This window comes from Megascapheus bottae, chromosome 15 (genome assembly GCF_031878675.1).
Source record: "Megascapheus bottae isolate mThoBot1 chromosome 15, mThoBot2.hap1, whole genome shotgun sequence".
Lineage (NCBI taxonomy): Eukaryota > Metazoa > Chordata > Mammalia > Rodentia > Geomyidae > Megascapheus > Megascapheus bottae.
In genome coordinates this window covers 30,220,473-30,364,651 of record NC_143523.1, presented here as the reverse complement: position 1 = coordinate 30,364,651, position 144,179 = coordinate 30,220,473, and the positions used below count along the sequence as shown (strand labels likewise).

Below are 144,179 nucleotides of genomic sequence, written 5' to 3'. Positions count from 1 at the left end.
AAACAAGCTTCCAAGCCCAGGAGAATTTTTTTAAGAAAAAGAATACTCGTCAGTAGTGAAGCTGACCTGCGTGCTTGTGTGGATGTTGTTGACATATTCCTGTTTCTGGATCTCCAAACTAGAAATTATTTGAATCTTGTTGTTCTTTATTCCGAGGAATATCTATGTCTGGCATCTCAAGATCTCACACCTTTAGTGAAGGCTTAGGCCCTCTTCTCATCCAACAATGTCTCAGAAGCACCTATGTGCTCAATGTACAATTGAGAGAATAGTTAAAAGAAGGCCTTTCCAGCCTATTTTAATTTGTGTATGTATACACACAGATGCACCCACACATATTTCATACAAATATTACATGTGTGCCCCATTCTCTTTTTCACAGGACCGAATGTAAGCATAGGAATGGTCATTGTCAAAACAGGCGCTTCCACGCACATTCAGGGTCACTGTGACCTTCCAGCTTACCTGACATTAAGCCGATAGTCATTACGATACTCACTATAAACCATCCATGAAATAAATCTTGACATACATCAGGAAGCCTGAAAGAGAATAGCAAATAAATTGTGAGTTTTTCAGGAGCCTGTCGTACTTTTAACAAGATGGATTTGGATACAGACAAACTTAGGAAAGAAAAACCACTAGAATCTGCTGAATTATTAATTACTACTATTATTCACTACAGGACCCTTCCTTTGAAACATGTAATATAACTCCTCCAAATAGCCTCATTTAGAATCAGCAGAGAAAATAAGGCATGAATCTGTTTCATTTTGTATAAGAGGAGAGATTCCTTGATTCTAAGGTTAGTGCAGAGTTCAAAGAGTAATGTGAAATTTTATTGTCAGTTCCTGTATTCCTCAATAGTGTGAATTAGGAAGAGTTCTTTATCTTTTACCTTCTATGAAGATTAATTAATAGTCGATAATTTGTCATTCTTAATTTTAGTATCTTTAAAATACGGTAAGCCATCAGGCATGTTGATGCAAGCCTATAATCTCAACATTATATATGCTGAAGCTGGAAAATTACAAGTTCAAAGACAGGCTGAGCTACATAATGAGACCATGTCTCAAAAATTATATATATGTATATCTCTCTATATATGTATGTATGTGTATATATATGGTGATTTAAAACCCTTGGAAATTTTAACTTCTATAATTTTAAGGGTGTGTGTGTGTCTGAGTGTGTCATGGGGCTTGAACTCAGCCTGGGCGCTGTTCGTGAGCTCTTCAGCTCAAGGCTACCTACCACCTTACCCTTGAGCCAAGCCCCATTTCCCGTTTTCTAGAGGTTAATTGGAGATTAGAATCTCAGGTCCTTTTGTGCCTGGGCTAGCTTTGAACCTTGATCCTCAGTTTTCAGTTAAGAAAATAACTAACACTGATCCCAATTTTAATGACTTTTATTGAGCTTTTCAAAGAGCACAATGTAGTTCTTAGTTGTTTGTTTGAATGTTTGTGTGAGGGGGGAGTATATTTGTTCCAGTACTGAGACCTGAACTCATAACTAAGTACCATGAACTTTTTTTTTGGTCGGTCGTGGGGCTCGAACTCTGTGCTTTAACACTGAGCTCTTCAGCTCAAGGCTAGCATGCTCAACCCCTTGAGCTACAGCACCACTTCTGTGCCATGAACTTTTGCTTGACTTTTTTTCCCCTTGCAGCTAGCATTCTACCTCTTGAGTCACACCTCTATCTCCTATACGATGGTTTCCGTACAACAATATGGGCTGCATTTCATCGCATTGCCCCAACTTAAATGACTTGTGTTAGTTTTTCGAAGTAGAACGGGTATAAAGGCACTTGGAGTTATTAGTATGCATTTTTTCAACCAGGAGGCACAGGAAGATATGATTGTACTAAAATTATCTTACTACTAGCTATGAAAATTCAAGAGGCATTAACATCAGTTTGTGGGTTTTATGGGAATACTGAAAGTGGTAATACAGGGGTCTCGTGAAGAGGGTTAGTTACAAGAGCTCCTGTTAGAATCACAGTGCAGTTAATCGGCGTACCACAGCAAACACCCATTTTTAATGCTATAGACCTACCTTTAGGCATCTTTAGTTCATTCAGGCTGAGGATGGGTATGCTTGACTCAAAGCCATCAGCTGAGTACCCTTCTGTTCCACACATCCACCTCTTTTTCCTGGAATAGCAGCCATCAGGTTATTCTTCATAAGACATATTCCAATAGCAGAAAGGGCTAACTCAAACAATCAGTATATTTAAACCTCTCTGTGTCACCTGTACTTAATATTCCCTTGGCTAAATGCAAGTCAAATATTCAAGCTCCACTTTAATGGAGTAGGGTAATCTGCTTAATCTATCATGGAAGAGTGGGATACACATGGCACAAGAAATGTAGTACATACACTGTGGGATAAAGCTAGCTTACTATACAGCCTTTCCCACACTTTCCTTAATCATTTCATTTACCCCTGGAAATCATTTGCAATGAACTCAGATCATTAGATACCTGACCATTCTTTGTTAATAAATATTTAAAGGAAACAGAAAAGAAAAAAAGAACCTGAAGATATTGGGGTGTCCTTTGCAAAACAAGATCAATGAGTAGAAAAATGATAATGCTGGAGAACATCTGATAAGAGTTTGATAGTTCTGTAAGACAGTCATTCTAAATGCAAGTAATATGGAATAAGTAAGGTAAAGCTTTTGTCCCTCAGTCTAGGTTGCAATATCATTAGATGGCTCTATTTTAAAATAATGAGTAAACACAATGGATGCCATAAGAAAAGCATTTGAGCAATTCATTAAAATTTGACAAATGAGAAGTCAGTGAGATAGTAAGCAAGAGATGGAAGCATAGACCATACCAAATAGTGTTTAAATCAGAATAGGGAATGCAGCCATTGGGAAAAATCATTTGGTCTGGTCCTGTCAATACAAATGCAATTGGCACTCAAAATTCAACAACTCTACAAGCTTTTTTCGTAGGAACATAAATTATATTAAGTGAACCATAATAGTAATGTACATTTTGAGGGAGAAACAAAGACTATTACAGGACTATAAGGACACATGAATATAAATACATATACATACACATACATGTATATATATATATTAATTCCTCATCTGCTATTAGTCATCTGTCTGTATTACAATGAATAATACAGTATCAGGCAAACTGAGAGTATACATGATGCAAAAGCATTAACACACTGGCAAAACTACAGCCATCAGGTGATATGACAATTATTCTGCAATTCTGTCCCCAGCAATATTAGCTGTTTACTTTTAGTTTCCTTAAAATTTTTCTTTGCCTTTTCCCCTTTAATTATTCCATATGTTATTGTATTGTTATTCCAAAAATTCACACCTGAATAAACTGTGCAGAAAATAATATGGTGAACACCATCACTTACTATCTATGTTTAGAAATAAAGCATTACAAATAGAATTTCTTTCCCTATATAATCCTAGTAAATTTTTTCAGGTCATAGTCTTTTTAAAGATACATATATATATATATAAATTGTGTATACATGTAAAATCTTACATATAAAAATACTTTCTTCATTAAGTTAGAATTCGTGAGATGGAAAATTTATCCTATAATATCTGGGTGGACTCAATGTAATCATAAGATGGAGAAACAAGGTCAAAGTCATATAATAAAGGTACAACAGAAGCTGGGACTGGAGTGATGAGCTATGAGTCGAAAAATTTCACCTATTTAACCTAGAATTTTAACCTAGAATCTCTGTCTCTGTCTCTGCTTCTGTCTCTCTTATTAGATGTCATTAGATGAAGGCTTTCTGCCATAGCTTACTTCCTTGCCAAAGTATAGGACCAAATATAGACATAGGCCTCCAAAACCATGAGCCGAAATAAACCTTTCCATTTCTTTAAGTTTATTATCTCAGATATTATTTTGTTGCAGTAATGGAAAGTTAAACGTGCACTTGTATAGTAATTAAACTCTTCAATAGCCTCAGTGGTGAGCAGCCTCTATGTGGGAAAATGTTGCTATGAACTCTACCAGGGAAAATAGTATCCATAAGAAAAAAAGCAATTGCAGAAGAGTTATGGCTTGAGATAGTGAAGCTGGTTGTTAAGAGGAGGGATAATTAAAGGGAAGTAGTTCTGCATGATCCATGTCCTATTTACTCCACTACCTGCGCCTTTCTTTACACTGCAGCATCTGACCTGAATGAGCCCTTCTTAAGCAAATGGACTCTGTGTTGAGGTAGGCCATAATATTGATAGAGTTCTGATCAGTTTGCTATCCTAGTTATAAAAATCCTGCTAAACTGAGTACTTAAAGGAATTAAATGAATGCTATTATGAATAAAAAAGGAAGGAACTAAATAGTAAGGTTTTGTGAGGAAAGAGAAAGGAAGATTTTTTTTTCTCACATATCAGGTGAGAAATTAAGGTTGTCTTTTCAAAATGACTGGGTAGACATAAGAAGAAAGAAAGGTATTTTTGAACTGAAGTAAGGGGAAATATATGAGAATTGTATTTTCCTAGAGACATTTTGATACTGGAGTTTTAAGGTTTCTGAAAGATACTGCGAATAAACAATCATTATTATAACCTATGAGTCATTTTGAAAATCTTAACATCTGTCAGAAAAGCCTCATAAAATTCTGTCCCCAAATATAGGGTATTTTAAGCAATACCATCTATCTGTGGAGACTGTGTATACAGTTTGTAGCATAGAAAACCTGCATGTTTTCTTACTAAGTGTTGTCTCAGCAAAGCCACAACGGCCAAGTGGTAGACCAGGTAGCTTTAGTTAGACGCTGTCCCAGGCCAACGAATTGAAACCAGTTCAGAGCATGTGTATGCTTGGGTTCATCTGTTTCAGGCTCCTTAGAAGTTTTAACTAAGATATGGGATAGATTTCTAAGTAAGCAGATTAATCATCAGTCTTTTCCACTGCTGCAAGCCAACAAGGTCATACTTTACCCTGATGATAATAATAATTAAATAACAATAACAGCAAATGGCAACAGTAAGTTAAACAGCTTCTATGTGCCAGGAACTATGCTATGTACCTCACTCACATACATTACTTTGGCTCTATAAGTGTTACAAGTTGCTAGTACTATCAGTCTGTGGATTACTACACTGAAAGTTTTCTTGTTGGAAAACTTAAATCAGGCATGTCACTGACAATGAAATAGACACTCAGGACAGGAAGCTTTGGGGAGAGGCTCTGGGAATGATACAAGACAGTATCAGTGACAGAATAAGCTAGGCAAGCTGCTGATCAATATAAAATTTAGTTAACCCTTACAGAAATCAGTAATTTATATACATTCTTTGGAGTTTCTTCTTATCAGAATTTTTTCATTTTAACATTTTTTCTCTTATAAGCCATCATTTTACTTTTTTGATAAATCTTTACTCCTTCCCCTTCCTCCCAAAAAAGACTTATTTCAATTTCAGAGACCAAATTCCTCTCTGGAAAAGAGATCAAGCTAAAACTGGTCTTGTAGCAGTCAGAAAATCTCTTCAGTCAGGATAGGATGTCTGGGAATACATATCTCATCACTGGCCTTCAAACCCAGCTCAACTCAGGACTCATCTGGTTTGCCTGATTAATGGAGAAATTATCAGGATCTAAACCTGGAAATGGTGGTACAGTAGATTTGGAATATGATCTGAAATCATTTCCATCAATTAGATGATTGTGATGATCATGAATCTGATTTTTTGGTCGAAGAGAAGAAAGTTAGGTTTAAGAAACTTTGATCCTGCCTGGCCTAATTTAAAAACAAATCAATGCTTTGGAAAGAAGGTAAAAGTTTAGTCTACCTATCTTTTGTTTCCAAGGGTCATCATTTTAGCTAATGTGAACAAAGCATTTCAGTATCATGAAGAAAAAGGAAATAATCTGGTATGCTCATGGGTCAACAGCTACACACAAACAACTTTTTAAAGATTTATCAACAGATACCAAAACAATAAGCTTAACTATTGTTTTAAAGACATACACAAATGCTTTTTAAAGTTAGTTGCTATTTCTCACATCCATATATGTATACTATGACGTATATGCATAATTCCTTGTCTTCAGCACAGTAGACAGTAGGTAAGGGAGCCTTTGCTGTAGAGGGCTGTCCTGGTGTATTTTAGAATACTGAGTGGCATCCCTGCTGTCTACCACTAGATGTCAGCCACACTCCCCTAATAATGGAAACCAAACTCCAAACATTATCAATTCTTTACTGCAAGGCAGTCTTTTCTAGTTGAGAGATGGGGCCTGAGGAAACTTGTCTCATTGCTCTGAAGCTTCAGATTTCTGTCATATAAGAGTGAATAAGGATAGTTTCAATTAAGAGGAAATAGAAAAGATATATTAAATGATACCATAAAATTTAATAGAAAAATGCCATTCTGTTAAAATTTCATCCTATATTGAAAAATAAATTTCAAATTATCTGGAACCCAGTAGAAAAAAATGTTAAAATGTGGAAACTATATACAAATATTTGGTTCGAGAAGACCTACAGGTAAAATATTGGTAGCCTAGAAGTTAGCACTGAAAACCTCAAGAGACTTAATTCTGGAACATTTGGATTCTTCTCTATAATGAAATAGCTAAAGTCTTCACAGGATAACATTAGGAGTATAAGCTGTATTTAACCATTCATAAATTCACAAAAATGCAGGAAAATGAAAATAAGATCTACAATGTGGTACCATAATGATTCCATTAGACTGACAAGATTGACAAGATGTTTGTTTGTAGAATGGTGAGGGAGTTATGGTCATACTTATGACCTGTTATGAGAAATTTTAGTGATTCAGTCTTTTAGATGTCCATTTATCAGTATCTGTCAAAATAAATCTACCCTTTAAAATATTCTAATATGTATATATCATGTATTTTGATGAAGTTACTTCTTACAGTATTGATTTCAACAATGAAACACTGTATATAGACTTAAAGACCATGGTTGTCATATCATTACATCTCAATATACCTAAATACAATGGCTTTAGTCATTTAAAGTAAGATTATGTTTGAAGGAATATGATGTTTAAAGCATTAATGAGATTATACTTAAAATACTGATATGGGAAAGACTTTTGTATTACATGATGTGCCAGCTTTATATGTCTATTATTATATGCACATATTTTATAATGTGCATGTGAGTAAAGATATTTTTGAGTTATATACTTATGTATATGTGTAAATAAATGAAAACTGTCTTGAAAGATATGTATAAAACTGTTTCTAGAAATTAACTTCAGAAAGAAAAGTTGAATCATGGTACTTAAAGTTTTATCACAAATATGTAGTCTATATTTTTTCTTAAATTGCATAATTTTATATTATATCACTTTCTAAAGTGAGGACTAAATTAATGATTTGTTAAACTAATCAATTATTTTTAGATCTACAAACATAATGAGTTCATTGAGTCTAGTTTACATATAAGTTTGAAATTGTAACTCATCAAACATATATCTATAACAAAGATTCTTCTGGGAAGGAAAAGATAATAAGATGTCACAGTACCTGCAATACTGCTTCTTCCTTGTACAATTTTTTGCACTGTCTTTCATTAGCATTTTTGTTTGTTTTCTCTCTTGTGTGGTTGTGGAGGCAAAGCGTCACTCTGTAGTCAAGGCTGACCTTGAACTTGCTGACCTTCAGCCGCAGTCACCCTAGTAATGGGATTCCAGTTGAGTGGGCTGGCTTCAGCATTTTATTTTAATATGAGATTGTGTAAGGCTCTGAGTGATCTGACCAAGATGACTAGCCCAGAAAAAGATGGAGTCAGGGTTTATACTTGAATTGGTATTGGGGGAATATATAATTGCTACTGTGTATACTAGATGTTTTCTAGCTTTATGAGTTTATGGGGAAATTCTATTTTACCTTATATGAATTTGTTATATGGTAATTCAATCAGTGAGATACAGAGAAACCTCCAAAACTGGAGTCTTTATTAGAAAACCAGCAATTGCAAGTAGACACATGTCCCTAAAAACTTGCAATATCAAATGCAGTTTTTACAAAGCTTATAAAGGCAGAAACAGCACGAGTATTTTGAGGAAATGAACCTACCTAAAGCGTATTATACATAAGCAAAATGACCTATCTAGAGAGAACAATCAGGGGACAACCAACCGAAAGAAAAACCATGAGCAAGCATTTTCTGGAGCAAAGTATGACACGTCTGCAGTTGAAAGAATGACCTGCGTCACCTTTAGAGTTCCTGGGAAAAGTCCCCATCATCAATTAATATGCCAAGATGGTGATGAGGACAAGTTGGTGTCAGACCCACTATCCATATTTCATTCCCCACTGGCTTCATGTACATAAAATCAAGTCATTGGTTCTTTGAGAGAGGTCTGTATTGGAGTCTTAGGACAAGGAGTTAATATGATTTTGAACAACTGATAAGATACGGACCGATAACTACACCCAAGAGAAGTAAAATTAAGGGCCCCAAATGGCTGCAGATACAAGAACTGTTAGCCAAGGGGATCAAATTAAACAATTTTTGGAACCAATTCTGAGAATTGCCAACTTTTGCTTTCTTGTTTCTGTTTTGTCTCACCATAGAGAAGTTCTCCTGTATTAAATAGACCTGTTTCATTAGCATGAAAACAAGTTTCTCCTAAGATGCCACAGAGTACACCTGTTGTAGAAACAGAAGGTTCAGTTCCCTTCAGTTTTGCCCAACTGCAATCTGAGAAGTCTCCATCAGTCAAAGTGAAACATGGATACTGGGTCTAACAGACACCATCTTTGCATCTTGGTGGATGAAGGACTTCCCAAGAGGTGAGGTCCTGTCCCCATCACCAGGTGACAGGTGTGTCTGAATTCCAGAAGTAGGAATGAGTACTTGTACAATAGATTATTGGACCTGCTGGACCTGTACTATGAATTCATGAGTCTCTTTGGACTCTCAGTCTCCCTGTGTCCCCGCCCCTGACCATGACTGTCTAGGCCCCAAACAGCCTAAGCCACCACTTTGCATCATGCCTTTTGTGTGTCTCCTGACTCTCCTCAGCTCACCCTGGCAACCCTCTTCAGTTCTCCATTAGAGTTGATCCGGTGTGCTGAGATTTTTTTTTCTGCTCTTTCTTTGCTCAATTACCCACATGGCTCAGTTTTTAAACAATATTATGCATATTCAGTGTTGCAAGATTTGGGAACATGTATCTGCTCACAGTCTCTACTGGCTTTCTCCTAAAGACTCCCTATTCAACCTCTCAAAATATGGCTTCTCTATCTAACAATTAAATTCCCACATAACAAAAGTTGCTCCCTATGATCAATATCCATATAGCCAACAACCTTTCCCAGGTCAGACTGGGTAAGGTTTACAAACCAAACAAGGAAGGCTCTGGGGAAGGAATCCGCAGAAACAGGGAAGGGTTGGGTGTGATGCAGAATTCTTAGCCTCAACAGATGTGAAGTGGTATGTGCATCCTGAGTCAGAGGTTTTAGGCATGTGTGGTGGAAACAGGCAGGGGTCCTGTCTATTTTCGCTACAGTGAGAGTGTCAGGATGCTGGTAGAGGGAGTGAGGCTGTCTTTAATGAACTTCTTAACCCAGATGAAATTTCCAGGTTGCAAAGGATGGACTAGATCCAAACCAGGCAGTACCAATGTCACCTGACTTATTTATGAACCTCACTGAGTTGCCTATTAGTTCTATAGAAATTTAAGGAAGCATTATTAAGTTTAGCCAACATTTCATCCCAAAGTCTGGGAAGTATGGGAGAGAGTCTTTCAAACATTATTTTGAATGGAATAAATCTTCCCTCTAGTGAGTACATCAAGTTTCTAAGTAAAACCATGGTCGTTCCCTGTTTTGTGGGAAATGCGTCTATCCACCCTGAAAAGGAATCAATGAAAACTAGGAGATATTTATAACGTGAGGTGGGGGTGGCTAACTTCAGTAAGCTCTATCTCCCAGTGTTCTCCTGGAGTATTTCCTCATCCCTTACTCCTGTTTTACACTGGCCTGCGCATGGGTTGGACAGCTAGTTTATTACTTCAGCTACCTGTTCTAATTTAGGATCAAAGTAGTGCCCCTTTAGAAGGCTCACGGTCTTCCGTTGTTCCTAAGTGAGTTGCTTGATGTACTTCTGCTTATGGTTCTGCCCAGACCATTGGGTAAGAAAATGCTACTGTTGGGCATGATCCAGTACCCTTCAGAATTTTGTCCTCTGCCCAATATATTATCTAAATGTGGTTGTTCCTCTGAGTAGGCTGGCTTGGATGGCAGACTAGGGTCAGGAACATACAATGAAATATTTAAGATCCCCGTTAGTTTTAAGTCAGCTTTTCAGCAGTGGCAGTGGCTGCCACCACAGAATCCCTTTTTTGATGCCCCGAACAAGGTACTAGGGTGATAAATTTTGGTAACTAGATTTCCTCCAACAAGGTTAAGATTTGGGGGGCACACATAGAAGGCTTTGGCCTGTAACTTTCTATCATGAGTGAGGCTCCACTCAAAGGGGTCTGCATCTATCACCATTACCTATTTTTTTCTAGTCTATCCTGCCTCCTTTTGTGAAAAAAATAAAATGGCTTTGGTCCCTCCATCTTGAAGGAAGTTGATGGATGATGATCCATCTTCTGTATTGTGTTTCTACCTGAGTATGGACAGAGAATTGAAGTCCTGTCCTATTTTATTAAATGGTGACATGGAAAAATCAATTGTGGGTTTGCCAGGACCTAATGGCATTAGGAGCATTTTTTTTACTCCAAACTGAAAAGGAGGCCATATGAGAAATCAGGGGGATGACAAGCTACAAAACAATACAAGAAAAACAAATCAATATCCCCCATATATTAATATCAAAAAGAAAAACCATTAGGTAAGGAGCTCAGTGAAGCCAAGAACAGAGTCAGATATATCAGATATAGTGTTCTTCTGAATATCTATATCCCAAAGGGATGAGAAGACATATGTGCATTTCTGAATATATATATATATATATATATATATATATATATATATACAACATTTAAGTCTTTAGAACCAGGCAGGTTTCTTCTTAGGCTGTAGTAAAGACATTTAAAACCCTTCCAATTTGAAGGACAGTTTGTCTCACCATTTTTACTTCTGAATTTAAAGAGGAGATCCTTTTGACAGTCTCCTCCAGGCCAGCAGATGGAATGGAAACAGGTCCCAGAGGATCACACCACTGGGCAATTGAACCTAATCCACCTATGGCATAATGCTGGCAGATTTTCAGGCTTTTTTCAAGTTGGGATCCATCATAAAAAGGAGTTGCAGTTGTAGGAGTACTGAGAATGTTCTAGAGTCCCTTCCATTTAGGTAAATATTGATTTGCAAAAGTAATAAACCCCACTTTTATATATAAGGCCAGTATAACCTGTTTAGCATTCCAGTTTCCAAAAGCATTTTCCTGTCTGTTTGGAAAACTACACATACAAGTTATCTGGGAAGATTTTCAGATAGCTTTCAATAGAGACACAATCTAAAGCCCATGTTTCATCAGGGAGTTATCATTAGCTAATACACCTCTTTGTAAATGTCTGCATGAACATGTAATACCAAGGAAGTATATTTAGAATGTGTATAGATATTTATTGAGAGCTCTTTACATTTGTACATGAGGTCTATTAGGCTCAAATGGTCAAGTGTCTGGAAGAGTGTTTTGATATACTAACACTCCAGCCTTATGCTCTTTTCCTGAACGAATGAATTCATATGGCTGGTATCAAGCCAAAAATGTTCTGCCATTTATTTTCTTGAACCAATCCTGGGATTTTCCCCTATCACCTGCTGTGACTGCTTTGTTACTTTTAAACCAATTTCAGACAACCCTATTGTTTTTTCTTTCTATTCACTATAATAGGTGACTGATAGGCAAAGGTATAAGTTTCCACCCAGTTAAAAAATAGACAGGTACATTTATTAGACAGACATATTTATGAATTATTATCTTTTGGCCTCCCAGCTTTACTACTGAAAGGGCAAACACAAAGGGGCCCTATTTAGGGTCTGACACAATCCCCTCATATCTGAGTGGATTTTTCCAGTTACCTCTGGTTTATCCCTTGTTGCCCAGATCTGTCATCAGCAGGATAAGCTTTGTCCTAATGGTGTCTTTTCCTTGCTGGAAAAATGTTCCCATTGGTCAAATCCTATACTGGCTGACTGATCAAATTAGTAAGAATCGTTGTCAATAGACCTTTTTATTTCCAAAATAAGCAAAATGATCAATAGAAATAATATTTAAGCAGAGCTTACCTAGAACTTTTTAAGAATCAAGGTTAAATTTAACTAACTTGTAAAATGTCATCTGTCCCTCTGTGGGTCTAAATATAATTATTGCAGAAGCTCTGTATTCAAGGCAGCTTACTTCCTTGGAAATAGATGTATTAGACACCAGACAACAGCATTCTTGTTAAAAGGTGTTTACTAGAAAGACCTTGACATAAACAAATACTTAAGTGATCTTTGGTTGAGTTACTACTTAGTTTTATATCACTAACAACTTGACAAACTTAATAGTATATAAATCATAGATGGACATAAAGAATGAAATTCTTATTTTACATCAAGGTATTAACCTTGACCTTATTTTAATCATAGCCAACTTATTTACATACCACATTCATTAACTTTATTAATATACTCTCTCTTAAACCATTAAGAGATACTCATACCATCTGCTACTTACTCAAACCTTTAGTAGTCTTAATTTCTTCCTTTCTTCACTTTGGAATATTTAAGATGATCTTTACTTCCAAATCTAAAGGAAACCATTTTGCCTCTTCATTTTCTTTTTGGAGCCTTTCTTTACTAACATTCCTCTATTTATATTTCCTTATGTTTTACCAGTTCTTTCCTTAATTTGTACCTTGAAACAAAACTTCTGAACTCAAATAACATAGTTTTTATAGTAATGTACTATTCTTTGAAACATTCGTTAACACCAACATCTGATGACCTTCTTTGCAGTTTGAGGTTAAAACTACCCTATTTTTTTTCTTTATGCATGTGGAGACAATTAACTTATGGATATCTTAGTATGGTGCAATGATTCTCCGGTGACAGAAATGAATAAATAGACACACAATAGCCACAGGATATTTTCTTCAAGAAAGTTTTGTGCAAGAGTGCAATACTAGGCCGGGAGTTTGGCCTAGTGGTTAAAGTGCTTGCCTAGCATGCATGAAGACCCAGGTTCGATTCCTCGGTACCACATACATAGAAAAAAGCCAGAAGTGGTGCTGAGGCTCAAGTGGTAGAGCTCTAGCCTTGAGAAAGTCCAAGGACAGTGCTCAGGTCCTGAGCTCAAGCCCAGGACTGGCCAAAAAAAAAAAGAGTGCAATACTATTATTCTACCAAGAGCAGTTTGCCAGTTTTTTTTTTTAATCTCAGTCCAAATTACCTTTCCTCCTTGTCAAGGAATTAAATTCTAAATATAATGAATTATCAAGGTTAGGATGGGGACTATTCAAGGTTTATTCCCTCTCTTGGCTGCTGGCCACTAACAGACAGATGCTAGTTAAAACTGAAGTAAAGAAGCAAATAATTTCAGGAAATACCAATAACAAAAAAATAGCACCACATAAAAGACAAGCACTTTAGTATGACATACTTTTTGTATAACATGATGAGAGATTTTTTTCATATATTTTCATTGTAATTAATAGAAGGGTTACATTATATTCGCCAGATAGAAGGTGCATTACTTCACAAACATTGATACCCTTTCTCATGTCTTCGTCCCCATTTCCCTCCCCCTATCCCAACCCCTCATCTTGTTTTCCCCCCTTCCCTATCAGACTTCAAATAACCAAATACACATATATACAATATATCAGATAACCAGGTGAAATACTGTAACAATATGAGATAATCAAGGGACAGCAAAAGAGATGAGAGATCACATAGTACATTAAGGACAACAATCACTCATTATATGGCTTTTGTTTCTATATCCTGGAGGTCCTTTTATTTAGCATCATTCTATATGACCTTATGTACTGATTATGACAAATGAAGGAAACCATTGCGCCTATGCTCCTTTGAGTCTGGCTTAATTCACTTAATATGATTTTTTCTAAGTCTTTCCATTTCCTTACAAATGGGGCAATGTCATTCTTTCTGACAGCAGCATAGAATTCCATTGTGTATAAATACCACGTCTTGTTGATCCAGTTATCAACTGAGAGACATCTGGGTTGGTTCCATATCTTTGCTATGGTAAATAGTGCTGCAATGAACATCGTTGTGTAGTGGATTTAGTATGTCCTTGTTTCTGGATGGTTGGGTAAATGCCAAGTAGTGGAATTGCTGGGTCATAGGGGAGGTCTATGTTTAGTCTTTTGAGGAACTGCCATACTGCTTTCCATAGTGGCTGAATGAGTTTGCACTCCCATCAACAGTGTAGTAGTGATCCCTCCTGACCACATCCCCTCCAGAATCTGTTGTTATTAGATTTCTTGATCCTGGCCATTCTAACTGGAGTGAGGTAGAATCTCAGAGTTGTTTTGATTTGCATTTCTTTCATGGCCAGAGAGGTCGAGCATTTTATGTATTGAAATACCAGATTATTCTGAAGAGATTCACACACACAAGCACATACACACAAGCAAACACACACGTACACACACACACACACACACACACACATTTGTGTATAATGGTCTTACCACATGCTTGGGTTTCAAAATGAAAACTGGCCACGGAATTCCAATGACAAGCAACATCAGCAGTTCAAAGAATGACCTATATCACCTCTAGAATTCTTAGAAAAGTTTCTCATCATCTATTATGATGCCACCATGGTGCTGAGAACAGCATGGCATTTCTTATCCCCAGTATCTATATTTCATCTTGGGTTGGAGAACAGGAGCTATGGTGTGGAGCAAATACCTAGCAGCAAAATACTGATAACCTCCGTGCAGTGGAATTGCTGAGCTGGGGGGATTGCTGAGTGTTTATTCTGCATCTCTAACTGTACCCCTTTCCTATAACCCTCCCAGCAGCTCTGTGTAGGAGGTAACATTACTCTTTGTATCTTGCAAATTAGAACACTGAAGTTCAGAGACTGTGGGAAAATGTCCCAGAGCTACCTGTACCTGCCTCTCCAACTTGCATTCTTAACTACTAGGCACACCGAATAGTGTTCAAATTGTTTGTTGCAGGTAGAATTTGGAAGGAAAAACTGCAAAACAAACAGAAAGACTATGTAGGATGAATTTGACTCAACACATTCATGTTTATCTTTTGTATTATACAGTGATTCTGGTAATATCCTTGGTTGTGGTTTTCCAATGAGTTCTTTGGCATAGTTCAAACAACCTCAAAGGTGTGGTGGGGAAAACAGAAAGATTTGCCCTAGTAAATCTCACTTTAATACTGCAGATCAGGCGGCATTAACTTAGAGCCCCTTAGATCTCAAGGGGGAATGTTGGATGGGCAACTGTAATCTCATTACAAAAGTGAGCACTTTTTTCCCCTCAGCTCATCAGTTTATTACCACGAATTGCCTCACTAGTAAGTCACTACAGAATTCAATATTAATAATTTATCAGTTTATTGTCATAGCATATCTTTTAATAAATCTCTACAGAATTCAAATTATCAATAATTTGTGGCTGTAGCTGTAGCTCTCCTGAATTAACAGAGCATATGCTTAGCAACCTAGAGGCCCCAGAATATACATACACTCTCTCTCTCTCTCTCTGTCTCTCTCTCTCTCTCTGTCTCTCTCTGTCTCTGTGTGTGTGTGTGTGTGTGCCTCTCTCTTTCTCTCTCTATCAGTTTTTATATATGGATAACATATAAATATAACATTATATATTATATGTACATAGATGTATGTATAATCTTTAGATTTATATACACATAACATATAGACATGTTTGTTGTCCCATGTGAAAGGTGAGCAGATTGGAGCAAGTGTGTGAAATGTCTACTTGCTACATTTTTTGTAAAAACCAAGAATTATACATTTAAAATCCAGAAGAGAATTTCTTAACGCAGTAACATAAATGCATTCTGACAGTAAGTGAGATTCCAACTTCCAGTGGGAAAGAGGACATTGATTTTACCTTCTATGTAATCATCATCCCAAACACTGAATCAAAAGATCTGGATTTTTTTTCTGTCTTCACTAAGCAAAGTTGCCAAATGAATCATTCTATCATTAATCCTTATCTTCACATTTGTGAAAAATGGAAGCAGAGTGAGGCGTACTTTATTCTTTGCTCCATAAAATTTTGTTTACAGCCAAGTTTTCTCTATTTTGAGTGGTTTTAGATTGAACTCGGTGGGTTCTGAATATGTGGGACCCTGCAGAGAGAATTACTTGAGCTTTTTAATTAGGTTAGAATTCTCCACTGTAGCATGCAACAGGCTAGCAGTGATGGGATTTTTAAGATGCATCAAGATAAGGTTTTGCAGGCCTGTCTCACCTGCCAGAGTGGCTGCAGCTGAGTCACCTAGGCTGACACCCTCTCCCAGACTCATCTTTCCAGTTTCAGCTTCCTCTCCTTCACCCACCACATTCCCAAAGGCTGCAAGCTGGCATTGCTGCTGTTTCCATGGCTTGGATGTGTTGTCCATGTAAAATCAGGGGAATATTTTTTTTTTGCCAGTCGTGGGCTTGAGCTCAGGGCCTGAGCACTGTCCTTGGACTTTCTCAAGCTTAGAGCTCTACCACTTGAGCCTCAGCACCATTTCTGGCTTTTTTTTTTCTATGTATGTGGTACCGAGGAATTGAACCCAGGTCTTCGTGTGTGCTAGGCAAGCACTCTACCACCAGACCAAACTCCCGGCCCCAGGGGAATATTTTAACCTGCATTTTTTCCTTATTAATTTGTAACACACTATCTTCTTAAATTGGCAAGAAAGTCTTCCTTCCTTGCCTGCCAACTGTTAGTATGCCGAGGAATGAATGGTTTTTTGCCTTATAGTCAACTGGAGTGGGCCATTTCTTTCTTACAAACAACTAGGCTGCAACTCCTTGTTTTAGTTCTTGTGAATGATTTAATTGCTAGATATCATCCTGCCAAAATTACCTAGTGATTATAGACCAAATTAAAAATTCTATTTAAACTAGGCAGAAATGGATTAAGTATACATTTGTTTTCATCCTGTCTTTTCATCTATCATGAACGATAGAAAACTGTCCTTAAAAATATTTAAAAATATTTTATTTTAAAAATAATTATCAACATTTGATCTTCAAGCAACAGTGACTATTAAAACCACAGAATGTGACCAGAGAATTTTGTGTTTCCCATAGACTCCATATCTTGCTCCCCTATCAAAGAAAGATAAATACTACAAGTTGAGGGCAGTTAATGCTTAGTAAATGGTGACCAGTAACTGGGTTTTGTGGGGTGTGTCTCATGCATGAGAAACTGGGTTTTATGGGGTGTGTCACATACATGAAACTCCAGTAGGCATTTAAGAAAGACATAAGAGGATTGGCAGTTACAGAGCTCAGGAGGGAGGAGTCAAAGGAGTTTTGGGACATCCCAGGCTATGCTTGAAGCCTACTGCATGTTTTCTTTCCTTTAACTAAGCTAGCTTGCTTAACCTGATTCAGTTTTGGAAAAAGAAATTGCAGGTGGCCAAAAGAGGTTGTGGTGATTGCTTTTTCCCAACCTACTGAATCTTCTTCTGACTTTAGATGTAGTTGAAAAAAAAAGGGAATAAATGCTGATGTTTAGAAAATGCCAGACATCTTGTCAAGAGCCTGGATTTTTTCACACAGAGTGGAGATGTGGATTCTGATTCTGGTGGTTTATTTGCTCCAAAGAAATGTGAATTCAGGCCATTTGCCAACTAAAGCTGTGGATCCAGAAGCATTCATGAATGTTGTAAGTTGGGTTTTTTTTTCTTAATCTTTTAGGGGAAATGAATGCTCCAACATTTGCACCTGGGTAGTATCTGCATTATTTTACACATTGTAGTGTTAGTGAATACTAATATTTAGCATAATGGATGGAGAGAAGGCTAAACTGAATGTTGGTAGACCTGACCACTCATCAAATGAACTCAATAATTTGGATTAATGGATTTATCTCTTTGGGCTGCAGAGATAATTTAACATTTCCTCAAATTCTTCCCATTATCCTATAAGCAAAGCAAGAATTTAGGGATTTAGGACTAATCTCAGACCCTTGTTCACTTCCATTTTGCCTTTTCTTTTCATTCTTTTCCAATGAACTCTCACATTATAAAACTGTCAGCCCTGATTTATTGCTATCAGGGCTCCAGTTACAGTAGTCTCAATTCCTGTCCTTCTCTGGGCTATTAACTCTATGGATGGGATTGAAAGGAGCCTGTAAGTACTCAAGAAGAGAATAGTGTGTGTGTGTGTGTGTGTGTGTGTGTGTGTGTGTGTGTGTGTGTGTGTGTGTGTAAACTCTTTATGTCTCCCAGAGAAGTTTTTGGCGTTTGGCTTTTGGCTTACTTTCAAATTCAATTTGATCTCCTTAGTGTCCATTACTTATTAATGTGCATCCTATAGTAGGCATTGTGATGAAGGTGACAGACACATTTTCAATTTGGTCTCCACTATCCTAAGCAGACAAATTGGATCATCCATAATTTTTCAACCTATAAGACTGAGATGAAAGAGGAAAAGCAAGTTTGACTAGCCTCCATCTCAGGTCCCTGGTTGACTTGGAATTGAAATTCAGACCTGCCTAAACACAACCCTAAAATTATCACCAGTATACAGTAAACCCTCCCATCTGTGAGAAAGGAAAGGTTCCCTTCATATAAGGGAGAAGATTGTGTACAAAGTCCAGACTCACCTGATATTTCAGGAAAGGGGAAATTTGAACATTCAGATATGTAGGTTTAAGATCCCTTTTATAGAAACCTCATTTACCCACTCTTTCTTCTATGGGACTTCATACTGAAAGAGCACAGAAATATCACGGATCTCCACAGTGATAAATATCAGGTGTCCTCTGATTATTCCAGTGACTGACCAACAGTTTATCCCGATCTCACATTTGTGTAGACCCTTAAGAGCCATTCTACCTCTGAGCATATATGTCCTTCCCAAATTGGGCAAGCTTCAAGAGTGGAAAGAATGGTAACACAGATAACGACTACCTTCCTAACTCTACCCACAGTCTTTTTAGCACCTACATGCTATTAGAATTTCAGGAAGGGTTTCTTAAAATTAAAATATACTGAATTGTTCTCTGCCACTAAAAAGTATCTGGAAATGCAATGTATTCGATTGAGTTGTTTAAATTCAAATAGAGAAACAATTCAATGCAGTAGAGTATAATTAGTTGAAAGTCTGAAATGAGTTTTGACACTCTCCTCATGTTTATGGATTATACTCACTCATCTACTTTGGTGTCAAATGGTTTATTCACATACACTTTAACAAGTGCTTATTGAACACCCAATAGACTCCTAGTATGTTTGTTTTTGCACTAATAGAACTTTGGATATCAAAAGTGCCTGATTTCCTGAAGCTCTCCACCCAGAAGAAAAGACAAATACTCAATTATTAATTACACAAGTAATGAGATCTGAGAAGAAAATGTAAAACGGGGGAGAATTAAACCAGGACCTTTAGGAAAGCTTTTTTTTTAAAGAAACATTGCTTACCCTGAAGTCTAAAGGATGAATAGGAGTAGATAAAGATCAGTATATCGGAGTACCTAAGCATCTTAAAGTGTGTGTAGTATTCAAGCGGATGAATCAAGGTCATATTTAGTTGGCCTTTAAACATAATAAATATTTATTACAAAAATAATAAAGCTGCAGCACCCAGTGGCTCAAGCCTATAATCTTAACTGCTTAGGAGGTGGAGATTGGAGAACTATAATTTGAGGCAAGCCCAGGCAAAAAGGACAAGAGGAGGAAGAGGAGGATGGATGGTGGAATAACTCACTACTACCCCTCCCCACATACCCAAAAAAGAATATATGTTCATTCTAAGATAATTAAATTGAGAATTTCAGAGAATGGCTAACATAACAATCACCAACATACCCTGTATCTAGAGCCAGCCATTAGTGATTTTGTCATGTCTTCTATTTTTTTCTCTTCCAAATTTGTGAACTTTGCACTTTCTAAAATTAGGAATAGCTACTATTTTCCAGTATTTTTTCTACTAACAAATATGAGGAAGAATTTCCTATGGTTTCAAATACCTTCTGTGAACTTTGTTTTTTCTTGCAAGATTATGAGCAGGAACTTGTCTTTTTGAATATGTTGTGTCTCCAAGTTCATATTCACAAATTTATGTCCTACTTTTAGCTTTCATGAACTCTCCTGCCATATATTGCCTATATGACATGCCACTGAGTCTTAGCACCTATCTTTTGAGATTTACATGCCCTTAGTCTCTGCTTTTCTTAGATAACTCTTACTTAATCCTTAAGACCCAGTGCAAATTCTCCCTCCTCCAAAAGGCTTTGATAAACCCTGCTCATTGTGTCCTTCCTACTCAGAATTTCTCTATTCCTTCCTTCACACATATCTGTTCAATTCCCATTTGACATATTTATTCTAGCCAACAACACTTGATGTCCTCTATGCTCATGCTTTAAGTATTTATCTTGTCTCCCAAGAAACATGCACCAGTGATTTTTTTAATGTTTCACCCAAGACGTATGGTTCCAATAAGAAATTTTAAGAATAGAGCCTAACAATATATTTTACCTTGCCATGTAAGTAGTTCTCATGCATGCTGAAATGTTTAAGTGTGTTGCTACACATACTACACACACACACACACACACACACACACACACACACACGTTTTCCATAAGACTTAATAAATTGGGTTTCAGTTAACCAACAGTGATCACAAGTGCCCATTAAGTACTTACTGCTACGTGTTCTATATACCAGCCATTATATTTATTACTACATATGTATTATCTCTCTTTACATTCCTTGCACCTGATGGAGTATGAACAAACAGTTAAAAAAAACTGAGGAATAGAGAGAGAATCTTTATTTTCCCCAAGACCAGACAGCCAATTCTTCAATTAATGTTAGAGTTAGATTAAATCTCAAGCAGTAGGCCTATAAGAATTTCCTGTTAATAATATGAGCCACAGCTACATATAGAATATGAGGCATTTGAAGCCTTTACTTTCCCGCTCTCACTTAAATTAACCACTGATAGGAATACTCCCCTCCTTCTCTTGAAGGTAGGGAAGTAGGCATGAGAGGATGCTGAGAGGATCTCTGCAGCTTCATATTGTCCAAAGAGTTTCTGCGTGTAACCACTGAATGGAGCAATACTTTTTAATCAATGGTCCATGAATAGTCAACAAGGAATCTGAAACTCTTGAAATGACATGCAAAACATTTATGAGTACCATATACTGCACAATCATTCTTATAGCTCTGCTCACCTCTACTTGAGGGATCTTTAGGTTATCATTTAAAAAAATCACTGTTATTGACTCTGTGGTTTTAGAACTAGAAAGAACCTTAGAGAAGGAGTGGCCCCAGGATTCTCCTAAATTGTCCTAGAACAATTCTATTGGCTGCATCACTATTCCCTGATCCCTAACTGGCAATGGGCCCAAGAATCAACTTTACATGTCCTGGGTGACTCTGATGTAAATCCAGACTTTGGAAATAATATTTTTGTTCAGGAATACTCAAACATTAGTGTGTTTCAGAATTTCCCAAAGAGCTGGTTGAACCACAAACCGCATGCTGGTCCCTGGCCTCAAAACTTCCCTAAGAGAGTGATAATCTGCACTTCTAACAGGTACCCAAAGGATGCTGATGCTTTAGAAAATTATCACACAGATTCAGACTTCCTATTACACATAGTGAATGGCCTGAGAGGATGGGGCTGAGTTCCATCAGAAATGAAGATAGATAGATAGATAGATAGATAGATAGATAGATAGATAGATAGATAGATAGAATTAAAGAAAGTAAGGACTGGAGAGGGTTGGTTGGTTTTTCTATGGTAAAATAATTTGAGAACTTGCTTGTCTACAAACTAACAAGGCCAAGAAATCTAATCTTACTTTGAGACCATTAAAAATATAGCCATATATTGCTGAACCAAAAATAAATTGTGCTTTTTCTATAGAGTGAGATCATACGACATCAAGGCTATCCCTGTGAGGAGTATGAAGTTGCAACAGAAGATGGGTATATACTTTCTGTGAACAGAATTCCTCAAGGCCTAATGCAACGCAACAAGAATGGTAGGGTTCAACTTATAACACCCTAGAGTGCCATTCTTCCTTAGTCCCAACTTTCTTGTTACCAGTATGTTGAGTATTGCATGGATTCTTAACACAAGCTAAAATATATTGGGCAAGTCAAAAGATTGTGTCACCTTCTCATTATCTGCGTCATCATTACCCTACCCAATCCAATGCCCATCAATTATTTTAAATATTCAGTGCTTGCTTTTCACAAAACACCTGTGGGCCCAGAAAAGTATACTCAGTAGTAGAGTATGTGCTTATGTAGTACATGAAGGACTCTTGAGTATAATCAACTGCAACTCAAATAAACAAACAAAAAAACTTTCAAGAAAAAGTCCATTTGTTGTCTCCATTCCTCATTTAACTCATTCCTCAAACTTATTCTATATAGATTTTCTAGAACATTCCCTGATAATGCCTTGAACAATACATACCATGATGAATGTAAAGCCCAATATAATACCAGTGGTCTTTGGTACCACTCAAAGAACACTTTAAATATTTCATGTGTTATCTCATGTTGTACAGAGGGCTTTTTTAGAAAGCAGGTTATGCATGTAAAATTTTCATTTTGATACATTCATATATTGTGTGCAATTTTATATGTGAGATTCCATGTTACCTGACTGTATCTATCTTCTGGTTCTATTTGAAGCCTCGAGATTTAATTTTATTCCAGTTTATACCAATGCAACTTTTTAAAAATGTATTATCAGAGGGCCGGGAGTTTGGCCTAGTGGTAGAGTGCTTGCCTAGCATGCACGAAGACCCAGGTTCAATTCCTCTGTACCACATACATAGAAAAAAGCCAGAAATGGTGCTGTGACTCAAGTGGTAGAGCTCTAACCTTGAGAAAGTCCAAGGACAGTGCTCAGGCCCTGAACTCAAGCCCATGACTGGCAAAAAAAATGTATTATCAGAGTGGTGTATACAAGGATTACAGTTACATTCATTAGGTAGCAAATACATTCCTTCTTGAATATTATTACCCCTTCCTATGTTTTACCCTTACTTCTTTCCCCTGACCCCCTCCCAGGTTGTAGAGTTTATTTCCAAAGTTTAGTCTTGTGACTATTGCTGTTACTGATTTATCCTTTGTCCTTTGTCTCATCATCTTGTTTATCCCCTTCCCTTCCCTGATTCAAATAAGCAAATAAATGTATAGCTTTTGAAAGTCAATATTTTCTGTGCAACCCTAGCTGGCTACCTGTCTTATGTATGTTTAGCATGTTCCTACCTCTGTCATTTTGAACTTGCAATTATCCTTCCCTTTAACTCTCTACTTCAATTAGCAACGTCTTGCAATTTACTAACGACTCCCTCTTTTCCTGATTTTTTTCATATTGTGCAAAATAGCAGGTGGTATGATTGATTTGCTTGTTACTATCGTTTGTCCCCACCTTACAACAACTTTTCATCTACTTTTTGTTCAATGTTCTATGCAGTAGCTAACAGAGTGCTAAGTACCTTGTAGGTGTTAGTAAGAAAAAAACATTGGAATGATTAAATAGCATTGTGTACATAAATGAATAGTCTTGGAATATCAAGAGACTTTTCACTAAATCCCACCAAGCTCTAGGGTAAATGGACGTTAGTGACTTTTCCAAGCAATCCAGGAACCTCAGCAATTACTTGGTGGAATCCATCTGAAACTTCCATTCACGGATCTAGTTTGACTATTTGTTTTCTTACATGTGTGTTTATCCTCACACCCGACCATTCGCTGACAAGCTGTTTGGACTCAAGATCAGTCTTTTACTGAAGTCAGTGCACAATTCTCCCCTCTAGTGGCTGATGTTAATTCAATTTTCCTCTCCAAGTAAGCTGTTCTGAATTAATCCATGGGATATAATTCATTACTGCTTGACTTTATTGGTGTTGTAGAATTATTACCTTAATTTTACTTTGATGTTCAGATGTTTCCATATTGAAGGTAACTCCTTCGAATTAAATTTGGGATGCCTTTAACATGAAAAAAAAACCCTTTAAAATTAGATCACTATATAATATAGTGTGTGTGTGTGTGTGTGTGTGTGTGTGTTAGTCATTGTTCTGTTTGTTCTATGCCCTTTACTGGCATACTTCTAATATTTTCTAGAAAAAATGAAACAAGTTTAGCAACAACAATTATACAAAACAACAATGTGAACTGAATTTTATTGATTCCCTCTCTTTTTCAAGCATTGTTCTGTCCATTCTTGGTACTTTAGCTTACATAATTATAAGAAAAATTTCATTTATATGATGATAAGGAAGTTAAATAAGACAAGACAATGAAGTTGCCCAGTAGCTGAATGGAGATTTGAACACAGACTTTTCTGACTTGAAAGCTTTAACATTTTAGAGAATATCATGAAAGACAGAGAACACATTACAAAATGGATGCTTTGTCTTGACTGCAGTGTCCAGGCCAGTGGTATTGCTGCAGCATGGGCTGCTTGGAGATGCTACCAACTGGATTTCCAATCTCCCCAACAACAGTCTGGGCTTCATTCTTGCGGATGCTGGTTATGATGTATGGATGGGAAACAGCAGAGGAAACACCTGGTCTCGGAAACACAAGACCCTGTCCATAGATCAAGATGAGTTTTGGGCTTTCAGGTATGCGAAAATCTTGAGGATGGTAGTCAACATAAATGTTATTGGAAGAGGTGGATAAAGAATTATCATTTTTCTGGCTCTGGTGGTTTGAATTCATAGTTATTCCAGCTACTTGGGAGGCAGAGATAGGAAGATAATGGTCCAAAACAAGCCTAAGGGAGAGTGTGAGAGAAATATTATTACACACAAGTTGGCATATGGAGGCCTGTGCCTATAATCCCAGTTATACAGGAATCATAAGAAGGAGTATCGTGATCTAAGGTTAGCTCAAGGAGCATCAACCTCTACCAATAATAAGTTCAAAAGAGTTTAAGAGTTTAATAAATAAATTTAAAAGAGTTTAAGTTATGGCTCAAGTAGCCATTGCCTTAGAAGTGCAAAGCCTTGATTTCAATCTCTAGTACCACCCAAAAAAATAAACATAAATTTTAGTTTCTAGCTTTTAGATAATTCATTTTACTGATATTATAATGCACTAGCAAGATATTTCCATTTTTAATAAACTAGTGATTCTTTGAAGAAAGCATGGGAAATATTGGATTCCCTGAATAGACAGTTATGTCTGCTTAACGGAGGAAGAATGTTGGCTCAAGTCAGGTGATTGACACTGGAAGGAGAGGAGTGTAGATCCATTTTCTGGTAGGTGACTCTCACACAATGAATTCTTCCCTGCATGATGATGAGGGCTAATACCCTTCAGGAGGAGATAAAATTTGGCAGTACTCAAAAAAAAAGAAGAAAAGAAAAGAAAGAGAAAGAAAGAAGAAAAATTATTAAAAGTTGGGAGTCATTAGTTTGAGTGGCATCAGTCATGGCCTTACAAAAGGTTTCAATGCTTTTCTTTCCATGGTTTTTTACATGTCTTATTAATATTCATCCTGCTCTTTATTCACTAATTTGGGTTTATTCATTAATTGTGGTCCTGAACTCAAGACCTTGCAGTTGTGTATGAGGACTCTTCCTACTGAGGTCAATCCTTCCAATCCTGGCCTTTTTGCTCATTATTTTTTTAGATAGGGTCCCACCTGTCCAATATTTGAGCACGTGCCATTTATTGTAGGCTTTCTAGTAGCTAACAATCCAGCACAAGCCACCACCTCTAACGTTAATTGAGAAGGATGTCTCAAACTTTGCTGTTCAAGCTGCCCTGGAACCTTGATTCTCAAAAAACTTAACCTCCCAAGGAGCTGAGCTTTCAGACATGAGGTACCAGCATCAGGCTTAACATGTTCTTTATATACTGTGTCAGAGAAAGGTTCCTGCTACATCTTCAATATTTTTCCTATAAAAGGAATTTGTATGGTTCTGGTCTCTTTTTTCCCATAGAGTGAGAGACATAATATGTAAAATAAATATTCATGGATGACTATTATTCTATTAAGAATCTGCAGTGTGCAGCAGTCTGAAGACAGCTTGTGAGCCCAGAGCCACTCATACATTGCAGAATTTGAAATAAGACAATGCTGTGAGAATCTCAGAAATAGGCTAGCAGAGTTGACCACACACAAGCTGGTTTGTAAAGCCTGGGCATGTGGGGGAGGGAAGAGGACTTTCTGTGTATATATCACTATAAATGCTCATATAACTTTGTCTTTTCCCCCTTGTAGTTATGATGAGATGGCTAGGTTTGACCTTCCTGCAGTGATAAACTTTATTTTGCAGAAAACAGGCCAGGAAAAGATCTATTATGTCGGCTATTCACAGGGTACCACCATGGGTAGGTTTGAAGGAAAGCAGGTTTGTATACTCTGAGAACATGTGAAATATGTGATATAAAGCCATAGGCATCCAGAGACTTCTTTCCATTTTCATTGTTTTCAGATCTGGCCTTCTCCTCTTCTGTGCCTCTAAGAGCTGAGAGAAAAAAGAACTGAACTGAGGCAGGCTTGTGAGAGCATACAAAGTTCCAAGGCTTTGGGGTTATACAGATGTGGTGCAAACATTGTTTCTGCCACTCTTTTCAGTTTTTAATTTTATTGTAAGGGTGATGACAGAGGGGTTACAATTACATAAGTAAGGTAATAAGTACATTACTTGTTGAACATTATTAAATCCTCTCTTAGTTTTTTTTTCCACCTTCTATCTCTGTGGACTCCCCCCAAGTTGTAAAGTTCCTTTGCAACATAGTGTCTTGTGAGGACTGATGTTGCATTGGCTCACTGTGTTCTTGGTCTCACCATTTTATTATTCCCTTTCCCCTCCCCAATTCAGATAAATATATACAAAGCAAAGGGTACCAAAACAACCCAACAAACAAAAAGTGACAACAGGCAATAAACCAAAAAATGGTAAGAGGGAGGGAACAAGAAAAAAAAAGAAATAACTTCACATAATACACTAAAAACAAAACAAAATAAAAACATCTCATGCCTCTATATCTTGGAGCTCATTTTTATCAGCATCATTTTATATGGTCATATGTACATAGCTATGGAGCTATTGTGATCCTCTCCTAGGACTATGCTAGAAATACAAGAAATCAAAGAAAGGATAGACAAAAAGGATTGCATTAAACTGCAGACTGCAGAACTTCTGCATGACAAAAGGCAAAGCTACCCAGATAAATTGAAGGCCCACAGATCGGGAGAAGAAAGATTTTCACTAATTATATAACAGACAAGGGCCTCATATAAAAACATGCCTAGAGCTAAAAATAAATTAAGGCCCCAAAATCAAATCCTCAAAGAAACAACTACCCCATTAATAAATGGGCTAAAGAATTAAAAAGAGATTTTTCTGGAGAGGAGATAACCATAGCCAATAGACACATGATGAAATAGAAATATTCGCCATCTCTGGCCATATGAGAAATGCAAAACAAAACCACATGAAGATTCCACTCTAAACCAGTTAGAATGGCCATTATCAAGAAATCTAATAACAGCAGAGGCTGAAGAGGATGTGGCCAAAAAGGATCACTACTATACTGTTGGTGGGAGCATAAACTTGTTCAGCAACTCTTGAGAGCGGTACAGAGGTTCCTCAAAAGTCTAAACATGGAGCTTCCCTATGACCCAGCAATCTACTCCTGGGCATTTACCCAAATGATCATAAACAAGGCCACACTGAAGCCACCAGCATAATTATGCTCATTGCAGCATAATTTGCCATAGATAAAATATGGAACCAATCCAGATGCCCCTCAGTAGATGAAAGGATCAAGAAAATGGGATATAGATACACAATGAAATGCTGTGCTTCCATCAGAAAGAATGACATCACCCCATTCATAAGAAAATGGAAAGAATTGGAAAAAAATCATGTTAACTGAAGTAAGCCAGACCCAAAAAAACATATAGGCCCTATGGTTTTCCTCATTTGTAATAATTAGTGTATGTCTGCCACTATTAAATAGATATTGGTGAAAAAGCTGTTTAACCACCCTGGTCTAAGGTTTCCCATCTACAAAGCAGGCATACTTTCCTCTTAGAAGTTTTAGGACCATTTTAACTACTCAATATTATATATAAAAATCTTTGAAGTTAAGAATTCTAATGAGCCAGGGTAAGAGATATTTGGGGTACAGTGTGCACTCAATAAATGTGTGCTGTGAATGGAGGTCTGAATTCAGCATCTGCTACCTAGTATATGGTCAATAAATACAATGCATTATCATCATAGTAAAATATGACTCTCTCTTTTCCCATTACTGCACAAGTCGAAATTAGGTATTGGTTTTGAATTTTTGACTTCGTCTGACTTTGAACCCCATCTTTATGAAATAGTCATTTTCTTCCCATAGAAAAAATTCCAGAATTCTTCCCCAAATTACGATTAGGGAAACCTTCACTCTATTCTATAGGTATACAAACTGAGTCATCGATGGCTTCACCAGGGTTTCATACCAAGTTCTTAGCATAAATAAGAATCAAATTCAGTCTTCTAGAAGAGTTATCTATGAGACCATTAAAATTTGTGTTCCAGAATTGTTGAGAGATTAAACCATCAAAAATGCTCCTACCCTACACCCACTGTTAAAGAGCATATTTGTCAAAAAAGGTTACTTCTCTAATTCTGTACTTGCATTATTAAGGGGATGTTTACTTTACTTAGTAACCAATAGATTCTGAAACTGGGGTAAGAATCAGTCTAGATAGAATAGATAAGTAAAGATAGACAATATATATTTTCACTAATTGTCATTTTATTCAATAAATTCAATAATTTCATTCAGATAGAACTTACTAAAAAAAGCAAATATGTCATAAATGTCAAAGGGAGCTAACAAATGTCTTGTAACTGCATCCTCCTGAAGCTCAAATCACAAAGGAGTTTTGACCCAATCACACATAGTAAAGTACTGGAGTAGGACCAGACATCATGACACATACATGTGGTTCCCACATTGTGAAGCTGAAACAAATGAATTCCAACTATGAGATCAGACAGGGATGTATAGGGAAACATTGTCCTAAAGGGGGGAAAAGATTTTGATAGAAATAAAATATATAAAATATTTTTTCTGTTACAGGCTTTATTGCATTTTCCACAATGCCAGAGCTGGCTCATAAAATCAAAATGTATTTTGCTTTAGCTCCCATAGCCACAGTTAAATACTCGAAAAGTCCTGGGACCAAATTCTTGCTGCTGCCAGATATAATGATTAAGGTATGTGACCTTTCAGATAATTTCTGTGTGTGTTCAAAAGTCTTCCAACTTTGAACCTTTTATTTTCTTTTACTACATGGTCATGACTACAAGTTCCTTTCATATTTCACAGGGATTATTTGGCAGAAGAGAATTTCTTTACCAGACAAGATTTTTTAGGCAGTTAGTGATATACCTTTGTGGTCAGATGATTCTTGATCAAATTTGTGGCAATATCATATTACTGCTGGGAGGATTTAACACGAACAATATGAACATGGTAAGTAGGAGCCTTGTAAATTTTGCTTTCCTAAACCAACTGGGAGTTATGGGCCTCACTCCACAAGGGCAAAGAAAAGGGCACTGAGGCCTGTCCCATAATTTAGTTTTCAATTTGTGAGGAAATGCTACAAATGAGTGGAAGCAAGGTTAACAGTGGGCACTAGATATGAGTGTCACAAACTGGAGATGAAGACTAAAAGCCAATGGTAAGATTAAAAAAGGTAGGAAGAGTGATCTAAAGCTAGAAGTCACCAGGGGCCCTGCCATACACCATTTCCCTCTCCCATTCACATGCATCCTTGGGTTGATAGTTTAGGTACTTCGATGAGAATTTTGGAAGCTTCTGTGTTTGGTTTAGTCATAGCTACGACCCCTTGCTAAGTGTTTTGGGAAGGTTCCCTGGAACAGAATGCACACACTCTGCAATGGACAGTACTCAATTGCTATTGAGATAATACCCAGAAAGAAGGAAATCAGACATACTTGGTAAACTAACACTATATGGTGCTAATGCCAACAAGAAGCAGTTGATCTTCCAGGAATGTACAAAGACCCGTCACAAAGTGGGAGGGGAGGGCTGGATCTTCATTGCCTCCCACCTACGAATCCTTTGACTCGAATCACACTGGTAATGAAGGCGACACTGGGTGGGCATCTCTCTACAGCCTCATCATGCCATCCCTAATGACTATTGGAGGGCTATCGACCAGCAGCAATCCCATCCGTTACTACAAGGATGGTCACGTCTAGTAGGCATTCATCAGATGTCAGGTTAAAGAGCCATATAATGTGATTGCTGTTCTTAATGTACTATGTTATTTCTCATCTCTTTTGTTGTCCCTTGGTTATCTCATATTGTTACAGTATCTTACCTTGTTATATGATATATTGTATATATGTTTATTTGGTTATTTGAAATGGGAAAGGGAAGGGGGAAACAAGATGAAGGGAGGGGGTGGGGGAAGGAAATGGGGACAAAAACATGAGAAGGGGTAGCAGTGTCTGTTAAGTAATGCACCTTCTATCTGGTGAATAAAATATAATGCTTCTATTAAATACAATAAAAATATATTTTAAAAAGAACTCTTCATAATAAACCTGTAAGATACATGTTACTAATATCCTTGCCTTACAGATTTTTTCAAGACCCAGGGAGGCAAATAAATTACCAGAATTCACCTACAACTAATTCGTAGAGCTCAAACCAAATCCAGAGCCTATATCCTAAATATCACTACAGAAAGGGCTTTAGAAAAACACTTTATTCACTTGGTTTTTGGCAGAGTTCAAGGTATATTGTGAGCAGTCAGATCTATAAGGAGAAGCAATTCTAAAATGAAAAAACCAGTACAGTTTCTCAGAACTATATTTAGTGCTGCTTTATTTGTGTGCATGTATACAAATACTGATTAATTGAAAATTGCTGATAATTTGATGGTGTTCCTATTTCTTACTATGATATCCCGGAGATTTAGTATTGATAAGATGCACATCTCGTGAGTTTTTCCAATGTCTCAAAAATAATTCTTGCTTTATTACAGAGTCGATCAAATGTCTATGTGGCTCATACTCCTGCTGGGACATCTGTACAAAATATTCTTCACTGGAGCCAGGTGAGGAGGACAAATTTGTCATCATGATAAGGATCCTTTCACCTTTTGACTGTTCAAGCCAGAGAAAAACAGAAGTTTATTTTTAGTCCAAGATGAATGGACAGTCAGTGATGTTTCACCTGTGAAACTTCATTGAAATATTTTAGAAGGTGGGAGCAATGAATGGGAAGTGGCCTAAGAAAATCTTAAGTGGAGTTCAACAGTTCCATCTTTCTCTCATCACGTGAAAGACTTGCCTTGGCGAAAAGTTATTTCCATTGTCCTAGTCATTTCCAGCAGCATGGTCAAAATGGAAGCAAAAATGCTTATCGGCCAAAGAGAGTCTTTTATGTTGCAACCTCGGGTGGAAAAGTTTCTGTCTGTGTAGAAAACTTTGATTTGATATGGTCATTATCTCTCAGGATAACTGTCTTGAACAGTTTTCCAATTGTAGCCTCAGGAATTGTGCCAAGTATCAGTGTACATTCATCACCACAGAGATGCAATTTCCAGACTTGATTAGGTGATGGTCAACAACTCTAGACACTGTCTTTCTCCCTGAAAAAGCCTGATTCTTGCATTTACAATTTCCTGTTTGTTCAATTGTGCAATAGAAAAGCAGGTCAGGGAGATTTACTCTCTATTTCTATCAGCAATGTTCTCATGGTAGCCCATTTCCACTGCCTTTGAAAACCTAGCCAAGTTTTCTCTCGTTTTAGGCAGTGAATTCTGGAGAACTCCGTGCATATGACTGGGGGAGTGAGACCAAAAATCTGGAGAAATGCAATCAGGTAAAAGAATCCAATACCATCCGCTGAAAATATTTATTTCGGGAGATGTGTAAGGGGGAAGTCACACTAATCAGTTATTCAAGGAATGGAATAAATTACTAGAAGTCAAGCAGGAAATGATAGGTTTTGATTCCATTTGAAGCATGAAAGTTGACAGCTCAGAGGCCTCCCTGCGTTTCCAGTGAAGCAGGAGGCCTGTTTCATTGAGGCAGCCCATGGAAAAAGGCACTGGGTCTCTTAGAAGTCAGATGGGTGAGGTTTAATTCAGGCATAAGTGTAGCCTATTGTGGACATGAAAAATATTCTAGTAGCATCAAAAGAAAGACACGAATGGTGATGGTGTGACTAAGTGAAAAACAAAAATCAAAAAATTAAAATACCCAAAAATCAAAAAAAAAGAAATGTTAAGTTTTGATCTGTGTTGTTCTTGCTTCTGAACTTTGGGGTGATGTATAGCAGGGTTACAGTGACATTCGTCAGGTAGTGGATACATCACTTCCTCGACTTGGTCTTTACAAACCAAAAATCACTGGAGTGTGTAATCCTTTAGAACGTGTTTCTGAATTCAGTATGAATTTTAATGACTATGTGCTTTGAGTGTTCCCAACAGGTGTTCACCTTTATCTTACTTAGTTCAAATTAGCTTAGTGCTAACTGCCATTTTCTGGGGGTTCTCTGTGTTTTTGATTCCTTCGACACTGACAGAGACCCTTAGTAACCTTTTTTTCAGTGCTGAGGGTTGAACCTAGGAAATCGTGCATGCTAGGCAAGTGCTCTATTATTGAGGCAATTTAGGTAACGTATATGTAGTTCAGTGGTAAAGTATGGGGGAAGTATGTAGTAGGGTGTGAGCATAACCACTAGCAACATACACACATACACAAACAGGAAATCTAAATGGTATTTCATGTGACCCAGTAAATTACTACTTATATAATCACTTCACAGATAAAGAAACTGAGGTCCAATCTAATCAAATAATTGGCCTTAGGGACTGGAGTTCTGCATGGCTCTCATAGCATGAGCCTTCCATCATCACTGATGCATTCCTATCATGTTCATTCAAAAGGTCATTACGAGTGTAGAAGTCCAAATATTATCTGGAAATTAAACTCTTCTTTTGCTCTAGCCAACTCCTATCAAATACAACATTCAAGACATGATGGTTCCAACAGCCATGTGGTCCGGAGGTCAAGACTGGCTTTCAAATCCAGAAGATGTAAAAACACTGCTCTCTGAAGTGACCAATCTCATCTACCACAAGAACATTCCTGAGTGGGCTCACGTGGATTTCATCTGGGGGTTGGATGCTCCTCAACAAGTGTACAGGGAAATCATACACCTGATGAAAGAGGAGGTCAATTTGTCCCAGGGAACATGCAAGATTTCATTGTAAAAGTTTTGGTCATCAGCAAGCCTTAAGAAGAGCTTCATGAAATAGGGTACTAAAGGCAGGTATGGAGGCTTTTAAGAGGGATTTCCAGAAATGGAAAACTTCCATGCTAGTGGTAGGGAAGACAAAGATGTAATACACTACACATCCCTTCAAATTTCTACATTTGGCACTAAAACTGGTATGTTTCTTTTCATCTAGTAAAACTAAACTAACTTAGTAAATGAAGGTTTCCTGTGTTATTATATCTTCTACATCTCAAAAGGCAGATTTGACTTGAAAACCACGAAGTATGGTGACATTCACTACATTATGCAGGTAAATATCCTTTGGATTTTTTTGTCTAAATATTTTAGAGCAGTATAGGAAGATGACAAATTGTAACAAATATTGAGTTCATACATCTCTGGATTGTCTTGGGCAAAATGAGCTGGGTGACAACTTTGCTTCCACAGAGGCAGAATCCTACATCAGGAAGCCATAGGACTTGAAGGACAAAATAAAGAAATCAATATATTATAAGAATGGAATATGTACTAGACATGCTCAGAACATAGCCAACTTTTACATTTATATTTCAGGAAAGGTAATTTTTTGAACATTTGTATTGCAGATGGCATTGCATGTGCAGGTCAGTGCCCAGATCCTAGAATAAAGTTGTTGGAGAGCTTACAACCTATGGTTTAGAGAGCTGCTGGCCTAATTTCCTACCTCTGAAAATTAAAAAAACTAGAAAGAAAACATTATAGTGTCATGAGCATCATGAAATAGTGTCATGTACTTTTATCCTTAAATCTCATTCACAGGTCAACATTCACAACTCGAGATTTATTCCTTAGAAAGTTGTTAAAGATGATAATGGTAAATTATATATAAATAGTATGTTGCAAAATCTATTATGAAACCAAATCTAAAGTATGCTATGCATGTTGAAGGCCATTTTGAAGATATACTACTGTGTAAAGTTCTTATTTATTTTTGTCTCCCAGAGGCATACAGTGCCTGAGCCCAATGCTAATGAATCTTAAATAATTTATTTTGGGACACTTAAAACCTATAGAATATATACACAATACTTCTGGCCACAGGGCCTTTAAATATAGTCCCATAAATATTTGTATTGTATTAGTTCTTTGTTACATATAAGGAGAACAAATCAGACATTCTTAGAGTATCATTTGTTTCATATATATACTTACTCTACATCTACATCTCTGCCCAACATAGTCTTGATTTCCAAAAGACAATCATATATAACCAGTATGTTTCTCCGTATTTAGTCTCATTTCACGAAAGATGTAAGAAAGGTATTTTGGCATTGAGAATCTCTCACTTCAAATGTAATCCCGATACCTTCTCATTACATTCCTCCAGCTTTGTGAATAATTCCTTTATCCAAATAAGTTACAATCACATTTTAAATTTTGTGAGTGAAAAGAAAGACTACTAAGTTAGGAAAGGCACCACAGTGGTAGGGAGAATTCTTAACAAGTATGAGGCCTTAGGCTCAGTCTTCAATACCAACAAAATATGACATGACTGAGTAAAAGGAACAAACTCATATTTACTTTCTCATTGCAAGATCACAAATTTATCTATTTTTAATTTCTGTACAGGAGATTAAACTCAGTCCCTGTGCATGCCATATCCACACTCTATTGATCCAACTGTAGAGGGATTTTTTTTTTGCCAGTCCTGGCGCTTGAACTCAGGACCTGAGCACTGTCCTTGGGCTTTCGCAAGGTGAGCAGTCTACTTCTTGAGCCACAGCACCACTTCTGGCTATTTCTGTGTATGTGGTACTGAGGAATTGAACCTGGGTCTTCATGCAAGCTAGGCAATCACTCTACCACTAGGCCAACCTCCCGGCCCCCAGAAGGATATTTTTGAACAGTTTGATAGTGACATATCTTGCTCAAACCAGGGTAGCTTATATGTATAAACTGCTACCAGAATCTTGTGGAATGCAGGCAAATCTGCTCGCAGAAAATAAGCACCCAGAAGAAAACACTCTGATTTTTAGTATTTGCCAAGACTTATGATATAAACAGGCTGACAACTGATACATACATTTATTATATTTTTTCATCAGAGAAATGTTTACATTGGGATCTCTAAATCCTTGCACATGCTCATATCATTCAATACAAAAGTACATACTTTGATTATTCCTTGTACTTACTGCATCTGAGAGGAACAGTGCTTCTTAGGACATGAACAGTGATGCCCCTTTATGAAGCTGGACAAGAGAACACTGTTTCTGGTAACTTGACTCTCCTTTCTTGGAGAGATGGAACTTGAAACATTAGATTTAGACAGAAGTGGATACTCCACAACGTCACTGTTTCTTCTAGAAGGATTATACCCATGATGGACTCCACTGAATTAAAAATGCCTTATAAACATCAAGCTCTTCACAAACATCAACCATGGTCGCCATCCTTCTCTCTAAAACGCGAGTGGTCCAGAGACCAGCAATCCACAACAAAGACCCAGTCTTTCCGTTGTGTCTCTGTCTCCGTCTGTGAGGTCACAGGATTATGATGCTTTTCTTAGCATTAATTCAATCTGAGAAAATTTTAGTTTCTTTACAATATCCAGTGCACTCTCACCCTCCTGAGAGAGAAAAATGATCAGTTATTTCTAATATTGTCCAATGCCAGTAGAAAAGGTCTACTAAATAATGATTGACTCGTAGACTTAGTTAAGGCTCTAAATGCCATTTAGTTCTGAGTCCTTAATAAAAAGGATCAGCTTCATTGTTATTCTCATTGGAGACAATGAAGACAATGAACTTGCTTTAGCATAAGGCTTACGTGAGGTGAGACATCTAGGATAACTTCAGGCCACTGTTCCCAGATCCGTACCTTATTTTTTATCATGGGGTCTGCATGGGCTTGCAGGAGCACCGGAATGAGAGTCTGGTTTTTCATTTTGCAGGCATAATGTAAAGCTGTGCAGCCATACTGAAACACAAAGGGCCAACATCTCACCTCATCAGTTAGCTCTCCACAAACTTCAGCATGTCATTTCCTTAGTAACTATTCACCATTTGCAGTGTACAGATGAGCAAAAGCCATCTATGGGCACTCATATTTCTCACACCAAAATACCTTCATACTGCTGCCTCACTGTGCCGTTTATGTATTCCCCCTTTTTTTCTATTCAGAATGAAAGGATGTAATGTATACTTGTCTAGGGGTTAAGCTAAGTTTTCCTTTTGTGATTCCAAAAGTTTGGTTCATCATTGCATCATCTTTTTCCTTGAAGAGTTTCTACATAGACCTTTTCTAAATGCATCCTCTGATTCCTGGTAAAAATTCTCACAGTCTGAACAAGGAACATGATCATATCACTACAGAGCATCTGTAAGATCACAGTTGGACATTGAAACCCACACTTACTTTGTTGTGCTTCACATTATGTACTTTAAAGTGGGGGTATACTCTTACACTACCAATTTCAATGACAAACTGTAGTTGATAGAATACAGAGTTAATGTTTAGAGTTTTGCCTTCCAAAATCAAGAAAAAAAATCTATGTTTTGGGTAAGTAAAGAATACCTCCACTACCAAGACCAACAGAACCTTTTTTCTCTAGAAATTTTCCTATGGTTATAGAACATAGCACACATTTTTATTAGGTGATGGCATTATTAATGGAAATCTGGCTATGATGCCACATAAAATAGTGTCTAAATAGTTGAAAATGTGAAACTTTGCACTATGTAGAGTTAGGATATGGGTCACAAGTTTTTGAAAATGATGGAATGGGGTGTCTATGTATGTGCACAGGCACATGATACCTCTATTTAGAGGTAGATACACACCTAATTAGGAAGGACAGTACTCAAGAGAAATATTTGCTACATGTACAATTTTTAAATCTTTTAATCAAGTAAAAATATCAAGGAAAACCTTCAAGAGCCCTTAACCCGACCTACAGTAATCTTATTACTAAATTTCAAAGATGCTTAAGAAAATAAACTATCCCACATTCTGTTTGAAATAAAGGAAAGCATATATTTCCTAATCATATTGTCTTGTGCTATCCCTCTTCTTCTCCCTGCCCTCTCTTTCTCTGTCTCCATCTTTCTAGAAGTCCCTCTGCACACATCTCCACACAACTGCATCAATTCAAACATGATTGGAATATACACAAAGGTAAAATAAGTATAAACACGAATGAGAACATGAGCTCTTCCACTACACAGTGGCAGTTCACACAGTGTCACATATATATTGATAGTTTTTTATTGTAATTAATAAAAGGGTTACATGATATTTGCCAGATAGAAGGTGCATTAATTCATATATATTGATACCCTTTCACATGTCTTGGTTCCCATTACCCTCCCCTCCACCCGCCCCCGTCTTGGTTTTCCCCCCTTCCCTATCCAATTTCAAATAACCAAATACAAATAAATCCAATATATCAGATAACAAAGTGAGATACTGTAACAATATGAGATTGAATATGAATATGAATATTGATAGTTTTGAGAATCAAATTTCAACTTCCTTTCTCAAGTAAATACTGGGAGCCTAGAGTTTTACTGCATATTCCTATAAGAAATGAAATGCCATAAGAATACACTTTTGATCTATTCTGAGTAATGGAAAGGGAAAGATGAGTATTATTGTGCAGAGATAAAAGTATAAGCAGAACTTTCTTTTTTATATGTATTTATTTTTCTTTTTCCAGGCCCTGGGCTTGAGCTCACTGTCCTTGGACTTTCTTAAGGCTAGAGCTCTACCACTTGAGCCTCAGCACCACTTCTGGCCTTTTCTATGTAAATGGTACCAAGGAATAGATCCTGGGTCTTTATGAATGCTAGGCAAGCATTCTACCTCTAGGCCAAACTCCTGGCCCAAGCAGAACTTTCTTACAGGAGAGGCTGGATGAATAGCTCCATGATCACTGTCCTTGAAAACATTAGGATTTTTCTCTAACCTTTGTTCTGATCCTGATCAGCCTCTCATTTGTGAAAGGGGCCTCTTGAGCTGAACATAATGATACATGCCTACAATCCTAACTGTATGTGTCAAGGCAGAGAAAGGAGGATAACCATTTCAGGCCAGCCTTGGCAAAAACATGTGACAATATCTGAAAAATAAACTAAAGAAAAATCTTTGGGGAGTATGTACCTCAAGTGATAAGAGCACCTGCTTAGCCGGTACAAAGCCCTGTATATAAGGCCCTGCATTCAAACCTTAATACCACCTATAAATTAAAGATAGATAGATAGATAGATAGACAGACAGACAAATAAATCCTTTCTTCTAGTGGTTGGGATCTGGGGTACGAAAGAGACTGTTAATATCCATGGAGTGTTTACTATGATAATATGCATGGAATATTTATTACGTGCCAAGCACTTTGCTACATGCTTCACATGAATCCATTCTATAAGACAGTTGCTATCAATACCTCTTGTTACTTTACAGGTGAAGAAACAGAAAGCCAAGTAAGTTTATACTTGACAAATGCCTCATAAGTAAAAAGAAGCAAGCTTAGATTTGCATCCAGGCATTGTGACTCCAGCTTCTTGGGTACTGGGGAGTGTATTTTCTTATCAGAGCCTCCAGTTTCCTTAATTTCTTACCAATGTGAAAGCCAGTTCTTTTCAAAATGTCCAATAACCAATAAAGATTTTATTTTCAATGCCTGACTAGCAACGAGAAAAATAAAAGAAACTAAATGTAAGAGAGAGAAAACACGTTTGTAAGTGATAAGCACATGACTTATATAAAGCACTTCAGATTTTTTTTCTGATGAATACATGCACTTACACAGTCTGGAGCATTCACTTCCACACCAGCATCAAGGAGCATTCGGACGAGATATTCATTCTGCTTTGTCTTTGATATCTATTACAAACAAGTATAATAGTTGTATTACAAATATTTACTCCATTTTATGTCAGATTACTTTAATCCATGAGCTTCACTTTTTAAACCTCAAGTTTTGTCTTCTACATGTAATATGACTAGATCTCCACATGAACAATCTATTTCTCTACTCCAGGTATCCTGAAAAAGATTCCTGCAAGTATAATTTGGTTCATTTAGGTGAATGGGCTTCAGATTTTCCATAAATACCCTCAGTGTTCACTGGCTTCTAACCCCAAACGTGGGAGATTTGTCATTTAACTCATGTAATTCTTGAACACCAGAGAAAAGCATACAGAGTCAGTATTTCTCAGGCAGAATAAGGAGAAACAAAAATCTGTGAAGAGGACTATATTTCAAATAGGATTTTAGCTTGTATCAGATGTTTCTTAGTCAAGATTAAATGATTTTTCTTTTTTAAATTTATTTATTTATTTTTTATTGTAATTAGTAAAAGGGTTACATGATATTTGCCAGATAGAAGGTGCATTAATTCACATACATTGATACCCTTTCACATGTCTTGGTCCCCATTACCCTCCCCCCTACACCCCCCACCCGTCTTGGTTAAATGATTTTTCTAAGTGCATCTTGTACAGATTGTGGTGTCATTGGTTTATCTTCCTCTGCTACTTTTTTTTTCTCATTTTAGTTTAATCATAGTATTGCTTGTATATTAGAAACATCTCTAAAGATGAGTTCAGTTAAGGATTTTTTTTCAACTTACGTGTTGGATCAAAGATGAAGAAATCATGCTCTAAGATTTTTGAATGTTGGTCTTTTCCTGAGCTAAGCAGTAGGAGACTCTCTCCTGCTTCTGGGCTCTGGCAGAGAGCTGCAGCTCCTGGTCAGTCATGGGATCACAATGGAAAACAACCAATCTTCCACTGTGTAGCTCAGCTATGACACTGAGATCTGTTAAGTGCATGTTCTGTTTCTGACATTTTCATTGTCTGAGAACTTCAACAGTCAACCTGAACAAACCAGGGCTTATTTTCTTACTATTTCTTAGCAATACCTCACTGTCCAACAACACATGACAAATCATATATAACTTGTCCCCTGGCCCTAGAAAGTGAACTTACCATGAGGAAATAACCAATTAGCAGGACAGGCATTAAAAGGACAATCAGTAGATAATCAAAGAAGGTAAATCGTTTCTTCACAGCATAATGCAAGCAGGTTCTCTCTTTCTACAAATTAAGCAAAAAGACTGAAAATTTCATATTTGAGATGATCAAAACCAAAAAATTTAGTTTATGCTTTTATAAAAAAATTAATATACAATGGCAAATGGCACCTTTCTTTTGCTTACTGATTAGTAAGCTCAGGTTTCCATAGATAGGATTATTACACAATCCAGTCTAAAGGAAATCTGCAGCAGCAAATAGAAGTGAGTGAACATTTTAATGAATCATCAGAGGGTGGATTCTCATACTCACTGTAGTTTTTTTTTTTTTTTTTGCCAGTCCTGGGCTTGAGCTCAGGGCCTGAGCACTGTCCTTGGACTTTCTCAAGGCTAGAGCTCTACCACTTGAGCCTCAGCACTACTTCCGGCTTTTTTCTATGTATGTGGTACCGAGGAATCGAACCCAGGTCTTCATGCATGCTAGGCAAGCACTTTAACCACTAGGCCAAACTCCCGGCCCCCTCACTGTAGTTTTTAAAGAAAAAAATAAGATGGATAAAAGAAGAGAAGAGAGGGAGAATGCAGTGAGGAATCCAATGAATATTCTACAAAATTATGAATCGTGAAGGAAGAAGTGGCCGTGGGAGGGATGAAGTGGTGAGAATGTTGAAAGTGTGACATTGATCAACATACATCACATTCATAAATGGCTTTGTTAAAGGACAACTCCTTTGTCCAACTACCTAAATATAATAAAGTGAAAAAAATCCATAAAAAGCTATAACTATCCATTCTTTATCTACAGTGGACATTTAATCATTCTGTGCTTTGTAAGAAACTCTTAACTTCCTGGCAACTTTTCCATGCTCACTCATGCACACAGGCAGCATTAGAAAAATGCAAATAAAACCAGTTCTTCAAATATGTGAACATTTCTCAGACAATAGGTTTAAGCTTTTCAATTTAGCACAGCTTATCAAATTTGATTCTGGGGTTCAGTATGAGAATTTAGTCAAGACTACAACATAACGAAAGGTAGTAGAAAAGTTGATCAGGAAGATAGTGGGAAAAAAAAACAAGAATGAAAGGAAGAGATTCTACTCAGCCAAACCAAAAAAAATTCTTTTCTATCTCAAGAACGCAAAAACATAATAAATCATAAAACACACTTGCTGATTTTATTCCATTTCATTTTTTGTTCAATAAAATGCCTTCATTGTATTTCAAAAATCAGGAAAAATAGAATCATGGATATTAGAAGCTACAGGTGATGATAAAATAAATTTAGGGGCAGGAATATAAAACAACTCCAGAGAGAGGAATTCCTAAGAATTCCTAATTATTAACTCTTACACACAATTACACTTCCTGCTAATGTGTCACAGCTCACCTGGTTTTTAAGGTTGACATTAGCATTTCTTTTTAAAAGGAAGGAAACAATTCTGACATGTCCTCTCCTGCAGGCACATATGAGCGGAGTGTCCCCGTTGAAGCCATCTTGGATGTTGACATACTGGTTGTCTGTTTGGACCCATCTCCACACTTGACCCAAGTCATTCTGGTAGGCTGCCTGGCAGATAGGCTGAATGGAAAGAGAAACAGTTACTAAAATATAGGTATAATTCATCCACAAAAAGGAAAATCAATCATTATCTACTCGCTTAACACATATTCCCAAATTGTAACATATTTCTGTGTAGGCTAAACTTTATTTTTTTAATCTCAGCTATACCTTGCTGTAAGTCTACAGTATTAGCCCATGAAAAACCTCTTACATTTTCCTAAATTGCTAAGGATATGGAACTAGACAAACACTGACTAGAAAAAAAAAAAGATGAACAGGCGAAAGGCTATAAACCTGACTTCTTTAGGATATTGGATAGCATAATTTCAGATAAATAGGCCTGTTAAAAAAGCATGATTTGTCTAATGGTAAAATAAATAAATGTGTGGTGGGGAGGAAGGAGTTCAGGAATGAACTGGGTAACAAAACAAGAACTGCCTAGCCCTCTGTGTTCAACACACTTATCGTAGAAATCTGTGTTAGACAACAGAGATTCCGCTCATAAAAAGTACTACAAAGACCTTTTTGAAAGTACAGTTCAAGTGTAGTGACAAGATCTTAGCTACCCTCACCTTGTTAACTTCCCCTGTTGAACACTTTTCGTCTACAAATAATTAAACCATTTTTCATAACTACCATCTGGATAACTGCCCTGTGTGCTCCTCTGACTGAAATAATCTCTCAATCTTCATTTTCACTTTATCCAAGAAGGCTTCCTTGTCTCTCGGGATTTTGTATCACGTCTATCTCTACCTCTTTTCTTAATTATATACAGCTTGTGTTCTGAGCTGATAGAAGTCAGAATCAGGTTGAGGCTGCACTGAGAACGGGAAGGCGCTTGAGTTCAGGCTATGAACTCATGGGCAGAGACTTACATCCACTCCACTCACCCCCACATTCTACTGCAGCCCCCACATTTGACACAACACAAGGCATGAAGTAGGCCTACAGGAGTATTTTGACACTGGTTATGTGGAGATTTTTCTTAAAGAAAACAAAATAAGTTACTTTTGATGTACAATATTAAATAGCACGTAAGATGGTAATGCCTGGCTTATGAGCCGTGCTCAGTTTATTGATGTTATTATTGTATGTTAAGTCCTTCTTTGTCTCAATGACGAAGTCATATCTCAACTATGAACATGCCTAGTGGTTAGGAATGAAATACTAATGTTCTACAAGAGAGAAAGGTGACAATAGTTCACAGTTAGAAGAAAGGTACTCCAAGCTGCCAACACAAAGAAAGGATAGATAGATCACGAAGGAGATGAAAATGATAGTTACCCTGATTTGGTTATTGCACATATATCAAATTATCATACTGCACTTATTTAACTATTATGATCATTAAAAGTATGAAATAGCTAGTGGCTACCTTCTGTAATCCAAGCTACTCAGGTGGCTAAGATCAGAGGATCATGGTTTGAACCCAGCCAGGGTAGACAGATCCAAAAGGCTCTTCTATATAATTAACCAGCAAAATGCCAAAAGTGGAGGAGGCATAGCTCAAGTAGTAGAGATCTAGCCTTGAACAAAAAAGCCCCAGTACTCATATCAACAAATAACAAAATTACAAAATAACTGAGTATGGATGTATATATACACATATACATAGATATATGTGTGTGTGTGTATGTGTGTGTGTGTGTGCATGTGTGTGTGCATGTGTGTGCGTATTCCACTACTCCAGAAAGTAAAGGCAAGAGGGTGGCAATTTCCAGGCCAACCTGAGCCACACAGTGAGACTTCATCTCAAAAGAATAGAAATGAATTTAAAAAGCAAAAGGGGGATGAGGAGGAAGTTGACGAGGGGGAAGGGGACAGGGAGAAGTAGAATTTCCAGAGGTTTCGTACATTGACAGAACAAAAGACAGAGTACAATATTTACTGTGGAGATAGACATTCACATTCCAGACAGTTCTGCCACCTAACATCTGTTACTGGAACAGCTTACCTGGGCACATTTTGCTGAGCCTCCTTCTCCATTTAATAACCATTCTTTTATTATTATTATTAAGAAACAATTAAATGTTCATGTGTAGGCTAAGCAATTAGCGCAGATCTGACTCATATGAAACCTTCAATTAGTGATAGCTACTCTTGTAAGTATTACAGCTGGTGAAGATGGACAGAGATGATTATAAAGAGCAGATAATGGGGGCTGGGATGTAGCTCAGTGGCAAAGCGCTTGCCTAGCAAGTGCAACGTTCTGGGTTCCATCACCAGTACCAAAAAAGAAAACACAAAAAAATACAGTTAAAAAACAAAGAAAGGGGGCCGGGAGTTTGGCCTAGTGGTTAAAGTGCTTGCCTAGCATGCATGAAGACCCGGGTTCGATTCCTCGGTACCACATATATAGAAAAAAGCCGGAAGTGGTGCTGAGGCTCAAGTGGTAGAGCTCTAGCCTTGAGAAAGTCCAAGGACAGTGCTCAGGCCCTGAGCTCAAGCCCAGGACTGGCAAAAAAAAAAAAAAAAAAAAAAGAACAGATAATAGTTTAAAGAAGGAAAGGAAAAGAATAGGATAGAACAGATAATAGTTTAAAGAAGGTAAAGAAAAAGAATAGGATAGAAAGAAAAGAATGAACCTAGCCTTACTCTCTAAAAGGATAATCCTGGTTCTAAGGCCAAAGAGAGAAAGAACAGATGGAACTTGAGATTGGCTGAAATATTTTGCCACACAGTCTAAGATCCAATCTTTAGGGTTTAGGTTAATGTGGAATTACCATGCATATATACATTGGTAGACAAAACTAGATAAATGCCATTGGTGTTTAGATAGATAAATTAGTTAATGACACAGGAGATGTGATCACACAAAGGTAGAAAAGGTTGTCTGATGTGGTGGGCAAGATTTGGGGTGATCATAATGAGAAGTGTCAATGTGAGAAAACCAAAAGCACCCATTTGCAGGATTAAAGCAGTCAGCTGAAGCTGAGAGTGCTGGTTTGTGACATTGTTCCCTGACCTGGCTGAAATAAACAAGGTACATAGAGTTTGTCCTGCAAGCCAGGAAAATGAGAGGAGAGTAATTTACCAAAAAATTCAGAAAAAGTGAGCACCTTAAGGTAAGCAGATGAAGATGAGCCAACTTGAAATAAGAGGCAAGCAAGTACAAAGTGAAAAAGTACCCTATATATGCGACTGTGCACTTTGTATATATGTGCATACATGCAATGGGGCCAGTGTAAAGGCTCAAATATGGGGAAACCCTGAAGTAGACTATCAACTAAGAAAAGTCTCCGCTTCCTGTAACTTTGTTGAGACAGACTAACATTAAAATTGTCTACATACTAGGTGCTGGTGGTTTATGCCTAGCTATTTAGGAAGCTGAGATCTGAGGATCACAGTTCAAAGCCACTCAGGATAAAAAAGTTCAGGAGACATCTCCAATTAACCACCAGAAAACCAGAAGTGAAACTGTGGCTCAAAGTGGTAGAGTACTAGCCCTGAGTGAAAAATCTCAGGGACAGCATCCAGGCCCTGAGTTCAAGCCTCGTGAGCAAGAAAATTAAAAAATAAATCGTCTATACTTTGTTTTTCTTGTATCAAATGGGACAGTTCTTGCTACAATAAATGCTCTTACCTATTGCTTCCAGGACGTGCTCAGGTTGACCATTTTGTGTGGGGACAGTGAGGATTAAATATACTCTATACTATGCTTCTTCAAGGACAAAAATTGCACAGAGCTGAAATCCCATTCTGCCCACATCCCATGTCGATTTCCAGCACTGGATGTAAGACGTCTTTAGCGTAGTGCCAATGGCTCACACCTGTAATCCCAGCTATTCAAGAAGAAGAAAATGTCAAGAGGCATTGTGCTCAGAGACCAATAGTTTGAATTGAAATCTCATTGGACAGCTACTTAAAGTTATCGATGAGAAACTAAATTGAATTAATTAATTAATTCAATAAAAGAGTTTAAATTGGCAGATTAGGGTTTCAAACTAATTCAAGTAGGCAAACCTAAATCATTCTTATTTCTAAATAACACCCCCCCACACGCAAAATATACTAAGTGGAGGTGTGGCTTGATTGGTAGAGCGCCAACAATGAGTGAAAAGGGTAAACAAGGGCTCACGGCCTTGTGTTTGTGGACAGTGTAATACACACTCAGCATGTGATTCATGACACATTTTATTTAACAATCATGTTTTGCCTTCCTACAAGTATGATATCACAGCTGGAAAAATAGCTGATGTTACCTCCATTACATAGAATGACCTGAATTACTTGTACCATTCTGACTGTCCTCAACAAACGTTCCCCAAACCAGTCCCATTTTCTAGTAGTGTATCCCCAAAATGTAACAACTTCTCAAACTTCTCATTTAAAGTAGCATCTTGTAGAACTTTGCCTGAGGTTCAGAAGAATTGGCTCATTGCTTATTAGCCATCTCTGTACTGATATTTCACTCATTCTAATGTTTCATTAACTGAAGATTTATGATTTCTGAAAAACCAAAAAAAATATTCAGCTAGTGGCACTGTGGCTCAAGGAATAGGGCAATACCCTTGAGCTGAAGAGCTTGGGGATAGCACCCAGGCCCAGAGTTCCAGTTCCACAACAACAATACATTCAGCTAAAATGCTTCAGAATTAATGAATTGTCTTTTCAGATAAGAAAAAACAGAAAAAAAATAATTTTTGTCTCGCCAAACTAAGGCATCTTAAAAAAAATATTGAGCACCTTGTACAAATTAGCCTTTCTGATAACTCGCTTCTTTACATACTGTGACTTCTAGACTCTAATAAAGTCTGTTTTTTCAGGCACATAGAAAAAGGATCGCATATTATTTCTCTTCATCTAAATGTAAAATAGCTTTTGGAATTTTGTTTTTGTTTGTTTGTTTCTTACTCTTACAGTGATGGAATAGAATCCATGGGTTTCTGTACATTAGTCAGGTACTCTGAGTCACTGAGCTATAGATGCAGACCTTTCAGACATTCCCTTCCTTCCTTCCTCCCTCCCTTCCTTCCTTCCTTCCTTCCTTCCTTCCTTCCTTCCTTCCTTCCTTCCTTCCTTCCTTCCTTCTGTCCTCCCTCCCTTCCTTCTGTCCTCCCTCCCTTCCTTCCTCCCTCCCTCCTTCGCTTCTTTTCTTTCTTTATTCCTTCATTCTTTCTTTTCTCCCTTCCGTCTCTCCTTTTCCTTTCTGCCTTTGTTTCCTTTTCTCCTTATTCTCTCCTTCTCTTCTTCCCTCACTCCCTCCTTCTTTCTTTTTAACTTTCTGACTTTGCATCATAGGAATTGCCACTACTTGCCAAACAGAAGTTGGGTTCCATTAGAGCAGCCCTCTGCAGCCTCTGTTCCTGACTCATACCTTTGTTTACTTTTCCAAAAGAAGAGTCTCTGCACTACCCTCTACTCTTGTCATTGTCACCTCATGCTATGATCAGCACATCTGTAATTTCTTGCTTTTGAGTGCTCTGTGTACCAAGGATTTCTTATTCATCTGTATAGAAATGGAAAATCTTGATCTTGCTAAATAGATCCTATCCTGTTTTGTGACACATTCTTGATGCTCACTGAAGGTCAATTATTGATGAAGCCACAAAACCATTAGCAATAGAATTACACACACACACACACACACACACACACACACACACGCACACACACATGCGCACGCGTGCTCCAACCACCCTATCTTAAACATTTTAGAGAGAAACATTGTTTTGGAAGACTTTTCACATCAGAATACCAAGGATGAGACCATGTTTTTTTCCCCAATATATATAGAAACCAGCTTGCAAGCAGAAGATGTAAGCAATATCAGAAAACCTAAGCTGGCTCACTTCTCATCAGTAATTTTATTCGTAACTAAAACTCAAGTCATATTATTAATCATAGATATTTCGCAACATACTCTGAGTCTAGGAATCAAAATATAACATCATGGGGGAATAATGGAGAATTTACTTGCCAAATGGAAAAAATAATTTCTGAAATGACTGAAACTTCCCAGGTGACTAATGTGTTTCAAATTGTTGCTGCAAGCAGACAAACAAGCAGCGTGGCCCCAAAGGGCCTACTATCTGCCCCATTGTGATACTGGGTTGTGCAATTTTATTTCAAACAAGCCCTATACTTTTGTGATTCAATATGAATCATAAGCTTCAAATTATTACCAATGAGATTCTTGGTAACTTAGGATTTTTATAGGGTGTGGTGTGTGTGGGGGGTGTGTGGGGGGGGGTGTGGGTGTGTGTGCGCGCCTGTGTTGTACGGTTTGTTTGTTTGTTTGCCAGTCCTGGGGACTGAATGCAGGGATTGAGCATTGTCCTTAGGCTTTCTCAAGGCTAGTGCTCTTCCACTTGAGCCACAACACCACTTCTAGACTTCCTATGTAGGTGGTACTGAGGAATAGAACCTGGGTCTTGGTGCATTCTAGATAAACACTCTACCACTAGGTCAAATTCCTGGCCCCTGTACTTACTTTTGAATCCTAAAGAAAATTCCAAAAAAGCCTATCCTCATTATGTTTGAAAAATAAAATATTCTTTTTGACATTTAGAAATAATTAAACATGTCATGCTTTGCTTTACTTGGGCTCAACTCTTTGTCAGATTCACACTCTGACAAGTGCTCTGCTTGTACAGAGATTTTTTTTAAGAAATATTTTTATTAATCTTTAAGAAGTTGTACAAATGAGCTGCCATTGAACAAAACATTTTATGATCACAGTGCATCTTGATCAATGTCCCGTTTCACATTCTCCTCATCCCTCCCCACCCATCATTTCTCTTTTTCCCAATTTTTTTTTTTGCCAGTCCTGGGCTTGAGCTCAGGGCCTGAGCACTGTCCTTGGACTTTCTCAAGGCTAGAGCTCTACCACTTGAGCCTCAGCACCACTTCCGGCTTTTTTTTTTTTAATATATATGTGGTACCAAGGAATCGAACCCAGGTCTTCATGCATGCTAGGCAAGCACTTTAACGACTAGGCCAAACTCCTGGCCCCTCTTTTTCCCAATTTTTAAACTAGATATTGAATCTTTACCATTTATGTATGCCTTATGTATATCTTTGTAGTTTAAGTGTACAATGCATCTGATCTAGATCACACCTTTAGCGTTTTCACCCCCCTTACCACACCCTTCCTTTACTTTTCACAATCCTGTGGTATATACAATGAATTATTGCCTGCATTCTCCTGCCCTTGTCCCCTTCACTCAGGGCAAAAGGGTGAGGGTTACAGAGACTTTTTAAAAATATGACTGTTCTCAGGACCAAGCCTAGAAGTTGGCTACTCAGTGTGGTCCACAGACCAGCAGAATAAGCATTAGGAAGCAGAAATGTGCAGTTTTAGGCCTCATCAGATCCAAGATGATACAATGCACTTGAGTAAGACCTATGAAGTATCTGCATACACATTAAAGTTTAAAAAGCATTGCTCTAGAGAAGTATTTTTTTCCTCTCTGGACAGGGGTAAACTAATCATTCACATGCGAATCATCTTCCGTTCTCTTTTTTAAAATGTCATTTGCTGAACACAGGCAAGATGGAACAGACTTACTGGGATAGGTAGAACCTCTTTATGAGATTGAAGTCATTGAATAAGACATGCTGAATGGTAGAATGATATAATGATCAAACTGTACAACACATACACACACAGGCACAGACAAAGCATTCAGAATAAGGGCAAATCATTTACGTTTTATAAACGATTAAAACCCACCCAGGAGATTTCTTTGAGCACAAGGAATGGAATGCAGACTAACTAGTTAATTTCATCAGGGAGAAGGAATAAATCATGACCAATAATGTTATTAAGCCTCTTACACTCTTAACATTACTCTCTATGATCCTTGAAGTGTTATTTAAAATTTATTTGATTCTATAAGGTCACTTTCCATAATGGAAAAAATAATTTTCATATCTATCAGATATGCAAAGAAAGTGCTCAAAATGTTAAGAGTGTACTGTATTTATATCTGTTCTTTATCCCTTTTAACAATTTTCCAACTAACCAAGCTGAAAGGTGAATCTATTCATGTGGTTTCTTAGAAGAATCAATCTTTCCAATGTTTAAAAACCCAGTCATATATAATACCTACTTTCCCTTTGGGTGTTTAGCATGAGAAAACCATGGCTTCCAACTAATGTTTTAGTATTTCAAAATTACATGTGTTAAACACACATATACACAGAGAGAGATGTATGTACATATATATATATATAAACACACACAAGCATACAAACACATGGAGGCAAGTAGTAAAGGAGACAAGTAGCAGGGATATGAAATTATATTTGAATGCCTTTTAACACTTTCGAAATCCCACTTTCATATCTAAGACATACCTCAGAATACAGGATTCCCATGACGGCACTTCACAATGCTTACTTCACTTCTGCTGCCTCTGGAATCTTCCGGAGCTATTTCAGATTATCATAAAAACTCTTCCCAAAGAGAAAGGTCCCAAGAAGTCCAAGCCAGTGGCAAACCCTTTCTGTCTCCGCCTGTTAGTGCTGTTTCAACAACTCACCTGGCAAACACACCTCGCGGAACCAGCTCATGAAGCCAAGGCATCAGCTTACCATGAAATGACCCGGATGGTGTATCACTTCATGTTACAACCAGGGGAGCCAGTTTCTGAGTCATACTTGTTCTGCCAGGAAAGAAGGAAGCAGAACTGAGATCGGAAAGGTGGCAAGTTCTTAAATTGGCAAGAAGGCCTAGGGGATCCAGATAATAGACTGTGTTTAGAACATGTCCTCACTGAGATCAAAATGACAGCAATCAGCTAAGGGACCTACCACCGTAGCCTGGGTTTTGTAGTAGAGCCAGTTACAGTAGGGGTGGAACCACAGCGCACAGCCTGTGTTCTGATGCCCTAATCAGTGTGTGGCTTAACTTCAACTTTACAGGATCACTTTTCTTTTACTCCTGATCCTTTTTAAGGTTATATACATATATATATATATGAACAGAAATGATGTATCTGTGTGGCCTTACTGTTCACTATATCATATCATGCTTTGAGTTTTAAAAAAAAAGAAAAGAGAAAGAAACGTACAGTCTCAAGTTTGGCAAAGTTTAGTCTGTTTTAATTTGTGATATTATAGAAGAAACTTATTAAGGGAAAGAGATTTGCTCCCCTTCCTCCTCCTTATTTAATGAGAATCAAACCTCAGCACAAGGCAAGTGATCAACTACTAAGCTATCACCTCAACCCCTGCTGTTTTTTCTCAAAAATTAAATTCTCAATATCCCAGCTGTCAGTCTTTAATCAGACAGCTTCCTAGCTTCAATCGTTAAAAGCAGACCTATGTCCTCAGATCTTAGAATTACCCAGACTATTCCAACCAGCATTTTATCCTGTATTAGAAAGGACATCATATTCTACCTAGCAAATCAAAGCATCCTTTGTTTTCCTAGGGCCATCACACATCCACCAAAATAAGCAAACACTCAGATGTACACTAACTTGAATAAAACATTCTATCACGTATACTATGAAATTCCTTCCCAAGTACTAAGTATTTCAACATCCAAAAGACATGGAAAACATCAGCCTTTGCCATCCTATCTAGCTTAATAGCTATGTGAATATAAAATAGTATTTATCCAAATGAACTCCAGGAAATGGAAACAAGAGGATTTTTTTCTTTCTTGTTGTTTTTGTTTTCTGTATCTTTTGTTTGTAAATTTATCTGTTTTAGGGAGAATAAGGAAGGGAACAGAAAATGTGGGACAAAGGGTAAACAAATGTGGCAGTGATGGTATTTACTAGACAATATGTCGAAAATGAATTATACAAGTTGTGGTTAGTATTGGGAGGAGGAAAACCTGGGAGAAAGACAGGGCAGGAGAGACACTGTTCAATAAGAAAATGTGCTCTTTACCTGACTTATGTAACTGTAACCCCTCTGCACTTCACCTTTCCAACAACAATACACATACATATAAATTACTATATACACACACAGGCAGAGAGAGAGAGAGAGAGAGAGAGAGAGAGAGAGAGAGAGAGAGAGAGAGAGAGAGAGAGAGAGAGAGAGAGAGAGAGAGAGAGAGAGAGAGAGAATAAGAGAGAATAAATAAATCACTTTTTAGGGAAAAAAATCAGGACTTCATCCATGGCCTATGGCCTACCTTCCCTCCCTTCTCTGGCCACTTTGAGAAATAGTGACTTTTTTTTGCCAGTCATGGGGCTTGAACTTAGAGCACTGTCCTTGGACTTTTCTCAAGGCTAGAGCTCTACAACATAAGTCACAGCACCACTTCCAGCTTTTTTCTATGTATGTGGTACCAAGGAATCGAACCGGGCCTTCATGCATGCTAGGCAAGCACTCCCAGCCCCAAGAGAAATAGTGACTTTTTTATTCTTTTTATTATTCCCGCACTAAATCCTGGAAAAGAGGTAGCATAGAGACAGATTTAACATTTTATTTGACTTTCTGATTTTCAAAACAAGTTTCTTATTGTCTTAAAATGTCTCTGACTTTGATATTCTGAACATATTTCATATAAAAGTTAATAACACCATTGTCTTTTGTCTTCTTATCTCTACTCTTTCCACATACTTCAGACCTTTGAACACATCACTTCCATTTATTGATTCAGCTGGATTGAGTGCCTGCTCTGTTCCAGGAACTAGTTTAAATGTAAATACAGTAGCAAGTAAAACTTTGTCCTTAGCGATAACTATTATCATAGAGTAACTCAGGAGTAGAGCACTTCCTAGCATGTGCTTTCTAGATTCCTAGATGTTGATTCCCAGCAACAACACAACATACACACACACACACTCTCTCTCTCTCTCTCTCTCTCTCTCTCTCTCTCTCTCTCTCTCTCTCTCTCTCTCTCTCTCTCTCTCTCTCTACTGCAATGAGTTCATTTAGAGGAAGGCAGAAATATAATCACTTAGAGTGCCATCTAGTGTCTATTTGCCATCTCACAGGTATAGCTCTGGGGAGACTCTGAAATTTGAAGTCTTTTCCTAAAGGTTAATGATTCTCTTTCTTTGAAACTAAACTCTTCTATATATCAGTTTGAGAATTGCCTGTTAGCTTGACCGCAATCGAAAAAGAGAACAAAAAGCTATGTTTAAAGGCTTTTTTATTTTAAAACTGTAAACATATTTACAAGCCAGCTATCACTCAGAAGCAGCTATCACTTGATTTATTCAGAACTGCAATATGTGAGATTCTGCCATTCTCATCCTGGTGTGTACCTCCAGTTGCCAAAAGTCACAGGCATGGGCAGGGAGTTCGGCCTAGTGGTAGAGTGCTTGCCTAGCATGCACGAAGACCCAGGTTCAATTCCTGGAAGTGGTACTGTGGCTCAAGTGGTAAAGCTCCAGCCTTGAAAAAGCCAAAGGACAGTGCTCAGGCCCTGAGCTCAAGCCCAGGATGGGCAAAAAAAAAGTCACAGGCAGCAATTCAGAATGATGCTTGAAGAACTGTTTGAAAGTCTGTATTATTTGTAGACAACAAATAACCAGCTGTAGAAATGTCCACAGATAACATAAAACTATTGGATGAAAGCAAAAGACTCTGCTGTTAGTATCAGAATATAAAATATATATAATTTCATGTAATGTCATTGACATATCAGGATATAAAGCTTACATAATTGTATGTAATTATATATATGTATATGTATAAAGTGGGTGGACTTGTAGAGTTTTCTGTATATGCTATGGTTGTGTTCCACGAAAGAAACCTGGATCTTTTATCAGGAGCAGTAAGCATGCCTTAGTCTTGCTCAGCAGGAAAATGCAATCTCCACCTTCAAAGTCATTTGCAAGGCAAACATCCTTAAGTAGATAATCAGGAATAAAGGCATACAGCACTTCTGCTTAAATGACATGAAGAATTACAAAAGACCAATGAATTTCCAAAGACATGATTCAAAGAACCAGTGTTGGTGAAATTCAAGGTATTAATTGTGATGATTCAGCTGACAATGTTGCAGTAATATCTTTACCAGTCCAGTCCTGCAGGGTAATTCCGGCTTTAGCTCTGGAGTTTGTGAATACTAACTAATAGTACTAATGATTTGTTTTGCTCACAAGGAGCCTAATAATACACTACAGAAATGGTAGCTTCCCTCCAAAAAAAGTGTCTGTTCACAACCATACCTTGTCAGATATTTTTTTTGCCAGTCCTGAGCTTGAGCTCAGGGCCTGAGCACTGTCCTTGGACTTTCTCAAGGCTAGAGCTCTACCACTTGAGCCTCAGCACCACTTCTGACTTTTTTTCTATGTATATGGTACCAAGGAATCGAACCTGGGTCTTTGTGCATGCTAGGCAAGCACGCTACCACTAGGCCAAACTCCCGGCCTTGTCAGTTATTTTTATTGGTGCATTTTGGCATTCCATCTACTAGAGCAAAGCATAAGCTCTATTCCTGGTTCAGTCTTATGGAAAAAAGGATGTGGGTATCTTGGTAACCATCCAGAAGGCCTAGACTTGCCTAAGGTAAAATCTACCAGATAATGCAGTTTCTTAAAGGGTTGGGTTTCCATTTTCTTGAATCCTGTGGAGATTTTGTCTTAATTGATGAAACACAGCTTTAGTGATGATTTTAACCATTAGCTTGGCTACTCTGCAGCAATTCTCCTTAAAGGGATAATTCTCTTCATCGATCTGACAACAGCATGTAAGTTAATTGGACAGATGTATGCATTTAGTTTTTCCTAAATGAAATAAACTTTAATGTGAGAATCATGTTTAAAAATGATATACTTGAAGGATGGCATTTCATAGTCAAATTTAAGACTGACTTTCTTATTTTTACTTTTTAAATTTCCTAATGGGCTAGGAATGTGGCTTAGTGGTAGAGTGCTTGTCTACCATTCATGAAGCTCAGGACAGTGCCCAGGCCCTGAGTTCAAGCCCTGATGATTTTTTTCACGTGAATTTTGTATATCTTCTTTCTCCCCCTCTCCTCTCCTCTATCATCTCAACATTGGTTGTCTTCCCATTTTCATTTTTCATGTTAATTATCACTCTACATTCTCTTTTTTTTAATTTCAATGTATACAGGGGTTACATTTATATTCACCAGATAGAGGGTGCATTACTTCTCACACATTGATATCCCTTCTTATGTTTTTGTCCTCTTTTCCCTCCTCCCACCCCCTCCCCTCATTTTCTCTCTCCTATTTCAAATAAACAAGTAAACATCTATATAATATACCAGGTAACAAAGTGGGATACTATAACAATATGAGATTAGCCAAAGGGCAACACAAGAGAAGAGAGAAAAGCATAATGCATAAAGAATAACAGTCACTTATAATTAAGCTCTTGTTTCCAAGTCCTGGAGGTTCATTAATTTGGCCTCATCCTATAAGGCCTTATGTGTCTAGGTTTGAGCTATTGTAATCCTCCCATTGGTACAGAAACAAGGGCTTATTAAATCCATTAACACAACGCTGCACTATTTACCATAGCAAAGATATGGAACCAACCCAGATGTCCCTCAGTTGATGAGTGGATCAACAAGATGTGGTATTTATACACAATGGAATTCTATGCCACCATCAGTAAGAATGACATCGCACCATTTGTAAGGAAATGGAAAGACTTGGAAAGAATCATACTAAGTGAAGTAAGCCAGACCCAAAGGAACATAGGCTCAATGGTTTTCCTCATTTGTATTAATTAGTACACATCTATCATTCTACATTCTCTTAATGAATTATATCCTATTGGAATGAGAGGCATGACAGATTACACTAGAAAAGAAATACTCTCACATACTACCAATTACACTACCATTACTTTTCATTTTAAGATATAAATTTCATTCAAAGTAAAAAAATGCTAAAATAAAAGAGCATGGTATGAAAGCCTCAGACAAAGAGAACTTATAAATATCTTACCCTTTCCTCAAAGGGTAAGGAAAGTCTAAAGTTTCATGGGAGGATTTTATAATATTAATTGTTTTGAAGTTTGTTTCTCACCTTCACACCTGTGATTAAAATAATCCCTTCCCAAAAGACATTTTGTTTAAGGCTTCCTTCAATTTGGATGGGATGGCAAAGTGTGGCAAATATGTAACTACCATAAAAGGTAATATATGATTTTATGCGCTCTAAATAATTGAATTAAAGACAATTAAGCACTTAAAAGCCAACCAATGAGAACTTATTGAACAACTGGGTATAAAATCATATTTTTATTTTTTTTCTGTGTTAAATCTTTTTTTATTTTATGGTTTTCTTTTTTTTAATATTTTTTATTGCATTTAATAAAAGGATTACATGATATTTGCCAGATAGAAGGTACATTAATTCACATACATTGATACCCTTCCACATGTCTTGGTCCCCATTACCCTCCCCCCCATCCCCTCTCTTGGTTTTCCCCCCTTCCCTGTCCAATTTCAAGTAACCAAATACAAATGTATCCAATATACCAGATAACAAAGTAAGATATTGTGAGAATATGAGATAACAAAGGAAAATCATATTTTTAAATAAACTCTATTGAAAGCTGTGAGAAAATGTTCATAATGCACTTAGAATACAGTTTATTTTGAAAACATGCATATTTGAATATAATAAGCTTGATAAAACACATACCTATTGGACTAAAGATGTAGGTCAATAGTAGTTTTTTTGTCTAGCATGTGCAAAGCCTTATCCTTAATCACCAGCACCTCAAAAACTAAAGGTATATGTGGAAGGATAAAAATGTGCATATATGTGAGTATGTGTGAGTAAATATACCAAGATGTGGGGTTTGGGGGGCTAGTAAGGTCACAGATTAGTTTTGTTTACTTTTAAAAATATTTATTTCCTTGAATTTTTCCTTCAGAGGGAGTTTTCCTTTCTGCTTGTTTGCTCACGGACCTCTTTCTCTCCAAATCATTTTGAGTACAATGGCTTGAGGTCCATTGCAAATGGTCTTTGATACTGGTGTGTTAGAAAATGCATTTTTTTTTGCAACTTAAAACACTGTCACCATGCTAGTAAGAGAAGTTACTCACAGAAAGACTGAAAAAAAATAAAGAAAAGTACTAGTTAAAAATAAAGAAGAAACTAAAGATACCACTACCCATCATTTAAGAAATATTGAAACTGAAATTATTCTTGAGGCTCAGAGATCATGCTAGAATCGTTACTTGTATTGTAACAGCTTCCTCAGGCTAAGTCAATATAAATCTTAATCTAGCTATTATTAGAGCTGAATGAAACATCTGTTGATAAGTGCATTTTTGGTCGCCTTTCTGTAGGAGACCAATGTCTTTTTGGCTCTGACATTGAGAGTAATTAAATATTGTAAGTAAAATATCCCCCTTGTACAGGGAAAAAAAGCTAAATGGCCTGTAAAATACATGGTCTCCTTGCTACATTTTTTTCTGTTCCTCCTCTTAAACCAATTGGATTATTGCATGAACTAATGAACTTACAAATAGTTGTGTGAAGTCTCACTTCACCTTTCTCTTCTTTCCCTACTACGTGATATCCATAATTTGGCTGTGCCACTAACAGAGAGGGATTACTTTTTATTGAGAACCATTAGGGTGTTGATCGCTTTAATAACCATTCAATAACCATTCAGTGACTAAATACAAACTCCTTATGCTGGAGTAGTTTCTTTTTTGGGCGTGAATAAAATAACTAAAACTCAGTGAAGTTAATTTACTCGCTCAGTTATCACATAACAGCATAGTGGCAGGACTTAGAATCAAACTCATGTCTCTCTCTGACTTCAAAGTCTTTTCCCTTACCCACTGGAGTATATCATCTCAATTTCCACCAAGATGACTTTTCTTCATGGTTCTATCCATCCCAACAAAGGGGATGAAGATACTCTATAAGGCCATCCATTCAATCCTAACTCTAAGAAATCCCACGTAGAGACTTAAAATTCTGTTTGTTATGCCTGTTTTGTCAGCAGCCTTTGGTCCTTTTTACCATTCCTTCCTCTTGAGAATCACCTTCCACAACTCACACTGCCAGCTTTCACAGCCACTCTACTCCTTGTCCTCCTCTTCAAAACAAGAGAAATGCTATGCAAGAGCAAGCCTACATAAGCCAAGTATGCAACGCACAGTGCCACAATGGATAAAGGTCATTGAAGTTTCAAAGAATTACTTAATATAACTCACACACACACACATAGCTGCTATTGATGTTGTTGTTGTTGGTGGTGGTGGTCATGGGGCTTGAACTCAGGGCCTGAACACTGTCCCTGAGCTCTTTTGCTCAAATCTAGCACTCTACCACTTTAGGCCACTGCACCCGTTCTGGTTTTCTGGTAGCTAATTGGAAATAAGTCTCTTAGGCCTTCCTGCCTGGGCTGGCCTAGAACTGTGATCCTCATATCTCAGTCTCCTGAGTAGCTAGGATTACAGACGTGAGCCATTATGCCTAGCCAACACATCCATCTAAGAATACCCATTGGACCTCCCTTTCTTGAACAGATAAGAACAGTGGATATTGGTTAAGGGTCAATCTTTGATGAGAGGCCTTCTCATGCATCCTCCTTAAGACTTTAATCTACATCTGAGTTTTACCTGTAACCACATGGCAGATGTTTCCCCCAAAACTGATATACTATAAAGCTAATTTATAGCTAATTTTCTCAAGATTTCCAGACATTTCTGCATACATCACTATACATTTCTCTCCCGCTGTAAGCCTATAATACTGTTTTGTGTTGTGTTATGTTATGTTATTTTGTTCTTGGAGCAACAATAATACCACACCCTCTGTACAAGCTTAAGTCCTCCTTGGATTCATTCCTGACCTTGACATAAATGATTTATAGGTGTGATTTCATTTAATAGCCATCCCTGTTCACCAAGGAATTAAAATTTAGAGAAATCAATCACCTCACTTCTGCTCTATGACTCTTAATAATGGAAAGTGCTGCCTTTTTGTACTTAGCTAGTCTATCATGGAGATTCACCTGCTCCTTTATGGAACAGAATCCCACATGCTTCTCCATGGCATTTGGGTTTCACTTCAATTCTGATTCTCAGTGACACATTGTAGAGATTTACAGTCCCCCTTCCTTTCCATATACAATGTCCAGAAAGTGTTAGCATAATGTTCATCCTTCCTATTTCACAGGATTTTAAACAGAGCCAGAAAGAGTAATATAAGTCAGCAAAGGTGAAAATCTAATGAACATCAGTAATGATAAGCTAATCAAGTTTTCTGATATGGGCTGGGAGTTTGGCCTGAGTTCGATTCCTCAGTACCACATACATGGAAAAAAGCCAGAAATGGTGCTGTGGCTCAAGTGGTAGAGCACCAGCCTTGAGAGAGCCCAAGAACAGCACTTTGGCCCTCAGTTCAAGCCTCAGGACTGGAAAAAAATACATTGAGTTGAAGATATAACCTCAGGAGCTTCTTTGACCTCCCTTTCCTTTTTGGAGAGAGAATTTTTTTATTTACTTGCAATATGTTACAACAGAGTGAATTATGATGGAAAATGTGACATTTCATCACACAAACAAAGTAAACCACTGTCAGTTTATGACACGTTAATATTGATTTTGTCCTCTGGAGCATAAAGAATCCTGTCTTTTCTAAGAGATTGACATGAAATTGTATGCTTTCTCTGAAGGTCTATTTTTATGACTCCTTTCAAATGGCAAATAAATTGCTATGGATTAAACTATGCTCCACTTCCCCCTCCTCCCCAATTCATTATTCAATCTCTAACCTCATTCTAGCTGCATCCAGACCTATAACTTTTAGGGAGTATTTAGGGTTAAGTGAGATTAGGACTGGGATTGTGGCTAGTTGCTAGAGTTATGCCTAGCATCTTCTAGATACTATTCCCATCAGGGGCAGGGGAGCAGGGAGGCTGAAGTTAAATGAGGGCAGTTAGTGTCTTTATAAATATTCTCACTCTCTCTTCCTTTTCTCTTCCTCCCTTCCTCCCTCCCCCTTCTCCCCCTCTGTCTTTTTTCCTACCCTCACATAAGGACATAGTGAATAGACAGCATTCTGAATGTCAGAAAGAAGATGCTCACTAGACTGACTGAGCTGATAAACCGGTACTCTGATTAAACTTCCTAGCTCCCAGAGCACCTGTTGTTTAAAACATCTGGTGTGTGATATTTTTTGCCATCCTGAGCAAACTAAGGTGTATTAGCAAAATGACTAGCATACAAGCATGAGTCTTAAATATAACAGCATATACCTATATGTATATATTTAGAGAATAATTCTTTTTAGGACCCTTTGAAAAAGTCATGCTTTTGTTTTCATAACTATAAATATGATTGAGTGATTTATTAAAGAATTTATTAACATTTATTTTTACATCATATTTCAAATGTCATGTTTAACAAAGAAGTATTTAAGAAGGGAATTTCTGTATACAATCACTGGCACTTAGGTTTTAGAACATAATTAAAATTAAGCATTTATTATTTTTAAGATAGTGTTTCTGCCCCAGTATAAGCTTTAATAGACTCATATTCCTAAAAGTAAAGATACTATTTCTCTATTGACAAATTATAAATTTAAAGATTAAAACACTAAATTACCATTTCAAACATTATTAGTGTTACTATTTTGTCTATATTTATGTCTTGTGTGCTTAAGTCTAAGGGATAAAACAATTCAAGCAAAAGAATTTGTATTTTTTTTAAAGCTCTAACTATATGTTGCAGGTCTGCCACTAGTTAGCTTTCTACCTGCAAATCACATTATACTTTTCATAATGTTTCAGTATTGATTAGGTTTATCTCTAGATTCAGTGCTATTGAGGGCTATGATTCTTGTGCTTCCAATGAGGTTTAGATCTATATGCAGATATTGCCCATTTTCTTTCATCCAATAGGCTGAATAGAGAACAGATAAAAATTGTCTCCATTTAAAATAGGAAGGAACACCAAAATAAAGCACATAAGTTAAAAACAAATCAAATGTGCCTTACTTTGTATTTGGGGAAATTATTTCTTTAATTAATAACACCGACCAAATTACCAGAGTTATAATATAACTCCTTAAATGAAAAATAGGCTACTCAAAACTTATTAGCTCTTTAATAACATAGATCAGTAGTCTTGAGTCATTATAATGTCAGGGCTTCTTTACAGTTTTATTTTATTTTCTTGTAATATCGGAGATGAATCCAGGGTATTGCTCAAGCTAAATGCTCTGCCACTGAGCTGTCTTTTCCCTTCCCCATCTGTTTCCTCTTCAGAATGAAGTGGGTTCTCTGTGTGTGCTTCCAGGTTGTAAACATATCTCCATCTTGTAACCAGTCACCCTTGTATAATATTTCCTGGTACTGAAAATATCTGGAATTATTTGCTTCTGGGCTTCAATTGTAGTTGAAGACCAACCTGTGTTGTGACTAGCCAGTTATGTCAGGTATATAAATCTTTATCAGTGGAGTTAACTCCTCTCCTTTGAGTGGGAACTTGAATAGAAACTTTCCACTGACTTTACCAACCTGTTACAACTGAAACCATTCCGAGCCCAATTCCCAGCCAGCTGTGAAGAACCTGCATCTTTGCCTCCAAAAGGGCAACCTCTTTTCCCTTCCCACAGCAGAGACCTTTCAATGACTATTAGAGCTCTTTCTAACTTCCCTGTGTTACCTCATCACTCTCATAACCAATTGTGAAAAAATTGTGAGCCTGACTTTTTAGCAACAAGGAAAAGAAACAATATGGCCCCTTGGGTTAGAATTCAATCTGAGGAGATGGCCCCTATCTCTGGGGAGAGTGACAGAGCACCCTTCTATACAGAAGTAAAATGTCTTGACATTGTTTCTTCAATTTCTGACATGAATGGGTCATGAGTTTCCGACACTTTGACACCATACTCATAGCTCTGGAACTTTCCACAACAGTCTAAGAAAAAATGAGAGTGAGCAACGTCAAAAGGATGGATGAGTGTTTTATATTAAAATAATTCTGATATTTCAGACAGACTGTCTCAAAGGACTGGCATGAATAATAGCAAAATCAGAATTAAAAAACCAAACTCTGCTTTTAAGAATATAACTATGAGGCCAGGAATGTGGCCTAGAGTGCTTGCCTAGCATGCACGAAGCCCTGGATTCCAATCCCAGGTACCACATGCACAGAAAAAGTGGCTAACATGGATGGAAGAGCACTAGCCTTGAGAAAGCTCAAGGACAGTGCCCAGGTTCTGAGTTCAAGCCCCAGGACTGGCAGAGAGCAAGAGAGAGAGAGAGAGAGGGAGGGAGGGAGGGAGGGAGACTATAATTCTGTCTGAGGTATATGCCTTTAAATACACAACAATCTCTGAGATAAATATTTCTTCTAATAGAATTGGATATTTTTGCACTTGCCTCCCTCTGGAGATTTTGACCTTGGAATTAATTGAGAGCCTGGAAATTCTAAATCTGGAACAAAGAATAAGACTCATTTCATCTAGTCCGAGTAAGAGGGATGATTACCCTGAGGGAGCCTCACTTTGTGTGCAACACCACGCACAGACATAAAGATAGTGTTAGCTTCCTGTTTAATGTAGATTCCACCTTGCAGGATTGCTTTGTACTGTCAGTTCTAAGAAACAAGATCTAACTAGGATGCCTAGAGTGGGGGTGGGGTGAATACTATTCCAAGTCCTTAGCTTTTAAATAAAGACAAGTGATTGGCCTCTGTGTTCTGTCCACACTGAAGTAAGAGACCTTTTAGTCTGGATTGCCAACAACCTGTTTATTCCAGCTTCTCCATACAGATCAATCTCTGATGTGGTGGAGTAGGATAACAATCTGAGTATAGGATTCATATTACTCATCTAGTAAGAAAGGGAGTAAGTAATGTTTTGACACTTGTCACAAATTGAGAAATAATCGAATGCAACCTTTCTTAATGAAGCAATTTAAAATGTCATGCCCTAGTTTTGTGTGTGGCATCAGCTGACCTCTGGACAGTGGCATCACAATTCTTTAGCTCATCATTTTTCTTTGTGAAATTATGTATGTTTCTCTCCTTCCTCCTGTCTTTTTTCTGCATTGCATTCTCAAATATAGATATAATTTTACCTATATCTGCCATTCCGTTTATTTGCCATTATTATTTTTGTAAAAGGAAAATCATGTCCTTTATAAAAAATTAAAATTATAATTCAATATGAAAGGTAAATTACTCTCTACCAACTAATTGGTAGAGAGTAATTTTAAATTTTCCTGTGAATGATTTTGCATTTTTTACTTACTTGAGATTATATTAATGTCAATTTTGTCTTTTATTTGATAGACAAAACAATTTCAGTGTCATTAGAACCCATCATAAATATTTTGAATTCCCAAAGTTGAAAATAAAGTTCTGATTCCTCATCTCAGATTTACTTCATACAAATTCCTTCTTAAAACTATAATTATTGGGGCCCGGGAGTTTGGCCTAGCGGTTAAAGTGCTTGCCTAGCAAGCACAAGGACCCGGGTTCGATTCCTCGGTATCCCACATGCACAACCAAGCCGGAAGTGGCAGAGACGAGACACAACCAAGCCGGAAGTGACTGAGACGAGACTGCAACAAGCGACAGAGAGCGGAGGCGAGCAAGCGGAGCCCAACCGAGTGGTGGCCGGAGCGTGCGGGAGCGAGCCGAGCCAGAGCCAGCGAGGCCCGAGCGAGCGGGGCCAGAGCGAGAAGGGGCCGGAGCGAGCAGGACCGGAGCGAGCGGGGCCGGAGCGAGCGGGGCCAGAAAGAGAGATAGAGAAAAAAAAAAAAAAAAAACTATAATTATTGGAGGAGGTAAATACATTCAGCATCCAACTTTTGCTAACATACTAAAAAATTTCCTTCTCAACAGTGAATCAGATCACCAGATGAGAGAGCTAACTTCATTTTACCCTACCCAGTAACAAAGGAATATTTGTTTCAAAGCAATCTTTACCTATGATTGGTAAGGAGAGGAGATTCTATGTTCAAAAAATACGTTTTTAAAATTGTTCTGGAGATGGGATCTTTAAAAATGCAAGTAAATCTATAGAACACATTAAATTTTCTAAGATAAAAATCATACGAACAACTTATGTTTCTTTACTGTGTCAAGGAATGTAGGGAGACAATATAGGAATCACCCCCAAATTGCTGAGTAAGAATTCTTGATGGGAAACCATTTCTGGTTACCTTATCAGAACAGCAATGTACCTGAAGAGCCACTGTGTCATGGACCAAAAAGACAGGCAGGCTGGGGATTCAGGCTCACCATACAAGCAGGGAAGTTTGTCAGCTAGAATCAGAATAAATCACACTAACCCATCTTTTAGACCACTGGTGCCTCCAGCGGAGGAAACTATGTCACCTCTGGCATAACTGTCCCTGGAAGCAGAAATGACTTCACAGATAGTGGAAATATGTTTAACGTGTCTCTTCTTTAATCATTGATTTCAAGGACAGTTAGGGGCCTGTAGTTGAGTAAAGTTAAGCCACCCGATGGTAGTCTGGCTAAGAAGGATGGTGACAGTAAGTCTTGGGCTATTTGACTCCAACCTCTGTGGATGTTTTCTTTTGAGATAGGACTTTTCTCTATTGATTCAGCTGACATCAAACTCCTAGATTTAAACAATTTTCCTGACTCAGTCTCCTGATTAGCTCGGACTAAAGTTATGTGCTGAGAGCTATTAAGGGAGTACTGGTATGTCAAATAGTAAGATCATCCATGACCAATGACCCTTATAGTTATGCATGTGGAATATTTTGTTCATAATACTCCCCCCACCCCAATCCTGGGACTTGAACTCAGGACCTGGGCACTGTCCCTGAGCTTCTTTTGCTCAAATCTAACACTCTGTCACTTGAGCCACAGCACCACTTCTGGCCTTTTTCTATATATGTGGTACTGAGGAATCAAACCCAGGGCTTGCACTCTACCACTAGGCCATGCTCCCAGCCCCTGTTTCATAATACTTTTAAAGAATGCCATTAGTCTTTTTAACTATCACTGATTGTATATTATCTAGTAGATAATGAGATTCTCCAGGTAGTGAAATGGGCAGGTCAAGGGTTGAAGGAAAATGGAAGAGCATTTATGCAGCTCATAGTAGTCAATGGCTACCCACCTTAGACCATATATCCTTCCATCTTTCAACTTTCAGAGAATATCAAAAATCTAAATGAGGGGGTTGAGATATTTACCATAGTGGCGAAGCTAATGGTTATCACACAGGAAGCTCTTGTTGGATCCCTAGCACTCCAAATGAATAAGTAAACAAAACAAATAATTTGTAAAAATCTGAACGAGGGGGTATGTGAAATTTCCTGGAACCCAAATCAAAACACTATTGCTCTTTAAAATCAATGTTGTAGTCTGCCTCCAACATGCATTTGAAAACCCATTGTGCCAGTGCCAGCCAGTGGTTCATTCTTGTAATCCTAGCTACTTCAGAGTCTGAGAACTGAGGATTGCTGTTCCAAGCCAGAGGCAGGGAAGGAAAGTCTGTGAGAGTCCAGTGAACCACCGAAAAGCCAAAAGTAGAGCTGTGGCTCAAGTGGTCTGTTCTAGCTTTCAGTAGAAAAGCCCAAGGACGGTGCCCAGGCTTTGAGTTCAAGCCCCAAAGTACCCAGGAGTGTGCGTGCGCGCACACACACACACACACACACACACACAATATCAAAGTGGTAGTGATGATATCTAAGAAATACCTAGAACCAAATACTCATCTGGCTGCAAGACTTGAAGTTTGGTTTCTAGAGGAAAAGCCAACAAGCCAGCACTGGACTCTGAAGCCATTTCTGCCACTTGGAGCTAGCCTCGTAGTGAAGCTGAAGAAAAGGTCCCAGATTTCATCCAGCAGCACCAGAGTTCCACAAAACGTTTAATAGGATCCATTCAGCCAATAGTAGCAGCCTCTGAGGTCTGAGCAGCGTGTTTCTCCATTCCCCGCCCCTTCCCCATTAAATGGCCATTGTTTACTTGGAACTGCATAAATGCTCTTCCATTTTCCTGTATTAATTTGCTAAATGCCCTTTAGTTCTCTGTGCCTTACAGGAAAAAAAAAATAAGAGCAGCTTTTTGGTCCAGGGCAATAGCAGATAAGAATACAGGTCTTGCGTGCCTGGCATGGTGCCAAGGCCATATGTGAAACCCAGCTTGTGATGAGAATCATAGAATGATATCCAGGAACTATCAACCATACGTTTCTATTTCTTCAGCACACACAAGTGGGAAAGGGGGAGAGGTTAGCATGGGTCGCCGCGGGTACCCAGTCATGGATAAATCTATAGGAAGTGTACTCAAACCCTATCCTCAGTCAGTTTCCCAGGGCCAGACAGCTGCGTGCTGGATGAACTTCAGGGTCGACAGCCATTCCAGAAGTCCCTGTTGGGGAAACTCCGGGTGTGGGGACCGGCGCAGGGCGGGTGGGTCCCGGCCTGGGCGGCAGGAGTGTGGGTTTACAGATGGGGAAATCGCAGGCCACCATTTATTTCACTCTCGCTCCAGGCGAGGTCCGCCAGGACCTATTGCCACCTGCGAGCTTTCAGTGCGGAGCGCTGGGGGCCGCGCTGGCCGAGCCGGGGGCGGGGGCGGAGGCGGAGCGGAACCCAGGGCCCCGGCCCCAGGGGCCCGCGAGGCCCAGGCAGTCTCGGTGACAAATCCTTTCCCTGCAGCGGCGGCGTAGGCAGCGGCAGCAGGATGTAGGTTCGGAGTCGTTGGGCCTGCGTGGGGAGCTTGTACCAGGACCCTGAGGGCGGGTGGAGGAGGGGTGGGAGGAGTGAGACCCACGGGAGGAGGAGGAAAGGAAGAGAAAAATAAAGGAGAAAGAAGGGACCCGCACCCCGAGAGCTGGCAGAGGCGATCGGGCAGGAAGCCGCGCGCCCGGACGACCTGGGTTCCATTATCTCACCACCCACCCCTCCTCCCTTCCCGCCGTCTGCCGTGCCTTCCAGCCAAAGCCACCGCGATCGGGGGCTTTCCGGCCGGACCGACGGATGCCCGGACCACGCGGCAGGCGCCGGGGCCGCCGCAGTCACCGCCCCTCTCCGGCTCGGGACACCCAAGGTTGCTGGCGGGTGAGTGGAGGGGGTGGGGGTCGCACGCGCGTGGATTGCGCGTAATCGCGCCCTGGCACCTGAGAGCGAGTGTGTGCACGCCGGGCGCCCGCGCCCCGCGTCCTCTTCCGCGGACGCTAGCCTGATGGCAGGCCGGCTCCCGGGGAGGCCAGGCGATCCGGACCTCCCGGGGCGCCCGGGCAGCCTCCGCGCGCACCTCGGCCCGGCCTGGGGTTCGATTCACCTGGCTGATGGGAAGGAAGGCAGGAAGCTGTGATTCCTCGCAGCAGATGGGCCTGCTCGCGGTGACCTGCCTTGTGGGTGCGCATGCATGTTTTGCTGGCTCAGTTTTGGGGTTCTGGAGTGTAAATGGTGTCAGTACAGAGAGGGAGAGAGGGAGAGTGGAGGAGAGGGAGAGAAGAGAGAGACAGAGACAGAGAGGGGAAGGGAAAGAGGAAGGGAGGGAGAGAAGTGAGAATTGGAAAACCAGACCTTTACTCCTGGAGTGGCTTGTGATGTGGCTTGCTGGTTGAGATCACTTTTATTTTCTCTCGGAAACGATTCTTAAGACGTTTTCCTCTTACTTCAATGACTTAAGCATTTCACTGGTAGCTCCAGTGAAATGAACGACAACAAAAATAGAATGCAATGGAAATTTGATTTTTCGGAACTCTCTAAAACAACCTTCTCCCGCTGACAGCTAAGAGCCCGAAGAGCTGTCATTACTGAAATTTAAAAGGAAGTTATCCTAGGAAATAATAATACTGAAAAAAGAGAACATGATCTAAAGGAGCAGGGGGAAAAATCTCTAGAGTTGAAGATAGGGTAAGGAGTTGTCTTACTTTCCAGAAATCAGTACTTGGTAGCAAGTAAAACAGACTTTCTTTCAAAGTAAACTCAGGGAGCACATTGCCTTTCATAATGTCCTCATCTTTGAAGATAAATGAAGTTGTAGGTTTTAAGGCCTATCCATAAATATACTCGATGTTAGTAGGAGGCTGGTTTATATTCTCGTGATTCAAGGCTTCAAGAACACAGGTCTGTGTCAGCCAACGAATGGAAACTGAATGTTTGACTTCTTGTTTCAATTTGAGGGGCGGGGTGGGGAAAGACTAGATTTTCTTGATGGTCCTACGCAGAGATTAAGTATTTTATTATTTTTACCCCCAGGCTTTGTGATCATTGGCTATTTTATGTATTCATAATGGATGTTAAATTGAACTTGGAAAATTGCACTATTCACTGCACATATTGTATGTTTCTGTTTTCTACAAGTTAATGTTTTTCTTTACCATTAGATTATCCCACTAGAGCACCTTCATTCAAAGGCATAGATTGTTATTTGACTATGCTTGGAACATAATGGCTATGCATTTCTGTTTCCGTATACAGGCACCAAAACCCTTCCCCACCAAAACATACCTAGGAATCTGCTTCAGAATGCATGCTGGCTGTTATTTATGGATCAGTGATTTCTTGAGAATTTTATAGAAAAATGATTGTTTTTTATTTTATACCCTTTTATAAGGTAAACATCATTTAATTGATAAATCAGATTCTAAGTCTTTGTTTTTTTTCTCTTTTATTTAATTTTATTTTCAGGGTGATGTGTGAAGGGGTGACAGTTATATCAGGCAGTGAGTACATTTCTTGTTGGACATTGTTATCCCTTTCATGTTTTTCTCCCACTTCCCCGCCCCCCCCCAATTCGAAATCTTTACTTTTATCTCAGTGCTCAAGGCCACGTCTGTTTACTTTTGCTCTGCTTCATGAGATCCTTCTTGCCAGTTAGAGGGGCTTAGAAAGAATAATGAAGGGATCCATGTCCTGTTGATGACTTAGCAGAGATGTGCTTATGGAGAGAAAGGAGTGTCTGATGTTGCTTCCTAAAAAGAACTGAGTAAAAAGGGCCAAATGATTGTTAATAGTAATTATCTCTTTTTACTTTCAGGACATAGAATTTAATTTAGCTCAAATCATGGCCTCTATCCTAGGTCTACTTATAGCTACAATCCAGGGAATGAGATTACATTTTATAGGAAAGTAAAACCCTAACAACTTCTACTCAAAATATGAGACTTAATAGCATCAACATTGCTGAGGAAGTACCAGGGAGACATTTAATTCATCTATTGGTTTATGGTTCTGTACTACAACTTTTTCTTCACCCTGTAAGAAATCTATTTGTTTGTTTTGCCAGTCCTGGGGCTTGAACTCAGGGCCTGAGTGCTGTCTTTGAGTTTTCTCAAGGCTAGAGCTTTACCATTTGAGCCATAGTATAATTTCCAGCTTTTTCTATGTATATGTAGTACCAAAGAATCTAACCCGGGTCTTCATGCATGCTAGCTAGGCAAGTACTCTACCACTAGACCAAACTCCTGGCCCACCCTGTGAGAGATTTATAAACAACTTCAGTTGAAGCTATGAGAAATGACTCATGGCTGTCCTAGAAAACACCAGCGTCCATTTTCCATCCCTTAAGGCTGATGAATTACAGCTGTTCAATAAATATTTGTCAAGTGAATAACAAACTAAATTGTCTTTACCTTCCCAACCTAATTATATCAACCGTCTTGGAATTATTTCTTTTCAGTTATAATTGCTTATGAATCAATGAGCATTTCATGAAATTGAAGCCCCAGTCAACATAGTCAACTTGGAAGACTCAGTTTCTCAACAGAAGAAGCACAATGCATCTCTCTAAAATCACATACACACACACACATACGCACAAGCACACGCACACACTCGCGTGCGCACAGAATCCCACTAATTATTCTTGTTACCTTGATCATTTCAGCTCTCTGAACTTGTGAACTATCTAACTGGTTGTTGGTGTGTACATTCAGAAATCCTGAGCTGACAACAGAATGTTCAACTCAGGAATTATCTGGATGTTGCTACATCTGGATGTGGCTTTTGTCTGAAATTATTTGCATTTCTAAGCAAATCAGATGGACTTCTAGTACTATCCTACATCTCCTGATGCCAAGTAGAAAAGCCAATTTAACATTTGGCACGTTTGTAAGTTTCTAAGCGAACACAAGTTGTTTAATTCTTTTTCTAATGTTTCCTTTAAACCATGTTATTCTCATGTAATACTGTGATTGGCTAAGGGACATCAACTTAGTTACTTAGTAACTTATGTTTAATAAAAGCAGACCCTTAGTAGAAGCACCAGTAATCCCTGTCTTATGCTTTTCTCTAATGAACTTTTAAGATATTCTTTTGGAAATGGATACATTGTTTGGTCTAGAATATTAAGTAGTACTCCTTCTTTTGGTTTTACTTCCAACTTTCCATCTCCAGTCATTAGAGGTTTTTCATGTGGTTCAGGATCTAAATTGCATGAAATATTCCTACCTATCAGCATTAAACTGTTTAATGATCATGCGTAATTTATTTCTAATAGTCATCCCTCATGTACTTCTCTAAGCATGCTCATTTCATGCTGAATAAAAATAAATTGAAACTTGCCAATTATTTTCTGCTATGTTCAAAAAGTAATAGAGTAGCCAGGTGCGGAGGCTCAGGCCTGTAATCCTAGCCACTCAGGAGGCTGAGATCTGAGGATCAAGGGTCAAAGCCAGTCCAGCACAAAATGACCAGAAACTCTTATCTCCAATTCACCTCTAGAAAACAGGAAGTGGGGCTTGGCTGAAGGGTAGGGTGGTAGCCTTGAGCTGAAGAGCTCAGGGACAGCGCCCAGGCCAAGTTCAAGCCTCATGACCCCCACACACAAAAAAGTAATAAAGTGAAAAACTGTTTAATAACGTTCTACAGTAATTGAAATGTTGCTGTTCTCCTAATGATGAAACATGGTCGTTCCTAGTGACTCTTTATTTGGCAAGTAGATAGTGGAGCACTTGCCTGAGAGTTAAAGGCACAGATCCTCCATATAGTTAAGATTTCTGAAAGCCAAGTGGTTGAGTCTTCATTTTATACAGTAGTCAATTGTAGGTTCCTTGAAAGGGAGTGATGAAAGCATGTTTCTGTAAGTGTACATTGGCAATTGAATGGGAGTGGATGAGTAAAAGGAATAGAGCTGATGCTCTGCTCTTAGATGATGGGAGCATGATGAAAGATCCCAGGGATACAGAGGTTGAGAAGCCAGCACTTCAGGGAAACAAACAGCAGAATTTGTTGGCTTATATGGAAAAAGGGTATGGTGGCAACCATAAACCGGTTACCCACTCAAGCATCAGCAGTAGATTACAGCATTCCTTTGTTGCTAAACCACAGGGAACTCCAGAATCAAGCAAATATGTTAGTTATTGCATATATGCTATATGTGAGAGATTACTAAACTTTGTCACATGTTGTCTCAGGGATGATGGAGTGGCTAGACACGTGAATCCTTTAGACTACTTACTAGTTGTGAGTTCTTGGGCAAGTTGCTAATCTCTTTAACCCTTGGTTTTTTCATCTTTCAGTTTGGGTATTACCTTTTTTTTCCAGTCCTGGGACTTGAACTCAGGGCCTAGGCACTGTTCTGCCACTTGAGCCACAGTTCCACTCCAGCTTTTTCTGTGTATGTGGTACTAAGGAATCAAACCCAGGGCTTCATGCATGCTTGGCAAGCACTCTACCATTAGGCCATATTCCTGACCAGCTTTTTTTCTCTCTCAAGGCTAGCACTCTACCACTTAAAGCCACAGCTCTGCTTACATTTTTTTTTTTTAGTGGTTAATTGGAGGTAACAGTCTCTTGCAGACTTTTCTGCCTAGGTGGACATCCACCCAGCCTGAGTTGTTAGGATTACAGGCATGAACTACAGCACCTAGCCACTATCACCCAGTGTTACTTTCTGTGTTGTAAGGTTTAGGGAAGAATGCATTAATAATTAGGTATAAATGAAAAGTCTTTTAAGCTATGTGGTACAAAGTAAAATATAGGTTTGCTGTTATTCTTGCTAATATTTATTCTTAACACTTTACTTTATAAGTATCATTTATGAGGTTTAAAAATTGAGGTATGAATGGCCAGGCAAATGATTCAACATCATTGGTTGGTAGGTTAAACCCAGAGAATCTGACTCCAGTACCTTTTCTCCCATCTTGCATATGTCCTTGTTTCTTATACTGCTGCTGAGAGATACATGACTGGAATGGTAATATGAATGTGTGTTTGTCCAGAAGGAACTTCAGGGCTCCATTCATAGCCAAGGTAGGCTTTGCTATCTCTAGTGTAAAATTACTTCCCAGATGATTGCTTCTTTTTTCCAATTTTTCCTTGATATTTTGTTATTTTTTAAAAATACTGCTTTTCATTCTATTTTGTATTTTCATAATTTGCACTTTCACATCTGCTTTAAAAATGGGTTGTATTTTGTTTTGTGTTTTCTGCCTATCATGGTGGACATGTATCTGTCCTTATATTCAAATGACTCTGCTGAAGACAAGGAGGCTGTACTCTATCAAATTTTGGGGCAAGTGCCAGTATTCCAAGGACCTTCAGTGATAGCCACCTCCCTCCAGAGTCCGTGTGTTTCCTTCATTATTGTAAGAGATGACGGTTCTAACCATTTTTTTTTTTTTTTTTTTTGCCAGTCCTGGGCTTGAGCTCTGAGCATGAGCACTGTCCTTGGACTTTCTCAAGGCTAGAGCTCTACCACTTGAGGCTCAGCACCACTTCTGGATTTTTTCTATGTATGTGGTACCGAGGAATTGAACCGGAGTCTTTGTGCGTGCTAGGCAAGCACTCTACCACTAGGCAAAACTCCCGGCCCAGTTGTAACCATTTTTATTCCGTGCATTTAGAATAGTTGAGAGTGTTGGCAAGGAGAATCTTAGCTGATCTTTGGCTTTGGTGAAGTAATGATGTCCAATTAGAAGAGGTCAGAGAGTAATTATAAGTGGGAACATGACAGAATGGAATCTACCATCGCTGACTTCAATATTTTGACTGTGTTACATTTGTCCTTAGAATTTTTTTTTGTGAATGGCTTTCAGAGCTCTGTCACTGTTGAAGGTTCCTTGCTTTCCTTTTTGTTGTTATTATTTACTTGTTTATTTCTTTCTTCTAGGATACACAAAAAACTAAGCTCTACCTCAGTAGAGCTAAGTGGGTGAAGAGTTTTTATGGTTTTATATAAGGTTAATGATGAAATATTGAAGAAGAAAAAAATCAAACCTCATATATTTAAGAATATTTTGTAAATAAATTTCTATTTCTCTTTTTAAAATCCTTTATTTTTATGAGCTGAAAATTTATTACAGTTTATGCATCCTGTGACATGGTGAATGTGATACTTTGATGTTTCAGACTTTCTTGATACCTAATGTTTCAGTGGAATGGCGGGGACAGAACTAAAGCTTCAACAAAGGTTCATATAAGAGCTAATTGTCAAAGACCTCATCACAATTTTTTCAATTTGCTGGTTTTGGGTATGACTGTGAAGGTGTAGATTTGTGAAGGGGGGGACCAGGGTAAATATTGTCACAATTGCCTATATACGTGCATGAAAATTGAACAAAGAAGCTCAATGAGACTGGTTTAGGGAAGGAAAGGGAAAAAAAGGGATGCTGATGAAGATGGTGACTGATGCCTTGTATACATCAATGGACACATTAAAATGAAATCCCCTTGGGCAGCTAACTGATGCTAATAAAAAAATTAGTCATTTTGATACTATGACTGCATGAGTCAATATGGAAACAAAAGTCCCAGATGGTTCTTGTTTAACCTTTTATGGCCCTGTGTGGACATTGCTCTTTGGTTTAGTATTTGTCTATATTTGGAAAGAAGCCCAAGTGTTTCTCTTGAGAGCTCCACATTTCAAACTTAAATGACTGTGTATCTTCAGTTACAAACAGAAAGGAAACAGCAACCAATAGTGGGATTATGGCTAAACTCTGCTTTTCTTGGGACCCGGTGATTTCATTTACCCCCGTTGCTGAATTAAATATATTCTGCCATTATCTTGTCACTTGAGCCACTTTCTAGAACTAGAAATGTGTAAATAAAATAGATTTTTCATTTGCCTGTGGGTCTTTCTTCAGTGTTCAGTCTTTTATTTCCATGAACTAGATTCAAAGGTTAGTTTTAAATGCTCCATAGGATAAATTCTCTATGACAGTAGGAACAACTAGACACATGACATGGAATGATCTTCAAAGACCTAGAATAATTATTTCATATGTTAATCTTTCTTCTCAATAAGGCAGAAAAGCAGCACAGTGGATCAATATAGTACTTTAAAAATATAGTACATTAAAAAATCAAAAATACATGGAGCTACTAGGAAGTGTGGAACTTTATTTTTCCAATTGGTTAAAAAAATCCAAAAAGTTAAATATGGATCTTGAAGGAAATATAACTGGCCATTATGCTCTTTACAGGATATTCAGTCATTTTTATATTGAGAAGTCGATTACTAAAGGACTTTAGAAAGCAACTATAGTTTTGATTCTCAAGTTTATCTTAAAAAAAATAAAACGTCTTCCAATCCATCTGCCTAGATTATTGTCCAGAGGATTTGGTGGAACCAGAGAGACCTTTCAATAATCTTGGGAAATTTTCCTGGAGATAGACAAAAAGCCATCTCCTTAGAGAAAAGTCTAAGAGCTGGTTCAAATTTTGTTTATAGTCTGACTTCTGTTGTATGTTGTGAACCATTTTTCCCTCCTGATTTTATGTACATTTAAAAAAATAACATGATAATGTCAACTCCAGTGTTGCTGCATTAGAGTTCCTGTCATGAAAGAGTAGAGATACCACCTACAGTATGCTTAGTAGTTTCTGTTTCTTAATGGAAAGAATCAGAAAACCTCAGGGCAGGTGGAAACTTTTAAAGATAATTTCATATAGCCTCTGGGGGGGAGGGTAGATGTTAGGCAGGGTTTGATCAAGGAAAAGTCAGGGAAGATATAGGAAGCAGGAAAACAAATGGTATAATAATGAAGAAGAGAGAGAGAGGGCAGGGAGACAAGAGTGTTTATACTTTCTCTGACAGGCATTAGGTTAACATTCATGCATTTTTGATCCACATGGTCAAAGAAATGTTATTCTCAACGAGGGTTGTCCTACACTATCTGATAGCAAATCAAAGTGAGTAAAAAAAAGGCTGATTTTGTGATCATAAAATCAGAAGGGAATAAAGGGGTGGACTTGGGCTCCTCAATGTGGCATCATCAGTTTTGAAGTGTTTGCAGTATGTTTCTCCAACTCTGTGTTCTCGAATGGCTATAGCTCATACACTGGTCTTTCCCCAAATTGCATAGTACAGTGGGCAACACGAAGGCTATCCTGCTTAGCCATCAAATTCGCCCACATAGAAATTGACGAGATTAAAAACTGGAACAATCCACTTAAAACTTAGCTTTTAAAAGTATAATTTTAAAAATTATACAGTGATACATGCTTTTAACAAATTATGCAGACATGGCTCAGGTGAAAATGAAAGTTCCTCATGACCCTACTGTTTAGAGAAGAGCTAAGAAAATCCAATCTATATCGTTCCTGATTTTTTGCCTTCCAAATACCAGTGTAAATTTAATATATATGTACTTATGCTATAGGTAAGGAAACATGCCTTATATGCTTTTCCTTATTTAACAATTTTACGATTCAATGCACAAGCATGGAAGTACTTTCTAAGTAGCTTTAGCTTCTCAATTTGCCACATAGATTTATTTTCTTCCAGATATTTTTTAATCTTCATTGTGGTGGAAGAGATAAAATTCAGGGCTTACACTTTCCAGGGAAGTACTCTACCATTAAACGCATACTACCATTAAACCACATTCCCAGCTCTTAGTTGTCTTTTATGAGACTGGATTTTAGGCTGCTCTTGAATTCCCCATCCTATAGTCTCTATGGCTGTCCTGCCAAGTGCTGGAATAACAGGAGTGCTCAACCATGATCAATTTATTTTTATTTTTTATTTTTATTTTATTTTTCCAGGCCTGGGGCTTGAACTCAGGGCCTGAGAACTGTTCTTGGGCTTTCTCAAGGCTAGAGCTCTGCCACTTGAGCCACAGCATCACTTCCAGCTATTTCTATGTATGTGGTACCATGGTATAGAATACAGGTCTTTGTGCATGCTAGGCAAGCACTCTACCACGAGGCCAAACTCCCAGCCCCATGATAATTTTTTTATTAAGGAATTTATTAACATTGATTTTTACATCATATTTCAAATGTTATATTTAACAAACAAGTATTCAAGAAAGGAATCTCTATATAAAATCACTGGCACATAGATTTTAGAACATAATTAAAATTAAGCTGAGGGTTTGTATGTCGTAGATACATATTAATATATGTAATAAAACATTATGCCTATAGAGTATATAACCATGGTAATTTTTTAAAACCATACTGTAACCATGGAGTGTGTGTTTGTGTGTGTGTGTGTGTGTGTGTGTGTGTGTGTGGGTGTGTGTGTTTTATTTGGGAAGGATAATCTATAGAATAGTCTTAGAACTGAAATTTTTGGTCTATAGAGATACATGTTCTTAAAATATTGCCAATTTTAAATACCTTCTTTATGATAGTAAGTTTGATCACATGTGAGTTTTATTAATAAATAAATAGGGTAATTTTTCTTTGGGGGTGGGTACGGGGTTGTTTGGTAATCAAGCTCAGCATAGCCTGACACATACTATGCAAGCACTATGCTACTAAGTTATGTCTTCAGCCTCAAATTCACAGCTTTTTAAAATACTACTAGTGAATTCAAACATTTTTCACATGCTACTTAACTGTTTATATTCCTCCTACGACTCATTCATGTCATTTGTCTATTAGTTTAGAGGTGGAAGATACTGTGTTACAATGATGCCAATATTCTTTTCCTTTCTAGTCCTTTTGATTTTTCAAATGTATTATTTGAACATGACTTTAACATTTTGTTTTAAAGTAATTTCAGACTCTTTCAAATCGTGGAAGTAGTATAAATAATTGCTTTTTTTTTTTTTTTGCCAGTGTTGGGCTTGAGCTCAGGGCCTGAGCACCGTCCTTGGACTTTCTCAAGGCTTGAGCTCTACCACTTGAGCCTCAGCACCATTTCCAGCTTTTTTCTAAGTATGTGGTACTGAGTAATCGAACCTGGGTCTTCGTGCATGCTAGGCCAAACTACCACTAGGCCAAACTCCTGGCCCACGTATATAGAATTTCTATATACACTTTTATACTGACTCTCCAAACAATAACCACTTTGCCACAGTAGACATTAAAATCAGGAAATTAAAGTCAGTGCAGTACTAGATCTATTGTGCAGATCTTATTCAAGTTTCACTCAAGGCTTCTGATGGAGAATCTGGTCAATAACATACCTTAATCATATTGTTCAATTAATTAGACAAATATCTATGGGAAACTGAGACTTAAACCCTGAGCTTTGTACCTGCCAGGCAAGCATTCTACCACTAATCTTTGTCCTCCAACTTACTTTTCAATCCGAAGTGTTCCTGGGCTTGTTGTTTTGTTGACAATCCCATATTCAGATCTGTATGCTGTGCTGGGTTTGAAGAGCACTCAGAATGCAGGTTTTCTGTGTTCTTTGTAATTGGTTGGGTGTTGATACCACTCATAGGGATAGAGAGAGAAGTTTCTTCACATTGTAAGGTAGGAGTTGGAAGCATCAGCATCCTCAATTACCATAAAAGTCAATATTACTGTATCTGTTTATTTTATATCGCATTATGTCTACTTAGACTCCAGGTTTATTGTTTTTCCTCAGAAAGGCCCCCAGAAACTGTCTTCTCTTGCTTGTCGGTTTGGACTTGGGCTACTATATTTCAGACACATACTTGCTCTTCTTTGACCACCACATCCCATCCTCTGCAATGCTTTCCATCACTACCAGACTATTTCAACTTATAAATATATACTGAGTGCCTAGCTTGGACAGATCATCTTACTAGCTGGAATTCAGAGTTAAATATGAAGTTAAATACATTTGCAGAGGCTCAGGACAATTCCTAGGTACATCTTAAGACAAAATGACATTTTCATTTTGCCTGTTTCTAAGAGACTATACTTTTCAGAGTTCTTGCATATATTTAAATTACACAGGGGCATCAGAAAGCAAGTGAAAAGAATGAATGCCTTCTCATTTCTTTAGCAAGGAGAAGATTATGAATGATATATTTGAAATAGTGAACTGAAATCTTCATTTCTTGAATCTTATCCAAGGCTTAAAGATCTGAATCCCCTCTCTTGATCACTTTTAAAAGGTAGCCTCTAGTATCCCTGGGAGCTCTGGTCTCCCATGCATCTACTTTTGAATCACTGCTCCATCATTTGCTCAATCTTCTTATCTCATAAGGCTTTAGTTTTCAAAATGGAACTTGTGGTAGCCATGGTTTATTGAATTCTTACTGACAGCAGAGTCACTTAGAAACGATGGGGAATTTTGTTATGGGCAGCTACTGTGAAATCAAACTGACTTATCAAAGAAAGGATTAGATCTGCATTTTGAAGCAAAGAAGTAACATATCTTAGAATCCTTTCCTTCACAATCAGTTACCTAACAAATTCTACATAAATGGGACAGAAATAGAGTATTACAAAAATCGAAGAAAGCCTAAAACAAGGGCATTTAGCTCATCAATAATAATAATCATGAGGAGAACCATTTCAGGAAATGATTGGAAGGAGCCAGGCTTCTTCTCCCTTTGAGGTCTGCTTCTTGGGCTAGAATCTTCTGGATTGCAAGATACCTGCCTTATAGAAGACACAATCTCACCGATGAAAGAGAATATCTTCTCCTGAATGTCTTTCGGTATTAGAGGTAAAAACCCCCTGCAAAATCTTATCTGAAGATTCTGCCATAGCTCTCCTACTGGGTCACTTGCTAACTTGCTCAATGCCAACTGACAGCAAACAGAATTTCTCTATGGGGACCGTCCCTACTGGCAAGAATGAAGCTCGTGTGTGTGTGTGTGTGTGTGTGTGTGTGTGTGTGTGTGTGTGTGTGTGTGTGTGTTCTTAGGTGAAGAGAGTTAGTAGGTGTTTAATAGAAACCTTGATGTCTCTTAAGTGCTAATTTGTAAAGTACCAGTAGTTAGATATGCACCATTGCTGGCAGCTGATAGGAGAGGACAGGAATCTTTTATTTGTAATCACTCGGTGTGAGAAAGGACAGATTTTCTTTCATTTTACTCCTGTAAGCTGGGAACTCTAATGGAATGTTGAGTTTGTCCATAGATAGATGGTTGTCCCCTTTTAATGGATGAAGGTAAACTACACAAAAAGTTCAGTAAGATGCTATGGCACTTTGCACCTCTAAATAGGAAAGCTGTGGTCTTCTAAAGGGGTATGTGACCCCACAATCTGTGCTCTCATTCTTTAAAGGCTCAGATCCTGGAATCAGGATAATAGTCTTGAATTGTACTGTGCAAAATAATTATTTAATGACTAAAAGTGTGACGTGATTGCCCCGGGGGTAGCTTGAGTCTACCTCAATATAATTTTAAGCACATATCAAGTATTTTTTGTTGGCTAGTTGTGGGGCTTGAACTCAGGGTTTGGGCACTGTCTTGAGCTTTTTCAAGGCAATTGCTGTACCACTTGAGCCACAACACCATTTCCAGCTTTGTCTATGTATGTAGTACCAAGGAATCAAACCCAGGGCTTGTGCATGCTAGGCAAGCCATGCTCCTGGCCTGGCTCAAGTATTTTTATTTACCTAGAAACTTACCCTCTGATCTTTGGAGAGTATTCTTCAGAGGTAGATTGTTGAACTTGTTGTCTTAAAGACTTTTTTAACCTGACAAATTTATTGTACACATTGTGTTTTCTTTGCCTTACTAATAAATTATCAACTGGTTCATAGCACTGATTTGTAGATAGTACAGATAAGTATTTTTTAATTAAGGTAATCTAGCTTTCATGTCTTAATATTCAGAATCTTTAAAAATACATAGCAAAGATGGGCTTAGGTTTTTTCCCACCTAAAATGGCCCCAGATTGTAACAAAGAGATCCCTCCTTATGCCTCTGTCACTGAAGGCATGGGGATGTCTCTTTAATTCCCTTTCTCTAAATTAGATTAGGTCACTGCAGCACATGGCCAAACTGACGATAATTTCCTTTATGTATCTTCAACTAAATACATTATACCATGTCCTCCCTGGTGAATGCAAACTTTAGCCCAGTGGGGAAAAGAAAGGCCATTGGTCTGGCCAATTACAATTGAGATTTCATGAGGTGCACTGGTCTTTTTTCACCTGCCAGCAGACCTAACTTGCTTATCCAGGTCACTGTGGCTATCCAGGAGGAAGGGACAGCTCCACTCTAAATGTGAACTCTCCATGGACACTATTGTCTGGCTGCCTCCTTTCTGTATTTGGAAAAAAAATATGGTTTTTTGAATGAAAGTGGGTCAGGGCTCTCAGCTTAGACTCACAGACTTAAAAAGAAGAAAAAGAAAATATAAGCAAATGAAAGCTGGGGAAAAAATATCATAAAATTGGGAATGTAGGGGCCGGGAGTTTGGCCCAGTGGTAGAGTGCTTGCCTAGCATGCATGAAGACCCGGGTTCGATTCCTTGGTACCACATACTTAGAAAAGGCCAGAAGTGATGCTGAGGCTCAAGTGGTAGAGTTCTAGCCTTGAGAAAAATCTAAGGACAGTCCTCAGGCCCTGAGCTTAAGCCCAGGACTGGCAAAAAGAAAAAAATTGGCAATGTAACCCAGCGGGATCAGTAATAGATTATTTATTTGCCTTGCATGTCTCAGGCTTATACATAAGCCTGAAATAAGCACCATGATAGGGCAGATATTTTCTTTTGTTCATTCCTGACATCATTTAGAAGGCAAAAGCAGACAGCTTTATAACTCCAGTCTCCAGAGGGAGTTGGGACTTAAGTGACATTGATTTGGGACCCCAAACCAAGGGGGTACTGCGGTCAGTTGTCATCCCCATCCCTTCTGGCTTTGTTGGCAATGGTTCTCCCTTCATTCTGAAGCTACTTGAAGTTACTTGTCAACTGAACTTCTGCAGTATACTAAGTTTCTCTGCAGTTATGAACACACACGGTCTGACACTCCAGTTCCTAACTCCTGTATGTCAGATTAGCTCCCTACACCAGTATCAACCTTCTATTGTGTATGATGGTTACATCTTTGAAGACCAGTGAGAAAAGGAGTTCGGGATACAAATGAGAAAGTAGGCACTCAAAAACAAAAGGAACTTCCTAAAAGTCTCAGAGATTAAATATGTCGTGGCTGTACCCCAGGCTTGTTATGAAGCCTGAAGAATGTAGGCTCTTTTGGGGTGGAGGTTAGGCTGCTGGCTGAGATTAAATGAGGCATTTCTGTTGAATATTTCCAATGAGTTTAATGCCACTGTGAGGCAATTGATGTAAGACTGTGAACCTCCCAGGGACTCAATAAAGATCACAAACGAGTACATAGATGTTAGAGCCAGGCTCACACACAGCTTGTTTGACTGCAAGTGTGTGTTTGTACTGTGTGCTTCAGAGTACATTGGACCTTCTTTTAAAGAAGTAGCTACATTTTATGTTTTCATGGCATTTAAATGCTTCCCATCTTTCTTCCACTTTCTTTTTAAATTTACTTTTATTGTAAAGGTGATGTTTTGAGGTGTTACCATCACATAAGTAAGGGAAAGAGAACATTTCTTGTCGCACTTTGTTACATCCTCACTCATTGTTCTTCTATTTCTTCCCTCCCCCATATCAGGTGAACAGTGACAACAGGGGATAAACCAAAGGAAAATAATGAAAGAAGAAATAATTTCACACAGGGCATTATAAATAAATACAAAACCAAAATAAAATAAGACCCTCTTGTTTCTATATCTTGGACTTCATTTTATATGGTCATATGTACATATATACATATACACACTATAGCTGTTGAGATCCTCTGCTTTCTTTCTGATTCTTCCAATCGCAGTGTTTTCCTTTAACATTTAAAATCATGTTCAATGTGTCTTCCCCATGTGAGGCATAAGGCGTTAGAAGAGACAGCCCTACTAACCTCAAACCAGCCACTCTGCTCAATTAGTGTTACACGGATTCTTTTCTGCCCTGAAAGTACTATTTGTTTATCATCATGGGACTTAAATTGCTTGACTTTCCTCCTGCTGGGAAAGGACATGAATAAAAATGACTTCCATTTCCTCATCAGAGGCTTAACATGTTTGCTTGATCTACTGATGCAACAAACAAGTATTCAGGGTGCTGGACCCTAGACCCACTGGAATAAGAGCCTCTGATTAAGGGGGTGGGGTGGAGGAGGAAAGGAACTAAGCTTGAATTCAGAGTCTTGGTGATGTCTCTTAGTCCAACACAGAGATTTTGTTTTGTTTTGTTTTTGTGACAGTATTGTTCCTAGATGCTATCGTTTAGATATTTTTGCTTAAAGCTGGTATTCTACTTGAGCCATAGCTCCACTTCTGGCTTTTTTGGTGGTGAGTAGGAGATAAGAGTTTAACATTCTTTTTCTGCCTTGGCTGATTTCAATCCATGACCCCTCTCATTTTAGCGTTCTGAGTAGCTAGGATTATATGTTGTGAGTCACAGCATCTAACTTCATTTTTGATTAATTTTTAATTGAAACTAGGTATCTGAATTTTTTAAAGAATTTCTTAACATTGATTTTTTTACATCATATTTCAAATGACATGTTTAACAGACAGGTATTCAAGAAGGGAATCTGAATTTTTTTCATATATTTTTATTGTAATTAATAGAAGGGTTACATGATATTTGCCAGATAGATGGTGCATTAATTCCCATACATTGATTTTTAAATAGGAAATGTTGCAAATTTTAAGGGTTGATAACTTTAGAAAGCTTACTGAGGCAATCAAATCCAACATTTATGACAAGCAAAGGTAGCGTTTGGGACTGTATCTTAGGTTGCTACTCATTCTGAAAGAGTCTAAAACAACTTTACAGACCAGGCAGAATAGTAGATGAGATGAAAGGTGGAAAGGTGGAAGGAGTTCTATCTGCTACCTCCAATACCAGTTATGAAGGCAGGCCACATAGAATGCTGAGGTGACCTGGAAGGAACAGAAGACAATGGAGGAAGTATGCCTTTTTATCTGAATGACCATCTTCTCCACTGCTCTTCCTGAATGAGTCTTTTTATCTGAGTCGTTATCAGGATGCAGATCAAGCTGCCTAAATGAAACAAGATAGAAATCTCTTTCTCTAGAAAAGTCTGAGTGTGAGTAAACTCTGTTATCCTTGGTGTTTTTTCCTGGCTCAGCCTCATGGCCTAAGATGTCATAAGTGAACATCCCAGCTGATGGGTGGGGGGCAAGTAGGTCGCTAAGGCCCCTGGGCAGTATCCTAACTAGGATTGCATTATTTTTGTCCACACCCTCTAGGCCAGAACTTGGAAGCATGACCATTCCTCTCTCAACAAAAGGGCTCGAAAATGTGGTTTGTCGTAGGTAGTTAGCTAAAATATATGCATTTATATCAAAAAGAGGTAATGAGTGAGTGCCAGTGGCACACACCAATAATCCTAGCTATTTAGAAGCAGTGGTTTAAAGCCAGCCTAGGCAAGGAAAGCCTGTGAGACCCTTATCTCCAATTAACCACCAAAAACCCAAAGTGGAACTGTATGTCAAGTGGTAGGGCCCCAGTCTCATACGAAAAGACTAAAGGACAGTGCCAGGCTCTGGGTTCAAGCCCCAGTCTTTAGCATATTATGGGATATTTAGCAGCGTGGTGCATTTGACAAATGTCAAGTGTCTCAGGTTTGGTGAGTTTCTTAGTTTATACTCAGCTTCAAATTTGTAGTTATTCGAGTAGGATTCTAACAGCAGAAATGACATGTACTTAGTTTAATGGAAAGTGATACTTGCCATCACATATTCCTGCTTTTGATTTTGATGGCCTATCTTATCCCTGGTTAATCAAACCAATCAAACATTGTACACTGGAGTTGTTACATTGTTGACCTTGTGGTTGGCCTTACAGCAGCATATTTTAAAGTTCATGCCCTTTAAAAGATAACTTACTTCACTAAAGTACTTTGAGTTGTATCTACTTATATTTACTAAACTAAAAATTAAAACAGATATTTACAAAAGTATACAAGGCACATTCCATGATTATGCCCTCTCTATGCAATTGTGAAGGTCAATGAATTTTTTTTTAATTTTTTTTTTTTGCCAGTCCTGGGCTTGAGCTCAGGGCCTGAGCACTGTCCTTGGACTTTCTCAAGGTTAGAGCTCTACTACTTGAGCCTCAGCACCACTTCTGGCTTTTTCTATGTATGTGGTACTGAGGAATCGAACCCGGGTCTTCATGCATGCTAGGCAAACACTCTACCACTAGGCCAATGGTTTTTTTTTTTTTTAAAGTAAACAATGTTTTAGTGATAATATTATAAAAATGATATTTAGCATTCAGATTCACCAGACAGATCTCCAAGGAAGGGCAAGGCAGGAATATGTGAGGCAGTGATTTCATTGAGAGGAATTCTCAGCTATGGAATTACACCAAAAACAGCGTAATGGTCTGGCTGATCTACTCCTGGGACTCCACATCACTGAATGTTATGACTTCAAACATTGGAACTGCCCCTGTTACTAAATGAAGGACTGAGAGAGAAGACAGATGCCCAAACTCATCTAACATGTTGGGCAGGGTATAAAGGAAAAATAAATGCATTTAGGAGATTTGAGAGATGGCGATGCAATGCTCCACTGAACACTAGCCTAAGAAGGAGGGAACTAACATTTATTGTGAAAATATTGTGAAATTGAATTTGCATGCATCCACTTCACGCCTTTTGAGCCCCAGGCCCCTCGACTGTGAAATAGGTCCTAAAAATAGATAACACTTGCAAATATTCACATTGTGCTAGGAACTCTACTAAGGGCTTTGTGAGCTAACTTATTAAACCCTTTCACAGTAGGATATGCCATTTTGCCGCATAGAAAGTGATCTAACTTATCCACAGACATACAGCTACCATATAAGTATGGTATTGTTATATTTTGAATTTCTGTTAACTCATCTGCTTAAGAGAGCACACACTTACTAGCTCTTGGCTCTAAGAGTGAGGCATCAAGGCATAACTTACTATCTCACACAGCAGCAATGCAGGTGTTTGTTGCTCAGGGCCCATCTCAGGCTCAGGCCCTGAGGCTCAGAGCTTTTGTGGCAGAATTCGTTACCTCATTGTGGGACTCATGACCTTTCCATGAATTCAGCACATCTTCAAAGTTAGTTGAAGAATAAAAGTGTGTGTGTGCTAAAGGTCTTCTCTCTTTAGATCAGGAGCACTCATGAGCCTTTTTAACCTTAGCCATGTGGTGTTATGAAAACATGGCCATAACACTTGTCAATGAGAGAAGAGGCAAAATAGGATTTGCCCATAACACACTAGGAAGGATCACTCAGTTTCAAGGATTCTAAGGGCAGGAATGATAGTGCTATCCTAGAATTCAGCCTACCACAGCCCTAAGATTGTATAAACCTAGCTGGGCTCTAGGCAGAGTACATGGCCCCAGAGTGCTTGCTCTTTTCCTGTATGTTCCTTCCTCTTTTGAGGAAAGTAAATCTACCTTATAGTCTTCCATAGAGTTTTAAATACAATGACACCAGCATCCTAACATTAGGTGCTCATTTTTTTTGCTGGTCCTGGGGCTTGAATTCAGGGCCTGAGCACTGTCCTGAGGCTTTCTTAAGGCTAGAGCTCTACCACTTGAGCTACAGCACCACTTCTGGCTTTTTCTGTGTATGTGGTATGGAGGAATTAAGCCCAGGCTTTATGCATTCTAGGCAGGCACTCTACCACTAAGCCATACTCCTGGCCCTCTCATTTAATTTTTATCCCACTTTTAAAGATAAGCTTCAAGAAACCATAACCACACAGAGTTTTACACATTTTAAAGAGGTCTTCCAGAAAACACTGTAAACAATCTAGTTAGACAAGTGATTTCAAAGTGTGTTTGTCTTCTCTTGGGTATGAGGTTTGTCATTTATGACTTGAGTGCCCAACAAATAATCCTAGCTTTGTATTTTGAATTTGAAACAGATGAAATAATTGATTAGAAGAAGCTGTGAAGACCTTCCTTCCCTTTGCAGACAGGACAGCATGGAGCAACCATTTACTGTGAATTCACTGGTGAGTTGTGACAATTGGTGTTTTACATATGGCTGGAAAACCCAGAAGAAACAGAAATGCATTCTACTTGAAATAAGTCCCATTTAGTTTAAGTATACCATTTACTTGCAGGGTTTTTTTTTTTAATCTATCTGAATGTCCTTCTCCTTTGAGGAAGTGACTAATAAAGCCATTGTCCCTAAATCTAAAAATAATTTTTCTGCCACCATAGTGTGTGCTTTTTGTTGATCTGACTTGATTCTATCAGTATAATCTATTGGGGAAAAAAAACTGGTGACATTTTCAGAGTTGATAGTATTTATAGCAGATACTATAACAGTTATTAAACCTTGCACCTCAGTTTCTCTACGGATGAAAATTGGAGGCTTTTCTCAGGTAAAAATGGGGAACCTTGTCTTTTCAGCAGCTAAATGTTGTTTTGGGATGCTCACGTGAACATGTATACACTGGAAGCTCTTGTTCTTTTAGTTTTCCCCTTCCTCTCTGTCAGTGTGCATTTTTTTTCCCTCTAGCTGCATCCTAGAACAACCATTTAGGAAAGAGGAAGGAACAAGTACATTGAATCACGTGACTTGTTCTCTGTCCCAGATCAGTCTCTGAATGTAAATATAAATAGGCACATTATGCTGTAGCCTTTGTGCTTTATGACAACCAAAGATAATATTGCTCATCCCAGCCTCTCTTGTGGCTTTGAATGGAAGTTGTCGTTCTTCTCAGGATTGCTGTGAGGGCAGCAGATAGTCCTGCTGCGATGGTATACTGAATGCCCTATGTACACAAAGACATAGAAGTCTTGGCTCCTGCCCTGAAAAAGGCTGAAATCACAGGTGATTTTCTGGCTAAGAAAGTCCTACCCGGGCACAGTGGCTCATGCCTATAGTCCTAGCTGAGATCTGAGGATCTTGGTTCAAAGCCAGCCCAGGCATTGAAGAACTGGAGACTCGTATCTCCAATTAATCATTAGAAAATGGGGAGTGGGGCTGTGGCTCAAGAGGTAGGGCCATAGCCTTGAGCTGAAGAGAGCTCAGGGACAATGCCCAGGCCTGGGGGTAGGGAGGTAGCCTTGAGCTGAAGAGCTCTGGAACAGTGCCCAGGCGCAGAGTTCAAGCCCCATGACACACACAAAAAAAAAAGAAAGAAAGAAAGAAAGAAAGAAAGAAAGAAAGTCCTTCACAGTTGCTCAGTTGCTCTCAGTATATTTGAGAAGTACAGGCATGTAAGAATCAGTTCCCCTTTTGACCCTCTGCTGTAATTCTATTGGGAGAAAGCAATGAATATATTAATTCTGTATCTGCAGAGAGACCAGTCACCTTGGGGGCATCTTGTATGTTTTCTTCCCAGAACTTTGTATAGGAATAACTAAAATGTTATTGTGATTGTCACTGCAAAAAAAGAACACTAAAGCTTTTGCATATGGAAAATTGTGTTATCATCCAAGAAATTCACATACAAAGGAAATAGAGATTGATGAAAATTTTAGATAATTTCCCATTTTACCTCTGATAATTAAATTATAATCTTATCAGTCTTTTCTCTTTTCCTCAATATATATTCTCTCTCTCTGTCTCATTCTCTTCTTTGTGTTTGTTCTTAGGGATTGTGCATGACTCTCTCTTATTTAATACACTATGGATTATTGACTCTAGTTCAGTTATATTCTACATGCTAAGGAGATGCATTGATGATTTACTTTAAAAACCCAAGTTGGGGCTGGGAGTTTGGCCTTGTGGTAGAATGCTTGCCTAGCATGTACGAAGACCCAGGTTTGATTTCTCAGTACCACATATACAAAGAAAAAGCTGGAAATGGTGCTGTGGCTCAAGTGGTAGGGCTCTACCCTTGAGAAACCCCAAGGACAGTGCTCAGGCCCTGAGTTCAAGGCCCAGGACCAGCAAAAAAAAATTTTTTTAAATCCTAAGGAATTCATAAGGATTGGAAACACTTGCAGAAAAATATTTATGATTTGGTATGGACAACATAGTTATAGATAAGTTATTCTTATACACCAGGAAAACCGGAAATTCTCTTTAGAAAATACACCTCATTCCATAGATTTTTCTTTTAGTCATTATTTTATAGCATTGAGGTAGATAGCTATGGTTGAATAACAATATTTTCATTTAGTGGTGTTGGTTTTTATGGATGAGTATGATTAGGGTAAAGTAAATGAAACTGCTGTAGTGCTGGAGATATCTCAGCGAGAAAAGACTGCGTGGTTGAGATTGAGGCTCCAAGTTCACAAGCTCCTTTTCCTGTCTCTGATGTGGGGAAGCTGCCAACAGCTTCTCTGAAATTAGAAAGTTGTTTAGAGAATAAAAGAACAGCATAATATGGTGTGGATCAAAGCAAGAGTGTCCTTTTATAGTTGTTATACATGTTTATAGTGTAGATAGTGCATTATGTATATAGTGTGTGGCAATCAAATCAGTATAATTAGCATTTCCACTTCCTCGAATATCATTTGTATCTGTTGGATAATGTAAATTCTTTTTTTAGTTGTATTTTGAAATGGATAATACAACGTATAAAATTGTAGTCCATAGATACCTCCAGTGTTTAGGACCCTAGAATGAATTCCTGTTTAATGATATTTTGGTATATATTAAATAGAGAACGTGTGTTCTCATTCAAGGATGGCCTGGGCTTTGGAGTTGCTGCCAGGCATAGCTCTCTACTTTCAGAACCCTGACCAGGAGGGAACAAATAAAAGTAAGGTTAAAAATCCAATATGCCCTTTATTTCTCATGACTTAGGACAAAACCTTCTCTCCTTTGGAGAATATGGGGGGCTAGGTCTTCAGGCTGCTTCTGCTGGAAGTGTACCAGGCTCACTCACTTCATCACAGGAGGGTCATCTAGAGAATCTCTTTCAGACTTCATTATAGAGAGGAAGTCTGGACCTAGAAAGCTTCTTTGGGAAAGAGAAACAGGAAGGACGGATATCAGGCATACATGACTACAAGACAGATCAATAGAAATAAATCTCGAGCATAAGAGGTGAGATTGGTTTAATTGGCCACGCCTCTTCATGGAACCTGGAGATATGAGTTTATGGCTCTCTGGTTGGTTATATATTAAACTTTTAAAAACAAAAGTCGTTTCAGATCTGTAGGGTTCTATTTGCTATAAAATAGCCACAAGAGTAGATCGGAAGGCATTGGAAAAACTCCAGATATCTAATCTACTGTGGCCTGCCCCTGACGGTCAGTATATTAATTTTTGGCTGAACTAAAACTTTGTCCAATTTGATTTCTTTCAGAGCTTTCTATAGATCTTTGTCAAGTGCTCTTCACACTGTGTAGTTAAACTTATTTGACTAAGGAAGCTAAATTTCCTCCTGGCTAACTCCATTCTTTCATAAATAGATGAAACTTGAGTGGTCTAATCTCTAAAGAAGGTGCAATTTAAGTCATCAAATATCTCTTCTCAACTCCAGAGATCCTGAGTCTATAGATATGACATGTAGATAAGTAGAAATTTGTATTTTTAAAGAAGTTCTGGGAGTTGCAAATATTGCCAGTGCTCAGATCACACACTGAGATACATAGGTATAAGCTAAGGGGAAAAGATAAGCTCTTACCTCAGAGCTAAACTCACAGGACTGAACATAGCCCAGGTTCCTTTGTTTCTCTATTTTTCATGGTAGTTCTCCTCCCAGAAAAGCTGAATTCAATTGAAAAAATAGACCATAAAGTATTTGCTACTAAGCTTTTACTAGAAAAATATTGCTGAATTTTTTATCCTTCTAAAGCACTGGCTTTTTACCCGATAATGAATATTTATCCTGATTATTTTTTTATCCATTGCCAAATGTTAGAAATAGACATACAGAAAGATACTCTATATATTTCCGAATGTGCATAGATATTTCTTATTAATAAAATTCAAATATAGCAGTTAACATGATTAGCTTAGTCATTTGTTATTACTTTTCTCAGTCAAGGACTAATTCATATACTTGAGGTCTAAGGTTGAGGTCTAAGAATTTTTGATTGTATATATGTTTATTTGTTCATTTGAAATAGGAAAGGGAAGGGGGAAAACAAAATGATTGGGAGGGTGTGAGGGGACAGAAATGAGGACAAAAACATAAGAAGGATATCAATGTGTGAGAAGTAATGCACCTACTATCTGTCAAATGTAACTGTAACCCCTCTATACATTACCTCAATAATAAAAAAATAAAATAAAATAGGCTGGGAGTTTGGCCTAGTGGTAGAGTGCTTGCCTAGCATGCACAAAGACCCGGGTTGGATTCCTCAGTACCATATACATAGAAAAAAGCTGGAAGTGGTGCTGTGGTTCAAGTGGTAGAGCACTGGCCTTAAGAAAAGTCCAAGGACAGAGCTCAGGCCCTGAGTTCAAAAAAAATAAAAAGAAAGAAAGAAAATTTATGCATTTCTTGCTACAACTGTTACAAGTTCTTCAGCATATACTTTGGACAGACAGACTTTCAATTTCAGTTAGATTTGATCTATGTGTAGATAAATGAATTTGATCCAATAAAGTTATTTCATTGTATAAAATATTGGCACCACTTACAAATAAAAGAACAAAATTTTAAATAAAACAAAAAAATGAAGTGAGGATTTTTTATGCTTGAAAATGTTTCTGTAGTACTTTTAGTGGAGTTTTTTGGTTGTTTTTGTCAGTCATGGTGCTTGATCTCAGGGCTTGGGTGACAGCACCCTGAGCTTTCATGCTCAAGGCCAGTGTTCCGCCACTTTGAGCCACAGCCCCACTTCTGAATTTGGGGGCGCCTAGGCTGGCTTCAAACTGCAAATCTCAGATCCCAGCCTCCTGAGAGGCTGGGCCACCAGCACCCAGCTTTTAATGGAGATTTTGAAATTAATTTTTTATTCAGTACAGTTCGAAGGAGGCTTTTAAAACTTCTCATTAGAGTAGATCTATTCTGGAACAGGATCAAATCTTGAGAGTGACTTTGAATTCAGTGACCTCCTAGAGACCCTTCAAGGACTTACTTTAGCAACATGCCATCTTGGGACCTCAGCCATAGAACCTAGATTGAAGTTCAATAACATTTTACCTGAAGTGAACTGGAATACTTGCATATTCAGGAACTGCCACGTAATTGCTCGTTGAAACCTAAAAATAGATTTTTTTTTCACCAATAAAAATACATGTTTTCTTGGGTGTGTGTCTTTCGGGTATGTTTATGCAAAAAGATTTTGTTTTGGTCATGTCATTAACTCTTGTCAAATGACTTCCTGAGGTACCGAGAACCCGTGCATAAATCAATCCTTACACATTTTTTTCTCCTGAGATGAGATTCAAATGTTGCTTTACAGAAAAAGTTAGCCGCCATGCCTGATCACACAGATGTCTCGCTAAGCCCGGAGGAGCGAGTCCGCGCTCTAAGCAAGCTTGCTTGTAATATCACAGTCAGTGAAGATATCACCCCACGCCGCTACTTCAGGTCGGGAGTGGAAATGGAGAGGATGGCTTCTGTCTATTTGGAAGAAGGGAATCTGGAAAACGCCTTTGTTCTTTACAATAAGTTTATAACGTAAGTCTTGATGTAAAGGTCTTCAGCATGAGAAAACTGGAAAAGGGTCAAGGTAGTTTTTATATTTAAAGCAATTTTCTATTACAAAAAGTGTGAAAATTTCAAGTCCTCAGGCAAGATCTCTGAGGCTCAAGAATTGGAAGAATGGACGATCAGAGAACAGAGGAGCCTCTCAACCAGCAACCCAGTACCCAGTACCCTTCATTTTCAACCGTTAGAGCTTCTTATTTCATTTTGCACAAAATGCAGAAAGCATAAGCTTTCTAGGAAAGGAGCCAAATTGAAGCTCCATCTACAACACATGGGATGTGCCATTCACATTTAGAAAATTTGGTTTGGTGCAGGAAGACTAAGTGAATAAACAGGGAGTGTTCCCTTTCCTTGCACAAGCAGTACCTTCTCTCTATGTATAAGCAATGCATGTGCACTGCAGGGATTTCTCTTCACTTCTGCTGTATTTTATTCTTCAAAAAGGTGGTTAAAAATAAGTAACTCAAGTAACATCTCCTAAAGCATTCTAGTTGTCATTCTCTCATAGTTATGGTATTTTCAGTTAAGAGTTTTTGTTCTATATGCATGGCAGTATTGATTCATCAGTGATTCCAACAATCTTTCTAACTTATACAAACATAAAAAGAAAATATGGAGCCAGGAGTTTGGCCTAGTGATAGAGTGCTTGTCGAGTATGCACAAAGATCCGGGTTCAATTCCTCAGTACCACATACATAGAACGTGGTGCTATGGCTCAAGTTGGTAGAGTTCTAGTCTTGAGAAAAACCCAAGGACAGTGCTCAGGCCCTGAGCTCACGCCCTGAGCTCATGCCCCAGAACTGGCAAAAAAAAAAAGAAAAGAAAAAGAAAAAGAAAACATGGTGGTTTTGATGAGGTCTAGTATATAGGTTCTGAAAAAGACTCAAATGATTTTAGTTGCTGTGGGAACTAGGTGCAGATCGTAACCTGCTATTCTAGATGATTTCTGTACCTAATCACCCTGTCATAGAAAAATAAGAATCAGGGCCAGGAGCGTAGCCTAGTGGTGAAGTGCTTGCCTAGTGCTTGCCTAGCATGAACAAAGCCTTGGGTTCGATTCCTCCGTACCACATACTCAGAAAAAGCTGGACGTGGTGGTGTGGCTCAAGTGGTAGAGCACTAGCCTTGCAAAAAGTGTCCAAGGACAGTACCCAGGCACTAAATTCAAGCTCCAGGACTGACAAAAAGAATAAAGAAAAATAATAATCATAACTAATCTATAGTGGAAAGGCAATAGCAAGACTATAAGGAAAATAAAAAAGCTAATATATCTTGTCATTTTTTTAAAGGATGCTCCACTTCAGTTTAGAAACTATAAGTGAGATTTCGCGGTCATATAATGAATTGTTAGATTGTTATTTTTTTTCCTCTTGTCTAGCTTGTTTGTAGAAAAGCTTCCTGGCCATCGAGATTACCAACAATGTGAAGTACCCGAAAAGCAGGATATTATGAAGGTATTGTGGTATCGATTCTCAACTGTGGGATCCAGTGGCCCCTAAGTATCCATTATTGATTCACCCACCCTTCCTTTCCTCCTCTATCTCTTCCTCCGGAGAGTTTGTGCACATGACATTCATTCCATTAGGCATGATGTTTCGATTTCTTCTCAGACATTTAATGACTGTGACTGAGCCAGTGTGAGGTATCTTAATTGATGGAGGAAAGAAGAAAGAAGGATATACTCAATTACCTTATGAGGTGAAGAAGGAATTGGCTTACAATTTCTCCCAGAGGTTTCAAGAATGGCTATATATTTCCATGTAATTATTTGAGGCAGTCATTTGGGATGGTTTTGATTGTTCTGTGCAGCTCTGGACCCAGTAACTCATTAGAAATCAATATATGCACTAATAAGTAAAGCTTCCATCAACTATGGGTCTCTTCATATAAGGCTGGATGGACCCTTTAAATTATTTTTTATTCTTTTTATGTTTTGTTAGTAATAATGTTTAAATTCTATGCGTTGTACTTGCTAGGCAGGTGATCTACATACCTCCAGCCAGGTCTCATGAAATCATATAGCTTAATGATATGTACCATCTTTGCTTGTATAAGTACACTTACACTCTGATGTTCACATAACAAAAGTTACCATATTTCTCAGAATGTGAGCCATATGTGGCTATATTTACCTTTAAAAGAGCTTGAGATATATATATATATAGAGAGAGAGAGAGAGAGAGAGAAAGAGAGAGAGAGAATATAAATGGGATATATGTTGGATTATAGAGTGTTGCTGGAGTGGCCTGCCTAAAATACTCACTGAAATACTCAAAGATTGTTACAATGTATCTATCACACACATTTGTTATGTAGTTTAAAATATTTCCAGCTAAAAAAACTACCATTAAATAAACATTTGTGATATTTGCCATGTGTCTTAAATTGTTCGTGCTGATTCTTATAAGGAATTAGAACTCTTGAAAAACATCTGATCAGTCTTTATTCTGGAATAAAGTCCTGTCTGTGAGGCCTGAGGCTTCCTAGGAGCAGAACTCAGATTTTTGTCAAGGGCTCATCTCTTTATAGTTTTTATATTCCCCACATTAACATGTCTTTTTGTAACATTGTCCCTCAATTTTCTTACTCATTTAACTCAAAGAGTTTTATACAGAAACCAAAAGGGACAGGAATTTTGATGGAAGGAATTGGTTAGAGATGTGGGTCTTGTTATTGACTACTAACTAGCTTTATCAAGCCAGTCTCTGTGAAGCTTTTTTCCTCAACTCCCCAGAGTGTTGTGATTGAACTTCATATTAGGTTTTGCAGAGTTTCCTGCCATGGATAATCACTGAGAGCTGAGATTGTACCCAATAAATAGAGCCTTCCCTACCATGTGTACAAGGTCCTAAGTTTATTATCAGCACGCTCGTGCGTGTGTACACACACACACACACCCCAGTAAGGAATTTTTTGAGATGCAGATTCCAGGGAATTTCTTCTCTAGAGATAAGTCATTAGATCTGGAATCAAGCCTGGTAATCTGTATGCTTATGAAAAGGGTCAAATCTGCTTTGTATCTTGTGGCATGTCTAGGATTTCTTACCCCCACATGTTTTCTAAAATCCCCTGTAACTCTCATACTACATGATTTGCATATGGAATATTGTACTTCTATATCAGCTGCCTAAAACTGGGGTACCAGGACAATCAAAATGCTTGTCTAACTAATAGATTCAATGATGCCTTACAAAGTCATAATTATTATTAACTACCCTGGTTAAAGGATATCTAAAATAGAGAGATTTCTTTTCCTAACCAGCATCTTTGGTTACTTGTGGCTTGCTTTTCTAATGTAAATGCCAGCTGTTTTCCTTTCTCAGCTGATGATCTGAAAGAGTACACTGAAAATCCTACTAATCAATATGTATATATATTTTATAAGAAACTGAAGGAGATTGCATTCCCAAGGACAGATGAATTGAAAAAGGACCTTTTAAAGAAATATAACATAGAATACCAAGAATATTTGCAAAGCAAAGTAAGTTCAATTGGTGCATTTATTTCCTGTTTTCTGTGCAAATTTTTTTAATTTCACTCTTTGGTGAGTTTCTCAAATGTCATATGTGTTTAAATGAACATGAAAGATGCAGCAATATGAGATGAATATTGTTGATATCCAGATTGAGCACTTGTACCAAAAAGGTGGTATTTTCATTTCCTGCAATGACTAATAAGGCAATGCATCAGAAAATAGATTTCCTACAATAATTTCCTAAATAGAGCTTTTTAAGCAACTCTTGCTAATCTTGAGCAATCTTGCCTTGAGCCGGATGGCTTTTTTTTCTTCTCCTTTTTTGTCTATTTTTGAACAGAAAGGTTAAAAATAAGAACTCAGTGTGTGATTTCTAATGTATATAATTATGAGAACCTTGGTAATATGAATTCAGCTTTTACCTGTTTTAATCAATACCCCCGTAAAGATATAGCTAACCATAGAAATGAAACAAAATCATAACACCCAAGAATGGTCATTTTCGATTGTTAAATAAAGACCAAAATGATAGTAATGACTAAAAGTCAAAAGACACAAAAGAAGAAACTGATCAATAGCTGGAAAAGTAGAGTTCAAAATACAGTTCATTGTGTTTTAATTCTCATAACATTTTTAGTGGTGCTGTTTTGCTTCTTCGTGTGTGTTTATTTGCTCTGGAGGTGCTACTTTGCCCTACTCTCACTAAAATTCAATCTCACTATTTCTGAAAATGGCCCCCGTGCTTTCTGACATTTTCTGGGTGTTGCTGGAAGGCTGGTTTGCCTGAGGTGTTTTAGCACCTCAAGTTTCACACAAGTATAGATAATGGGACATTTAGGGTTAAGCCGCCTCTACACTCAGCAGAGCCTACAGGGTCTCCCAGTGCAAAGCGTGTTTGGCTCGGATGCCCTATTCTCCCTGAGGTGGCACAGACAACCCTGTCATCTGCAATAGTGTCTCGTGTAGAAATCTCTGAGGAGATAGAAAGGCAACAGCTGTTCCTGGCACAGATGAACAGACTGGCCTTGGAAGCCCTGGCTGTGGGCAGTACCTGCCTCACCTGGAAACTTGTTAGAAATGGAGAATGTCAGTCCTGTGACATACCAGAAAAATCAGAATTTACAACAGGGAGACCTAGAGAAGTTCTTGTGAATTATGTGTTGCTGTAAGCTGTATCCCCCAAAGTATCCCCACTTTACGGAGCCCCCAAAGTTTCTATCAACACCAGTCTTGACATTTATTAAAAATTATTTTTTCTTCTATGACTTTTAAATGACTGAATATTGTATGAGGATAGTAAGCATGAATTTCTTCACTTTGGGCGAAACTTCCGACTAGCTTTGATAGAGATGGTTGGAAAACACTTTTGGAATTACTTCTTCGTGATTTCTTTTCCATGAAGTTCCAGCAGAAAGTGGGTTCTAGAGCGTAAAGATTGCAGGCATCTCAATCCTATTGGCTTTTCTATAAGGATGACAACATGGTATCTGCTTCTTTCTAACATACTAGTCACCAATTGAGTGTGGCTACTCAAAATGTGATTAGTAACTTTTTAATTTTTTTAAGCTTTGATTTACTTTAAATTTTTTGACTATTTAAATAGCCATATGTAAATTTAATGAAATATTTTGTTGGAAAAGGCAGTGTGGTGTGAGTCTTGCATATGATTTAACAGGTCAGGCTGAACAGAGAGCACTGACCCTGATTGTTCAAAGTGGCACAGATTAATGAAGGGAAACTGGCAGTTGTGGATTTTGGTGTCTGGTTTAAAAAATGTTTGGATTTAAAACTGCAGTCATAAAATGGAGGGCTTTTCCTGGGATGCTGTGCTTTCCCCTTCGTGTTTCAGGATTGCTCTTAGGCCCATCACAATGTCAAGTTATCTCTAATTTGCTGGACTGTTAAAGTGTCTGATCCCACATGGGTGTTTTGAGTTGGAAACTAACCTTTTCTTCTGACAATCACATTTGTTTAGAACAAATACAAAGCCGAAATCCTCAAAAAACTGGAACAGCAGAAATTGATAGAGGCAGAGAGGAAGAGGATTGCTCAGATGCGTCAGCAGCAGCTAGAGTCTGAGCAATTCCTGTTTTTTGAAGACCAACTCAAAAAGCAAGAGTTAGCCCGAGGCCAGCTGAGAGGTCAGGAGACCCCGGCCCTGTCGGAGCAGATTGATGGGAATGCACTGTCCTGCTTCTCCACGCACCAGAACAATGCCTTGCTGAATGTATTGGCTGATCAACCCGATAAAAGCAACGCAACTAGTTATGCTGGTCACTCTCCTCCTGTAAACAGAGCCTTAAAGCCAGCAGCTACTCTCAGTGCAGTTCAAAGTAAGTGAGGGTGGGTTCCCTGGAGGATGCAGAGGCTGGGGGAATGAGGTTCTATTGCCTCTGGGAGGATATGGGAAGGTTGTGATAAGCCAGGACAATAGCCCTACAACCTGTGAATGACATAATTCTTCCAGTTCTCTCTGGCTGATACTTTGAACAAAATTCAGGAAACATTTTGCCAGGTGCTATGTATCAGACTATAGTAAATGACATTAGCAGGAATGGAGGCCTGGCTCAAGAGGTAGAGCACCAGCCTAAGAAGATCCATATTCAAACCTCAATAATGCCGCAAAAAATAGATTATATAGCTAAGTAAATATATAAATAGGACCATATTCTGTCACTGAATAGAGACATTTGTTGAGAAGAATTCCAAGCATTTTTTTCTATGGGTTTCAAACAACACACAAGAAACACTTATTGGAGAAGAAAAAAATGGTAAGAAAACCACCCAGACCTTTTTCCACAATAAAATATTTACCCTTAGATGTATAGTATCTTCCTGGTACAGGAGGTTCCTGTGACTATGGACAGTTAACCTTCACATGGTGTATATATGTTTCTGCCAGTAGTGAGTGCTGCTAAATCTGTTAAGCTGTGCTGGCAACTTTCCAGAATCCAACAGGAAATTCTTCTTGGCAAACATTATCAGGTGGAATTTTCATTCCACTTATTTTTAAAGAGTCATGATAGGTAAGCATTTTAAGTACATCCCTGCTAATTATTTACAAAAATGTGCTTAGTAGATTGTTAAGTAATCTTAACTTTATTAAGATATAAGCAACTTATAGTAATATTTATTCTATTTTCTGTGTACTAGATCATTTCCAAGGTGTGTTCTATACAGTTTATGTATTGAGTAGTAGTACACTTGGATGTACCAAATGAGAACATATATACAAATGGAAATGGTTGTTCTAGGGCATAACCATGTAAAAGTGTCAGTACTGTGCAATATTTTCAAGTTCTTAAAATATGAAAATCAAACACTTGATAATTGTATTTTTAACAGTTTTGAAGGATAAGATGTAACCTGTATTTTTCTCTTTTTCTGTCTTAGATTTAGTGGTTGAAGGACTGAGATGTGTAGTTTTATCGAGAGATCTTTGCCACAAATTTCTGCTGCTTGCTGAATCAAATACAGTCAGAGGAATAGAAACGTGTGGAATACTCTGTGGGAAACTGGTATGGTCTTTTTATTTCCCCTATCCTCACTCTGCAAGGGATGCTTTAGAACTAGCTTTTTTTTGTAGTAAGCAGAGAAGAATAAAAACAAGCTAAGAGTTTCAAGTATTATGACATTAACTTCATGTGGACTAATTTCACTGTTCATAGAATTCTCCTTCTAGAAAATGGATTTTTAAATCTCAAGAGCATTGTAAATTTTGTTTTGAGAGAAATCAACCAGGCCATAAATTAAATCTTTTTCCGGAAAAGTGATACGACTATTCTGATTTCTAAGTCCATCCTCCCTGCTAAACCAAATTTCCAAGGCAATCATTAATTTCACGTATACTCAGTCCACTTTCATTCAACTTGTTCTTTCTGAGGCAAACATTCCTGGTAATTATTTTTCAGATACATGTGGAATTCAGTTGATTTCTCTTTTTTAGGGAAACTGTAAGCAAACTATAAGCCCAGGCCATACTTAATAATGAACACATTACCAACACACATTCACCCGCTGTATTCCAATATTTCATTATTGTATTTCCTCCAGTGACAAGCATGCAATGACCCACCATCTACTACTGATGGTCACCCTCTTTGCCATTCTGGTGGCCATAGCGCTCTGAATGCTTCCTCCCCTGCATTCTATGAGATATGTAATTTGGTTGATTTGGGGACTTATTCATTTTGATTGGTCCATTCATTCATTATGCACTCCCTGTGTCATCAAGCAAACATTTTCTGAGAAGGTGCATGTTCCAGCACCATAGTAGGTGTACAGTAGCCTGTAGTGCTCTTGTCTCCACTACATGATGGTTCCACAATCCTTGGGAAGAATTAGATAATTAATTCTAACTGGGGGCTGAGTGGTCAGAGTGGAAGTTCAAGATGTTTGTTGTAGGACTGAACTGGTGTTTGGAGTGAGTGGAGAAGGGTTTGAAATCTAGATGGAAGAAATAGGGTCAAATTTGCAGGTAGATCCTGAGGTCTAGAGAGAGAATGGCCAGCACTATGTGCTGAGGGTGAGGCATGGTATAGGAGAGCACATCTCCTCCCAACCAAATAGCTCTTACTTGAAGATCCCATCTCTACTTCTGGACTCTTCTTTTCAGTTCTTCTTAGCTGAGAAAAAAAAATGATTTGCTTTGCTTTTCTCTTTAATTGTAGAGGAAAACATTGGCTTACCTTTGTAAGGTCCTACTAAGTTTCCCAATCTTAGAAGACAGTCCTAAGCTTTGTAATGAAAAGACAAATTAGAGTGGTGCTGTAGTAGAGCACTAGGCATTGAGCAAAATTGCTCCGGGACAGTGTCCAGGCCCTGAGTTCAAGTCCTACAACTGACCAAAAAAAAAAAAAAAAGGAAGACTCTTTGTCATAGTGTGAAGTTACTAAGCTACTATATTTCTCTCCAATGAAATCTGCCCTTATTTGTTAGGATAGTTTTCATTAGACATCTAGAGATCTAAGAGGCCAACACATTATTTATTAACTAATTAAGCTCCCATAGACCACTCCCCACCAAGATCGCAGGATGCTAATTCCAATTGATCTGTTCTACTTGAAAAAATGGATTAAAAATTCTAAATAGCTGATTCTTAAAACATTTGGTAAAGGATAAGTTTTCATAGTCATGTAGCACTTTGGGGTTTGAGAGGAGGAAAATAAGAGTGGCAGAGATAGTTTCTATTCTTGTAGCAAATCCTACCACATCCTATTCATTTTTAATTTTTTGTATCCTATGCCTTTGCTCATTATTTTTCAGACACATAATGAATTTACCATCACCCATGTGATTGTGCCAAAACAGTCTGCGGGACCAGACTATTGTGATGTAGAAAATGTAGAAGAGTTATTCAGAGTTCAGGATCAACACGATCTCCTCACTCTGGGCTGGATCCATGTATGTCTGACCTTTGGGGTTCCAGTTTATTTTTGTTTGGTGTGTTCTTTTTCTCTGAAAGAAATTGAGTTAATTAGTTTCTTATTTTCAATTTCATTCCGGCAATTTAAAACTATCATACTGAGACTTTTTTTTCAATGTGAAATTGTATCTAAACCTGTCAAAACTAGGCTTGAAAGGGATATCTTGTACAATCCAAAGTTGAGAAAGAGACCGTAACATTTGGTATTTTTTGTATATGCTGAAGAGGGCCCATATATTCTTTTTTTCATATATTTTTATAAAAATTAATAGAGGGGTTACAGTTATATTCACCAGATAGAAGGTTCATTACCTCACACACATTGATACCCCTTCTCTTGTTTTTGTCCCCATTCCTCTCCCCTCATCTTGTTTTTCTCTTCCCTTTCCTTTTTCAAGTAAATAAATGTATATACAATATACCAGATAACCAGGTAAGATATTGTAACAATTTGGGAATACCAAGGGATAACAAAAGAGATGAGGAATAACATAGGACATTAAGAACAGCAATCACACATTATATAGCTCTTGTTTCCATATTCTGGAGGTCTTTTCATTTAGCCTCATCCTATATGAAGGGGCCCATATATTCTAATGTATGTCCCTAAATGCGAAGGATGGATAGATAGATAGATAGATAGATAGATAGATAGATAGATAGATAGATAGCTGATTATATATATGGCTTTGGAACAGAGCAAATGGCAGGGTCAGGAACACAGTGTTAGAACCTTTCATGGAGCAGAAAAGGCCTAATAAGTCAAATAATCAAATCTCATTCATAGTTCTGCTAAGAATTCACTGTAGGAACACCATCATGCTACTCAAGCAGTCAAAATATAAGCTTCTGCCAGCCACAAAATGGAGGTGACACTATTTGGCTTCATATTATTTTGAATATTAAATGAGATACATCCAGAATATTTCTCACCATATTTTTCCAGGGATTCAGAATTTAATTATTATTATTGGTGATGATACTCTGTTTCGTTTTGCTTGTGATCCATAATTCAGTTCAACTAAGGGACAATCTTTTCTATGTAGCTGGGTCTGTGATGCTGGTTTAGTCTATTTGTGCCGAAGTATATAATTTGTAGAGAACCAAAACTTCATTCTCATCGTTCTAGGGACTGAAAAGTCCAAAATCAAGTCTCTGGTCTTGGTATTTGTAGAGGATGCTCACTGCTTCCAAATGGAGCATTTTTTCTGTGCCCTTATCTGACAGAATGCAAAAGGGCAAGAGATTACCTCTTGACCTCAAGCCTTTTTATAAGGATGTTAGTACGACCCCCCCCCCCAAAGGTCATACCCCTTATTACTTTTGGATTAGAGATTAAGGTTCAGAGGGAGCACTATCTCATTTAACTCTTAACAAATAAGAAGAAAAATCACTTTTCTTGTAGAGGACACTGGCTACTATTTCCATAGCACATCCTTGGGTATCTTGGAGAGCCCCTAGAGAATGAGAAGAACAGTCAGGTCCTGGTGTCCTCGAAACTCAGGAGGCTGAGATCTGCAGGACTGCGAAATCAAGGCCAACCCAAGCAGTAAAGCCCATGAGATTTCATTTCTAATATACCCAGCAAAAAGTAGGGCTGAAGGTGTGATTCAAATGGCAGGACATCAGCCTAGCAAGTAGTGAGGCCCTGAGTTCAAACCCGAGTATCACCAAAAGATTAAAAGAAAAAAAAAAGGAAAGAGGTGATCATTTTCTATTTGCATTACTTGTTTTTAGAGAAGCACTGGGTAGGAATGAAACATATATGGTTGGCAAGTGCTACATTATGTAATTTAGGAGGGTGGAGGAGACTATAAATTACTATTTTCCCTTAGACAAAAAATGCTAACCTCCTTATTTCCAGGTTCCCTCACTGACTGAGTGAGGTTAATGAATACCTTCTCTCCTCCCTGGATTTATGCAGACAATAAACAAGATAGCCCTTTAAAAATATAGGCTACCTGTCAGATGTAAGAAGTGATTTACAATAAAGAATTTGCAAAACTTTCCATTAACTATTTACTGTTGCTAACAGTAAGGAACATGCCTTACTGTGCTCTTGGAAATCATTCCATTTTAAGTTCAATATCAAGTAAAGCATGATTTCTATAACAAGAGTGCATTATAAATCAAAAGAAATTGTGACAAACTAAAAATGTTATTCCTTTAAGTGGCATGATTATGTAGATGAATCAATATTAGATTATTTTACAAACAATCCTTAAATTAGAAGCAAAAGATTTTTTTTCTTGTAGTCTTCTGATTATATAATATTTGCAATAGTAAATTTAAATTATTTCATGAATTTGGCTTGCTTACTTCTAGAATTCTAGAATTCAGCTCTTTAATTTGTCTTACTATATCAAGTAGTGGTTCAATAAAAAATACAAACATTAGTGTTTCTAAGCTTTAGTGGTTGTAAACACTTTTTTGTGCTATCTTTGGGGGAACATAATTGTAGCAACAGATTCCAGAGCTAACTTTTCACAGATGTAAATTAGTTATTAGGAAGAAAATCGTAGTCAAAACCAGACAGAACTGGATCTGTAGGGTTTTTTTGGCTTGACTTGCTGTCTGAACCCTAGCAAGTTCCTTACTTTCCTGCGAATCTCCATTCTTCATCTTAAGAAGCCAATAAACATAGCCTTAATTTTCTCTTGTGAGAATTCAAGAATGGAATTCATAGAAAGTAATGTGTTCAGTGCCTGCGTTGCAATAAATGGCAACTGCTCCTCTTAGCATCACCATCATCTTCATTTCTCTAAAGTCAGGAAACTGGAGAACCATGCTCCCATGAAAGAGACATCTTCATCATAGGAGTAGTGGTTCTCTTGACTCGGAGATGCTCATGTGGTATGCATCCAGGCTGGAGATGCATTTTCAAGCATATTAACTTGTGTGTTGACAACCTCCTTCCTACCTCCACAGCAAACACATCCTTTGAACACTACTGAATTTTTACTGAGATGTAGAAAGCTTTGTTTTATTCACAGAAAGAATTCCTAGGCTGCCAGTTCCTGCTAATCACACTTCTAGTAAATATATGGGTTTTAAAAGCTAGTAAATATTTGAGTTTTAAAAGCTAGGGTAGGGGGCCGGGAGTTTGGCCTAGTGGTAAGTGTGCTTGCCCAGATGCATGAAGACGCAGGTTCGATTCCTTGGTACCATGTAAATAGAAAAAAGCCAGAAGTGGTGCTGTGGCTCAAAATGGTAGAGTTCTAGCCTTGAGAAAGCCCAAGGACAGTGCTCATTCCCTGAGTTCAGTCCCCACAACTGGCAAAAAAAAAGAAGCTAGGGTAGGATGAGGGTGTACCTCAATGGCTCAATGGTATGCTTTGCATTCCCAGTTCAATCTCAGTATCAAAATTGGGGGGGGGGGTTGCGAGCAGTCGAAGTAATTCATCAGTAGGCAGATAATATGATGCAACATAGTTTATTGATTTAACACAGCTTAGCAGAGTTGACACTATATTCTAGTTCCTATCTTCTAGTCCTAACATGCCTAATCTTAATCTGCCTATCCAGCACACCCACTGGACTCACCTCTCCAACATCTTTTAGTCCTGAAGTCGAACAGGGCCTGCCCATCAGATGTTAGACACAGCTCCCAGTCCTGCAGCAGTGTGAGCTCTGGGGCCCCACAATCAGTCTCTGTTCTCGTAGGTCTTCTCCGGCAAGGAGCAGCTTCTGCATGGCCAGAGATCCTCGAAGTGCAGTCTCGGTTAAGGCCAACAGAAGTGCTGTCCCTTATTCTGGGTCCTTGGTTTATATTGATCCTTGGCTGCTCCTCTCCGGCCCAAACTCCTTCATGCCTGATTCAGATTGGTTACGTCTGGGTCTGGATTGGTTATGCCCTTGGTCAGCGGTGTCCAGAGATGTGCTGGTTGCTTACTCTAGCTATTGCTCTATCTATTCTGCCCAGGTGTCTGGGCTCCTATGATACTTCATCTTTTAAACCAGGCTCCTGACCATTCCTATGGTTATAGTCATACGAGTCCTTACATCATAGTTTATCTCCCATGTCCACAAGCCTTTAGGTACAAGTTTGTATTGGCAATATATTTTTTAGTTTCATTTCATTACTGTATTTCATTTACTTACTCTACTCTTCTCCTATGATTATATCACTATTTTATATCATATTCATTTAGCATTCTACAATATGTTCATCATATAGATTTTCATATTATATTTATTATATCCATCATGCTAATATTTTCACCCTATTAAATGCTCACAACAGTGGGGGGTAGTGTCCAGATAATCCTATTCTTTGGTTATTCTAATTATTCATAGACCAGGAGTTATTTTATTTTTCCTTGCAGAAGGTGTTTCTGTAAATCACTAGATGACTGTTATCTTTGTTCTATTAAATTGACAGGAAAAAAAGTTTCTAACTCCTACACTTCCATAATATACACTGGTTGCTATAGAAAGGCATCAGACGATTGTTATGGGCCCAAGATTTTTTAGTTCATAGTGACAACACTAAAATAAAACAATACATGAAAATATTAAGAGCCAGTGTCTTTCTAGGTGCTATGCACTGCCATAACTACTCCCCATATGTTGTCCTTTTGCTCTTCAAACCAAGCCCATGAAGAAAATGGTTGTTACCAACTTTACAAATGACGATGTTGCCAAGAGGAAGTTCAGTGGTCTGCACTCTGAACACAGAGGGTCTTGGAAAGAGGACCTAGACAATGTGTACCAATGACATTTTGCTTCTGGATTTAAATAGTCATATTCCTTTTCTTTTTAAGAGTCATTAGATTTTACTTGAAGTTTTCAATCATAATGCATGCATGTATTTTTCATATTTAAATGTGAGCCACTGGTTTTGTCTCTCAGGGACAAATCTGTGTAGAGTCAGAAACTTGGACTGTTTGTATTTGTCTTTCTTTTCTTTGTCACCATGTGAACTTTTGATGGCTGAGCAGGATGAGTCCCTGCTATTTTCAACAACTCTTCCTGTTTCTAGGGAATGCTGTAGCATCATTAATGAAAATAGCACAAAAGCATTACTATTATGTCTCTGGTCCATGGTTTCCAGTGATAGTTCTGTTTCTTAGCCAGCTGTGTGATTGGGTCAGGATCCCTTCCTGAGTCTCAGGATGAAAGATGCCAAAAGACTTGTAATGATTAAATGAGAAGCCATTTGAAAGCCCTATTTGCCTCCTAACAATTGAAAAGCACTTTTCCATTGAAAACCCACTTCCCACACTTGCACTTATTCCATACAACAATAGGAATGTATAAAGGAAAATAAATAGTATGTCAATAAACTATTTGTTGGAAAACACTTATTTGATTAATAGTATAAGAAAAAGAAGGACAATAAGTAAGTATTTCCTCACAGAACAGCTGATGGAACATGGGTAGACTGCTATTTTCCTAATATGACTGTCTTCTGTTTTGTTCTTAGACGCATCCCACACAAACTGCGTTCTTATCGAGTGTTGATCTGCACACTCACTGTTCCTACCAGCTCATGCTACCAGAGGCCATCGCCATTGTCTGTTCCCCCAAGCACAAAGAGTAAGCGCGGCGGTGAAGGGAGTCCCAGAATGTTTGGCTGGGCTACTGGGTGCAGAATGTTCACCATGCAGGGTGACCCACCAGACCTTAGGGAAAGGACCGGGGTGATTGGTTCCTCAGAACCTACAGTTCTGGGGTCTTGGTTTTCTAAGGACCTTTTGCATTTATTAATTCACACTTCTCTTTCTTCAGGGAATGTGGCATGTCACAGGAAAGTTCTTCTAGATTGAATTTTATTTGCTTATTTGTTTGTTTATTTGTGGGTGATGGGTCTTGAACTCGGCCTGGGTGCTGTCTTCAGTACAAGGCTACTGCCCAAACCTTGGGTCTGGGCATTGTCCCTGAACTCTTCAGCTCAAAGCTACCACCCTACACTTGAGCCAAGCCCCACTTCTCTGTTTTCTAGAGGGCTGGCTTTGAACCTTGATCCTTAGATCTCAGCCTCCTGAGTAGCTAGGATTACAGGCATGAGCCACCACACCCGGTTTAAATTTTATGTTTTTGAGATCTTATTTATACTGCTTTATGTCCTATCCAAGGAAAGTTTTCAGCCTCAGCATAATGACTTCCCAAACTCTCCTAGTTGAGGCAGAAAAAGCTGATTGTAGAGTGATGGTGCTCATTGGAATCAGAGAAACTTTTTTTTTCATATATATTTTATTGTAATTAATATTCACCAGATAGAAGGTGCATTACTTCACATACATTGATACCCTTTCACCTGTCTTGGTCCCCATTTCCTCCCCTCACCCCCACCCCTCGTCTTGTTTTCCCCCCTTCCCTATCCAATTTCAAATAACCAAATACAAATATATCCGATATATCAGGTAACAAAGTGAGATACTGTAACAATATGAGATAACCAAGGGACAGCAAAAGAGCTGAGAGATAACATAGTACCTTAAGGACAACAATCATTCATTATATGGCTTATGTTTCTATATCCTAGAGATCCTTTCATTTAGCATCATACTATATGGCCTTTTGTATCAAGGTTTTGCTTCTTTTGAAGTTCTCCACCCAGCCATCCACCACAGGAAACATGAACACCGCGGGTCCCAGCTCTTTATGCTGCTTCGCCTACATCAATGCGGGAATCATATTAGACAATAATAGTGGAAAGTGTTCTCTGTAGCTCCTGACACCACAGCAAGCGCTCCCTAAATATTTGCTGTGACACAGCACTACTGTTATTAAAAGCACCTACCTTTCTAGGTTCCTCTAGGGGTAGAAGATGCAAACACTTGGAAATCGTTGCCTCTTTTAAGGTTTTTCTCTTGTAAATTGTCATGGAAAGAACAGTTGAGAGATGGGGCAGGGGCAGGGTGGGGAGGGAATTCCTAGTTTGTATCTCTTTCCACTGTCCTATTTGAAGAATGAATCTGTTGTATCATTCAACTATAGGGAGTTGGGTTTCCCAATTATTCCTGACTTTTATTATTTTTCTCTCTTCCTCTTGAAATATAGTACTGGTATCTTCAGGCTTACCAACGCTGGCATGCTTGAGGTTTCTGCTTGTAAAAAGAAGGGTTTTCACCCTCACACCAAGGACCCCAGGCTCTTCAGTGTGAGTACATAGTGTTGACTCTTGGGGTAATTATTTATTTAGTTTTTGCTTTCCTGAAGAACTTGGCAGTGTCTTAATAACTGGGAAAGATTTTAAATTAGAAAATCCATATTCATGTGTCAAACATTATGAAGTAACTCTATTTTTTTCCTCCCTAGATATGCAAACATGTATTGATAAAAGACATAAAAATAACTGTGCTGGATCTGAGGTGATAAGTACCAAACAGAAGCATCGTCAACTCCACACCCCTGCTTGTGGACGTGTGATTGCTGGATTTTCCTAAGATGTTTCCAGAACTGACTGATATTTTATATTTATATATTTTAGATGAGGAAGTTTGATATTTATTGCTCTTGCCTATTTTGAAGTTTTCTTTTTCAGTTGCTTTATCTCAAGAGAGATAACATGGTATTCAATCAATATCTATTAATGTACCCAAATACTATCTCCAGATAATAAATTGTGCTGCAAAAAAGCACCCCACAAATTGCCTGATATTCATAGATGTTTTTCCATATATTTCCAGATCTTTAAGTGTTTAGCTTTTTAAATTCATGTAAAATGTAATTCCAGGGGCCAGGAACGTAGACTAGTGGCAGAGTGTTTGCCTACCAAGCACAAAACCCTGGGTTCGATTCTTTGGTACCACGTACACAGAAAAAACTGGAAGTAGTGCTGTGGCTGGAGTAGTAGAGTGCTAGCCTTGAGAAAGCCCAAGGACAGTGCCCAGCCCTGAGTTCAAGCCCCTGGACTGGCTTTGCTTATAATTCCATACAAGAAAGTCTGAGTTCAATCATCTGGAAGTTAAGTCCTCTATTATTATTCCCTTTCCTGTGGTATTATAAGGGAGTAGTTTCTACGTGAGAGAAGAAACATGCAATGTGTCCACCATGCAGTGAAACCCACCAGGCCTTTAGGGAAAGGATGGGGAAGAGCCTGTTGGAAGAGCCTGTCCTGTGTTTTTTGTTGCATGTACTCTCCAGCTCAGAGAGTCATGTCAAGAGTTAATGAATGTATGATACTTAAACAACAGGTGTCAACTCAAGGATGAAGTGTTAGAGAGCCTGGGGAAATTAACTTGATTTAGAATACTGAATACAGAGACTTAAATGGACTTAAACATGTATATGTGCACACACACACACACACACACACACACACACACACACACATATATGTACACACATTCTGATAATGCAGAGAAAATAGAAATAACATTCTAAAACAAGTAGGGTAACACAAATATATCGTCATGGCATTACTAAGACTTGGAGTGGCACTGGTTACTATTGCTTAGATAATAGAAGTGTTTACCTGGTCTAAAATGTGTAGGTCAATAAGCAGGATGTGGTGGCTCAAGCCTGTAATCCTAGCTACTCAGGAGGCTAAGATAAGATCTGAGCATCACAGCTCATAGCCAGCCCAGGCACTAAAGTCTGTGTGACTCTTATCTCCAATTAACCACCAGAAAACTGGAAGTGGCACTGTAGCTCAAGGGGTAGGGCAATAGTCTTGAGCTGAAGAGCTCAGGGACAATACCCAGTCCCAGAGTTCAAGCCCCATGACCAACAAAAATATAAATAAATAAAATATATAGGTCAAATAGAATGAATAGCACATTAAATTAGTAGGGGAAAAACTCTGAAATTGGAAGCATGATGGAGAAAATATAAGAAAGAAAGGATGAGAATGACAATACTAACCATTCTGAGAACTGGGAAATAGTCTTAAGGATGCTGGAACTGAATCTCTAGGGACAACTTAAATCTAAACAGAAACCTAGACAGTACTGAATTGGCTGCTTTTTTCTTGATCAACAATGCTGGATCATCTCCTTCACCTTTTAGTTGCCCTTTTCATGCTAGTATCTTACCTGCCTTTAATCTAGCATTCTGATCTTTCCAACTATTGTTTTCATTTCGCAAATATCTCTCCCTAGATCTCTATTTTTTTAATTAATTTATTAATTTATTTATTTTTGCTGACAGGTTCAAACTAATCCTGACCAGTCATTTGTTTTCTTAGTGTATAGGAGGCTAAACACAGCTTTCCCAGCATTTTTTTTTCTCTCTGCATGGAGAATGCTGGCAATAGTCTCCCTCTCTCCTACCCCACTCTCTCTCCACACTGGTTCAGGGACTTGAACTCAGGGCATGAGCACTGTCTCGGAACTTCTTTTGCTCAAGACTAACACTCTACCACTGGAGTCACACCTCTACTTCGGGTATATTTTCGTGGTTTATTAGAGAGTCTTACACATTTTCCTGTCTGGATTGGCTTCGAATGGTGACCTTCAAAACTCAACCTCATGAGTAGCTAGAATTACAAGTGCCACGAGTGACCAATGCCTAGCCTGTTATTTGTTTTTACATCTGTCTTTTCTCTATTCCAAGGAAGATTATTCCCAGTGATCTGTCATTGGATAAGCTAACAGTCTTCCTGTTTACTCCTCACTGTTGGTGATCGGACAGCCAAGTTTTGCAGGTTTTCATTTATGAATCAGTGACCTGTTTCGGGACTAAAGACATCCTTGGTGATTTCACCCCTCATACTCGAGATGTGAAATTCCATTTACTTTGTGTGTGGGAATTTGATTTTGTAGTCACATTTGCTAATGTCAAATGGACTCTGCAAGGCTCACCTTCCCATTTTGTCCTTAGTGAGCTTGATTAATCTCTGAACCCTTAAGTACAGCATAATATTTTTATATATTTGAACAAAGACAAGAACTATATTTTTTCCAGGAATAAAATGTACCTGGTGAGAAAAGGGATAATTGAAAAAGGAATAAGAATTTCTTTGTAAGCACAACAGATGTTGAATGGTGCCTACATATCAGATGTTTGCTTAGGAGTCAAGAACATTTCCAAAGAGAAAATAAACAGACACTATGAACATGCAAAGCCAAAGATGTCCCTTTCTTTATATTGGGAAATGAGAAATACAAATTTTCCTAGAAAGATTAATCTCCTAAGCAGGGTAATTATTCTTGGCCCTTCAATTCCATTACAAAAAGAAATAAAACTTTAGGGCTGAGCCAGAATTTGAAAATGGATTTTGAAAGGGGCTGTGGTTTTCATCTGGCAAAGTCAAAGTCAAGTTTGACTTCCCAGAAGATCATGTTACAGAACTGAAATCCAGGAGGCAACAAACAGTGAGCTGAGTTTATCTAGCAGAGTGTCTTTTAGATTTCATGTCTGAGAGAAGAAACAACTGGATGTTGAGCCCATGGTGGAGAAGTACCTTGGACATGAAAGAGTGCTCAGGCCAGTGATGCTGGAGAGCTGCTATAGCGGGCATGCCTTCAGAGCAGCAATGCAACTTTCCCTTTGGAATATCAATCAGCCCTAGAGTTCAATCACTGCCGTCTTCCAAAGTCAGATATAATTCTCATTTGTTTCCAAGCTCCTGAACCCTGGTGTGTGAGTGATACACAATACCTGACACCTACTTTGTAATATTGAGGTATTTAACATTCAGGAACTTAGAATGTGGTTGTATATAAAAACAAGAAGGTCCTTAGAAAGATGGTGAAGTTGAAAAGAAAACACGAGAGGGCCCCAATCCATCAACTCATATGAAGAGACCAGAACCGGAATATAACGCAGGGAAGACCGTGTGAAGACTGAAGTCATCTATAAACAAAGAGAAGACTCCCAGAATAAAGCAATCTGCTCTCAAGTTGGTCTCAGACATCTGGCTTCCAGAAGTATGAGAAGAGAAGCAACAACAATAATAATAACAGTATTTCTTATTTAATCACTCTGATGTTTTGATATGCAGCCCAGGAAATTAATCCAGTTCTCAATATTTACTGAATATTTGTGTGGGGGAGGGTTCTCCTTTCTAAAATTTTTTTGATAACACACTAATGGGAAGTGGATTTCTTTGTTGTTATGTCCATCAGAGATAGTTCTCTCCACAGACTTTCTAAATTATACAAGAGCAGAGGCAGAAGGTTTGTAGATTATTCTTAGCTTCTGAAGTTACTCAATTTCTTTTACTTTTGCTTATGGAAAATTGACATTGTGTTTGAAGCAACCTCTTAGAATTATTTGTTCTTACTCCAGTTTAGTTTAACGTACAGCCACAGGAGTGGAGCTTATGACTGTTGTTACAATGGACCTTAGTTGAGGTTCACAGCTAAAATGATCCCAAATGTGGAAAGCGGATGTTCTCTTCTGGCATGCCTTGCAGAATTCTCTGACAAAAGAGGTTTTTCTGTGAAGAGGATGCTTGAGAAATGCCATATATTGGGCAAATTCGGGGCTTTGTTCTTCTTAGAAAAGTTTGCTTATTTATTATAAAGAGAGCTATTATGTAGAGATCTCTTCTCTATTAAAAGACTTCCTTCTCACTTCAATTTTCATAATACAAATATATCTTTTCTTTGGAAACAACTGGGGGAGAGGGGCCTTATGTAGTAGCTTTTAAAAGAGTCACAACATTAGTGTACAAAAAGGCATTTAAAAATATCAATGCCATAATAAAACCTCCTTGTACAACTAATATGTTAGTAATAAATATTTTAAAATATATTAAAAGATGTCTCATTGGGAGCTACTATTAAAAAATATTATGAACTGCTCAACAAAACACTCTTATCTCACAGTTCTAGTTACTGGAAGTCCAGTATGGTCAGGGCCCGATTTGGCAGAAGCCTCCCTTTCTCAGTTTATTCTCTCAGGAAAGGAAAGATAGCATCTCATGTTTCTACTTGGTGGGTACTAATCCATCATGATGCCACCCACTTCTGACGAATCACCTCCCAAAGCCCTTCTTTCCCCAAACCACCATATCTGGGTTAGAATTTCATTTCTTTCCTTTTTTAAAAAAGAATAGTTTTTGTTATTGTTATTGTTATTGTAGAGGTGATGTACAGAAGGATACACAGATGCAGATAATGAGTACATTTCTTTCTGAACCATGTCACCCCATCCCTCACTCTCCCAGGTTTTCCTTCCAATCCCCACCCACAAATTGAATACTTTCCACATTGTGGCTTATGAAGAATACCACTGCTGAATTTGTTCCCCTTTGTCCAACTTTCCTGTGACCCCCTCTCCTCTCTCAGACAGATAAATTAATGAACAATACAAAAGACAACGGCAATAGCATCATCAACATCAGAAAATCTCTTGTTTTCATTTCTTCTTTTTTTCCTGCCCATCCTTGGGCTTGAACTCAGGACCTGGGCACTGTCCTGGAGCTTTCTTCAATGCTAGCATTGCTGCCACTTGAGCCACAGCACCACTTCCGATTTTTATTATGTATGTGGAATGAGGAATTGAACCCAGGGATAAATGCATGCTAGGTGAATACCACTAAGCCACACTTCCCATTCTTGTTTCCATTTCCTGGAGTTCATCTTGGAAAGTATTATTTTTATATGATTATAGGAACATAGCTATTGAGATCTGCTTCTACAAATATCCCTCTTTGATCTCTCTGTGTGAATATTTAGAGATGTGTATAATTCATGTATACATATACATATATACGTACACATGGTGTTTTGAAGATTTAGAACAAAAGGGAAATGTAAAATACCTCTATTAGTAGTTTTGTTTATACTAATAATGTGTTGAAATGATCCCTGGGATATATTAGGTTGAAATATATATATATATATATAATTTTACCTGCTTTACCTTTTGATTTGTCTATGAGAAAACCTAAAACTACTTACATTACTGACATTATACTTTTTATCTCTTTGGAATGCCATATGGAGTTTTCCTTAGATCCCCTGCATGTGCAGGTGAACAGTTGTTATTATATATGTTTTTATATGATGTTAACATATCAGCAAAGACATAAAACATTGCTCACTAATAGGGTAGTTTTCAAAAAGAACTACCAATTTATTCATTCCTACTAGTGTGAGGTTCCAACTTATGGAAAAACAAACTAACAAACTTCTTGGAAATCAATGCTAAAAAAATTAAATCGGCATAATTATATATGAATAGTGCCATTCTAATTTTATAATACTTTTCCTTTTTTTTTACAATTGAATGCGCTTTCCTTTTTTTTTTACAATTAAATACATTTAATAGACTATTTTTTATCTCTGTATATGTTTAAATAACCAAAAACAGGGTTGGAGGAATAGAAAAAAATGAAGAAACTCCAGGAAAGAAACCATTACTTATAAAAGAAGTTTATTACAAGCAAGATGTGTCACTCACTATGGGATAACAGAGTTGGGGATTGGATGGGGCATAGAGCAGCAGAGGATAAGAGAAAGGAAAAATCCAAAAGCAAAAACAGATGAACTTGGGTGGAAGGAAGAGTACTGCCCTTTGACTTTGTCTGAAGTAAATGCCTTGCTATTATTTAGACCAAAACACATTCTAGGACCAAATGCAATCATTTCTCTTTCCCATCAAGAAAGATCTCTTGTATATCTATGCTAGATAAATAAGAGTTGGCAGTAAAATACTGAAGTTGTTTATTCAAATTGCCTCTCTGGTGAATCACAGGGATAGGAATGGATTCCCTGGTGTATACACAGTCTTGAATATGAAAGGCATGTTCAAAACCTCCTCTCTTCACTTTCCCCAGGAAGAAAGGCATTTACGTGTTGTCTAAAATGTAAATTCTATTATGGTTGCTCCTAATACAAAAGCTGATAGGCAAGGGATATAAAACAAGCTCCCAAGTCAGGTGTGGTGACTCAGGCCTATAATCCTAGCTACTCAGGAAGCTGAGATCTGAGACTCAAGGTTCAAAGACAGCCAGGGCACAAAAGGACCTGAGACTCTTACCTCCAATTAATCTCTAGAAAATGGGAAGTGGGACTTGGCTCAAGGGTAGGGTGGTAGCCTTGAGCTGAATTGCTCAGGGACAAATCCTAGGCCCAGGGGTAGGGAGGACAGCGCCCCCAGCCAGAGTTCAAGGCCCATGATTCACAAAGAGAAAAAAAAATTAAGCTCCCAGAAGAAATTTGCTGTATTCTTGATTGGAGGAAAGGCCTTACACTCATACACACACACACACACACACACACACACACACACACACACACACACACACTACCACTGAGGATGTATTCAGACTCATGATCCTTCGACCTCAGCCATTCATGTGCTATGATTACAGATGTGTGCCACCACACTTGACATGTGTAGTTGTTTGAGTGCTAGATTCAGTTCTATAAGTACTGAGGGTAGAGTTACCAGATTTTATAATAATTTAATAGTTAACTTTTTTATATATGTATTTTTTTCTGACCAGTGCTGGGCTTAATCCAGGGCCTCAGCACTGTTCTTGGACTTTCTCAAGGCTAGAGCTCTACCACTTGAGCCACAGCACCACTTCTGGCTTTTTCTATGTCTACAGTAGCGAGGAATCGAACCTGGATCTTCATGCATGTTAGGCAAGCACTCTTACCACCAGGCCCAAATCCTGGTCCCAATAGTTAACTTTTTGAGGGCATTTCAAGACTATATTCCACAGCAGTGCATCCCCATCACAATGTACGAGTGCTACAATTTCTCCACATCTGTGCCAGTACTTCATTTTCTATTTGTTGTAGTTGTCAGTTACGGGACTTGAACTCAGAGCCTGAGCACTATCCTTGAGCTCTTTTGCTCAAAGCTAGTGCTCTACCATCTTGAGGAACAGCTCCACTTCTGGCTTTCTGGTGGTTAATTAGAGATAAGAGTCTCATGGACATTTCTGTTCTAGCTGGTTTTGAACTGTGATAGCCTCATCTCAGCCTCTTGAGAGTAGCTGGGATTGCAGGAGTTAGCCACCTGCGCCCAACTGCCTTTATTTTTGCCATCCTATTGTGGCACAGAAATAGATGGTTAATTCCTTCAAAGTGGAATTTTAGTAATGAGGAGGCGTTGATGATAGTCTCTGCAGCTCGCAGAGCTCACTCACCATCACCAGTCTCCTCTAGTGTGGGTTATTCGTCCTAGACCTTTGGCAAATTCAGCAGCACCATGTTTAGAAAGAGAATTCAGTCATACCCAGGATAGTCAGATCTTTTGGCTGATAGGGTGAGATATACAGCAAACAGAACAACCAGCATGCATCACCCACCGTCAACCTTTCAAACCCTCCTGTGTGCCTCTGGATGCAATGGTCTGCATGTTCATAAGGGGAAGATACGCTGACACATCCACCTCACACCACAAACTGCCTTGCAAGAACAAGGGCTGGGTCTGAATTTTAAGTGGAGTCATGCCTATGTTCCATTTCTTACTTGTTTATTATATGTTTGCCTAAGCCTTTAAGGCAGACATCCTGATTGTGTTCCATCCTGGCTCCACCACCAGAGGGAGCCAACCTGTAACGTGTCAGGTCTTGGTCCATCCGAATAGAAATAATCAGCAGAATGTTGCTGTGAGAAGCCAAAAGCCACAAGTTAGGAGTAGCATATTTCAGGTTTATTAAAAAATACATAGGTAACAAGGCCGAAATACAGTTAGGAATGGTTTGGAGAGGAACTGAAGGCACAAAAACATTCACAGTTGTGTGCTAAAGACAGACAGAAAGCAAGGAGGTGTCTAGAAGCATTTGCGGTGGACAATGGAAGGTCCGGCCTCGTCGTACTCCTGTTTGCTGATCCACATCTGCTGGAAGGTGGACAGAGAGGCGAGAATGGAGCCTCCGATCCACACGGAGTACTTGCGCTCCGGAGGAGCAATGATCTGTGGGTCAGGATAGGAAGAAAGGGAATACATGACATAGGGCAGCAGGCCTTGGCTACTCTACCAAAGCCCACATTTCCCAGACTTGGCTGTAGTCTACATAGTGGGGACACCCCTGGCTGTGAGGTGACAAGAGATCTCAAAGAGGCCTTGAGGTTACAGATTCCTTGCCTTTGGTTTTCTGATGTCCTGAATGAACTCTCTTTCAAAGATCCCTAATTCCTCTACCACACAATGGGAGCAAAGCAGGAGTGATGGCCTCCTCTAGAGAGTCTGGATAAAGCCAGGCCCCAGAGCTCAGTGTGTCACGCATTTGCTGTCAAAATAAGTTCTAGCATTTTTCTGAGAAGCTTTGGTTATGGCAGAACATACTATGTGCCAGTGCTCTGAATCTGGGAAAGTGGATTGCTACTGTCTGAAATCCCCCCTCCCCCAGATGCATCATCTGTCACTGAGGGATTCAGGATGCCCAATAGGGAAGGATAGTCCCCTTATGTGGGACATATCAAAGTGCGCTAGCAGGCCATCTGCACAAGGACACTGGCATGATACAAGGGCATGCTCAGGTCTCCTCAGTAAATGTATGGCTCAGGCACAGAGACAGAAGGTATGGCCAGGAGTCTTGAATATCTGCAGTAATTCAAAAACATGTTAGAGCTGAACCCTACATTCATATTTAAATCTTGCGTAGTAATGGACAAGGTGTATCTGAAATCATGACTTAAAAGATTATCTGTTTAGGGGCTAGGGATGTGGCTCCGTGGTAGAGTGCTCGCTCAGCATGCATGAAGTCTTGGGTTCGATTCTTCAGTACCATATACACTGAAAAAGATGGAATTGGCACTGTAGCTCAAATGGTAGAGTGCTAGCCTTGAGCAAAAGAAGCTCAGGAACAGGGCCCAGGCTCTGAGTTCAAGCCCCAAGACAAGGAAAAACTTTAAAAAGGATTTTCTGTTTACTCCAAAGCTCTGGTTGGACAGTTTTCCTTTCCTTTACAGATACCTGACATTAACATAGCTTTTTCTATGTTTCCTATTTACACGTCTTTTATCATGTATTTTGATAATCACCTTGAGGAGTAACTTTTAAATAGTTTTCATGTTTCATATTCAGAAACAAAGTACAACAATGTAAGTAATGATTCTACAGGCTGTTTTTGTATCCGGATCTGTGTTCAAACCTGGGCCCTCCTAGGTGATTTGCTTTGTTTTAGAAATAAAATTGTGGGTTTCTTTTTGGGGGGAGAGATAATTTTAGAATCCTAGAAAACATGCAAAGACAGTACAGGGAGTTTCTGGAGCCACTTCATTCAGCTTCGTTTTCTCCAATCTGTCACCATTTAGGACCTCGGGCTTTAATGGTTCTTCACATTCTCACTGCTTGGAGCTGAGCTTCTTTTTCATGTTTATTCACAAGGGGAGTTGTGAGAACTAATGTGGGCCACAGACTCTCTCTATGTTAAATCTTCAAGTAGGTTGTCTGTGAGGTATGTCCAGTGGCTGGGTACTCTCAGTTGTCAAATGAAAATAGAAATATCTACCTCATAAAGTTGTGAGAGATGATGATCACGTAATACATCATTGTGTGTAGAGCAAAAACATCTATCACGCCACTTCTTACATAAATGTCCAGTCAAAGGTAGTAAAAGAAAAAAGAAAGAAAGAAAGAAAGAAGACAAACCATTCAGAAAAAGTCACTGCTCTCTCATCCACTAGCACTAGAGCCCATTGTAGAGAAAAAATATCCTATGTGTGTTTAAGTTTAGTTCACTCATAAGTTAGCGGCACAGTTTTCTTCTCCTGTATGCGAGCAGCACGGTCATTGACCACACGTAAACACCCTCCAAAAGAACCATCTCCACCTTGTGTAGAATGCACACCTCGTGAGACCCTGGTGTGTGCGGGGGGAGGGGGGAAGGAGAGGATGCTCAGGAGCTAAGCCTGGCCATGAATGAGCCATTCTGTGCTTTTGTGCAGCTATATCAAAAATGAATGCTGGACACAGACAAGAAGAAAGAATTCTAATTTCCTAGCCACTGAGATGGGATCGAGATCACATTTAAGCAGTGAAAGAAAACCAATTACTGTGTCTACAAGGTTTACATCTCTTTAGACATGTCAGGATCAAAGGCCGTGAAAATAGGGAGAGCCACTGACATCTTTCCACAGACACCCTGGGTCAGGTTCCACCCTAGGTCAGGTTCCAAATGTCCAGCCTACTCCATTGCTGGCCCTCACATTCTAGGATTCAATTACTTATGCTCTCTTGTGTAGTTTCAGTCTATTGTGAAGCCCAGTCTTACTGTCCTTTTAATCAGGCCTTTACATGTAAAAAATAAATAACATAAATATACATAAGCACACGCGTGCACAAACAAAATGTGTTGTGCGTTGTGTGTTATATTTTGTATTATTCCACATGTGAACCATCCTATCCTATATCATTTTGGGTGGTAGTAGAGTTTGAACTCGAGGTTTTGTGCTTGCTAGACACATTCTCTGCTACTTGAGCCACCTAGTTTTGAGATATGCTATTGGATAAGTATAGATCAATTTTTTTAGATAATATAGATCTTCTTGAGTATCAGCCTAAATTATATAAAGTGTGTGACATGTGGATTTTCTTTAGTGCCTAGCCCTAGAATCCACAGGTGCCTGTGACCAAGATAGAATCAGAGAACCATCCTGCAAATCTCGTTAAAGAGCCAACATTTGTTAAAGGCACAGCTCTAGGGCCCGTCAGTACACAGTACCTTGATTTTCATAGTGCTGGGCGCAAGGGCTGTGATCTCCTTCTGCATCCGGTCAGCAATGCCTGGGTACATGGTGGTACCCCCGGACAGTACATTGTTAGCATACAGGTCCTTCCTGATGTCAATATCACACTTCATGATGCTGTTGTAGGTGGTTTCATGGATGCCAGCTGACTCCATTCCTGGAAAAGAGACACAAGCCACTGGGTCAAGCTCAGGCTCAACATGACTGACCAGCCTGATGATCTTACACTGGATGAAGCTTGGCAGGCTTAACTACCAACACATCACCCACCCATGCTCCATGTCCTCCTGCTCCAAGTCCTCAGGAATCCAGGCTGCAGCTTGTTCAGGATGGGCTAGCCTACAATTGATTTTCTGTGCATAGACACTCAGATGTATACAGTCAAATGTGAGCAAAATCTTCAGAAGCCTTGTGGAAGGTCCCACACTGGGCCAATATCATAGCCATTGCTCAAAATTCGCTCATCTCAGTATGGCCTTAATGAAATAGACCTAAAATCCCAGCTCCAGGGGATGCAGAGATAGCAGAAAGACTTTTGACCAGCCAGGACAAAAAGAAGATAAGGAAGACCTTATATCAAAAAGCAAGTTTACATGCCTGAATTCCTGGAGGTAGGTGGATGTCACTGTGAGACCAGCCCTGAGCAAAAAAGTGCAAGACCCTATCTAGAAAACAACTAAAGGAAGAAAGGCTGGCAACATGGATTATGTGGTAGAGCCCTCACTTAGCAAGTGCTGGCTTTGAGTTCAAACCCCAATTTTTGTCCTTTTTCCTTGCCCCCACCTAACTATCCAATGTGCTCTGTCATCTGCAGTGACTGATGCTTTGAATTCCCCTAAGCTGAGCCACCCTGTCTGAGAAAGCCAGTCATCTTCGTCCCATGTACAGAAGGGCCCTGGGCGCCCTAGGTCTGTGAGGGACACAGGAGATTAGGGTGACTACCTTCCCATTTCACTGCTTACCAATGAAGGATGGCTGGAAGAGGGTCTCTGGGCAGCGGAAGCGTTCATTCCCAATGGTGATCACCTGTCCATCTGGCAGCTCATAGCTCTTCTCCAGGGAAGAGGAGGATGCAGCTGTGGCCATCTCATTTTCAAAATCCAGGGCTACATAACATAACTTCTCCTTAATGTCTCGGACAATCTCACGCTCAGCTGTTAAATACAAACAAACATTATAGTGCACATCGGGGTTTACACAGTTGCTAAAAGTCTACCGTTCCCACCCCAGTCTTAAGCAGTCAGCTCCTCAGGGCTGGTGCTGCCTGGCCAGGTAGATGGCAGCTCAAATCTTCAGCACAGCCAATACCTCCAGAAAAAGGTAGGTACTGACTCAGGGTTAGCCCCTGTTCAAAATATCCAGTAGTGCAGTCTGGATGGTGATACAGAAGAGGCAGACTCTCTAGAGATTCCTACACTGCGATGGTTTACGCTATTGAGTTTTGGGGAATCTTTGGGAGGTATTTGGAAGCAGGGATGAAATTAATTCAACTCCATACTACAAAAAGAGTTCTTAAAAGCCAGAAACTGATGGCTCATGCCTGTCATCCTAGCTATTCAGAGAGCTGAGATCTGAGGATCATGGTTCAAAACCAGCCTGGGCAAAAAAGTCTGCGAGACTCCTCTTATCTCCAATTAACCATTAAAAACCAAAAGTGGTACTATGGCTCAAAGTGGTGGAACACGAGCCTTGAGCAAAATAGCCCAGGGACAGTGCCTAGATCCTCAGTTCTAGCACCATGACAGAGAGAAGGAGAGAGACAGAGTCAGAGACAGACAGAGAGACAGAGACAGAGACACAGAGAGAGATACAGAGACAGAGAAAGAGACAGAGAGAGAGAGAGACAGAGAGGGAAACCATGAAGTCATCAAGGCTCACACAAAGAGCTTAGAACAAAACTCAGAAATGTCCAGAAACCTACAATTCGAGGCAATGTCAAGTTCATGACATTATCCCAGTAGCTAGAGCTACAGACAGCTAGGAGATGCAACTGTTTCTAATATTATCTGGTGCTTCCCTCTTATGAAGAGTGAGAGTGTGACATCAGCTTGAATTAAAATTACATCATCAGTGCTTCATGGGTCTGTATTAGTAATAAGAGCTAACAATTACGAAATCCTTACTCTACGTCAAATATTGCTCATGCATTGTCTTATAGTCATTCCAGTTACAGAAGGTAGATTTTAAGATTATCTCCATTTTACAGATACAGAGAATGTGGCTTTGCAAGGTTCAAGGTTACACAGTTATCAAGTGGTAAGTTGGGACTCAAGTCCTATTTAGATATCTGTGAAGCTTATCAACCACCACACCATTCTATTTTCAGTCTGCAGGTTCTTTCTGTTTTCTAGTGCAAAAGATTAAGACATGATTTTAAGTAGGGAGGAGGGTACAGCTCAGTAATCAAACACTTGCCTAGCACACAGAAGCCAAGGCTCTCAGGCTCAGCAACAATAACAATGAAAATATACTAACGACTAAAGCCCCCTGAAAAGGGTGAGGAAGCAGCATATGTAATCAGCTGGCAAATTTGCACGGCAAAACCACCTGAGCTTTAGAGTGCCATGTGCTTTAGAGTGAGGCCTTGTCAGCATTTCCTTGCATAGCCACGATGGTCCTACAAGCTGCCATGAGTAACACTTGGTCCTCCCCTCTTTTCTGTGTCTCCCATGCGCCTCACCAGTAGTTACAAAGGAATAGCCACGCTCGGTCAGGATCTTCATGAGGTAGTCGGTGAGATCTCGGCCAGCCAGGTCCAGACGCATGATGGCATGGGGAAGGGCGTAGCCTTCATAGATGGGCACGTTGTGGGTCACACCATCTCCAGAGTCCAGCACAATGCCTGGATGACAAGCAAGCATGATCAGCATCACCACAGTGGCTGGACTATGGCCAGAGGCTGGTCAAGTAGAAGGAAACCTTGGAAAAGAGGGATGTTCCTAAGCTTCTTATTTGAATGGATGAAAAGAGGGCGTTTGATGGAAGAGGTAAAGTGGGACAGAGCTCGGGGACAAAGGAACTCCAGGAAGAGAAAAATGATTAAAATCAAAAAGTCTGGCTAGGAGTAAGTGGTTCAAGACTTGAAAAGATGAGAAGATCTTTTTATGGATTGACTCAGTCCTGCCAATTCTAATTCATACCTTGTCACTACAGGATATCTATTTATTATCACCAAATCCCATTCATTGGGGTGTGAACGTTTAAGCACAGAATTCATTTCTTCCAGTCACCTACCAGTTGTACGTCCAGAAGCATAGAGGGACAGCACTGCCTGAATAGCCACATACATGGCTGGGACATTGAAGGTCTCAAACATGATCTGCAAAGCAATCCAAAGAGCAAAGTGAGTGATGTGGGATGTATGAGCGGAGCACACCTCATTGACAGATTCAGACAGGCTTGCCTGGCAGTGAGTGGACAGAGGAAAGCAAAGGCACAGCCAAGGCAATTCTGGTCACTCACAAAGGACAAATGCAGGTAGATGAAACCATCACACTGGGGAGGTATGGAGGGGAGAGGGCAGTGTGCACAATGCCCTGAAGTAAGGAAACTGTAACTTCTACCCTGACTTGAATGTGACTGGCAGAACTTCACTAAACTCATAGTTGACTGAAGTGTATGGTATTTCAAATCTCCCAACAATAGTTACAGGAAGAGTTGCGACTAGATGATCTCTTAGCTCTTGAGGGGAAAAGGTTTGTGTCTAAAATAAGGATGCGTCATTAAGGTGATCCTTCCAAGCTTCAGAATTCCTAGGAAGTGGTCAATCTATGGCTGGTCTGTGGGTTAGGAACTTGTTTCTGCTTCTCTGTGTAGCCTTGTTCTCATTAGACTTCCCCCAAACAACGCTGGACGCTGGAGTGAATATTCACCTGGGTCATTTTCTCCCGGTTGGCCTTGGGGTTCAGGGGTGCCTCAGTAAGCAGAGTTGGATGCTCTTCGGGGGCAACACGGAGCTCATTGTAGAATGAATGGTGCCAGATCTAGCATGAAGAAGGAAAAAAAGAGAAACCATGGTGTGAGGTTGCAGGACATCAAGATCATAAATGAGACAAGAATGAACAAAACAAAACCAGGACCAAGTGAAAGGTTCCCAGCTCTCATGTGCCAGTACTTGTACAGGTGCAAAGACAGAAGCTCAGAGTGGGCATGCCTCCCACAGGATTCACATCCAAATGCAGGGCTGTACCTAGGGTAAAGGACAAAGGCTCTGCATTGGACAGGCTGGATGAAGATGAAAACCTCAGCATAGCCACTAAACACATTTTTTCAGCCCCATATGAGTAATATGGATAAATAATTAGTATTTATCTCAATGGATCTGTGGGAATTAAATAGTATGACCCCTAGAGTAACTACTTAGCCCAGTGGCTAGTCCAGAATAAATGTTACCTATGAATTCCATACACCCCCTCCTATTTTAGTGATTAATCTATGGGAACATACTTTTGTTTAACATTGCATACACAAAATGAACAAATGCAGCTGACCTAGATGCTCTAGAATAAATGTCAAAACCTAAAAGTGCACTTGAACCGTGGGAGTCAGTTACTTTCTCACGCAGTAGCTTGCTATGTAGAGTCAGAGGCTACTGGAATGATGTGTTCTGTGGATGCAATCCATAGCTAGTGTCCTGGTACCTTTTCCATGTCGTCCCAGTTGGTGATGATGCCGTGCTCTATTGGGTACTTCAAGGTCAGGATTCCTCTTTTGCTCTGTGCTTCATCTCCCACGTAACTGTCCTTTTGTCCCATTCCTACCATCACCCCCTAAAAGGTTTCAAAATATTACCAGTCAGGCTTCTCCAAATTGTATGCACTGATTACCATCAAATCACAGCGGAATCACATCAGTAAGATAAACTTCCCATTTTAGGACCAGCAACAATATGAGTCCTACTGTGGCTACAGTCTTAATTGCTATCCCTCAGCTGTTTGGAAACAGACCTAAATCAGCTTCCAAATAACCAAGGATGGTTATGGGAGAGACAGGTTTACATTGTGTGTTTTTGTCTTTTATATTAGTTGTTAGGACCTGTTCAGGGCCAAGATTGTGTCTAAGAAATATGGAAAAAAATATACATATTCATTAGATGGCATATTTGACTCTTGTAAATCTTTTCAACCATACATTTTTGTATTTTTATACTGGTACCAAGACTTGAAATCAGGACTTTTCACTCTTGCTTAGTTCTGTCTACTCAAGACTGGCTCTCTACCATTACTCGAGCCACAACTCCACTACGGGCATGTTCTTGCTTAATTATAGATTACAATCTCATGGATTTGGTTGCCCAGATCACATTCAAACCATGATCCTCAGATCCCACTCTCCTCCATAATTAGGAATTCAGGGACATCCAACTTACATCCTACATTTTAAGTTACCCCTTTACTCAAAAAAGAATGTAAGTCTTGTTTGCTTAGCATAAGCACTACATCTACAAATAACCATTTGATATTTGAAATCTACTGGACAAATCTATAGAAATCAGTTGCTAAAATTTTTATCTAAACTAATCAGCTCCATCTTTTAGTTATTAAAATGAAGCTTAAAGCATTCTCCTCACCAAAATTTAAACTGCACTGGAATCACTGCCTTAGAATTTAGCTTTAGCTACTGGCTACCGCCAATATTTTGTTTACATCTTATATATAAACCTACCAAGAGGCTATGTAGATCGATTTTGTTGACAACTAATCTGACATAAAGTTAACATTTGTTATCAATGTTGCTTTCATCCAGCATTAAGACTAAATGACCTGGGCCTTTATTTTTACTTCTTTTCAAACAGTAGCTATAGTATACAGTAGGATAACTTACATAAATTTTAATGCTGATGCTATGCTGCTGCTGCGGACAATGATGATATATAGACACAAAGGATATGCAAAACGGGACAGACTTTATAGCTGATAGGTACCCACCAAATAATTAGCATATATTATAAGTGGAGTTACTTTTTTGGAATTTGCCTTGATGGTCGTCAAACCTTGCAGAGGCTAGGCAAATATTCTACACTGAGCTACATCCCAGTTGCTCATAGATATATTTTTAACATGGTTACTTAAGTGCTGGGCAAAGACACCTCAAACTAGGATGTAGAGAAATCTAACCATCAAAGTCTTGCTCACCTGATGTCTGGGTCGTCCCACAATGGATGGGAAAACAGCCCTGGGAGCATCATCCCCGGCAAAGCCAGCCTTGCAGAGACCAGAGCCATTGTCACACACCAGGGCAGTGCTGTCCTCTTCTTCACACATGCTGGGTGCTGCTTCACTGGTTTCTACAGAAAAGGAGAAGCAGCAGCTCAGCTGTAAGAGAGCACTTGTCAAGCACTTACTAAAACTGATTATTCCTTGTTGCTGTAGGGTGTGGAGGCATCTTCTAGCAGGTGGCTCTCTCCGACTGACACTTATTTAACATAGCCTTTATCTTGAAGTTCTTTCATTAGGCTGGAAGCTTTTGGTAAGCTGAACTTTGACCTCTGTGTTAACATCACACTATGATTACATATCATAGGCTCTTACCAGCACTTTAAAGACAGGCTAAAGGAAAGAATGATCAGACTGCAGAGCATTGACAAGAAATTCCAGACTCACAGGGACAAATTACTCACTATATATTAAGTAAGATACTAGATTTTTTTACAAAGTGTCTGTCCAAACTCATATTTTTTTCATGTGTTATAACTTTTTGTTGTTTTTATTTTTATTTCATTTCATTGTTGGAGTGATATACAGAGGGGTTACAGTTACATTCATCAAGTAGTGGGTACATTACTTCTTGAACATGGTTCCCATGTTTTTTTTCCCCCCATTTTCTCTTCCCCCATCCACTCCCACTCATCTTGTTTTTCCCTTACCTTTCCTTTTGCAAATAAACAAATAAACATATATACAATATACCAGGTCGTTGGTTATTTTTTAAGTAGATTTTGAGAGTTAAGTCACATGTGAAAGTTTTAAACATTTACGTGCTTAATACACATGTTTAAAAGAAAAGGATCACTTTTGAAACTGGATGACTTTTAATACTCAGACAAATATTAAACTGAATCAATATTTTTTAAGAAAGTGCCTGAAAGTTTGGAGGCCATGATTATTCTTCACCAAGAAAAGTCACTGTTAAGCGGCAAGTCCAAAATTTTTAACTGTGTGTATGGTATGTGATGATTTGTATATCATGTAGTAGAAAATTTCTGTCATTAAGAAATATAAGTACAAGAATCCACTAACAACACATTCTTGTTTAAGAACAACAGATTCAAGATTGCACTATTTCAGGGGCCTAGTGGTTAAAGTGCTTGCCTAGCATGCGCAAAGACCCGGATTCGATTCCTTGGTACCACATACATAGAAAAAAGCTGGAAGTGGTGCTGAGGCTCAAGTGGTAGAGCGCTAGCCTTGAGAAAGTACAAGGACAGTGCTCAGGCCCTGAGCTCAAGCCCAGGACTGGCAAAAAAAAAAAAAAGATTGCACTATTTCATGGTCCAATAAAATCACATTTATGCAGACAGCTTTGTCCTATTTATAAAAAGATTTTGATTGGGTTTTTTTTGGTCAGAATTTTAAATTACCTTCCCTGATTTTTGTCACATTTTTTAAAAAGGAATGTCCTCTTTAAATTAAAAAAATATTTTAAAAACCCATTTTTAAGCTTGGATTCTGTGATGGAATTGGAAAGCCTGAAGAGAAGTAATGAAGCGCTCACTTTTACGAGCTTTAGGGGAAGAAAGTTTCAAGAGCACATAGACATCAGAACCAGAACCCCAGCTAGAGATGGTGGCATGGCTCTCTTTTGGCTCCTAATCCCGGATCCTTCCCATTTTTCCAAACAGAAGAAATATATAAAAAAAGAATATTCCGTTTTTTCTCTCTAGCATTGATGACATTGAGATCTCAGTCAAGATATCAAGCTGAGGCCAGGAGTTTGGCCTAGTGGTAGAGTGCTTGCCTAGCATGCCTGAAGACCAGGGTTCGATTCCTCGGTACCACATTCATAGAAAAAAGCTGGAAGTGGTGCTGTGGTTCAAGTGGTAGAGCTCTAGCCTTGCAAAAGTCCAAGGACAGTGCTTAGGCCTTGAACTCAAGCCCAGGACTGAAAAAAAAAAAGATATCAGGCTGAACAAGAGTCTTCTTTATTTTAGTTTGCCAGTGCTGAAGATGTAACCCAATGTTTTGCACATGTCAGGTAAGTGCTCTACCACTGAGCCACATCCCCAACCCAGACTTTCTTTTCTTGCCAGTCTTGGGCCTTGAATTCAGTCTCAGCACTGTCCTTGGTGTTTCTCAAGGCTAGAGCTCTACCACTGGAGCCACAGCACCACTTCTGTATATGTGGTACCCGCGAGGAGTCAAACCCCCATCTTCGTGCATGCTAAACAAGCACTCTACCACTAGGCCAAACTCCCGGCCCCAGGACTTCTTTTAAATTGGGAAACTCATTGCCAGACCCTGGTTTTAAAAAAAGGCAGTTATTGGAAGGAAATCTCTGAGAGATGGGAAAAGTAAACAGCTCTCATAATCCAAGTTACATCAGACCATTTCCATAAAATCAAAGCTGTGTATTCCAAATGTCCAGAACCTGCAGATCAGAGAGTCCTGTGCAAAGGATTTTTTTGCCTGGCCATTTGCAAAGAATATCAACCTATTGAGATGATATATTATATGATCAGAACATGAAATACTATCTTTTAACTCATAAGACAAACCCAGATTTGGGAAAATTGAAGTCATCTATCCAATATCCCAAACTTGTACATTTAAAACAATGGATGACAAATCATCTAAAAAAAAAAAAGGCACTGTGTGTCCTGAGAAGGAGCTGGCTCCACCAATTAGAAGCTGTGATTTATCAAGTTATTCAATTTCTCTTAGTCATCATACCCTTTATTATCAAACAATAGTAATAGCAACATGTACCACATAGAATTCTAGGATGGGGTGTGGGATGTGAATTTTTTGTTTTTGTGATTTTTTTTTGGAAAGGCATTTACACTTATTCACAGTGGCACTATAAATTCAATAAAAGTTACTTTCATCGTTGCTGTTAATGTCACTATAGAGTTATTAGCGCTATGCAGATTTTTTCACATCCACTTTTTGCTTTCTTTCCACATTGCCCTAGAATTAGATGGGCAATCTTAATGTGTGGATTCTACTCGCAAGAATGGGAAATTAGGAGTTCTCAATGGCTTGTTCTTTCCCTTCTTTCCCTTTTATAAAAGATATTAAATTGTGCTCAACTCCCTTGTCAGAAGATTACAAAGCTTATTATAGTAAACTCTGAAGAATTAGAAGACAAATGATAACCACCAGGAGACACAACAAAAGACATAGTAATGTACAGGTGTTTGTCAGAGACAGTGATACCAAGACCCAGTAGGCAGGCTGTTCCTGTACTGAGGACTCTCTTCAAACTCAAAGCAAGGGCTGAAAACATGTTTGATTAACATACTTTCTGAAAGTGGAAAGGGATATCCTAAACAATCTATTTTATTCATCAGGCATGGTAAGGATCTGAATTTGAATCTATTTAGAAAAACAGACTGAACATCATCATCACTAAAAATGAAGAAAATACCTCAAAATTTGTATATATGTGCATATGTAATGTATTATACATGAATATACACATAACCTATATATGCATATATTATATTGCATATATAATGTATTATATATGAATACAGATATATACATATTTGTAATATACATATGCAATGTGTCTTTGAATTCATATATATAAATCTAATAAATAATGCACTACATACACATAGTGTATTACATATAGGCAAATAATGTACAATATATGCGTAGTGCATAATATAATATATACATATGCATAATATATGATATGCCTATAATGTATATATATTTTATATTATATATTTCATATATTATATATGAAAATTGGTCAGTAAAAATGATATAATCTGTAAAGGGAGCAAGTCATTATGTTCTCTGTGTATCTCAAGAGGGAGCTGGCTCAGTGGTTTACAACCCTTATCTAATTTGAATGAGTATTTGATTTGGAGCGAAGCATTTCCTAATTAGGTAAAACAGGCTTACTCCAGCGTCTGCTCTTGGATCTGCACCCAGGTCAGAGGGTTTGCTCCAGCCAAGTAGAGTACTTCTTGTGCCAGAAATGAGTAGTTAGTGGGAGGGAGGGGGAAAGGATGGGGCTCATTTATCTCAAAACACAAACCATATTTAGGCATGAATCACAAAACAGAAGGGTAAAAAAAAAATCTCCTCATGAAAACTCTAGACTCAGCCTTGAGTTATAAGTTCAGCCTGGGGTGGCAGGCTCTGCTGTGACACTCCAATCACCAGGCTGAGGAAACCTGACGTGGAGGCAATGAAAACCAGTCCTCCCTGGCTACACACACACACACACACACACACACACACACACACACACCCCAGATGGAAGCTCTGTCTCCTCTCTCCCACTTCTTTTCAGAGAAAAGAAAGGAAAAGAAAATGGGAGGGTGATTACCTGCTGTGCACTGCTGCAAATAGCCAGTGATGCTGATTCTAACTAGTGAGCTCAAGGTACACTCAAGGTACACTCCTTTCCAACACAGGAAGCCTGCAAAAGGCAGGGCACTGACTAATACACAAGTCCAGCAACACAAAACGGAACGACCACGCCAATATCCTCTTTTCATTTTGAACACATACTTTCAATCACAGTCACAGCGACTGCAGCACAAATACAATCTACTCAAAATTCCCCACACAAAGTCTGAATCACAAGCAAGTCCCAAAGTTTCCAGTGCATAAAAAATGACCATAAAACTTACTACAAAGAGCTAGACTTCATCCTGCAGCATCTGGGCTACTGATTTAATGTGAACAGATTTTTTTTTTAAGTAGGTGACATGCAAGAATACATATCCCATCTCCCTCTCCACTTCCTCTATCGACCCAAGCTGCACTTTTGTCTTTAATAACTAAATCATGAGAGCAAAACAACCACAAAAAAACTATAATGATATTAGGAGTTCACCCTTCATTCAGAGAAACTGGAGTGCCTGAGTTCCCCAGATCCTTACTACAATGTCTTATTAAATTTGATTTAAAGAAGAAAAAAGAGCCTCTGTCATCTCTCATCATATCCTGGGCTGGAGCCACTTACCCTGATGGTGCTTGGCTGGGCTTCTCCACTCTGGGTGGGTAGTGTTCTGGGAAGCTGAGTGCTGAACGGTTATATAGCTCCTTGGCCTGCTCCCCTCCCACTTGCTTCCCAAACAAGGAGCAAAGACAGACTAGAGCTGGTCGTTCAGTCTAACACAACCATATAGGGACCTCAGCACAAAACTCTCTAATCTGGGTGGCTAGTGGCCTGGGTCTCTTCCACTGCATTCCACTCCTCTGCTCATGAAACAGGAGGCAGTTCAGCTGCTTTGGGAAGATAAACACCCTGAGCCTTCTGAACAACTGCTGAAATACCCTGAGACACTGAGCTAGTGTCATGCGGGCAGTTGCAGGCATGGTTTGCACATTCCACAGAAGATGCCAGCCTGATGTCCAAATGGCCTTTCTATCCATTTCCTAGGGAAGTGAGAAAGAAAGGATATGCTGCTGATTAGCAGAGCATGTAGAAATCTCTCCCAGAAAGATGGCCCTGTAATGAAGACAGATATTATTTTGGTTTCCCATAAATATGTAAAGGGAGTAATAGGAGTCATAGAGTGCTCATGAATGAAGTCTGTGAGTGGAGTTAAGGGAAATGGAAGTGTAGAGGTAAGATAGACCAGCCATGGTTGACAAAGAGGCATGTGGAAAAGTGCTTTCATCCTTAGGTACATTAGATGTGTCTATGAATTTGTAACTGAGCAGTTTATCAGTATGATGAGGAACCATGCATTGGCCAGAAAGTTTATCTGGCACCCTGTCACAGAAATAGCTAGAGAAAGACAATGTTGCAAGGAAAACTAGTGTTTCTCTTTGCCCATGAGCCCATTTAACAGCAACAGAGATGGAGTGGCACATCATTTCTTGAAGGTCTTAGCCTTCATTTGGAAGCATCAGTGGATAACTTCAATGTTTTACATTTCTTTCCACCCTTCCTCCAAGTCAAAGCTCTAACTCATTCATAAGAGAAGTATTTTGATGGATACCATGAGTATTTCTGGAGTGCTGACATGTGAGAAACATCCCAGAATGGATGGTTAGATTCTACAGCTGCAGCCAGCTGTTCATTTGTGTCATTATATCTGATCTGTTTGATTTGTGGTATACACATTCATGTGTGCATACCTAGCTCTGAGCCATTGCTATGTGAACAATTTAAATAGCTTTAGAACAACAAAAAATGCAGGCTAACTCATTACGGAATTTCCTTGTGCTGCTCAGTATTTTACTATGTCTAGTCCCCACCAACCAGAAAATGCAACTGTTTGAGTATTCAAATGTCAAGACCATAATGTACAACATAGACTTGAGCATTAGGACTTAAGACAATAATTTTCCTCTCAGGGATAATGAAAAACCAAACTTCCATGCTTTCTTTGCATAAATGTAGATTTCTTCTTCTTCCCATTTCTGTCTCAGTTAGCTATCTGTGCAGTTCTCACTAACTTTATGAAATGACAGATCCTTTTGATACCAGAGAGAAAGCCTTGTGATAATCCTTCTTAAGATTCTTGCATTATTTCTTCTTTATAACACTGGTGTGTTGATATCCTGGACAGTAACAAGACTATGACATATAAAGACAGACCAAAATAGGATTCAATAGTCAACCTTTTTTTACAAGATTATTTGAACATAATCTATGACACAGACGAAGGAGAATCCACAACTGATAATAAATTGCTCAGCAAGTAATGAATGGTCTAACTGTCTGAGTTTGAGATTTATGCTTTCCTATGCAATAAAAGTGAAGAAGAGATAAAACAACAGCAAATGTTCTTGAAAGAGAGAGAGCGAGAGAGACAGAGAGAGAGAGAGACAGAGAGAGAAAGAGAGAGAGAGAGAGAGAGAGAGAGAGAGAGAGAGAGAGAGAGAGAGAGAGAGAGAAAGAGAGAGAGAGAGAGAGAGATCTACATTCAAGTGGCCAGATAGCTCCTGGTGCCAGCGGCCATGTTTCCAAGGAGTTATGGAGCAATTAAAGAAACAATAGCCTCTCCTGACTTGGTTGTAATTCAAGAAAATATAAACTTAATTCCGAAACATAAGCACACATTCAAGAATCGGATGTACGACGCTACAAGTATGCCTACTCGTAGCATAATCTGGGTATCATTTATTTACTGATGGCTCTATTTAAATCCTTTGTGACCTAGTTTAATCCTCTGTAGGATCCAGTCCAGAGCTGAGTTACAAGGATGCTCATCTGCACTGTTGGGAATGTTCGGTATCAGCTCTTTCCACTACATAGCCAGCAGTCACGTTGGGACTACCAGTACAGAAACATGGCGTAGAGAGCTGGTTTCCCAGTTCTTCACTTTTAAACCTGACTTTACATAGCCACAGGTAGCAGACGAGATATATCAGGGAAGTCATAAACTTAAGTACAACTGAACCCTAAGGGCCTTTAAAAACCAGTGTTTAACAGGACTCCCTCAGGTGACTCACGTCAGTAATCCTAGCTACGCAGGAGGCTGAGATCTAGGATCATGGTTTCAAGGCAGCCCAGGCAGGAAAGTTCTCTAGACTCTTATCTCCAATTACATAACAAAGGGGAAAACCAAAAGGGAAAAAAGGCACAAGTAGAGCTGTGGCTCAAGGGGTAGAGCAGTAACAAAAAGTCAACATTCTAGACCACTTAGAGTGAACTGCCTGTCATAAGAACACACGTGTCCAGTGTGTAGCCAAGGATGAGAACCTTCAGAATAAAAGCAGGACCGAGGGCTTGTCTGAATCAGAATGAACAGGAAAGAGTATGTAATAATATACAATTTTGCTTACTTCCCCTAACACATCTTCTGAATGACAATCCACAGCATCCACTTTTGAAAAATAAAGTTTCCATTTAGAAAAATTTCAGTTTATCAGAAAGTTAAGAATACAAGCTAGGAAGGGTCTTACATACTGGATGACTAGTTTCTTTTATTAACACTTCCTCAGGGTCATATATTTGGCATAATGAATGAACCGGTATTTCTAGCTAATCCTTTCAGGATAATGCATTCCACTTTGTCCTGTGGCCTTAAGTTCCTCTTGTCTGTGATAGTTTAGACTTGCTTAATTTTAATGATCTCAATAGTTTTGAGGAGTACTGGTCAAGTGTTTGTGAATCTATTTTTCAATTTATACTTGCCTGATCTTTTTTGTAGGGAAGAGAAAGTTTCACTACTTTATAGCTAGACTACAAACTATCAAGATAAATTAGCACGCAGTTCTTTATGTGAGTCTTATTAATGTTCATCTTCTTTGCCTGACAGATGTCTGTCAAGTTTCTATACTACAAAATTACTCTTCTCTCAAGAATTTCCAAATTTATTTATTCTTTAAATGGAGGCCATTATGAACAGCCATAGTTTAAAAAATGGACAGTTCTCATTTGTAGTAATTAGTATAAACTGTGGACTGTCCCAGCAGAGGTTTACAATAGGGCAAAAAACCTAGATACATAAGGCTATATAGGATGGGGCTAAATGAAAGGATCTCCAGGATATAGAACCAAGAGCCATATAATATGTGATTGTTGTTCTTAATGTACCATGTTATTTCTCAATTCTTTTGTTGTCCCTTGGTTATCTCATATTGTTACAGTATCTTTCTTACCTTGTTATATGATATATTGTAAATACGTTTATTTGTTTATTTAAAATAGGATGGGGAAGGGGGTAAACAAGATGAGGGGAGGGGTGGGGGAGGGAAATGGGGACAAAAACATGAGAAGGGATATCAATGTTTGTTAAATAATGCACCTTCTATCTGGTGAATATAATGTAACCCTTCTATTAATTACAATAAAGTATATTTTTTAAAAACGGGGAGTTATGAGTTTGGAGGTAGAGCACCAGTGAATAAGCAAAAGTGTCAGGTATCAAGTTTGAGTCTCTACCTTAGACAAAAAGGAAAAAAGAAAAAAATGGGAGTTATACTCTACCTTCTTGAGGACTGGTATCTACAAAACTCTAGAATAGAATAGATGTCTCTCCATCTCTCTACTGCTTTTCTCTGATTCTCACTCTGTTCCTTTCTCCCTTCCCCTCTCCTCTCTCCTATCTTCTTCCCTCTTCCCTCTTATATGCCTCACTTCCTCCACCCTCTGTCTATTCTAAGGATTGAACCTAGGGCCTCAAGCTTCCTACACCTCAGTCCCGTGGGATTCTCAATGGCTTTATACTCATGTACAAAATCTTCAAATCAGTCATCCAGCTATGGTGGGCAGAACCACATGATGTTCTGGGGCTTCTTCCAGCTTGACTCTGATTCTCTAAGTGTGGGTGACATAGTAAAGTGGTAGGTTTGCTGGGCTTATGAAAAGACTAGCTGATAGTCAATTATTTAGTCTACAAACGAAATCATGGATCCTTTGGACAAGAACCAGTGAATAAATATAGAATTGTTGATGTTACCACCACGGGGTGTTTTGGATTGGAACCCAGTATATCCAAAAAGAAAAAAAAAGCCATAGTAAGATTTGGTCTCAGACAGTGGAGAACAAGCAAATCAAGAGAAACCATTCACTTATAGTTGGAGAAATATGCGTGTGGTGGAGGAAAGGATCTTGGAAACTGCATTACCATATGTAGGAAATGGAGTGGCTCAGGACATTGCAGAGCTACAGTCTCATAATTCACAGCAATATCATACATAAATTTTAGCAGTTAGCATTCTGCATTTTGTATTACAGATTCATGCTTAGAATTAGGCATCTGGGATTGTCAGGTTTTAAACTACTCAGCCAAAGTTATACCATTATTGAGAAGAAATTAGAAAAGAATGCATGTTTAGTTTTATATGATTTTGGACTTGAGATTAAAGCAAAGAAAAGGCTAACTGCACTCTCAGAGGAACAGAACAGCCCCAAAGATATTTGGAGAAGTCATTGCTTAAACACACACACACACACACACACACACACACACACACACACACACACATACACACAAGAAAAGCAATCATGTTTCCACTTGGAAGAGTGGAAAAGCAAACCACTCTTATGAAGTCACTGAGTTCAGGAAAGCAATATAGGAGAGGTGAAAATGAAAGCAGCAGCCAGAATTTGCTGGGAGTTTATGTGTATGCTTCAGAAACTCATTTGTCACTAGTGGATACTTAGACTAGTAATAAAGCTATCTCCCAAGAGCTAAGACTTTTATTACCTCTGTTCACATGACAGAGAGTCTGTCTGTTCTCCAGATCCATGCTTTGCTTTTAGCAAACCTATTGTTAGAGAATCTACTCCCTTCTTAGAGCATGACCAACACAGGGTTAACTTGACAATAGCAGGCGATGTGTGGTAAGGAGTGTGAGATCTACAATTCTGGTCATAGTCATAACAGCTCTGAATCATCTGGAATGCTTAATTAGAAGTAAGGGCCTTGTTTCAGCACATCATCAGTAGCCTGGATTTATTTCCAAAGATTCTCAGAGAGAAGTGACCCTACATTTACTAACTGCCTAGCATATCCCCAAAGATGCTACTTAATGCATACAATAGACAAATGGATGAATGAAATAGTTCCTTACCCTCTGGGATTAAGGATTGAAACTGCAAAGTATAATTTATAAAGAAGATTATGATTAGAATCAAATGAGAATTTTTATTTTGCTTTTACACAGTCACTGATTTTATGTAGCTGAGAAAATTTTGCCTCTCTCCTAGATATCACTTTGGAAAGTTAAAATATTCAACAAATGTTTACAACTGCTCAGAAATCTTTTGATCTCTGGACTGAACTAGCAGCAAAATGTTGGATTATTGTAGTGTTAGAAAGTCTCTCTCTTTAGAGGGTAAATTTGGTTTGCGTCTGCTTCCAATTATTCTTATCAAAGGCAAGAGGAAAACTTCAATGTTACCAAATATGGTCAAACAGGAGGCAGGTTCTATAGTAATCAGGCTGATGCTAGCCATGTCTGCTTTGTACAGACCCAATATGTCACAATATCCTCTCTGGGTTTTCTTAAAGTTCCTCCTTTTTTTTCTTCTCTTCTCTTCTCTTCTCTTCTTCTCTTCTCTTCTCTTCTCTTCTCTTCTCTTCTCTTCTCTTCTCTTCTCTCTTCTCTTCTCTTCTTCTTCTTCTTCTTCTTCTTCTTCTTCTTCTTCTTCTTCTTCTTCTTCTTCTTCTTCTCTCTCTCTCTCTCTCTCTCTCTCTCTCTCTCTCTCTCTCTCTCTCGCTCTCGCTCTCGCTCTCGCTCTCGCTCTCGCTCTCGCTCTCTCTCTGTCTCTCTGCCATTCTTGGATTTTGAACTCAGGGTTTGGGCACTGTCTTTGGGCTTTCTCACAGCTAGCACTCTGCCACTTGAACAACAGCACCACTTCTGGCATTTTCTGTGTATGTGGTACCAGCGAATCAAACTCAAGACATTGTGCATGCTAGGCAATCACGGTAGACCATTAGGCCAAGCTCCTGGCCCCAGAGTTGTTTCCTATCTACATGACTATGTCCATACTGTATTACAATGGCACCACTATTAGTTAACTTCTAGGCGGCATTAAAATGCTCTCCCCGCCCCTCTAGTATACTTCTGATCATTGTTTTTCCTATCAAGCCTGTTTGTGGGCTCCTATACCATGTACTTTTGCATTGTACAGTAGGAAAAGAATTCTTCTAGCCTTCTGAGCTCATATCTAGGGTCCTTACAGAAAAAGACAGAGAAAAGCAAATGAAAATTTACTAATGTATGTATCTCATATTTACACATGACACAAAGAAACAAAATACCCTTTAGTTCCTAGATGTAGCAGATTGCAAAAAGTAAAAATATATGAGAAACTGTAATGGATAAAGGCTAGAAGTGAAGGATGTCTTGTAGATTCCTGTATGCCAAGGCAGGAAAGGGCCAAAGATCATTTCTAGTGATCAACGTTTATCCTTCTTGTTAGTCAGGGGAGAAGGACAGACATGTTTACAAGTGCTGGTCCTGTTTTTCAAGGAAGTAAAGTCTCTTCTCTTCCCTTCTCTTCTCTTCCTTTCCTTCCTCTCCCTCTTATATCCCTCTTTCCTTTCCTTCCTTCCTCCCAAAACATTCGTGAATATTTTTTGTGCTCGTTTTCCTCATTATTCACAGTATACAAACTTAATAGGGTATAATCTCTAAGTCCTGGTGTGTAAGACTTTCAGGGCTCGGGTTGCTTTCCCTCTTCCTATCCTGCTGAATCATGTTTCTACCTTGCTTCAAAGGCCTGTTCAAAAATGTATCCACAACATACCTAAGATATATTTTTTCCAAGTAGAGAATGCTCTAATCTAGTGATTCATTCTGCAAAATTATCTTTTGAGAACTTTCATGTCGGAGCACACTTGTCCTGTACTTGCCACTGGGTTGCAAACACGTGGACACTGCCAGTATGTGGCTTATTCCACTGGAGCCTTTTGCTTTCCATGTATAGTGAGAACTTCCAAATGCAGTTAAACAACTTCCTATTTTCTTCAAACCTTAAAAGAACTGCAATGAACATTTCAGACATTGTTATTTTCAGAAAGTTTTTCTAATTTATTTTAAGAAAAGCACAGATAAGATGCCTAAGATAAGGGAAGTTCCCTGGCTCCAGGCATTCTTTAGCACATTGTGAGTTGACTAAAACATGCCAGCCCTGTTTTGGTGTCTTTAAGTTTGTCTGCCTAGTGTCCCTGCTTCAAGAACTCAAGCACATTATGTTCATTAAGGGCACACCAATAGCTAACAGCCAATGCACAGGGCAGAGGCCTTAGGCAAGCAGGCTGGACCACATTCTGGGATCAGGTTATTAGATAAGGTGTCCAAAAGTCCGCCATCATGCTTCATTTGCACTTCTGCAAAGTGCAAGTTTTCCCAGCAATGCTGAGCAGAGGAGCCCCTCCCCAAAGGAACATCAGACTTTCCAGATGTCTTGGCTGGGGGCTACACTGCTGGTTGGAGGTTGATTTGTTTTTAGCTAGTAATTTCAGCCAGCCTTTGGACCAGCCTTACAAAAAGCAAATTGTCCCCTAACTATAAGAAGCCAATGTTTTCCCCCACCTCTGTCTTTGAACATAGCTTGAGCAGTTTCCCAATGTGTGCCTTAAATGTATAGGACTAGTGTCACCACTATCACTCAGCAGATTGTTGAAAAACTCTTTCTGGGCCATTCTCTAGTGTGGGACTTGCATATTTCAATTCAAACAAGAGCCAAAAACCCTGGAACAGAATACAGGAGAAACATGACTACAGAACTACAGAGAAACAAGAAGGGTGGTTCACTTATAGCTCAGCATTATCCTATTGCTGTTTCTATTTTGAGCCTAAGGCCCTAGGCTCACATATCCAGTGAACAGAGCAGGAAGAAAAAAAAAAAGAGCAGGAAAAGAGCCTAAGTGGACCTGTTGTTTATGGGGCTTTGAATTTTCACTGAACCCTCAAGACTTTGACTTCTGCACTTACCGATCCATCTACCTCTTATTGTCTTCAATTGGAAGATTGAATTTGAAAATCAGACAATCTTTGAATAGAATAATGAATTTGAAATCCAAAGCCCGTAAACTCTATCTGTGGCATCTGTGAGGCAATTGGAAGAGTGAGGGTGGTTGTTTCCAGAAAGGGAAGTGTAACTCAGTCACTAATACTCTGCTTCAGGAAAATCTCCCAGCATTATCACCTGCTGGTTGGCAGTGTGACATGGGCAACTTACATGCATCTCGTTTCTTATTCTCAACATGAGACCTGCTAGCCAACCTTTTGGCAGGGTTCTTGAGTAGGTCAAAAGCATACCTGCTGTGCTGCCCTGGGATTTCACCCATGCTAGGTGAGGGCACAATTACTGAGCTCCATCCCCAAGCCTGGTCAAATGTTTTGAAAACTATAAAGTGTGAGTTCAAGAACATATCAGATGTTGGGTGATACTTAAATGCTTTACAGTTCAGAATAGTGTGGACACTTAGATTTTCATTAGAAAATCTTAAAGCTTCAGTGAGATAATCCCAGAAAAGCAAAGTGCCCTGGAGAGTAACAAGAGGGCAGGCTGTGTGCCAAAGTGCAGCCCAAGATATTGCACAACTCATTTTAGCATTAGATACGTTTTATTGCCCAGAAGAGACAGTGAACAAGAAGGGCCTTGTGAGGTATCTTTGGATGCTTCAAGAATTTTACAAGCTGCAACTTGGAATTTGAAGCATTCATTTCCGTTTCTTACCAGTTTAAGACCCTATAGGGCAATTTCATACTGCATAATTCCCATTAAGATCTGATTAGAATTGAGGACAAGATTCTGGTTGGTTGTCTTTATTAAAGGAATTCTAGAGGCAAGACATGTGGAGTTAGGTTGGATTCAAACATCAAGCTTCTCACCCTATTTTAAATCCTTGGGCAAATCTGTGTAAGCATCTTACCATCTTGGGTTCCTTACGATGATAAGAAATGTCGATGGTCCTGGAGACAGATGAAAGCACCAACTGAGTACTGGATTCTGGAGATGCGAAATACTATGTTCCTTGGCATTGATCTATTGTTATATGCTTATTTATTGGGTGAATATGATCCTAGGGTTTGAACTCAGGGTCTGGGTGCGATCCCTCAGTGTTTTTACCATTTAGCTACAATTCCACTTTGGGCTTTTGCTGGTTAATTGGAAATAAGAGTTTCACAGACTTTCCTGCCAGGCTGGCTTCGAACAATGATCCTTGGACTTTAATCTCTTGAGTAGTACCCCTGGTGCTGACTCATTACATGCATAATATGACAGACTACTTTGTCTAAGCCCAGATGCTAAGTGTAGTATAACCTGGCAATCATTCAAATGCTGACAAAGTAAAGTTCTCTATATATTCAACTTTCAAAATAAAAAATATAAAACTATAAGGCATTACATTGTTTCCTGACTTCCTTACTTATGTATCTTGTAAAAGCTCAGTGCAAAGTGAATTTTTGTGATTTTTACCTTCTGGTAATGATGCTCAACACACCTGAACCCAGTTAAGTCCTCACTCACTTCAAAATGGTAAAGTCATTCTGTTTGTTCTCTCAAAAGACATTGCATGAAATAAATACAGACATGAGTTTTTATATGAATATTATCTCAGAAATCATCAGTATATCTGGATAAGCTTAAGCCTTATCTGGAAACTGCTCAAATAAAAGCTGGTTTGTTGGGGTTTCGAAGTAAAGTAATAATAATTAGAACTTCCTTGTAATCATAAGGTGTGTTATGATTTTTAACATTTCTTTACAAGTACACCATTCAGTTCCATGGTCTCTGTGTTTATAGCTATTTGTATTAATTTATGTTTTGTATAGCTGCTTCAAAGTCCTTGTCAACTAGATTTAGATAAGGCCATATTCATTTAAGGCCACATTCATATTAATTTAACTAGATTATCTAATTAACCACAATATCTACTCATGTTTTAAAGTGGTCCAATCTGTGCAGTCAATGAATGTTTTTTTTACTTTACAGCAAGGATGTTTCTTCAGAAACAAGACCCCAACAAACTGCATGTGGAGATTTTGGTCACCTTGGGGTTTGAAACTCACAATGGAGCCCATGAAAACTGTTTGTTTTCCTGTAGCCCTGACAACAAAAACCTTGTCCAAAATTCAGCTGCAAAGGCTGGTAAAATGGGCACTCCACTGGCTTGAAAGAATGCACTTTGAACACATATTTGTCAGTGGAGTGCTTTTTTTGGTAGAGAGGAACAGAAAATTCTGGCTTCCTCAGAGAACGGGATGCAGAGAACTCCTCCTTCTCCCTAATTCAAATATCACCCTGAAGAAGCTTGACTTTATAAGGGAAGGCAGCTTCTGAATTGCAGGCTTTTCCTGCTCATTTTTCACTGGCTGCCTGGAATGAGGCTCTGCTAAAAAAAATGTTCTAGGCCACTCCGGATTCAAGCATTTGTCTTCATGTTGAGAAACATACGTATGAGCGCACAGGGTCCTTACGCCTCACTCACACACTTTGAAGTCTTCTTGGTAAGGAGATTAGGAGGAAGATTTCCCAGAATTAGAAAAGTTTCTTTTGGAACTTTATATGGGTTTAAGTAGTTGAAGAAACATATTACTTTGATTTTTTTTCCTCCTTAGACTAGAGATGGAAAGTGTGTCCCAGTAAAAGATCCTTCTGAAGATAAGAGAAGTACTTCAGAAAATACAAGATCTCAAGGGTTTTGGAAGCTAGATGTGTTGTATTAGAACTTAATAATCTTTTAATCTCCCATTCTATAAAGAAGATCTCAGTGATTGAGTCGATATGTAAAATCCCCAGGGGTGGGGGTGGCGTGAATCAAGAGACTCTGTATGGAATCAACAAACATTACTCGAATCCCTGCTCACTTTGCTTCTCTCATCCCTACACCTCTCCAAAAAAAAAGGGGGGGGGGATTTGGTGTCAGTGTTCCACCTCCCAAAAAATTCTTTGGAAGAAAGAAATATTTACGCCTACAGCTATAATCTGGGCCATTAGCTCTGCCTAAACCCACACTTTAAGGCTGAGCAGTCACTCTGTCTCTGGAGTCTGTATTTGAAGGAGCCTCTAAGTTCAGTGGTAAGCACCACAAATCCTATTGGTGACTCTCCTGCACTCTCTGAGCTTTGGTTTCCTTCTGTCATGATCATTTAAAAAACGATTCTATTTTTAAAGCAGATTTTGTATTTGTAACATTACAATCATTTTTGGCTTTTTTTTACTCCCACTCAAATTTTTCAAAGCTCTGATATAGCCAATTTTTCAAGGAAAGACATCTCCTTTAGCCATTCTCTAATCTCTCTCTAATCTCTCTCTCTCTCTCTCTCTCTCTCTCTCTCTCTCTCTCTCTCTCTCTCTCTCTCTCTCTCTCGCAAATCCTGCCAGATCTCATAGACTTTAATAGCACTTGATCTTTTCTTCACATAGTAACAACAGTTTGTAAACATATATTTAGGGGTGGGTATTTCATTCATCTTCACTTGTTTTTATTAGAGTAGGTCAAGGACTCTCTTGTTTACTATTACATTTCCAATCTGTCACAGTTGCTAGCATAGTAGATACCTCTTAAATATTGCTTATATGGATGTTGGTAAAGTATAACCTTCTCTTTTCTTGAGCTTCTATGATAGAGGAGACAGTGAACAAACTAATGAGTGCAATCATTCAAGCAAAAAAAAAATGCTTGGTGAAAACTATGGTAATGGGAAGTTCAAATATAACTACAATGGTAACTAGAAAGAAATTTAAATTTATATGAGATCAAGTAGTTCCTGATGTTCTAACAGCTCATCGATTCACTCTGTTTTAAATGTTAAAAATTCAGAATCTAATGTTAAGGAATGTCTTCTGATCCTCATGTTTCCACATCAAGGTCCATATCAATTCTTCTTTACTGAAAGGCAAATGCATTGCCCTGTTCAAGTGAGTCTTTCTTGCCAAGGAGCAGATGGTCAGGTTCTGCTTCCTATTCTATCTCCCACAAAACACTGAAAATCCAATTATTCTCCTTGTTGGATGCCCTTCGAAGGTAGCAAATGCACACCTTACACCTTGATTTCTATCTTCACTTTTGGACCCCTTTTCCCTTTTTGGTGGTGCTGGGACTTGAACCCAGGACATCATGCATACTATACAAGCACTCTACCACTAAGCTACATCTTCAGCCCTATCTCCATTTTTATCTAGACTTATTAAATCAGAGGATCCTGTTCATCAGAGAGAACATGTATTTAGCAGCATTAGGATCATCTGAATATATCTAATTATAACTAAACACATCTCAGATTAGGTGGGAAGAAAGACATGGTACAAGAATATTAACATTGATTTGGAATAAGCCAACCATCAGGCAATTCCCCATTTAATAGTTATACAGATATCTGATGTGTCTGAAATTATATTTGACATTGGGATTTACCATATAAAGAGAAACTATGTTTACTTTTACCTTGATCCATTAAAAAAAAAACCCATCTGCTGGGATAATGGAGTCTTAATTTTCAAATACCACTATTTAGAATAATAACCGGAGAAGATGGATTCCTGATCTCACTCTTTTTCTAACATTCGCAACATCAGCTACTTTAAAGGATCTCTCATCTCCAAGAGTACATTCTAGTTGATCACTGGTTCGCTTTCCATCTACAGAGTCAACTTGATGAAATCAGTATAACTTGAAACATAAAAATGACTAAATTCCATGTAGAAAATTTTGGAAAAGGTGTCAATAGAGGAAGCCTTCTCAGACAGTATCTCATTCTTTGTGAACATGGTCCATTTAAATGTTATTTCATAGCTGACTCTCCGGGCAAATATACTATTCTAAGGATGGGTGGCAGATGTATTTCTTCAAATCCAAGCTAGTATTCGGTTTTAAGTTTTATCATTTAGCATTTTTCTTTCTAGATATTTTGATTCAATTTTTTGACAGAAAACAAAAGTAATGCTGCTAACTTCTTCAAGAGTTCCTTTAAAATATTACTTTCAAAGTAATAGGAGTGGATATATTCAATAACATAACTATCACACAAACAAGAGCCCCAGCACATCATGCCTTCAGCAGTTTTCTCATCATTCCTCTCCTTGCTCTTGTTTCATAACTTACCTAGAAATAAGCAAAATTGATATTTGATGGAAAGCTGACATTCGCGTCTGTAATTTTTCCAATGTTAATTCAAGCCAGAACTAAATAAGGCATGGAGAAATAGAAGGTAGCTGCCCTGTAGAACTACTTTCAGATTGAATATTCTAAAGAAAATAGAGCAAATTCCTCAGTTACTTACATATAACAGCAGAGAACTTTAAATTCAGCTATTGTTTGATCTTCAGTATAAAGACTATGATATCTAGGTATTTTTTTTTTAATCTGAGAAAGGTTCAAGGCCAGCCTGGGCCTTCAACCTTGATTCTCCTAACCTCAGCTTCACAAGTAGCTAGAGAGGATTACAGGCTTGAATCACTGGTACCCAGCTTTAGATTCTGACTTTAAAAGCAAATCTTGTAAGTACTTAGCCTTCCCCCACATAATTTAGCTGTTCATTCTCTTTTTTGTTTTATTTTGCCTTTTGTTTAGATGGCCCCACACAATTCATGCCTGGCTTCCTTTCATCTGTGTGACCTGTGGAATCAGCGGTTCCATGTTGGAATTGGTTCTGTCACTGGAA

At 38.6% G+C, this 144,179-nt stretch overlaps 4 protein-coding genes across 7 annotated transcripts; 2 read left to right on the top strand and 2 right to left on the bottom strand.

Annotated features, from left to right (window-relative positions):
- Nucleotides 1-17,552: 17,552 nt before the first annotated feature.
- Nucleotides 17,553-33,492, top strand: Lipm (lipase family member M). Its single transcript, XM_090346936.1, has 9 exons — nucleotides 17,553-17,827; nucleotides 22,048-22,165; nucleotides 24,574-24,772; nucleotides 26,380-26,489; nucleotides 29,244-29,380; nucleotides 29,493-29,639; nucleotides 31,183-31,254; nucleotides 31,953-32,024; nucleotides 33,154-33,492. The coding sequence occupies exons 1-9, from the start codon at nucleotides 17,681-17,683 to the stop codon at nucleotides 33,418-33,420; spliced, it is 1,269 nt and encodes a 422-aa protein (XP_090203062.1). The 5' UTR covers nucleotides 17,553-17,680; the 3' UTR covers nucleotides 33,421-33,492.
- Nucleotides 33,493-35,509: 2,017 nt separating this feature from the next.
- On the bottom strand, nucleotides 35,510-50,323 carry Ankrd22 (ankyrin repeat domain 22). Its single transcript, XM_090345528.1, has 6 exons — nucleotides 50,303-50,323; nucleotides 41,828-42,019; nucleotides 40,394-40,501; nucleotides 39,210-39,287; nucleotides 36,285-36,383; nucleotides 35,510-36,033 (listed from the first exon to the last, which is right to left on the bottom strand). Exons 1-6 carry the CDS (start codon nucleotides 50,321-50,323, stop codon nucleotides 35,956-35,958), a joined length of 576 nt encoding a protein of 191 aa, XP_090201654.1. The 3' UTR covers nucleotides 35,510-35,955.
- Nucleotides 50,324-66,443: 16,120 nt separating this feature from the next.
- On the top strand, nucleotides 66,444-108,607 carry Stambpl1 (STAM binding protein like 1). 4 transcript variants are annotated; one of them, XM_090346308.1, is made up of 12 exons: nucleotides 66,446-66,544; nucleotides 66,797-66,919; nucleotides 85,875-85,964; nucleotides 91,273-91,490; nucleotides 92,899-92,974; nucleotides 94,906-95,001; nucleotides 96,971-97,328; nucleotides 98,389-98,513; nucleotides 100,261-100,398; nucleotides 105,846-105,958; nucleotides 107,426-107,525; nucleotides 107,684-108,606. In XM_090346308.1, exons 3-12 carry the CDS (start codon nucleotides 85,935-85,937, stop codon nucleotides 107,738-107,740), a joined length of 1,311 nt encoding a protein of 436 aa, XP_090202434.1. In that variant the 5' UTR covers nucleotides 66,446-66,544; nucleotides 66,797-66,919; nucleotides 85,875-85,934; the 3' UTR covers nucleotides 107,741-108,606. The 4 variants fall into 4 exon arrangements, with proteins under 4 accessions (XP_090202437.1, XP_090202434.1, XP_090202435.1 ...); XM_090346309.1 differs by lacking the exons at nucleotides 66,446-66,544; nucleotides 66,797-66,919 and adding an exon at nucleotides 67,073-67,219; XM_090346311.1 differs by lacking the exon at nucleotides 94,906-95,001 and having other exon boundaries at nucleotides 66,444-66,919; nucleotides 107,684-108,607.
- A 7,298-nt stretch (nucleotides 108,608-115,905) lies between these two features.
- Nucleotides 115,906-130,221, bottom strand: Acta2 (actin alpha 2, smooth muscle). The gene is made up of 9 exons (XM_090346307.1): nucleotides 130,114-130,221; nucleotides 125,103-125,254; nucleotides 123,609-123,737; nucleotides 122,841-122,951; nucleotides 122,203-122,287; nucleotides 121,649-121,810; nucleotides 119,931-120,122; nucleotides 118,944-119,125; nucleotides 115,906-116,191 (listed from the first exon to the last, which is right to left on the bottom strand). The coding sequence occupies exons 2-9, from the start codon at nucleotides 125,229-125,231 to the stop codon at nucleotides 116,048-116,050; spliced, it is 1,134 nt and encodes a 377-aa protein (XP_090202433.1). The 5' UTR covers nucleotides 125,232-125,254; nucleotides 130,114-130,221; the 3' UTR covers nucleotides 115,906-116,047.
- Nucleotides 130,222-144,179: the final 13,958 nt, after the last annotated feature.

What these genes read in the sequence shown, in the direction of transcription:
- Lipm (XM_090346936.1), top strand. Translation starts at nt 17,681, where the DNA reads ATGCCAGACATCTTGTCAAGAGCCTGGATTTTTTCACACAGAGTGGAG. An exon ending in AATGCAACGCAACAAGAATG is followed by an intron (nt 22,166 to 24,573) that starts GTAGGGTTCAAC and finishes TCTTGACTGCAG; the next exon opens with TGTCCAGGCCAGTGGTATTG. An exon ending in TTCACAGGGTACCACCATGG is followed by an intron (nt 26,490 to 29,243) that starts GTAGGTTTGAAG and finishes TTTCTGTTACAG; the next exon opens with GCTTTATTGCATTTTCCACA.
- Ankrd22 (XM_090345528.1), bottom strand. Translation starts at nt 50,323, where the DNA reads ATGGGAATCCTGTATTCTGAG. An exon ending in TAATTGGTTATTTCCTCATG is followed by an intron (nt 39,288 to 40,393) that starts GTAAGTTCACTT and finishes TGTTTGTAATAG; the next exon opens with ATATCAAAGACAAAGCAGAA. An exon ending in AAGTGAATGCTCCAGACTGT is followed by an intron (nt 36,384 to 39,209) that starts GTAAGTGCATGT and finishes TTTGTGTTTCAG; the next exon opens with TATGGCTGCACAGCTTTACA.
- Stambpl1 (XM_090346308.1), top strand. Translation starts at nt 85,935, where the DNA reads ATGGAGCAACCATTTACTGTGAATTCACTG. An exon ending in CTTTACAATAAGTTTATAAC is followed by an intron (nt 91,491 to 92,898) that starts GTAAGTCTTGAT and finishes CCTCTTGTCTAG; the next exon opens with CTTGTTTGTAGAAAAGCTTC. An exon ending in GAATACTCTGTGGGAAACTG is followed by an intron (nt 98,514 to 100,260) that starts GTATGGTCTTTT and finishes ATTATTTTTCAG; the next exon opens with ACACATAATGAATTTACCAT.
- Acta2 (XM_090346307.1), bottom strand. Translation starts at nt 125,231, where the DNA reads ATGTGTGAAGAAGAGGACAGCACTGCCCTGGTGTGTGACAATGGCTCT. An exon ending in ACCGGGAGAAAATGACCCAG is followed by an intron (nt 122,288 to 122,840) that starts GTGAATATTCAC and finishes ATTGCTTTGCAG; the next exon opens with ATCATGTTTGAGACCTTCAA. An exon ending in CCAGCACTATGAAAATCAAG is followed by an intron (nt 116,192 to 118,943) that starts GTACTGTGTACT and finishes CCTGACCCACAG; the next exon opens with ATCATTGCTCCTCCGGAGCG.